At 39.0% G+C, this 141412-nt stretch overlaps 5 protein-coding genes across 12 annotated transcripts in view; 1 reads left to right on the top strand and 4 right to left on the bottom strand.

Annotated features, from left to right (window-relative positions):
* HDC (histidine decarboxylase) overlaps positions 1–4521 on the bottom strand; it is a 10572-nt gene extending 6051 nt beyond the window's left edge. The window contains exons 1-4 of the mRNA XM_049812545.1: positions 4249–4521; positions 3237–3409; positions 2063–2176; positions 539–661 (exon numbers count right to left, since the gene is read on the bottom strand). Of these exons, the coding sequence (XP_049668502.1) occupies positions 539–661; positions 2063–2176; positions 3237–3409; positions 4249–4276 (438 nt within the window). The 5' untranslated portion in view covers positions 4277–4521. The remainder of the gene's footprint in view (positions 1–538; positions 662–2062; positions 2177–3236; positions 3410–4248) is intronic.
* A 2024-nt stretch (positions 4522–6545) lies between these two features.
* On the bottom strand, positions 6546–31512 carry GABPB1 (GA binding protein transcription factor subunit beta 1). Of its 5 annotated transcripts, none has more exons than XM_049812549.1 (9): positions 31419–31512; positions 23898–24005; positions 22828–22995; positions 22163–22357; positions 20868–21015; positions 20405–20518; positions 15384–15569; positions 13920–14035; positions 6546–8954 (listed from the first exon to the last, which is right to left on the bottom strand). In XM_049812549.1, the coding sequence occupies exons 1-9, from the start codon at positions 31419–31421 to the stop codon at positions 8802–8804; spliced, it is 1191 nt and encodes a 396-aa protein (XP_049668506.1). In that variant the 5' UTR covers positions 31422–31512; the 3' UTR covers positions 6546–8801. The 5 variants fall into 5 exon arrangements, with proteins under 5 accessions (XP_049668506.1, XP_049668505.1, XP_049668508.1 ...); XM_049812548.1 differs by lacking the exon at positions 31419–31512 and adding an exon at positions 31056–31077; XM_049812551.1 differs by lacking the exon at positions 31419–31512 and adding an exon at positions 31180–31289 and having other exon boundaries at positions 6547–8954.
* A 3527-nt stretch (positions 31513–35039) lies between these two features.
* Positions 35040–56926, top strand: USP8 (ubiquitin specific peptidase 8). Of its 3 annotated transcripts, none has more exons than XM_049812534.1 (20): positions 35040–35158; positions 40037–40207; positions 40891–41035; positions 41517–41602; positions 44175–44319; positions 44952–45009; positions 45721–45865; positions 46138–46300; positions 47523–47667; positions 47847–48067; positions 49166–49753; positions 51035–51124; positions 51740–51820; positions 52217–52479; positions 53045–53257; positions 53773–53983; positions 54320–54556; positions 55088–55230; positions 55608–55740; positions 55974–56926. In XM_049812534.1, exons 2-20 carry the CDS (start codon positions 40104–40106, stop codon positions 56157–56159), a joined length of 3357 nt encoding a protein of 1118 aa, XP_049668491.1. In that variant the 5' UTR covers positions 35040–35158; positions 40037–40103; the 3' UTR covers positions 56160–56926. The 3 variants fall into 3 exon arrangements, with proteins under 3 accessions (XP_049668491.1, XP_049668490.1, XP_049668492.1); XM_049812533.1 differs by having other exon boundaries at positions 45706–45865; XM_049812535.1 differs by lacking the exon at positions 51035–51124 and having other exon boundaries at positions 45706–45865.
* Positions 56927–58665: 1739 nt separating this feature from the next.
* USP50 (ubiquitin specific peptidase 50) lies at positions 58666–62808 on the bottom strand. The gene is made up of 5 exons (XM_049812554.1): positions 62657–62808; positions 62034–62229; positions 61210–61407; positions 60575–60717; positions 58666–59435 (listed from the first exon to the last, which is right to left on the bottom strand). Exons 1-5 carry the CDS (start codon positions 62806–62808, stop codon positions 59177–59179), a joined length of 948 nt encoding a protein of 315 aa, XP_049668511.1. The 3' UTR covers positions 58666–59176.
* A 9611-nt stretch (positions 62809–72419) lies between these two features.
* Positions 72420–134255, bottom strand: TRPM7 (transient receptor potential cation channel subfamily M member 7). 2 transcript variants are annotated; one of them, XM_049812531.1, is made up of 40 exons: positions 133860–134255; positions 111245–111324; positions 108812–108850; positions 108148–108346; positions 106236–106449; positions 105533–105657; positions 104735–104906; positions 103690–103864; positions 101722–101845; positions 100739–100811; positions 100348–100448; positions 99304–99438; positions 97826–97879; positions 97113–97253; positions 96419–96553; positions 94868–95148; positions 94166–94394; positions 92778–92933; positions 92492–92635; positions 91662–91790; positions 90445–90729; positions 89178–89352; positions 88494–88626; positions 87485–87669; positions 86649–86781; positions 85458–86173; positions 83280–83356; positions 82356–82415; positions 80401–80482; positions 79949–80019; positions 79402–79439; positions 78679–78704; positions 78271–78321; positions 78117–78182; positions 77234–77517; positions 76814–76896; positions 76266–76471; positions 75153–75204; positions 74955–75061; positions 72420–73979 (listed from the first exon to the last, which is right to left on the bottom strand). In XM_049812531.1, the coding sequence occupies exons 1-40, from the start codon at positions 133860–133862 to the stop codon at positions 73849–73851; spliced, it is 5670 nt and encodes a 1889-aa protein (XP_049668488.1). In that variant the 5' UTR covers positions 133863–134255; the 3' UTR covers positions 72420–73848. The 2 variants fall into 2 exon arrangements, with proteins under 2 accessions (XP_049668488.1, XP_049668489.1); XM_049812532.1 differs by lacking the exons at positions 72420–73979; positions 74955–75061; positions 75153–75204; ... (7 more) ...; positions 79949–80019; positions 80401–80482 and adding an exon at positions 80026–80379.
* Between the last annotated feature and the right edge of the window lie 7157 nt (positions 134256–141412).

Here is a 141412-nt window from a genome sequence, read left to right as displayed (position 1 = left end):
TGTAAAAATTACAAACCTGAGCAAAGCTCCTTATAACAACACAGAGGCTCAGCACTGATTCCAGGGGATACTTGCTTAGGCCTTATGAAAGGAGGTGAAAGTTCAGGCCTTGATCTTGCAACTCTCAGAGACACAAAGCAGACATGAGAAAAAGGAAAATTAATTTCTTGTGTGGCTAAGGACTGCTGGCAGAAGGACAGTGACAACTCTATATAACAATCACTTTAGTGAATAATTCGGTGATGTGAAACAGACTGGGGAAACCAAATCTGACTCTCATTTATCCTTAGTAAGGCCACAGGAGTACCTGTTCCTCATCCATAACACCATTAGGACTAAAAGCAATAGCAATTCCTATTCTATAGTCTCCTATATTTAATACTAAAATTTGGGAAAGTAATGTCAAATTGGGATTTGTCTCTATTCAGACCCATAGAGCAAATTTTGTTGTTTTTGCTTCCAGGAAAACTATCACCCAGAGGGAAATTCACTTGAGTGAAAACAAAATGTTGATGAGGCCACCTCTAATCTTCCCTACCTGTAATACTCCTCCACCCACACTGTGGGGATGGTGGTGCAGGAATTTATCTGGAAGGCCCAGCATTTTAGCCAACCAATCCATCACATTCATTTCCAGTTCTGTACAGGCTGGACTGGAGGCCTAGAAACATCCAAAAAAAGAGAATCAGGCTGTAATTCACCCTGCAAACACAGTAGGAGCATAACCCTTAGAGTAAACCACATATCACGTTTTAATTAATAGCTATTAACATCTTTTAATTGCCTTGGGAGAAATCTCACCTAGATGCAACGAAGGCAGATGACAAGCTTTGTAGCATTGCATATATAAGCAGCTAACTAATACTTTGGCCCAAACCTAGCAGAACACAATGCTATTGTAATAAAAATTATGTTGTTTGGTGATTTCTGTAATACAGACCTCTATGTTAAGTTTGCAGTTGAGGGTCAGCTCCAGGTACCTTGCTCATTACCAGTTGCTCTCTTGGAACACCAAATAAAAACTCACACCAACCTCCTTAAAATGCTCTCTCCAGGTTACCTGCATCACCTCAGTGTTGAGCTTCTAAACTATCAATAATTTTAGAGTAATTAAAAAAAAAAATAAATCACAATGAGACATTTGAGACAAAACGCTGGAACTGCAATTCACCACACAAGTACATGCTCTTGGTCCCTAAAGGGAAAGGGTGCTGATCTGTCTTCCAACTGAGAGTTAAGGGAGGCTTTTTGAAAACTGGCAAAAGAAAGATGAAGGCTGTCCTGCAGTGTCCAATTTTCCACTTAGGAAAAAATCAGTTTGCATTGCAAACTTAACAGAAATCTATCAAAACTAGATTGAGGGCATGGAAATGTATGTTTCTGTGTACACAATGAGCTGATCTGATTACAGCTACATGGAGACTATAACCATCAATTTCTTACAGGTTTATGAGTTTCTACTGCTTTCTTACACAGAGACATACATCTAAAAATTCGGGCAACTTCACCACTGGGGAAAACATTGGCTTCAGAATGCTACTGAGGTATGTGGAGTCATAACCAAGTAGCGCTGTGTAGCTGCTGCAGGAGGATACAAAATATGCAGATATTCCGGGACAGGCCACCAAACAATTATTTTCAGAAGAGGAAAAATAGGAAGTGTGTTCCCTCAAAGGAGCAGGAGGACTGGAATGGAGCCCAACCTAGCCTGCAGCCATGGATGGTGGCTGCTCTATTGCCTGCCGTGCTTGCGTAACAGTCTTGGCACTGAGTCTAGATGACAGGGAACAACACTAACAGTGGGATATGCAAAGAATTAGAAAACAGACATTTCTAGTGGTATATTTTCTTCATTCACCTCTTACTACTAGATAATGTTTTCTCTTACATATTCTGTTTTTTTTTCCAATGACATTTTTCATTTATGCAAACGACATACAATTGGTTAAAGTAAGTGATTATACTGTCTCACAGAACAAGAAAGAATGACTATGACCTGCTCCTGCATAATACACAAAGGAGATGAATAACTAAAATAACAATAACAACAACAAAAAATTACCCATGTGAATCCCAAGCAGTTAATTGCATCAGCCAACATATCTCCAAGAAGTGAAGGCCAGGAAGTAAGAGCTGGAAAGTAGGCATGCATGTGTGGACTTTGCCAATGGACTACCTAGAAAAAATTATCTAGAAGTTAAGTCTGAAAACGTCACAAAATTCTGCACAAGATGTAGTGATTACCGTCTGTTTAAAGTGATGGAAAAGGATCACAGCAACATAGTAACATGCAATTATAGATCTGCTAGCAGAAAGCTACAGAGATAATATCAACAGGAGTGGGGCACTAGTAAATGATAACATTGTGTCGTTATTAGATAAATTCCAAATTATAGCAAAAGCATTTATCTGAATTAAGCAGGCAGACAAAGATTCTGAACAGGAAAAGAATGGTCTCTTGAACATCGCACAACAGAGTCAGAAACATTTGTCTAAATATTTATCTTTAAGGGGAATCCTTGCAACAAAGTTGCTCTTGCTAATTCTGTGAAACAGCTTGCCTTTAGCTACATACAGCAATTTAGAATTATATAGCCCCCCCTCTATATATCTGAAGGAGCTTGTATGTGGGACACTAACATATTTAATGTGATTACCTCTCCTACATCAGACCAAGTTTCTGCAAACATCTATAAAGAAAATTTTAAAATAGACTTTGAAACAGCTTCTTACATAAAACTTTTAATAAGGTAATATGAACTCCCTTAGCAGAATCTGCAGCATTTACGTACAAGAGAATGGAGACCTTTACATTATGACAGCAGGAGACAGATCTTATATGTACATGACCTTCGGCAAGAGATGTTTCACTGCTCTGTGCCTGAGTTTCCACATCTCTGGAATTGCGATGATGCAGTTCAGCAGGTAGAGGCCTTGTGAAGCTAAATTCACCAGTGTCAGAAAACCAGTATTTCCCTCTAAGCAAACATGAGTTACTCTTAGCATATAAAATAATTGAAAAATACATTCAGTCTGTTCCCTAAAATTGTAGTTAGGAAGACAGCAGTAATCTCCAGAATCCTTCTGTGGACATAATGTCTACAGGACTTGCTCTACATTTTGGGTGCTTTACTTATTTAGGTAAATGTTCTGCAGAACCTGTGCATTCCCAGGATTTGGTCTTCATGCCAGGTAGTAATGGCTTTTTCCTGCCACAATTATACTTTATTTCTTACCCCAGGCATAATAATCTTCTCTATATCTCCAAAGATGTTGTCCCAGCTGTCTGGGTCCATTGGGGCAGAATCCGGCAACTGGGCTCTCATGTAACCTGGCTGTACATCAGGAGTCACCCGTCTCTCTCTCACATTACTCAGGTACTGGCAAATGTAATCCACCATCTCTTTCCCTGGAAGAGGCAAACCAGTGCTTTGAGTTTGATTGCAGGAAAACTCACTAGTAGTGCTAGCACTTCATGCAATCCGTCAGCATTGGACAGGGCTTGGAATACTGCTCCCAGGATAGCCACAGGAACTAACCTTCCTCCTACACCCTACTTGTCCCATCTAATAATGCAGAGACACAACTTCTAGAACAGGCTTCATGGGGACAGAACAAATTCACAGGGTTATTTCAGTGTCATCCTTGAATAGTTCAGATGTACCTTTAAAATACAATAATGGTACAATTTGTCTGATTACTCAGAAGATACACAGATTTTCTTACCTATAAATTAACTGAAACGGCATTTCACAGAAATTAAATTTTCATAATGCTCCATGCTTCCCTGTCATTATAGCATATGCCCTTTTGCATCCTCTGAAAACAGCTGAACAGCTCCACACCTTTTCTCCACTTTTTAGGCAATCTCCAGCCCTAGGACCAAAGTTTGCTCCCCATATTCAGAACTGTGTCAGTATCACTGAAGATTCATGTTGTCAGCCAGGGAAGAGCCACTGTGCATAACCCCTCGGGACAAGCTTATTCAGAATCAGTTTTGCAGCTTTCCCAAAGTATTTTAAATGTAAGACCAAAAAGCTCAAGTCATCCACTGACTCTAAATCCATTAATGTAAACTCAACCCTGGGACACATTTTTGTCTCAGCCTCAGCAGATCTAAGTCTCAAGGACACATGTGCAAATAAAGAATATATAGCCCATTCTAATTTTGGGTACCACTCCCAGCCTTACAACAGTTAATCTCTGTGAGCAAATGCCACCTATTTCCAAGAGCAGAGGATCACTCACCTCTCCGTCTGTACTCCTCAGGCTCCATACTGATTCCTTCTAAAAGCACCTCTTCAAACCTGGGCCTTTCACGACCTTTCAGGAGCTGTGGGCAGTTTGGTCTGGTGCCCTGCTAGCTGCTTCACCCTTTATAGCTCCCTTTATCTCTCAGACTCATGCATTCTGGAAAAGGTTTAATGTAGGCAGGTTATTGGCAAGTGTTTAACTCCTCCCAACTGAGGGCTTTTAGTCTGTCCTATGTTCTCATCTATGCTCTTTTGATGTGTAAGATAGTATATCTCTAGGAGGAGCTGCCTCTGCACTAACCCTTTCCCATTTTCAAACAATCTTTCAGAATTCTCACAGTAATCCATGTCATGAATATAAGACACATTAACATCAGACCTGTGGGAGAGAAAAAGCTCAAAAGCTTCCAAAACTAAATAAAAGCAGCCATGTTACTCTAGCACACTGAACTACTGCACTAGCAGTAGTCATTAAAACAAGGCGCCAGCACATAACAAATTTGACACTACAGGTGGAGACTTTTTTTTTTTTTTTTTTTTTTTTTTTAAGAACTGTAGGACTGTGTTTTCTGAAGAGAGTATACCTGCATCCTCACAAGTCTTCACTTCTAATGCTTTCAGTCCCTTGCTGCTAAAAGGAAAGGCATTACAGTTATTGCCAGTTCCAGAAGTGCAATACAAAGCAGCAGTGGTCCTCTTCCTGGATCTCCTGCCCTTCCAGATCAGACCAGGTTACACACCGCAGGGTGATGTTCCTCCACTGATATCACCCTAGACTGCTGAGCTGGGAAAACACATCTTTCCCCTGCCCCTCCACCTGCGCTTGCTCTTCTCACGTAAGATATGCATAAGCACTGGGATTTAGCCTTGTATCTCCAGAATTCCTCTAAGTCCTCCAGCTGGATTGTTCTCAGTTTGGAAGAGCAGCCATGTAGATTACCCCTTGTTCCAGTTTTAGGACCTGAAAACACATCCTGACCTATCTTTGGCAGCATGGCCTTTGACACTGTACTCAATGTTGAGCACTTATCATCTTCACCGGAAGGAACTCACTTGCTCTACACCCATACCAGGCAGCCCTGGGAAAACAGAGAGGTAGGACTTATGGACTAAGCACCAGAAAGAGAAATTATTACATAATACAATATATGCTTGCCCTGTTTTTGCTGTACCTCAGGCTCCTGCTTAGAACTGGCCCTATTGGAAACACGATGCTAGGCAGACCCTTCATCCGATACATGACAGCAGTTTCTCGGTTCTCATCATAAAGAAGAGAACTGGCTGTCAGAACAGCTTTGGTTTTCTGCCTCATGTACTATAATGCAGCCTAAATGCTTTCATTATTCTAGAAAGTCATTAGGTCTTTTTCCACAGCATACTTTCTGCAGAACAATGTGAAAACCTTTCCTAGTTTCTGCTGTGATTAGATATTTGAGAAAGAACTGTTTCACAGATATGACAAAGATGCGCTGATAGACACACATCAGATTAATATACTGAAATTTTAAAAAATTGATAAAAAAAGGCATTGAAAGAAGAAACCCAAGAAGTGCAGAAAAAACCCACACTGTATGCATTCATCTGCTTTATCTCACATTTCTCTGGAAACATTAAGAAAAAATTAACAGGCTGCCCACATACTTAATATCAATTTATGAACATCTCTTGGCTTTACTGTAAATGCTACCATAAAGGGGAACAAAGAAGGTGAGAGGGGACTGGCATCAAACACAGGACCAACTCAAAAAGAGCCGAGTTCTCAAAAACTGTCATTCTAGCTACAAGTAACTAAACACATTAATATATGGACATCTGTTCAAATAAAGCTGGTAGCTAATTACATTTATGATTTCAATTTGGAACAGCAAATAAGGAGCAATACTTTTAACAATGTTTTCAGAGCTAAACTACACAATGAATATTCCATGTGACATACACCCTATGCCTCTGCTCAAAGGTGATAGTTTCATCAGGTTGGTTTCTCGTTCTGTGCAGAAGAGAACAAACAGCAGGTCCTGTTCGGAACTAGAATAAAATAGGTGATAATGAGTTACAGGTAGGGTAAATATGCTGATGATAAATAAATTTTTGTTATAGCTACCCTGCACTTAGAAGGATTTTGTTACAGACAATGAGGAATAGAATATTTGCTCACAGGAAGCAGAATGAATAGAAAAGGTTCTTTTCATTGTTTGCTACAAAGCTCTGTGCCGTCAAAACCGTGGGAAATTCTCCACTTGGACGTGAACACTACCACTATCACCACTCAGACTAACGCTGAAATTCTTATCGTCATTAAGAGTTCACAGAGATTAAACTGTAGTTAAGTTTGTGGGATGTAAGGACACAAACATTATTTTGATCACAGAATAATTCAATTGGAGCAATGCCTAACCAGCACATTTAACTTGACTAACTGGCTCCTGCATTCACTAGAGACATACTGGATAGTTTCTGGAAAAAAAATAAAATACAGCAATTTACAGTTACTCACTGTACAAGGCTTGCTTCAAGTCCTACTACCAGCTGAGCATGATTATATTCCTGAAAATAATCCTAAGAACTACCACCATAGGTTTTCCATTTTTTATTATCTTTTGATTATTTTGGGGTCAAATTTGCCAATCTGCATCAAAGTTGCTAAATTTATACCAATACTAGGATATTTAGGACTTTCCTAACTGCCAATTCTATTAACTCAACTCCAAGTTTGAAGAAGGAAGATTTTACTTCATATTGTATAATGCAATTCATTCCCCAATCCTCCCTCCTACCTTTGAAGGCCATTCTAAGCTTAAAACTGTTTTTTTTCATATTTTTCTGAGTGCCTAACACAGCAGAGCTTTGACACTCTAATGCCCATACAAAACAATTGAAACGGAATTGATTCTACACTCTATATATGTGGAAAAGATATTTAATTGTAAAATAGAAAAAGTAGGCCAGAGTACAGTTTTAAGGGTAATTCTTCTGTGTACAGTATAGGTAAACTAGACTTTTTGCTTAAGTTTATATAAACAATTCCATAAAAGCAGTGAAACATGGAACAACAAAGCAAAGCACGGAGTTTTATCTTACAAAAAAGGAATCTGCACAGTAGTTGCAAATTTAATGTAACACAGCACTGAACAATCTTAAGGCAGCTCAGTCTAAGCACAGGACTAGAAGCCAGGAACTCCCGAGATCTGTTCCCAGGTCTACCACAGATTCACGTGGTCTTGGGCCAGTCATTTAGCACTCCCTGTGTTGCACTTATACCAGTTATAAAATTGAGACAATAACACTCACTTACCTGCCTCAGGCAGTACAGTAAGGGTTTTTTTTAAAAGATTCTACAATGCTCTGAAGATGTAACGTGCTATATAAATCCTAAGCATAACAGATCACTGCACAGACACACACAAACACAGTATCACAGTGAAGAACAATGATGCTAGGTAAGAGCAGCATCACTACAACATAAAAAAATTACTTGTCCAATTGCATAATTAAAATGCAAAAGTCCGCTTAGAAAAAATGTATCACTGAAATAATTTCAAGGCTATTGGGGAAAATAGATCAATTGGAATATTCTAAAAGAACCAGTATTTGTGTTCCAGTGGAGACATTCTTTTCTATTCATTACTGAACTTCAAAATGTTTGTACAGGAAAATTGTAAGACACACAAAGTGTAGTTTCAATGCCTCCACTACCAAATTTTAAATTGCCTCTAATGTGTAAATTAAGATTTTTTTTGTTTTGTTCTTTTTTAATTACAAATTACATTCTTCCAAGAAATATACCATCCACAATAAAACTGGCTGCTAGCTTACTTCAAATGACCTATAGGCTAAACGTTTTCCTCATAATTTTTCTCATCTTTGCTGAAAAATACCTATGCAAGATGTATGTGTAGAAATTATAAAAACATGCAGCATATGTACAAACTGAAAAGTTTAAAAAATATTAGCTTCATATACATGTAAATCTACTTGGATATATCTGAAATTAAATATAAAAATTTCACCACCTAAAATAAAAAAAACCAAAAATGGTTTTCAGAGAATCTGAGACAACTACTTAAAGCTGTACAAAGATTTCCACCTGGAAATGTCTTATGCAGAGAAGTTTAAGTTGTCACTATGTAGAAATAACTGTTAATTCATTTTGTCACATAATTCATTTTCAAGTTGTCAGCTTAAATCAACAACATCACCCTTAAAACTGTTCTGTTTTTCAGAAGTTAGTTTCATACTAAAATCAAAAATTTCACAAAAACATTGGCTTCTCGTGTTTCTGGATCCCTTCAAAAAGATTTATCAACTCATTTTGAAACTGTAAAAAAAACAACTATTTACAGTATTTCCTTTTAAATACTTTTCACAATTTCTAAATTCAGAGTTTTTATGTTACAAGAAATTCATCAGAGCTCACGGCTTAAGTCCAGTTATCAACTTGTAGCATCTTCTCTATCATGTAATCCTGTGTCTGTACCTATATAGCGTACAGTTCAAGATTGTACTGCAGGTTTTTGCAAGTAACAGGCTTTGCAGTATGTTCATTTTTTATTAAACAGCTTCTTTATTAGTCTGGAGGCGGTTCATTGCCTCTAACTTCTGCCGATAGGCCTCTGCTTCTTGTTCTTTCTTTAGAAGCTGCTGACGATATTTTTGTGCTTCTCTGTTTGCCTCATCCAGCTGTTTCTGAAGAGTTTCTCTTTCCTATTAGAAACAGAACCAGCAGTATTTTGTCAAATATGTATCAAATACAAGTTAAAATGGCAAATATTTTTCCTTTACACGCAGCTCAAGTGTTAGGGTATCATGTAGAAACTGTACAGTTCTTACTCGGGCAAACCTATATGAATGCTGCTGTGTAAATAAGATATCAACTATCACACCAGACAACTCCCCACAATAAGGCTTTAAGTGTAAATATAGTAAACCCAAGTTTCTTTAGCTGCAAAGATACAAAGCAAGTCTTCATGGAGAAAGAGTGAAATAAAAAAGTAGAAGCATGGTGATCAAATACTAGCATACTATATTAACTTTTCTACAATGATTCAATTCCTTTTGTTACTTTTCAAAAATTGGAATCCAACCAAACAGGACAGTCCCTTTCGGTTGTATTTCTAATCAGACAGCATAATGAAGAACTGTTACCTAACAGCATTTTGCACTGGAAAGTGACAGCTGCCCACTAAGCAAAATATAAACATAACTGGTTTCTGAATGAAGTGATCTGAAGTGATTGATACAGATGCAATCCAGAGGTATAAGTACATCCCCATGGACACCACATTTTTATGAATTAACAGGCATTTAGCTAGATAAACTTTTTCTATTCAAAAGGAGTAACTTAAGGCTCCATCCTGCATACAAGTTTGTTGGGGATGGCTATAAAATGGTTTCCAAGCAAAATAATACAGGAAATGCCACTTCTTATGAAGCTGCCTTAGGAACTAAGGAGAATGTGTCTCCATCTCCAGTGATGTAGGTACTGTCATTTTGTTTGATGCTGCACTGAGCCCAATTGAAAAAGCAATTTGCTTGGAAAATAGTTTTGTTTTGATCTTCAACCAAATACCATTTCATTAAAGTGCATCATACTTTTATGAGTAAGGTAGTATTTGATTTCAAATCATTCTTTCCACTGTAGTTGTTAAGTAGCCACAGGAAGGAGGTTGTCAGAGAAGTGAGCTATATCACAGAAAAACAAAACTCTTATCAAAAACTGAGGCCCAGTGAAAATAAGGTGCCTTTTCACCTTATTCCCATCCCAGCAGTTCAGTATCACATTCCCATTTAATACCTCAAACAGTTGTTAAAAAAGTTTCACCCCCACACACCCCCATAACAGCATCCCTATTCTTCACCTCTTTGATGCACTCACATATTTTCATGGTCAGAGCCTGAAAATACAAAATACTCTGCCTCCCTTCTACTTGTTACTGTTCTTAGTACTTGTCACAGTCACATTTAACAGTCACATGCTGTGCTGAATGTGCTGGAATATAATGACATAGGTGATCAGATCATTGCTAACAGCAGCATCTGTATAGCAAAAACAACAGGTGAAGGAGAGATGTTATTAACAGGTTATAAAGACTAGCTGTAATACAGAACAGAACAAACTCCATTAACTGCAATTTGATTTTACATAGGGCTTTAAGAGCTGAAGGAAGCTAGCTAGGGTTTGCTTCATTTGGAGCATATGCTAAAGAAATGAGAGCTCATCTGATCTCGCTTGCTTCTTTGAAAAGGAAGTTCAGCTTCCACCTCTGCAAATTTGGATTCTGCTTTTTAAGCAACTTTATGAATGGCCAACCCAGGTAGCAACTAGACTGACAAATGCCAAATGAATGGCAGAGCCTACATCTCAAAGGATGTGAAATACACCAATGATGTTCCAGCACCAGTCCAACCAAAACATACTGCTATTTCTGTAAGTCACATATGTAGTACAAGAGGAGCAACAGCTTATGTAAAACAGCCTGGTGGATTAGAAAGTTTGTGAAAAGAGCTACAAGACAATTCTCAGAGAAGCATTCAAAACAGTTGATCCTGCTACATGTGGAAAGCAACCTCTTCCTCTTGAGGGCACTCAGCTCTGGGATATACTGAGATGGGCATTATCTCTCTCATGAATTTGTTGCATAAAACCCCTCAGAAATCTAACACTGGTAAGAAGCAAAGCTGCTCTATCTACTGGGCTGCATAAGAGTAAGAACCACCAGTAGCTCACTGGCCAGTGGTTCTGTGGTGCATCACAAAAAGCAAGGCACTATCACTACTATGGAGCATATGCAAACATTTGGGGATGGAGAGGTTCTCAGACCACATCTTATGAGTATTTCCCACAGAAGAGATAAATAGATCCATGTACTCATAAGGAGTATAGCACATTAAGGAAGGGATAGAAAAAAAGGAGAAAACCAAGTCTCAGTGGCAGAGACAAGGAGATAAAACCAGCATCTACCAGACAGACTAGCAATTCAAAGCATGTAAATTAGTCCAGCAACTAATAGGTGTAGTTTTTAGACAGTCATAGCCCTAACATAAACAGAATGAGTTAAGGAACTGAGGCCAAGTATACTATCTAACTAGGCAGTGGAAAGAATCCAATGCTTCTGGAGGAACAATGCAGATCTACAGTGGACTGAACAGTGAAAATTGGTTCCTTAACTTTTACATCTAGAATAGGGAGGACTATATCTAGTCTATTAATTTAATCAAATCCAGAAAGTGTTATTAGGGCATTGTTTAGAACACAACTGAAAGTGTTCTAATTATCTGATGTCCTTTTGTATCAGTATAAAAACCTACCCAGGTAAAAATCAAACTAGATGATCCTGAGTGCTCTTAAGAAATCTTCCATTCTATCAGGGAATTTTCTTCATTACATGTAGCTTTTCTTATCAGTCTATATATTGCCAATAGGCACACCCATAACTAAAACAACCAAACCAAGCATTCTTTTTAACGACAGAAAAAACTGGGATATGAATTCACTAATATAATTAATCTACAATTATGATTATTTTTTTTTTAGTCTAATGAAATGATTGTCCTGGTTCTAATGCGTGTCACCTTTCAGACATGCAACATGGGAAAACACTCAAATTCAAGAATGAAAATAAAAATCACTGTATGTTAACGAATTATGCATGAAAATGAAAAACAGAGTATCTGTGTGACAGGGGTTTTTTTGCTGCCATTCTATGTTTAAAATACCAAACTGTTTAGGAAAACTGCCATCACCTTCAAAATGAGCTGAAACGTTTGAACTTAACAGACCCAAAAGATAAAATCGAAACACACCACTACAGCTTTAATCATTCACAATACTTTCACAGGAAAGTTTGTCACCTCACACAGATGGGAGGATGTTCAACCTAAAGACTTTCAAACTACAGTTAACTGTTCATACACTATGAATTTAAAACAGCTGAAGAAAGCACTCTTAGCCTTGAATCAACTCTTTATAATGAAATAAAGGAATGAATCACTAGTGAGGCAAAGAAACCAAACAATAAAGGTTTTCTACATTAAAAAAATAGTTTAATGAGGGGAGGCATCCCACTCCCTCCAAATTCAAGTATCTACCACCTTCTGTGATCACAAAGTTTGAAGTGAACTGACTTTATGTGCACTTCTTTAATGTCCCTATTACCAAAGTGAGGTAGCACCATACCCCTGCGAACCACAGTAAGGCTCCTTAAGTCAACTGGCCTCCACACAGAGGCAGAGGTCTGCATGTGCATTTCCAGTTGTACAGACAGGGACAAAGTCAGTCATCAAAACCTGCACGTAAAAGTAACAGATAGAAGTAACTCATTTAAACCAACTTCTTTTGATATTTGAGAAATGTGTTTGAAATATATCATTGAAACTGGTAATCCCCTTAAAAGAATTATTTGTACTGTTATACCAACTATCTGTAATTAGGAACATGTCGATGTATTCCTTAACCAATCTAGATTTTTTTTCCTTCACCTAACAGAATTATTAAAATACTTAAGGAAACATAATTTCCTTTATGAATAATTCAGGCAGATGTTTAAAAGTGTGAACAAAATAAATGCTTTTATTTTAACAGTCATACATTTTAAAAAATGCAGCAAGAAAATTTCAACTGTCATGATAATCTGTAATGACCACAAAGCTGCAAAGGCCAAAAGTATTTGATGTAACAACTTAGGGACGGGGAAAGCAAGTGATGAAAGGTGGTAATTATTGTTACTAGACATGGATAACATATAGCACATACTGTACAATAAAAAGTATTCAATTAGGCACAATTTGATAATATGAACAGAAGTTGGAGAATACAACCTTTGATAAATGAAATATGGAGTTGACAGAATGAGAACTTACAGCCTAGTCAAGGCAGACAGCAATGTTCATAAACTTTTGACCCAAACTGGTCAGCACAGTTAGAAGGAACAGAAGAAGGAATGAGATGGTTGACCTATTGTGGCTATATAATATAAAAACAGCTACAATTTTAAATTGAATGGCTACATCTATTCGTCATATATATAAAAAGAAAAACTCTCTCAATGTTGTTAGGTCTTCTGCACTATAATTTAAAAAAAAAACCAGGATGGTGCAAAGATCTGTAATAGCAAACGGCTCTAGAATTAAAAAAAAAAGGGGGGGATGGGGCAGGCAGGAGGAACAGATAAAAATTGACAAACACAGAATCTTACTGTTTCACATTTCCATTAACAGTTATCTAGATATCATGAATGGAAAGGAAACATTGCTAAAAATACGATCTCACAATCAGGACAAGCACGTGGTCATAACAGAAAGATGAGGGTACAGTACTCTCATTTGCTGCTGGCGGAAAGAGTCAAGTTACTCGATAATATATTGGTACCTGGTTTTAAAAACTAGCTAGTGACCTTAAACGAAAAACAAAAATATTAACTTATCACATACTTAAACAAGTGTCACTTTTATGTGCATGACCAGAGGATGAAGAAAACAGCCCTCCTATATTTTTTTACAACTTTGTACAAGATTAATTCCAGTAACAGGGGAAACTGAACAAGTTATTGTTTCACACACCTCATTCTGTGGCAACACAGAAATTAAACTCTACAACAACACAAAAAACAACAACCAGATACTCAGTGCTGAACACTCTCATTAACACATATCACGTAATATACTCCTTACTTCTATTTCTGCAGACTCCACGCGATTTTCAACAATCTCAATGCACTGTCTCTTCACTGGTGGTTCTTCACTTATCACAGTTTCTTCAGCAATGTCTGTTGCTGGAACTGTTAATACTGAAAACATATTTGTACACATAAATTCTTCAAACAATATATAATTATATGATTTTATACAGTACAAGTAATTTTATTAACAGCAATAAAATGCCAAGATTTTCCTTTACGAAAACACAACTATATAAAAAAGTACATTATAAAGTCAGCATGGGGAAAATTTACTAAAAACTTTAGCTGCTTGTATGCTACTAAAGAATTTTAAAATTCTTTGTTACTGAGGTCTACAATAGTTACTTGTCACTCGGCGGTATCATTGCTGTTTTTCACAGAGTAAACAGACACAGAAGTGAACTGCAGCAGGGTTATCAGTCTGTCAGTTCTGTAACTTATGTAGCAGACCATCTTTATAATGTTTCTTAAGCAAATACTAAATACAAAACTGGCTTTTGATTTTGATTAATTAGAACACCTTCAGTAATCTGAAAATACAGTAGTTATTAACCTTGAAGGAAAAAAAATAGGGATCTAAAGAAATTCATACTCTAATTTACTCATGCAACCATCTGGCAAATAAATGTTCTAAGTGTTACTTCAATTACTACCTACACACATTCATGCTTTCTGATATGTAGCTGTACTTCTTCAGACAGACTGCAAATCAAATAATTTGTCTCCAGTGTGCAACTCTTCAAGCTCCACACTGGGAGTCCTCATGAAGAAACCAGAGAAGGAATCATTTTTGTCTAAATAGTAGTAGCAGAACATCTTTAAAGGAAATCACCCAAAACACACGCACGTCACAAAATCGCATTTATTATACTAGCAGCTTCCACAAACAAAGTGCATATGGCCCAACAGAACAATTGTGTCGCCCTGGTTTCACTGGTTCTGCCACTGCTCCTCTAAAGCCTCAAGCATGTAAGGACTTGGCTTTTGTTCTGTTAAGAACATACTCCATGGGACTTGCACAGCTTACTTCATGCATCAGATTTCTAAATCCAAGTCTCACCACCCCACAGTATTTCCACCAAGGCAACAGCAAAAGCATAGGAAGAAGGCTTTTGTTTTACTCCATCTTCCAGTTTTCATAACAAGTTTGCAAGAATCAAACTTATCGAAGGCAAAGCAAGTAGTTATCACTTTCCCCTTAAATGTCTCATTTCTCTTCCATGCAGCTTAGTAATTCTTCCATTCTTTCTCCTAATGCAGAGACTCAGCTGACATGTGGTAACTCACTGAGTTGCAGTAGCTCACGTGTCTAAGCCTTTTGCAGTATAAGAATTCAAAGACGTATCTGAACTGATAATTACAAAAAATTGTCCAAGCTATTTGCACCTAACAATTTTTTATTATTACTGTAACTAAAATAGTTCCTCAAGCTCAAACCATACACATTTCCACTCACCTTGCTGCCCATCTGGCATGGTCACAATGATCGGTTGCCCTATTCCACTGGTTGGAATTGAATGCAGATTACCAAGTTGAATGCCATCTGTAACTATAGTAATAACTTGCTGACCTCCAGAACTGACAACTTGCTGAATAGCACCATCCACAGATTCTGCAGTCACAACTTCTTCTGTGGCCACAACTATCAACAGATTAGTAAAGGAATTAAGTCAATTTATAAATTAAGCTTTATGAGTTCAAATTCATTTTGGTACAGCTGAGAAAAAATGTCTTCCATGTCTTTTAAAATTTGATACTCTCCACCCCCCAATTAATGCATTACTACATATTATATTGTTCATAGAAATCTTCCACCAGGCCAACATAAAACACTAACATTTTGAAATACACATGCAACTCTGTCCTGATTTACCTTGCTCAATATAATAGTTTTTTTAATTTAGCATGTTTCCTAATAGATATAACCCACTCAAAACTGATGCTTTGGGTTCAGCGTTAACAAGCAGCAAGAACAAGAGTTGTCTTTAAGAACACGAATACCTTTTGCATTGTACACAAGCTGGACTAAGTTCTACTCAACCAGTGTCTTGCCAGGTGTATCTCAGGACCCAGCCCTGATTTTTCTGCTTACCATAATGGTCTTCAAGACAGTAACAGACTGAAGGACCTCTAGAAAATCCTAAAGTTTTGTCTGTACTACATGGGTGCTCCAAATACAACCACAACTCTATCTATTATACAAAGTATGAAACAGGACTAAATGAAAAGTTCTGCAGAGTTGACATTTTTACACCTTTGAAGGAGAAAGGTAAAGCTTATAAAGTAACATAAACATTGTATGTACATAATTCTATAGGTAAAAGTAAAAAAAAAAATCCCAGCTGAACTAAGTATTTCAAATTCCTGATTTGATAATGAATATACAGCAGTGACCTCTCACAATTCTATATTACATCTATAAATCAAGGTAAGATAAGGGAAAGACTGCATTCAGAACTACAACACATACCACAGCTTGCACTATACACTGTAACTGGGGTCTCGCACTGCCACCCTTATTTCTTAAAACAAGATACTGAGACAAAGAACAAGATCACTAGTAGCACAATCAAAGAATTTCAAGCACACTAACTCTGTATTTTATTTTCAATTTGTCATGGTAAAAGCAAATCCTTTGATTTAAATAACAGGCATTAGAGTGCTTTCTGTCTACAGAGATGAAATTAAAACCGTATAGACTGTGTTGTGATGCTTGAGATGACAGAAGGTAGATAAAACCCTGAAGCTTTCATCTTTTAAGTTACTTACAATATAACACACACACACAAATCATTCTGTAGTTCAAATAATGATGCAGTCATTGTCTTCTGAAGATCTTTATGTTCAGAGATTACTGTCCTACAGCACTGCTTAAATATTCACAGAGTGTTTATTCAGTAAACCAAAATAGTCAGTCCTACATGAATAAGTGTTGTTGTATTGAACTTGATTTGGCTTCCAAGTACAGGCTCAGCAGTAAGAAAGACCACCGTCGTAAAAATTCCAAGTTGCAAGTGCCCGTACTAGCTGCTGGGGCAAACAGCTCTGATCATTCAGTTTCAAACTCAACATTGGGCTTTCAGTTCTAGAAGGAAACATTATTAGGACTTCTTCAGACCTTGAAAGAAAAATAGAGATTCTGTCTAAAAAGAAGTTATTCTATATAAAAGAATACAGCCCTTATTCCCTCTTTGCTCTCCTTCCATATCTATATCCATATAATCATTAGTTACCACACTACTTCTTATGCTGAAGGGAAACTGAAGTCGTTCAAAAAAGCAGCACTATTATTTTCAAGAATCTCTGCATTAATGTGCATTATTTTCTTCTGCAGTGTCTGCGGGGGGAAAACACCTGCATATGCAGTAAGCATATGCCTAATTCCAACATAAGCACACCAAATACTGCATTCCAAATACACATCTTAAATCAGATTTTTCTCTAATCCAACTCTGAGTTCCATACATACATTATGCACCACATTTGTATGTAAAGTCCTGTCCTTATACACATTTCATTTGAGTAACAATTAAAAAAAGCATGATTCTATTCAGCTCCAGTGAGAAGCACCTTCCTTTCTTTGGTTTTACAAAATTGATGGTTTTTTAACTGTAAGGCATGAGAACTAGGGAGAAGGGATCAAAGTTAACTTTGAAAGAGGAGAAAAACCTAGGCACAAACAACATAAAAGGCAGAACCTAAGTGCTTTATCCAAGCTTATACATTCTTAAATACAGGAGGCTAAATAGAAGGTAAGAACCAAAACAAGAATTCTCAGTCCTACAATTCTTGAGAGTACTTATAAATGGATCTTTTACAAGATAAGCACAAAGAGAAGGGTTTTTTTGTTGTTGTTTCCTTTTTTTTCTTCCTTGAACACACTTACTACTGATGTACAGGTGACAAAAAGCTGCTTTTTGTACTCTTTACACTTTACAAACTATTAAAGGAGTGAGAACCCAGGAAATAATTTGCAGACAGTAAGATGCTGCAAGATTGCTCACACATCTGCATAAAAATCAAAGCAGAAGAACTGAAATAAACAGAAGGGTTAGGTGTGATGCACACTGCATTATTGAAGGTAGGAAGCTACTCCATCAAGACTTCAAGCTTATTCCTTCCTGCCTCTCATCTCCTGCCTCCTCTCTGATAATATACATCTTCAGTGGTTTACTGACATGTAACATAGGTTACACTGCACCACTGCAAGGGTAGGGCCATGAAAGATGAGAAGACTCTGTTAGTTACCAAAGTTTACTGCTGAGTCCTGAATACACATTTAATAGTCCGTAATCCCATGCAATCCCTCCTCAAGATCCTCTCTCCTACAATTAGATCTGAGTATCATCGAAATATATTAATTGATTGAAAAAATGAACAGCTGCTTCTGTAACAAAAGGCACTGCATTCTGGTTTTGAGTCATCCACTTCACTTGCAATATTTATGTCATAATATAGTATAGCTGTACTTAGGTACTGCTTTGGTAAGTAGTAGTAGAGCTGTATTAAGAAGAAAACCTGTAGGACTTCAAAACACTAGAGATGAAAACTCAGATGTATGTTGGGATGCAGCTGTCATGCCAGCAAATCTTAGAGTACAGATCTCTTCCACATTTTCAGTGAAAACTGTGTCGTCCTTAAGAGTAATGTCTTCTGCAGAGCTGAATTCTGTGGGAATTTTTAAGTACAAAAGACTTTGGCCACGCAAAGTTCTGTAAAATTTATCCTACTGACCATCACCAACAAAAAAACAAAATTAATGCATTTCTTTAGAAACATCTTCAGAAAAATTCAGGTTACCATAAGCATCATAAATCCTTGATCAACAGAGGGTTGTTGCTCTCCATAGTAATCTCCAGTCACCAGCTTTAAAGTTAGGCTCATCTTGCTACTTATCGTATCAGTGCTCAAAATCCAAGCTAGCCTGGAAATAAGGCTATAGTGCTACATATCAGTATAATAAATACTATTAATACTAAATAAACAAAAAAGCAATCTGGCCTATCATAAAACTCCATTAGTTACAGACATACCGTACTGCCTGAGAAAACCGGGGAGTGATGCATGCAAAACAGCACTGGGCAAGTAAAGTATGCATGAAATACTTCACAGCTTTCTTCAAAAAGCCAGGTCTCCACCAAAACACCTTTTGGGACTTTCAGAATAACAGACATTTTTATTGAAGTACACCATATAGCCTACTTCAGAGACAAAACCTAGGGATTTCTGTGTCCCAAAGCTAGGTAACAAAGAAATAACATAGCACTTGACCTAAGTGCTAGTTTTACCCAATTTTTATGCAACGGCAAGATATTAACGTACACCATAATTGGAAAATATGGTCTGGAACAGAAGTTTAGTGGCATCCTCTTATAAAGTACCTTTAAATAATTTAGAAGCTTTTGATCGCGTTTTAACCTTATTGTAGATGGTATTACAACTTGCTTAAATTATAAGAGGAGGTCTTTTCCTTGCTTATACCTCTTTCTCAACCCTGTTAGTGGCAATGACTAGTCTTTATAATCCACTTTGATGCTGTAAGGCTCGCAACTGCCATTTCTTTCTTCACTTTGCATATTGTAATGAACAAAAGTGAAAAAGTACACAAAGCAAGCAACACATTATTCATAAAGAATGGAGAAAGATATCCAGGGCAACTTGCAGAGTACGAAACCTTAACCAAAGGGGTTTTTTCAGACAAAGCATTAACTGGCAAAGATCCATGGGGCAGGGGTGAAGGGTTTTTGTGTTAAGAAAAAGGAATGCAAAACTTGCGAACTAGGGGCAATGGAATTTCTTCTGTCTTTCTGGCTTCTTGTCATAGCCTTATGGAATAAGAGAGTGTACATATGGCTGCAGCAAGGGATGCAGGCTGCTTTTTCCTAGGAGAACAATAATGTATTGCTAGGCTTACGTTTACCTGAAGTGCCATGGCAGCATTTCATTCTGAAGTGGGACATACCAATCACTAGATATTATTACAAATGCAAGTAGAATGCCTCAATGTTGAAAATAAGACCCACAGACATTCCAATGGGAAAACTGCACATTAAGATCACCAATGTTCTTGTGCCTTTTGGGTGAAAGATTAAGAAAACTGCTGACAAAGTATATGAAACAACATCGGGGGCCATTTCCCAATATTTAGCAGAAAGAAGGATTTAAGAAAACACTCTCCCACCACATGCAACTAAACTGTATGTAGACAAAGATGCAAATTCAATCTTCTGAATTATGCTTGCTTTCAGCAAGATGAATGTTACTCACATTAGGCCCAGAGGTATCAGCTGTGGTCAGAAATCTTATTAAGAAATAATTGTATACATGAATCTGGCAACCTTCCAGGTAAAAACAAAGGAAAAATTTTGTTCATGCTGAAAAAAGGAAGGAAGATTATCATCTCATTTCTGTATCAACTGTACCTCCAGAAGTGCCAGTTATGTACTTTTAGTTTATTAAATTACTTAGCTTTCTAACCTGGTGTTTCTGAAGAATTAGACAGTGGAGCTGATGCTTCTGCTAAAGCTGCCAATGTGGCTAATACTGATGTTGATGAATTTCCAAACTGTACAGCAGACACTCCTGTTTCATCTAGTAGGATAAAAAAAAAGTTAGCTGACATTTAAAAGCAGTGAAGTCCCGTTTTTATTATTATTGCACTAAAGCTTCTAAGACACACTCTGTTCTCAGCAACATTCTGCTGAACCAAAGTGCTATTCTAAAGGCAAGTTTGTTAAGCAAATACAACTTCTGATAATTTATCTCTGTGAAGAATGTTGTTTTAAGTACCTAGATATTTACAACACATAAAAAACACTGAAGAGGAACATGGTAACTAGTCTATTCTTACCACTGGTTTTCCTCAAAGCCTTTTCACTAAATGGTGAAAAATTAGTTAAAGTATAAAATCCCAGTAGCTATCCTATAGACATCTAAATACCTGTTCCATTTGATGTATTTGCAGAAGATACCAGACCTGTTAGGTTCACCACCCCTCCAGGTCCAATGATGAACTGTGGTGTTGCTGCATGTATCGTCACAGTGTCCGGACTCTCTGGATTCGTATTGATTTGGTTCTGCATTGCAATCTGGGCGACAAAGGTAATATTATAATTCCAATTGTAGCTATAAAGGAATTATTTACCAAGAACTAGAATTACTGCACATTCCAATCAAACAGGAAAGATGTCCCTCATTATACTTATGCAATATACACACATCATGTCACATCTTGTGCTCTGTGTAAGTACATGAGAAACATGTTTTTTTGGGTGAAATCTAAAGACAAAAAGTCTGTTGACGTGAAAGACAATGACACACCACCACTTCTCCTTATCATTTATTGTACACGAAAAGGACCATATAAAGACAAGGCTCTTTTGTAGATATGCAAACTTATGTATCTAAAATAGAGGCCTGAAGAACCAAGACTGCTGTGGCAACTACATGCTATGAAAATTGGCTCTGACAGGTTAGTAATTGCCAAGAATTGTAGATGGCAGTCCTCTTTTTGTCCTTCTTTGAACTATTATTGACTTTTATTTACTATATCCTTTCTGCAATGAAGAGGAGGCTAAAGGAACAGACCAGAAGTTCACAAAAGTTCAAGATGTAGAGGAATAACAGATTTACACAGTGGCATAATGGTGTTTTTCATTTGCTTTCTATTCTTTTCTCAATAATGCTCAGCACTTAGTTTGTCTTCAAGAACACTATTGAACAGTAAGAACACTATTGAACAGTGAGCACACATTTTCATGGAAGCATCTATTATAATCCCAATCCCAATCATTTCTCCAACAATTCAACCCTAGCGTTTCTAATTCAAGAAAAATTGCCATCTTTTCTCTCCTTTCCTGATCTCCAATTGTTAGGAAATTAACATCCATATATGAAGCTAACTGAACACTAGGGTATAGTCAAAACATACTAGTAGAGCAGGGAGTTAAGTTTTACACCTTGCTTGTGAAGACTCCACCTAGTTCTGTGTACTACAACACTCAAATTTAAGAAAATAATGGAAACTTATCCTTGACTTTGTAGGTGGTGAAAATGTTCTTTGGCCAACTAATGTTTACTAACATAAATCTCATTTCCATGTCATGAACTAGACCGGAGTTTAGCATTACCAGTCAATATATGGTCTCACAGCTGCTGTATTAAAAGCTTAGGTTATTACATGTGTAAACAAGTACTTTGCTGTAAGTTCCCTTAACATCATGAATCAGAAATTACCTGTAATATTTCTGCAAGGTCTTCATTTCCATTGTCTACTGCAATATCTAATGCCGTTTTGCAAAATTTACTCTGAGCATGAACATCTGCTCCATACTTTATCAAGAGTTCTACAACTTCTTGGTGGTTATGTTCAGTAGCCCAGTGAAGCGCAGTCATTTTGAGCATATCCTTCGCATTGACATCAGCACCGTGCTACAAACAAAATCATTGCATAACTATGTCATGAAAATTATCTGAATTAAATAATGCTGGTCACAGAACAAAGCCCCAAATTGTCTTTCTCCATCAGTAATGTCCTGTTATCTTACATTTACAGATTTATTAAAAGTGCTTCAATCTAACTACCAAATAAATTATTTACCTCAAAGGATTAAAGACTCCCTAAAACATAACATGTCTTGGTTCTAAAAGCTGTTACTCACACAATGCCAAATTAGGAAGTAGTCTTATTTTGAAACAGCAATAAATAATTCACCTGAAATCATGATGATTTTAATGCTAAAATAAATTAGAGTTTAATAGGAAAAAAAAGCACCCAATGCACACAGCACAAATATTCGTATCATTTCAATGTTGGTTTCATGACTAGAAGGAAATTGCAAATATTTGATCATAACCCATTGTAATATCCCCACCTCAGACCTTGTTTCAGCAAACTTTACCTTAAGTAAGACTTCTACTATGCTGGCATGGCCTTCTGATGCTGCCATATGTAATGGAGTTCTGTCCACTTTGGTTCTAGCATCCCGACTTACACCTGCTCGCAGCAACACTTCTGTTGTTGAGTAGTGTCCATACTGTGCTGCTAGATGAAGTGGAGATGTTCCCAACTGTAATGTAACAGAAAAAGTGGAGTTTTAACAGATGTCAGTATGAAGTATTTCTTATTATTATGGAGTTACCAAACTCAGGTGTCAGGCCACCACTTCAAAATAATTTTCTCTTGCAGTCTCAAGGAAAGATGATGTCAGGGCTTTTATAGAGTATGAAGAGGAAAAAAAAAAAAAGGTTTGGTTTTCTTTTTTTTTTTTTCCAATACTCATAACACACTAAAACCAGCTCACTGGAAGCAAGTTTTTGAGGTCTGTGCTATGTTTTTTCTGTCTTTCTGAGGTGTGATGTTTCAAGGGGTCTAACTGCATTTTTAGTGTTGGTCAACACGCCATATCAACACTGGAAGGGACCTCTGGAAGTTACTTAAGTCCAGTCTCCTGCTCAAAACAGACACAACTTGAAAGTTAGGTCACTAAGTAGATTAAGGTTTTTTAAGGGCTTGTAAACACCCTAGCATTTTAGATACCTGACCTCCCTATACAACCTATTCAAAAATAGGCACCTCCAAAAGACAACTCAGAGGCCCTACATCAGGGAACTCTCAGCTGCACATATTAGATAGTTGGGACTGCTTTCTTAATTCAGGGCTTTTGCTATATTAAATGCATAAACACAGTAACTAGAAGGATGATTGCTGCTTTCTCCCATTAACTGCTTCAAAGTTCATCTTAAAAGCCACCAGAACAAGCTCATTCAGTCTGTTACTAAAATCAGTAGGAGGTTATACGAAGAAAACAGACAATTTTAATTTTGAATTGGACATTAGATGATGTGACTGCAGAAATCCAAGAAACTTGCAAGGCTTGCACTATAAATGCTTAATTGTAATAATCCTATTTTTTTTCTTCAGGTGAGAAAAGCAAGAGGATTTACCAAACAGTGCAAAAGTTTTCATTACCCAATCTGTGGTAAAAGGTGCTCCATTGGCCATCAAAATGCGAACTTCATCATCTTGACCTGCTCGTGCAGCTTCTAAAAGTTTCTTTCCCAAATCTACTAGTGACATCTAGTGAAGGACATAAAGGAATATAAAGAAAAAAATAATAATATTAATACTATTTTAAGTACACAGATGCCACTGTCATTTTATTATTATTATTCCTGAACTACTCTGAAAAGTTGAAAAGCTGGAGTTGGTATTTTAGCCATGAGAACAAACTTTACTGATTGCAATAAGCAGCTTGATTTTAGAACTACTTTTGTCAGCCAAACAGAACGGACACCGGGGTAAAGATTTCAGTATTACAGTACTGTAACCATAGCAGCTGTAAAGTTATATCAAACTAAATTTAAAGTGAACTGGATGTACATTTCTTAGAGCAGAAAGTGGTTTAGAAGCTCTCACCTGATACCGCAACCTTCTGTAGCTTTGTCCAGCTTTCAAATGGTACTACATCATGGCTGCTATGTCACACACCCAAAGGTACTACACTCACTTATCCAAAATGCCTACACATATTTAAGAGGTACCACTATGCAAACACAACACCGTTCTGACATCTTGTCTGTCCATCCCTATTACTTCATTTTGTTCACCTTAAAATATAATTTGTCTTCCTAGCTACAAAACGATGCAATAAGCAATAAGCACATATTACTGTACTACATGCATCAGATATATGAACTAAAGTGTCTGCCTGAAAAGAAATACTACCTGCTTCAACTATCTACAGTTACTAACAATACGTTAAATGCAAAATTTTGACTGAGACATGACCAAGATACTACCTGAAAAATTTTCACATCACCTTTAGATTATGCCCCTTTTACAGCACTTGAAGTTCCATATAATACAGAGCATGCAAAACTGTATGTAGACAAATGACACCTATCTATGTTTCTGTTGCATCAAAGATTTCCTAGTATAACATATTTTTAAACCCACTCTATTTCATCCATGCTATTAAATTTGTTCAGTAAAAAGAAAATTTAGAACTAAACCATAACTCACGCTACTAACCAAAATATATCATTAGCGTTTTAGTCCTATACCTATGTTTTCCACTACCAGGATGGTAAGAATGGAATTACTTTCACCAATTTAGTTTCCAGTCACAAGCAAAGTTAAGCCTGTATTACTAGTAAAAGCAGTTGCAATGCCATGCACACAGTTTCCTACACAAAGTTAGAGTATATCAGTTCAGAAAGAAATCCCATTAAACATACACTTCTATCACAACACAAACATATTTAGAAAGTTCTCTGCACCTGGCTCAACCGGCAAAATTTTTTGTGGTATGTTGCTCAATAAGCTGAAAGCTATTGACTTGGGAAGAAATTAGAAAGGAAGACAGAAATACTGCAAATGCAGAACTCCAACATGTATCAGTAGAGCCATGAACTGGAGCAGATTACCTCTTTGTCTACAGAACTGACTGCAGGCAGCAATATCCCCTTCACCAAAATAATACTCCATTTATGTCCATCCTTCTAATACACATGGACATGTTGATTTGTCTCCAGCCAGAAAAGGGAAGAGGAGCAGGAAGGTGGCAGGACAGGACAAATACTGACAATGGGAAAAGGAAGGAAAAAAGGAGCACAGAGTCAGATGCAGAGGAAAGGACAACAGCCGACTCTCTTCCATAAAGAGAAAGAGCACAAGAGAAACAGGAATATAAGAAAATCTACTATCTCTGTTAAAGGGAAACACTAGGAGTACTGATACAAAACAGTAATACGACAGAGAGGGCATTTGGCAAGTGTAGCGCTGAAATGAAGGAATATAGCACTCCCTTTATACTGCACCTGTTTGGGGTTTTTTTGGTGGCATGGGGGGAGTGTGCAATTTAAGAAGGAAAAGAGCACATGCAGACACACACACTTTTTTCTGGTGGTCTAATACCACCACATCAAGGTCCTCAGAATCAAAAGGAAAGCTGGAACTTAATGTAAAATACTGAAGTTAGTAGCTAATTCAGAAAGACAAAAATTCATTTTCCTTGTATTTATTTTTGTTTTAAAAACCAGTAGAGAAAAGGAACTAATAAAGTCTCTGTTTGGAATTACAAAATATTTGAGGCTGGAGGGGGGCGGACCTCTCAAGGTCACCTAGTTCAATATCCCAGTCAGAGCTGGTCGAACGGACTCAGGCTGCACAGGGCTTGGTTCTGTTGAGTTTTGAATGTCTCTGTGGACGAACATCCCTCCACTTCATCAACCTCATTCCAGTGTCCAACCACCCTCACGGTAAGAGCTGCCTTCTGTGTATACCTGTCTTTCTCCACTAACCAAAAAGACAGCCTTGATAACAAGCTTATACTTTATGTGTTAGACAACAAAAATAGGTGAATTAAATTACAGTCCATACATTTAAAAACTACACCTATTCAGAAGCCACTGACCACGTCTATACTGGTGAAATAAACTGCAAAGTTGTTACCAACACCCTACGCAGCAAAATCAAGCAGCAAAAAGAAAAAAAAAAAATCAATTATGGTGGCCTGCAAAATACAAGGCTCACTCCCAGTAGATATAGGGACAAACTTCAGCCTGAGATCAACACCTTTTCAGAGTCTCTCTGAACCATACTGTTGAACACACTGTCAGAGTAACAGTACATCAGTTCTCATCTCAATGCAAAACTGAACAGCTTTGTACTACACTCAATAAGAAATGTTCTAATCAAGGAAAAAGAGGGACATGGATGATCATACGTGACATAACCTTCATTACCACGTATTGCAATAACCAAAACTCTCTTGGTTGATATAAAGTGTTTTTATTTTAAACAAGCACAAAGCATCACAGAAATTTACATATGTTTCATGATGTAGAATTTTAACTTTAGTTAAAACAACATGAATTTATTTTAGAAGTAAAAGTTTCAGTTCTCATAGGGTACTTGAAAGCATGCTTGGGCCATCTAGTGGAAGAAAGTTAAAAACCTAGCAAAATTATACTGTTGAACTCAAAGATAAAAAATACGTTGCATGTCACTAATACACTAACAACAGTAACTGAAGAGGCCTTTCCAACGAAACTCATGCACATATAGTCACTTTCAACCAATGAATACTAGCATTCACAAAATTTCTCAAGAGTAGCTGATTTCTACTTGGCAGATCATTCCAAGGACCAGTAACGTAAGGTCAGGAAACTCTTGAGTAATAACATGTCCCACCCTTCCCCCCATACTCTTCCACCGCTAGTACTGAGACATAGCAAGAAGGGTCTGCAGTGTCAGAATTTCCCTTTCCGGAAAAATACTTCAGCTGCTCTCTTGAGATCATTTAGTAACACTACAATAAGCAGTGATACTATCAAAAGCAAAGTTCTATATACAGTACAATAAAATATATTTAAAATTGAAATAAGATTTCCATTTCAAAGCAGCACTCTTAGTTAAGTACTGCTGCTGCTTTATGTAGTGTCACAAATCAACTCTACTGAACTGTGTTAGAGGGTACCCTTCAGTAACTGTCATTTCTACCAAGCTTGGCTAGCACGACAGCTGGGTAATGCTTTATATGAGGATTCTTTCAGACAATAAAAACATCACTGGCTCTGAAATAAAGTTTTGAGACTGTTATAATTATTCTTATGGCAATCTGAGTATGTTTTCAGACTTCTAACAGCTCCTACACATCTGTGGGAACAGAGGGTTTTGTCTACAGTTGAGTAAAGAGGGAAGAGCTTCTGCTGGGTTTGGACTTTTTTGTATTAACCACCTCCTGAACTTCCACATTTCATTATTGCAATGCATTCTGTACAGTATCATTAGCCAGATGCCACAATTAACTGGTAATTAAAACTTAGATCAAATTATTATTGCAAATTCTATTATATACAGAAGTATATTTTACTTCTGTTCAATAGGAAACCATACTGCTTTTTTGTATCCATCTTAGATTTAAGTTTTTACACGTTCTATAAAACTCTGAACATCATGCTGTTACCAGAGGGGTATATAACAGCACTTGAGCACAGTTTAGGTGGAACTGTGTGTGAAAAGGGCTCTGCGGGGAGGGAGAGGAGCTGAAAAACACACAGCTTGGGAAGCCTGGGGTACCACACCACAGCCTACGGACAACAGAGCAGACGAGTCTGCAGTCCGAAGGAAGAAGACTAGGTTTGGCTTAAAATATTGCAGCACCTTTCAGACTGCTGTCCTGCCCCAAGGATCCTGGACCCAGCCTTATTCCCCTTCTACCACTGCAGTGGTGAACATCAGCTAGTCAAAATCAACAGGCACAAAACAGTTGTTACAGAACATCTGCTAACATGGAGAAGTCACAGCCACCAGTGTATTTCTAACTAAGGTATGCTCCTAAAAGAGACATACTTACACTAGAAGAGCAAGGTCAGCAGCAGTGCAATTTACCAGAAGGGAAACTGAATCAATATACACTGTATCTGTGATAAGGATTTCCAACCACTCCTAAAAAACCCAGGACGAAGTTCCATAAAATGCTAATTAAATAGGTTTCTCTACTGAAGTGACATGCAGCAGAATTGTGCTTGGAAGATAGCTTGAGACCCATCATCTCTCACACCCATTACATCTGGAAAAAGAATGCCCTTTTCAGAATGTCTTTTTCTTTCCACTATTTCAAAAAAAATCAACCTGCTTCTCCAGACCTGGTCTTCAGAAACGCTATCATCCTACCAATTTCAACATTGCACAGTATCGCTAGAAATTTAGAATTGTAATTCCTAATTTTATATGCCTATCCATACCAAGGTCAAGAATATTCTGAAGTACAAATAGTTAGCAAAAACTACTTAAATCTTTAATCAAGAGCTCAGTTCTGATCATTAATAGAATTGAAATAATAGGATCAACTTGCTTTTTTTTTTAATTTTTTATATCCTGATATAACAGCGCAATACTTGAACTCAGAACAACTCTTCAAAAAGTTTTTTATTTCAATTAGTTTTGTAACTTTTTAAAGGAACCAGGTCTGCATTAAACCTAGGTGTATTTCCATGTGCTAGCATCTCTTGAAAACTTTGGTATGATTTTACCATATATATCATGCAATAGTGATTACAGTGACTTACGTGGGATAAACTCACAAAGTTCCCGTATTGTTTCCTAAGGGAATCACAGCCTTCCAAACATGTTTAGACAATGATTTCACATGTCATACTTCAATTCTCAATATAAATAATCATAGGCTTAGAATATCCACACTTCTATTACGATAATGAAAATTACACTAATGTACTGATTTAATTCAGTGCTTTTATTCAGTCAGCTTTAATTCCAGTGCTTTCAGCTTTCCTCTATGACTGTGTTGTGTTCGTAACTAAATTCTCTCGTTTGTTTAAACAGCAACATGACCTTCATGTTGGACTAAGTATGCATCAGATGAAAAATATCTGATCTGAGAAAAGAGATCAGAAAAGCAAACACGTTGTTAAATAGCTTAGTGGTTAAGATAGTCAAGCCTGTCTTTATGCAGGTCTGTCCACCAATTAGGTGCATACATTAACTTAAATTAGCACCAATCATCCATGCAACTCCATTAAATAACGCAGATGGTAGGAAAGTCTTGTCCTGAAAAAGGAGAGTGCAGATTTGGCCATTATCTGCAACAAAATGCGATATTTAAAAAATATTGTTATGCAACAAGGGTGAACCATTGGCACCAACCAAGACTTGGGTTGGCACTGCCAATAAGCTACAAACCTTTCACAGATAAGTTTGGCACTAGATGCCAAAAAGGTCACATTACTGCAGCTATGATTGACATGAAGAATCCAAGGGCTTGTGACGTAGTCTTTGAACTGTACTACAGCCTTTAGAGTATGTCTCAGATTAACTGAAACTTGAAAATATCCTCAAACAAAAGTCACCAGCCTTTCCAGTTAAAGCATCTGTTTTATTACGAGGAATCTTCCTCGACAGTTTCTGTCTGGCACCTAGGCCTAAAAAAACCTAGAAAACAAACTGCTTTCAGCAAAGAAAGCGGGTCACAAACAAGACTCTATGCCTAGTGTACGCTGATCTGCCGTGTACACTCTTATTTACACAGCAGATTTATGTACCCTTACGGGTATTTCTGTGTGCACACACGCTTCAACCCAACTGCTTAGTCTTACTAAGACTTCAGAAATCGTGAATAATTTAAAAAAAACCAAAACATTAAAGTACTCCAAGGTGGGCATTCACAATTTTTAGCACATTTAACTCTTAATATGCAGCATTTGCCATTCAATAAAAGCTACCTTAGTAAGCGGGTTAAGGGACAAACATACAACTGCTTTAAGTTAAAAACCCTAAGCACAGACGACTTCCTTCAGGGGACTTCACCGACGTGCTATCAGACAGCGTCTCACCAACAGACACTACCTCGACTAGCAGGAGAGAAAAGAAAAACCACAGTCCGAACTAACGCATCGTATCCCACGTTTATGCCACGCTCCCGTCAAACGCTTTATTAAGAGCCCAGAGCAAGAGTTACAGATCCCGGGTGAGGGACACCGCAGCGGAGGGAAGCGCTCCCCTCCCACCGAAGCTGCCTCTCCTCAGGGCACCTTTGGCGCCAAGCGCCGGCAGGCAGCTCGGCCGCCCCCGGGGCGCCGGGCCGGGGCAGGAACCGGCCGGCCCGCCCCACGCGAGGCCCGAGGCCGTCCCCACGCGGCCCAGACCAGGCTGCCCGGCGGGGGAAAGACGCGGGACGAGCTGGGCCCCACTCTGCCCCTCAGCGCCTGGGCCCCTCGCCAGGCGCGTCGCGCTCGCCCGGGCCTGCGCGGCAGCCGCGGCCGCGGGAGAGGGGCCGCCGCGGGCGCTCGGGCCCCGAGGCGACCCGCGTCGTCCCGTCCCGTCCCCGCCGTCCCGTCCCGTCCCCCCCCGCCCCGCCGGCTGCGCGGCGGCCCCCGACCCCGGCGCAGCCCCTGCCCCACAGGGCCGCGCCCGGCCGCCCCGCGGGCCGCCCAGGCCGCCACCGCGGCCCAGGCCGCCGCCGGCGCTGCCCGCGCCCCCCGCACGGCGGGGTCCCCGGAAGGCCGGCCAGCGCGCCCGCTCTCCCCAACAGGAAATCCTGGCTGGGCTGGGCGCTGCGGAGGGAGCCGCGGCGCCGGGTTCCGGGGGAAGTGGAATTATTTTTACCAGCGAAGAGATCAACTTCCACATCCGGTAACAGGGCCCTATACAAAGGCGCAGACTGACCTGGAAAAGCTTGGCCGGCCCGCGGGGGGTGAGGGAGAGACGGGGCGCGGGGATGGGGCCTTACCGTGCTGCCGGCCCGGCCGCCGCCGCCGCGACAACAACCAGGGGCGCCGGAGGCCGCCGCTCATCGGCGCCCAAAAGCCCCACACAAAAGTCCCCGCTGCGCCTGGCGGAGGGACACGGCGAGCGGAGCGTAGGGGAGGGGCGCCGCGCCGCCGCGCTGCCCCGCCGCCGGCGCGCGCCCCGGCGCGAGGCGGCGCGGGCCGCCCGCGGGCAGCGCTTCGAGGGGCGCCCGGCACTTACCATGGGGCGCAGGTATTATCTTATTACACCAATATCCCCGACAAAAGGGGCTCGGCGGAGGGATACGGCCTCGGTGCCGCCTGCCGCGCATGCGCGGCGGCGCGGGGAAAGGCGGGGAAGCGGGCGCTAGAGGGGCCCGCCATGTTCCGTCCCGCTTCCCGCCCGGCGGGGGGGGGGGGGGGGCAGGGCAGGGCGCTCCCTGGCTGGCCGCCCGCCCGCAGCCCTCGCCCGGCCCCGGCGGGTGGAGGCGAGCCCTCGGCGGGGGCGGAAGCCTCCTCAGGAGCAGCTGAAGAGAGGGGGGCGGCACGCCGGCCGCCTCGGGGCTCCTCTTTGCCACGGGGCGGCGGGGGTTGCGCTTCCCGCCTCGTGGCTGCCGGGGCTCCGATTGTGCTGCCAGGCGAGGGGGCCCCGCTGAGCGAGGACTCTGCTGCCTTGCCTCGCCTCCCCTGGGTAGGGCTTTCGGCCCCCTTGGGGATCCTAGAGGTAGGGTTTGATACGGACGGCAGCTCCAAAACGATCCTGAGCCGTTGCTGCTCTGTCAGAGAGCTCTGGCCTTCAGTCCCAAACTGGCGTTGGACTGACATCCCAGCCCCTGAAGTGCTGCTCCCCGTTCTGTTTCAACAGTGCAAAAAGGTCGTGCTCACGTTCTCCCCAAAGCTCTTCCAAGTCGCAAACCTGGTACCAGCGTAAAGCAGAGAGCCCGTAATCTGCATTCTTCAGAAAAAAATACCAATCACACAAAATTCTACTCTGTTGTTTCGGAGATGGTAATACCTACTAGATAACCAGAGGAATACTTGTAACAACGTTGTTTACAGAGCCATTATTTTTTGCCCCGACTTACCTAACACAGCTGTGGACAAAATAGACAACCATATTCCAAAGAGCGAACGTCATCTCATGAGTATCACAGAACTGAATCCTTGAGTCACTCCTGAAATGGACCCATTCGGTCCAGGAGACAAAACCGCGTCTCTTGGCATGCGGCAGCAGAACAGCCCCTCCTGGCCAAGCGTTACGGCAGGGCTTACGCCACCCTGGCTGATGGGACTCTCTCCAGTTCTGGCAGTATTTTTTTATCTGAGTTAGGCTACAGCGAGGAATTCTCCATGCACTCTTTGAAAAGCCAGTTAATCCTTCTTTATATGTTGTCACCTGGCTCGGGGATCTGTCGACTTATTTTTCTAGGCGTGATCAGCCAGAAGGCGGCACTAGAGAACAAGTCCAGACAGCTCCTCGGGGCTGTCACTTGTCACCAGGGTATAGAAATCTTAAGCCCAGCCTTCATCACATCTCTTTTCCATTGCTGGTAAGTGTCTGTGTCTCTCAACACGCACTTAGCTTGCTTTATTATGGGTTATCATTTACACAGTAGCAGTAGGTACAGAAAAACGTTACGATGTCTTCACAGGCATGCGCCAACAAGCAGGAATGCCTCATGGTGTTTGTTAGCTGCAGTGCTATGGAGAAGCAAAACGTACTGTATTACTAAAAATCTTTTATAGAGGTGAAGAATACAGTCTGCATTTAGTCCATTAGCACTGTATATGAGTTTTCATTATTATCACAACTACCATCTTTAAAATAATCATGTCTAATGTTGGGGTTTTTGACAGAATTCACCTGAAGTACATTTCAGAGAGAGAGACGTTTGATGTCTGATGTAGGCAAGTCAAAACTCATTTCACATCTGTAAAGTACATGGGGTTTTTTCATTTATTTTACCCAGCTTTCTAAGATAGTAACTTACAGTTTTTGTTAACTAAATAATCTAATACATTCTATTAAAAAGCACACTGATTTCTACTGTTAAAATTCCTTTTTTTATTTATTCAATACTGCTACACAGTAACATACGTGCTGATAGGAAAATGTGTTTTAACCTAAGGCAACACCACAGCATGATATAACGTAATCAACAGATTAGCGTGTTGTAACAAGTTCCTGACTATGGTAAAGCTAATTGTACAGGCAGGTCTTCCCCACAGCTTTCTACGTATGGTTGGGGTTTGCCCATACAAGTAAGACCAAAAGATTTTGTGACACAATTTCTTCATATAAGAGAAACAATAAAAGGGACACTCTGAGTCCAGTGTGGAGAGCAGCGAGTGTGATAACACTGATTTGCACACTTAGATCCCAAGCCTTGACATAAGTGGACTTACTCCTTTCCCCTTGGCATAACTTTATGGCATGACCCATCTTGGCTGAAACAAATGGAACAGTTTTGAAAAAGACACTTACAAGGGCATTGTGTTATTAATATTATTCAGTTCAGCTTAATGTTGTTAAGAGTGTATCAACTTACTTCGGTATTAAACTCTCTGATTGCACAATATAGAAGGCATAGAGCTGTACTCATTTCTCCCAGAACCTTTTACATGTCTGATCACTTACACGCACTGCAAATTAGAGATGGAGGATATTGTTTGAGCCTTTCATGTGCGCAATACCAATGTTACTGTACCACTAAGTTCTGTGATACAATTAAGCCTTCAGGGCAATGAATCAGTAGTGTTTTGGAAGGCTACATGAAGGCAGGCATCTTCCTCATCTTGCCTTCATGACCTCCCTGTTTCCCAAAGTGGCCGAGGGAGACTGCTGCAGTTCCCAAGACATTTCCATTGGCAAAATGGAGCAGTAGGATAAAGTATCTTAGTTGAATCCCCCACCTTGACACAGTTAGGAGACAGACTGGGACTGTGGCAGGACAGAGCATCTTTCTGTTTGTGGAAGATATCAGCAGCATGACCTGCCTCACCGACTGACTGGAAACAGCCTCAGCACCACCCTCTCCCCTCCCTTCTCTCAGTGTTTTAAATCCCAGCATGACTATACTGGCATGTCAGCACGTACCTGCCATCCCTGAGGTACGATGCTTGTAGTAACACCACGAGCTGCACAGAAAACGCAGCCATCAGCAAAAACCCGAGATCTGAACTTACAATGTCCCCAGTCAATGCAGTTTTCCCTAGGAAAAAAAAAAAAAGAAAAAAAAATGCTATTTTCATAAGGGGAGGCGTCTCGCCTTCCCACACCACATCTCACAGTGCAGCAGAAGGGCCGGTTTCACACCCCATACAAACGCAGGATGTCCCACAAAACGGGGCAGACCTCAGAGCCCGCTTTTAGTGGCTTGGCCTCGATAACAAAGCGCCCAGAAACGAAACGAGAAGCCAGGCCAGGCGGGGCGCCAGGCCCAGAGGGGGCGGGCAGGGCAGGGCAGGGCAGGGCGGCCTCGGCCCTGCGGAGCGCCCAGCTGGCAGCCAGGGCGGTAGGGCGCTGTGGGTAACCCCGCGCTCCCTGTGTGCGCTCTTCAGGGCCGACCCTGAGGAGCCAGCGCCGGCGGCGTGGATCGGAGGTGACCCGCCTCGCCCTTCTCCTCCTCACACCACCCCCCGAGCCACCCCCGGCTCCGAGGGAGCTCCACGGCGGGAGCGGGGCCCGGCCCGGCCCGGCCCGGCCGCGCCCCACCGGCCCCGCAGGACAGCGGCTGGCCGCCAGCCTCCCGTCGCGTCCCCCCGCGGCCCGAGCCCGGCCCCGCGGCCCCGATAGGGCCGCGGAGAGTCCCCGCCCCCGCGGGGGAGCGGAGGCCCGAGAGGGAGGGAGAGAGAGAAGGAGGGAGGAACACCGCCGAGTTCCGCCTCAGCAGCCATGGCCGCGTAGCGTCTCCTCGGCGGCCGCGCTCGGACATGGGCCTGCCCCGGGCCGGCAGGCTGAGGCAGCGAGTCCCCGCGGCGGTGAGTACGGAGGCGGCGCCCGGGCCGCCGGGGGAGCGAGGCCTGCCCGGCAGGACTCGCCTCACGCCCTCCTCCGGCCGCGGCGGGAGGGGGCGGGCGCCCTTGGAGGGGAGCCCCGGGCCCGGCCCCGCCGTGGGGGCGGGGGGGTGCGGCCGTCAAGGGGCTGCGGAGGGCGGGGGGGCCGAGGGGGGGCCGGGAATCGGGCCTGGGCCGGCCGGGAGCCGGCAGCCCTCCGGCCTGGTGCCGGCGGTGTGACCTTGGGCAGCCCGCAGTCCCCCGCGGCCGCGGCCCGGCCGGCGTGACGCGTGAGCGGGGCCGGGGAAAGCCGCCCCGCAGCCCGAGAGCGGCCGGAGGAAGACGGCGCGGAAGCAGCGCTGCCCAGAGTGCGCTCCTCCGGCCGCAGCGGCGGTGTCACGGAGACGTACTACAGGCACCGGCCGTGCCCGCGGCGGCCGGGTCCCGGGCCCGCAGCCGGGCGCCGCAGGGTTTTTAACCAGCCGGTTGTAAACTTGGAGGCGTTTTCAGCCTCTCTCTCACCTCCCCGGCTTCTTATCGCCCCTACTGTTTGCGTACGCTGTGCAGTTTCATTTGTCTAAATAAGAAGTGAAGCTAGTTGTACTCTTATTTAGATTGAATAACTTCCAAATTTCCCGTATAAAATCTAGCTTATTTGTTCTTAAGCAACTTAACTTTGTAGTGTCTTCCCACCCCATCAGTATCAGTTAGACTGTTGCATGAGCAAACTGTCAGAAAGGATTTTCTTACTGTGCCAAAAGAGTGGTTCCCAAGTTCGGCAGCACAGGTAGTTTCAACATGGTACATGGCCAAAACCAGACCCATGACATGCTGCTGCCATGAGGACTGGTGGTACCCAGCAAAATGATGAAAGTTTGGGTACTCTGTGTGAGTATAACTACCTTGCTAGAAGAAGCCCCAGTGGTTATAATCAGCCTAAGCACATTAACTTAATAATACTTTATTACGTACCCGAATTGGTGATGCACAGTACTTAACATGTCAGTTTCTTTCAGACTGTGTTAGTGTATGCCTCCTGCAATATAACTGCTTCTGTGCATTGTTCTTGCTATGGTCATTCCACTTAAAGCTTACTCATATCCTTAGTAAAACAGGCATGATAATTAAAATGTTGAAAAACCTGTTACCAACAGGTATGTTACCCTGTCAGTGTAAAACTATCCATTCTAAGTATTTTAAATGCCCATAAACATCCAAGTATTACTTCCCTTATACTTTTGGGATATTGGCCTGGTTTTCAGCACTCTTATGTATGAAGAAGGACCCTAAGAGAATACTTCAGCTGGGGCTGGAAAAGATCCACAGTTTTGAATTTGATCTTAGTTTTGAAGAAAAACGTTGACAAACCTGAAATAGGTTGTTCCCTCTTCTTCAGTGTTGACCAATAGTAGATTTAGCTATTATGGCTTTTTCAGTCCCTTGTATTCATGGTTTTAGGATCCAGTTCTCTTTTCTTGCTGGGAAGGAACATACTTCTCTTCCTTAGAGGTGTGTGAAAGATCCACATACTTAATTGGAAGGGTTCATTGATGCCTCATTGTTGCCATTGTATTGATACAGTGATTATAAGTGCAGAGGAAAATGGAATGCTTGGCAAAAGTGAACGTAATCTAGTCAATAGAGCCTGGAGAAGCAAAAGTTTATCCTGCTAAAATGGATGTGATTCTGATAAGAAAGTACAGTTCATTGCACCTCCTCTAGTGGAAACAAATACAAACCTTGCACAGAACTTGCAGTAGAGCTGGTCTATCTCCATGCATTTCACTGCTGTATGTTAACTACTGAGTATCTTTATTTGTGCAGCTTATTTTGCTGGATTTCTCTATTGAGACCAGGCCAGTTAGGAGTCCAACATCTGCAAAAACTGGTGTTCAAAATCACCTGGTTATATTTATATATGAAGGAGCTGATTTGGATTCGGAATTCATAGTCTTCCCAAAGCCTGCTAAAAGAAAAACAAACCAAAACACACCTCGTTCATTTGAGTATAAGGGAAAAAATAAAAATCAAGGTTCAAGCACATCTTAAAATTTAGTAGAAGCTTAAGGAGTTTTAAGGGTCCTTATGAGCTAAGACTGAGCAGTCAGATGGCAACTAGCAGTCACTCTGTAGGCCACTACTGACTAAAATCCAGTTAGGGGATTTTTGATGCATAAAACTGAAAATGCTAGTCATAGTTCCATAGTTAAGGTTCTGAATGGAAGAATAAATTAGAAACCGCAACTGAAATCTTGTATCAATTTATGACATATGCTGTATGTCATTCCATTAAGTAGGCTGTTGAGAATTTGATATTTTTTTTTTAATTTAGAAAATGTTACTCCTAATCCATTCTCACTCATTTTGCTGCAGCATATTGTATGGATTACAGTGCTGTGGGAGGTCAAAGACTAATACCTCATTCATCAGATACTGTGGTTACTAGCTTACGTTTTGAAAAAAAAGGTATAGACATTTTTTCAGATCAGGAAATAAATGCAAGTTCAGCATCGAATTTGTCTGGCAATTTAAAGACCTGCAGTTATAACTTGGTAACCATATCAGGAGAACATGGAAAGCCAATTTTTGTTCTGGGCCAAACCTCAGATTTGGCTTTTATCTGCTAGTTCTACATTTGTATAGATGAGGTTCCAGAAGAGCTGCCTGTATCTAGGTGCATCAGCAATGCTTGAGAATTTACTAGCATCCTTTGCCTTCTATTAAATGGTTCATCTTCCACATAATCTTAGGTTTTTTTCCCTCGTACACACATAGACACAGTAATGTTATATTCGTATCTTTTTTTGACTACATATTTAGTTACAATATTCTGTCAGAACACAACCAAGTGCTGCCACTTAAGATTAAGAAAATACTGGTTACATAACAGAGCAAACATTGAAGATATATTTGGAAAGGACTTAAAGCTTCAAAGAAAAAGTCTATTTACAGTTCCAAGTGGAATAAGAAAAAAGCCAGGTATAAACATGCTCTGAAGGTAGGATTAGACAAGCAAAGCTAAAATCTTAATAAGAGTGAAGCCTTTCTTTGTAGTTCTGAGAGTTAGAAAGTATGTCTTTGTTTTAGGCAAAGAGGCTTTTAGATTGTAAAGGTCCTTTACTTTGGGTCAGGGGTGTGTCTGTGTTTTGTTTCTACTGAATGCAGTTCTTCTAATGAATTTTCTGCCTTGTTTTCAGCACCTAAATATCTCCCTGAAACATAAGACACCTTATATAGGGAAGATGTTTTAAGATGAGTGGAGTATGGGGTATATTTTTAATTTTATGTATTAATACTAGTATTTGAAGACTTTATTATTTACTTTCTAGAATTATCTGTAAATCAGTCTCCTAAGGAAGGATTTTTGACAAGTTTATCAACTTTGAAAAGTTGCTATGTAATTGGAAATTAGCAAGTTCAGCATCTGTGTTCAAGCAGTAAGTTATCTAGCTAGCTAGTGTTTAGTCTGACCTTGGCATGCCAGACCTTAAACCAGAGACTCATCACTAGGTATGTATCTTACCTTATTTTTGCGTTTATTTCCAACATGAACTTATCAAGTGTTTGGGTTAACTTAATATCTTTATTCAATAAGCATCCTAGATCAAGAACAGTCAACCTAGTGATATTATATGCAGTGATACTTTAAAGAATGTAACAGCTATGTGCCATGGGAAGGGATCACATTCCCATCCTGGCTTCTCATTCTTGGCTGCACACGCTGACTGCTCTCCCTGCACAAGCCGTGTAGCCTTTCTGCCTCTTCAGCAAGCTGAATTGGCTCAGTAAGAGGTTGGACAAGTACCAGACCAGCATGAGAAAGAGGGAGGGAAATCAGGACCACCTCATTTCGTGGCAGTCACCTACAGATCAATTCAGTTGGCTGAAACTTCACTCTGAGGTCACTGGCTGATGGTTTTTTTGGTCACATTTGTCATGCTGATCATCACCTTGAGGGTGGAGGGGAAACACCCTACCTTCATCTTGTCAAAGGCAGTGTGGGTTTTCACTACTAGGAAATTATTTTGGGGGATCACTTGAGCATCTTCTAATTAGTTTGCCTTCCTTTCTTTGGTATTGTTAGCATGTCTCACTGCTTGAGAGAGAGCTCAGTGCCTCCCCTGCTACCCCCAAGGGCTAAAATAGCTTACCCTGTGTTAGATTCAAAGACTTGTAGTTAGACTATCTGTATGACCTAAATGGTCTAAGCAGTATGTCAGATGAGATGATGTAATAGACCCTTCTGGCAAAACTCTGCTTAACTGTTTCATGGCTACCTGGAGAGCACTTCCAAATGCAAGCAGAAAGACAACAGTACCTAGGAGTTTAAGACCTACAGCACATCCAAGAAGTTTCAAGTCAACTTTACAGTTGCAACCTTCCTTTTCTCAGCTTGTCTCTTACCAAGACATTAGAAGTCGCCTTTCCAAGGGTGTAGTGTGCATTTGCAGAGGTTTGTGCAAAGCTAGTGATAAAATAATTATTCATTACAAATTTCAGAGTATAGAGAAGTCAGCTATTTTTTTATAATATACTTACTGGCATTACAGTTGAATAAATTTGCTGGATATGATGATTTTGAACACTCTTAAGTCAGCATTTCTTCTCTTATTTTCTTATTCTTCTGTTAGCAACATATTGCTAATATTCTTGATAAATTACCTAGAGTGATTTCAAATAATTCTGTCACTTTGGGAGGATTAATTTATACAGTTAACTGTTTAGCCACTCTGCATCTAGTACTAGCTCACATAAGGTGAGATAAATCACGTAATAAATCCATACAGCTAACTATAACTGTATTAAAAATCATTGGAATATAATTGGGCTCTCCTTACTTATTTTCCTCCTCCCCCCCCCCAGAAAGATATTGATAGAGACTTCTAAGAAGCTGTACCATCCTAGAAGGAACATAAGTAACAACATTAACATGCCTGCTGTGGCGTCTGTACCTAAGGAGCTATATCTCTGTACTTCATTGAAAGATCTCAACAAGAAGACAGAAATAAAACCTGAAAAGACGAGTACAAAGAGGTATATGTATATTTTAATTGATTTTGGATTAATATTAGAAGTATTAGTGCTACTCTTCTGAGCAGGTTCCAGAACTACTTATGTTGTGGATCAAAATTTCCTCAATTATTTGTTAGATATAAAAATCTTTGATAGTCTTATGTGTGGATCTCTCAACTACCACATAGGATATGCTCACTGTCTACAGAAGGTAACTTCACATACTGCCAAAATGTGACTTGGACAGAGCACGATGCCCATGAAAATTTGTGTACTTTGAGAAAAGGCTACATAAATCCAAGTTCTTACAAATTATAAAAAGCTTAGCAGATGTGTGAATAGAAAATATTTTGCCTCTAGCATTTTTAGACAATCAATGACTTCATTTTGTCTTACTATGAAGTAGTTTTTCCTCAAAAAAATGTTGTTTTTAGAAGGGAAAAGTACTTTTTTCCATATTTCAGTATGCTATTTAATTATGGAAGATTTTAAGTAAGGCTAGTAAACGAGCCAGCCAAGAGAAACATTATTTGGAGGAGCATGATTGTAATTCATATTTAATGAAAGCCTTATATTAAGATGGTAAAATCAAACAGTTAATATACAGGCAGAGGCTGTGAACACTTAAAATGGCATCTTGTAATGAAAAGGTGTTTGAGGACAAGTCAACAATCACATGCTTTACTCCTCCTCTTTGATTCCAGTTATGTGCAGAGTGCCCTTAAGATTTTCAAGGCAGCGGAGGAAAGCAGATTGGACCGAGATGAAGAAAAAGCTTACATCCTATATATGAAATATGTGACTGTTTATAACTTCATTAAAAAGAGACCTGATTTTAAGCAGCAACAGGTATAAACGCTTTGACTGACCTCTTCTGCATTGGTAGAACTATTAGAAGTACAGAGAATTACAGTAATGCACATTCAAAGGGTTACACTGGTATTAAGTAAACTGTCTCACTTATGATAATATTTTTCCTTCCTATTTTTGACAAGTCTATTGTTAATTGCCTTTACAGTTTATATACCTGTAAGGTATATAAATTTTCAGATCTGTATTTTTTCGGAGAAGTGGGTTCCTGTCATCTTTCCCATTCAAACTTTTTTTGGTGCAGTTGCCTTGCCCAGACTTTATTTATTAGTGCTATAGAACAATTTTACTTACAAACTCATGTTTGAGGGGAAAATATTTTGATTCAAAACAGTTCCTTTTGTTGGTGTTAATATAATTATAATATCAATTCTCTGTACATTAGCAGCTCTTGATATGCACAGAAGTAGGCATTATTAAGCTGTAATATTAATATGTGGGGTGATGCTTGTAATTTTAGGATTATTTTCATTCAATTCTTGGACCTACAAATTTAAAAAAAGCTATTGAAGAAGCTGAAAGACTGTCAGACAGCCTTAAGCTCAGGTACGTGAATACAGTTAATAGATAATATACTGTTCATTATACCTGAAGCCTGTACATGTGCAATTGCAGGTTTTCATGCTATTTAATAGTAAGGGATTGCACTTGAGTAGATCTTAGATACCTGAGACTATGAGGGGGTCAAATTGTTTATCCACAAAAGTCTGTTCTTAGAGATAATTTTTATTATCACACAATTCAATAACTTGCCGCTGTATACATTGTCTCTTAATTCTTGGTAACTATGATTTGTTGATATTGTCTTCTATTTTTATTTAATGACTAATAAAAAGAAACCACAAGATATAAACTGTATATGTACTATGGATGTTCAAGAGCCATTTCCTCCTTACTCTTTTCATCACAAAGTTCTGAAACCAAATATACTAATGAATTTTCCTAATATTTACATATTTTAAAGTCCTCCTAGTGTAGATTTAGTTTACACGAACAAAACATTTTTTGATTCTTTAGCTAGCTGCTACACCTTTTCTCTACCTCTGCCACATGCAGACACGTATGTGGAAGTGCACAGTTTTGCCGGTATGTAACTGAGCTGATGCTAACAGGCTTTTGGGTAGCTCATTTACAACTGTAAAGTTACATGTCTTTGTGCCATAAGCCATGATATTGTGTCGTTAAGAAGTTGTGAGGTAGAATCTGTCTTTTAAGTGATGTTTTGTGCAGTATGTCTTGCTTCCAGCCTTATCTGCTTCTCCCATCCTTAGCAACCATCTTTCTCACCCCTTTAACGCTTTCACTTCAGCTAGGCACATTCTCTTGTCCCCCAGTATTACTGTGAAAGCATATTCTATGCCCTTCAAAGTGCTTAATCCGTAAAGTTAGTTTAGGTGAACAAGGAAATAAGAGTATAGTTACATGTATATGAAAAGAGGCTTTCCAAAGGTGTCTCATGGTACTATGCATGAAACATTATTTAGGTTTTCTTTATTTTTAGTTAGGAGTCTTACAATTCAACAGAGCTACAAATTTACTGTAAGAGTAAACACTGATAGAATTGTAGAAAACCAGAATTATTTAAAGACTTATTTAGTTACTTGTGCCTTTTCATGAAAGGAACAGAGTTTGGAAAGTTGACACAACTTTTGGGTACTCTGGGCAAATACATTTAAAGGAAATACAAATGAAACGTGACTCCTGTGTAACTACAGAAGTGGTGTCGGGGAAATCATTTGTATAATTTCTTCTCCAGGCAGTAGGCCAGCAAATAGTTTGAATGTTAATTGTTAACTAAAAGTGGAGCTGCTGCATCAGTTGTATAGGAGCAGGAATACCTACATGAATGATCTATGTGCTTCAAAGGCATAAATGGGAAATTGATGGGTAAATATTCCATATTGACTGAATTAAACTAAAATCTGAATTATGCTTTAGTGCCATTAACTTCAAATGAGAGCAAAATGCTCTGTTCTAACTTACGATGCCTTTGCCAAATCAAGAAGCCTATTTAAAAAAAAATTACAGACTTGCAGCTCCTTCCTATTAGTGGCCAATTAGTAGAGTAGACTTGGAGGTAGAATTTGATTTAGTGATCTAGTTTATTAACACAGTACTTTTATTATGAAATACAGCTGTATTGTTGTCATTTTAATCCTGATTAGGCAACATATGATGAAAATGAGCAATTACTAATACAGTTCAGTTCATGTTTCACTGCTTGGTTCAGTCATCAAAATTGTTAGTTCAAAACATTATTTTTTGTTTTACAGATCACTAGTAACCCTTGAGCTTCTTAGTTATATTAAATATAATAGAATGCTATTTAACAGTGATGTGACTATACAAACCTGCAGTTGGTGATCCAAAAGCTATAGTTTGGAGGTCACTGGTTTACAATATCATGATTGTCCTTACAATGGCAAAAGGCTGGGAGGTTAATTTTGAAGTCTAAGGCTTTATGAAAAGGACAGCTGGATGTAAGACCTAGGTCCACCAAAGCTGTCTAGTATGCATGATTCTTGCATTGACTTCACTGTAGTCCCAGTGTTTGAAACAAACAGCAGGGACACAGGTGAGGACATAACAGTATTATGGAGTCAGCTTATATTCTGAAGGTGACTGCTACCATATAAGTAGTTCTGATCCGACTTCTCAAAAAAGAAAATTTAGATAACTGAGCTAACTTACTCCTAACTGTTATTGTTAGCTCTGTTGTAAAACCAAATAAAATACCTGGGCTGATTGTTATAATATATTGAAGTTTACCTGTAACTCACCAATACTTACTCTTTCCTCTACAAAATGAAAAACCTATTACATTTAGTGACACCATAGCTAAGCATGACCCCAGGTTTAAAGAAAAAAAATTAGTTAGCCTTAAGAGCAGTGGCTATGAAATAGGACCCAAAACAAGATTTAAGAATAAGAAAACCAACTCAAGAGTGGGATTAAAATGAGGTTCACTGGAAATATAAACATTGACAATACTTTAACTTTTTTTAAACTTTAAATACTTTTTTTTTTCCCCTCCTGAAGACTTGATAATTCTGATGTTAATTATCCAAGGCTAGCCAATAACACAATATTAAAAAAGAGGCTTTTTTTTCCCCAATAGATACGAGGAAGCTGAAGTTCGGAAAAAACTTGAAGAGAGGGACAGACAAGAGCTGCAGAAAAAGCAAGAACCAAAAGATGATGGAAAGAGTTCAGCCAAAAACTCTTCAGAAAGTGCTGTGGATTCCAAAGGAAAAAGCCAAAGGGTAACTGAAGATGTTTACAAACTCTAATTCAGTCTAAATGCATAGTTTTAATCTAGCATTTGATCTCTACTAGTAGCTATTTCCAGTTCAGAACCATTTTTTTTTTAAATTAGCTTATACTCCCCATAACCCTTCTTTGACATTTCTTTGGAAGTTGTTGAGTCCTACCAACCTTGAAGTCTTGCATAAGATAGACTAGTATTTTTTTTGTAAAGTCAAATTCTATTTTACAATAGAACTAGCTAGTGTAAGAAACCCAAGGTAATGGTAATAAGCTGATGTTACGGGTAACATATCTCTTCTTTAGGAGAGCACTGACTTTTCAAGCACTAGTGTGGAAAGAAACTTAATTTCTCCAACGTACTTCACAAATTTTATCTGGCAGATGATGCTGTCCTACATTGTATTGCCTTTTTAACTGGTTTTTGTCTAGGGAGGGCAGCAACCTTGGTATGTTTTTAGTACATTTGTCAACACATCTTTAGAAGGAACTTTCTTTTTCTTGGTTTCTTCGTGTGGCTTACAGTCTGACCAGTTTCCCTCAAGCTATATAAGAGTCAGTGTCTGTTGGCCACCTTGGTTCTGAGTTTTAGATATTAAACTAACTTTTTTTTTTCCCCCTTAAAACACAGATTAATGGTGAGAGAAAGCATTCACTGGAGAAAAAGGATCAGTCTGACAGTCTAAGTGGTAAGAAATGCAATGTTCACACAGATGTGGAAAAGGTCTCCATATGACTATGCACCTGTCAGCTAAGCAGTTGCAGTTCTTTTAAGGAGTTATTTCACAGTCAGAGTATTTTGATGAAATTCTAGTATCCTGCATTTCAGTAACAGTGACTTAGTAATTAGTTAGGCTCTGTACTGCAGCCTTCATCACTTCTTTTGAACTTAGAAAGCCGTGCTTAGTTTTTCAACAGTTTAATAGCTGAAGCTGAACTAGCCCTAAAGTGATCAATTTAGAAAGAAAAATGTCTCTTCAAATGATAAGAAAAAATATAGGCAAGGCTGAAATGTGTCAGCTTTCTCAGTTAAATAAGAAATTTTGCCTTTCCCCTCCCAACTTCCTGGCTTTTATTCCTGTAATATGTGAAAGTGTTCTCTAAAGTTCTTAATGGAAGAGGAACTTCCGATATAGCTTGATTTAAGTGAGACCACAAAAAGTTACACTAGTTTACACTGAAGTGTTCAGTGTTGCCTAATTCAGCACATCAGGTGCTAATCACTACAGTAGTGGGAGCAAAAGGTCCAGCATATTTATTCTATACTGTCTCACTTCCATGACTTTGTGGGATTTTTCTCTTCCATCTGTTCTTAGTCTTGATTGCACCAGTCAGATGTGGTCGTAGCTGTCTCCATTTATAATATAGCTTTTTACATCTAATAGTTTCTCTATTTCAAGGAACAGTCACAGCTGAGAAACTGTTTGCAATGATGTCGGACAAAAATATTGAATTGATTATAATGGATGCTCGAAGATTGAAAGATTATCAAGAATCCTGTATTCCAAGATCTATCAGTGTCCCAGAAGAAGCTATCAGTCCTGGGTATGAAATAATGTTAAATGATAGTGAAATATTTAGTTTCATAAATTGACTGGAAAAAAGTTACATGCTTTCAAAGCTTGTACACTTAGTTTTGGAGTCCCTGATATATACCAGTGGGCAAGATGTATCTGGACAGCTCTGTTCTTGCATGTACTGACTTTAAGCCAGAGCATATTTATTTTATACAAGCACATAAACATATATGGATTATATATTGTTGGATAAAGTGTCACTTGTACATTTGTCTTTAAATGCATGTTAATACATTTCAGAGTTACTGCTAATTGGATTGAAGCTAGACTCCCAGAGGATTCTAGAGATCCATGGAAGAGGAGAGGACACTTTGATTATGTTATACTGCTAGACTGGTTTAGTTCTGCTACAGACTTAAAGCTAGGAACAACTCTTCAGAGCCTGAAAGATGCGCTTTTTAAGGTTGGCAAGTTTCATGTTTTGTATTAGTTCATCTCAATAAACAAGGTCTTAAAGTGCCTATAATTACAAAGTATTTGGAAGACTTAATGACACTTTAGGTGAACATCTTGGTTTAGTTTTCAAAGACTGCTTATTTTGATAGCAGAAATGTAGTCTGAAGTTTCATGTTCCCATGCTTGTGCTCTAGTAGAGGACAGTATAATTTATTAAATAGGTAAACAGCAGAATGATTTAACTCCCCTCCTCAACAACTCTCTCATGAACTTAAGAGTTCTTGGCTGACAGAGTTATTTGGGAGAGTACTTAGTACTGTTTGTCAGAAACATCGTCCCCCTCTTTCCTGTATTAGCAACTATAATTCCTTATTCATGGGAACTGGCTGGCCACCTGCATAGGCAGGCCAAAGAAGGCTAGCTTCTTTGCAGTCCTATCAGTGAGGGACTTCCTAGAATGGAGGGGTTTTGGTGAAGGAGACCCCATTTTGAGCATTGTTAACTTTTCTGCATTATTGAATATAACTTTTAGAGAAACATGAATTTAAATTTGGGCTTCATCAGTGCAGGGAGCTTATAGACTCAATAGCAGATGCTCAACATTTTCACATCAGAACTCCAGCTATAGCTGTGTTGTCCTTACTCTTTATATAGGTGGCTTTTGTGAAAGACTGCACATCTTTGTTACCTAAACATTCAAGACTAGGGTTCAGAGGTAGTTAAGGCAGTTCTCCCTGTTTATTGCTTTACGAATAGTCTCTGAGCCTCTGTGCCTTGTTCATGTTCTAATACTGAGGACCTCAGGAGGAGGGCAGTCTGGAGCCCGAATTCTCAAGGGTTTTTCAGAAAGTTAACATCATGCTTTCTAAAGCCGATACCGCTAATCACTCAGCAAACTTACCAGATAAGAAACTGAAGCAAATATTTTAATAAAATATTTTTATGCATGGAGGATCGTTACCTGAAGTAGTAGTAAGTGGTTCTTTCTGTACTGGAAATATTCAGACCCTGTTGTAGATAGAATCAGGAACCTAACTGTGTTGGGCATTCTCCAAACACAAGGAGGATCCCTGTTCCCCAAAGGGTTTTTGCAGCCTGCTTAATTCTTATTTAAAAATCTCAAAAATAACCATTATCAATATAATGACTAGACACAGAAATTTCAACAAGAGTTGAAGAATTTCTCTTCTATTTTTAAATAGTTTCATTTCAAACTTTTTTCCTTATAGTGGGAAAGCAAAACTATACTGCAGAATGAACCTTTAATTCTAGAAGGAGGTTATGAAAACTGGCTCCTTTGTTTTCCTCAGTACACAACAAATGCTAAAGTAACTCCACCCCAGCATAGCAGGAGTGAAGCAGTGACTGTTTCTTGTAAGTATAAAGGATGCTCCCCACAAGTATTTATAATTACCGGATGCATCTTTAATCATTCAAATATGCTGGAGATAGCCTTGTTCTGGCTAAATCTAAGTTTTGGGATGGAACATGGGGGGGTTATTTTGCTTTTGTGGGTTTTAAGTGCTCTCATGCTTCTCTCCCCCCTCCTAAAGTGGATTTTACATATCCATCTCTGGAAGAGCCAGCTCCTGTTCCACCTGTTGTTGCTATAAAGCCATCTCCAACAGAATTGACTGAAAATGAAGAAACAGGAGATAATTTGGAAGAGAGACTAAAATCGCTTAACAGACCAAATGTACAGGATGCTGCTGTTCCAAAATCTGACAGTTCATTTGTAGTTAATCCAGTATCAATTACAAGAAGTATACCTGAGGTAAGCTGTGTTTCTTTTTCTCAGAGTTAGCATATGGTTAATTTATTAGAGACCCACCACATGCAGAAGCCTAAAACCACAAGGAAATACACTCAGTATTTAAGCCTTGTACACAAGTATATTGGTACAAAGACTATTAGTGATCTGTGAAGCCATGATAACTAATCTTCAGAACTTTATGAAACTGAATATACTTAACATAATTGCAGAGCTTTTAATGAATATTTTTATGTGAGCACCTAAGAAATTGAAGGTTATCGATTGATCATTAATTCAGAAAGTCTATAAGCAAACTTCTCTACTGAAAATATATATGATGAAACACAGGGAGGGTAGTTAGGCTACAGCTTACCTTGGCTATTCCAAAGGCCTGTTTTCCAGCAACTCTATCTTCCTTCAAATAATAAAACATTTAGGTGGTGCGTCACTCTTGGCCCAGTAGTGAAAGTACAAGGATTTGTTTCTTCCTTCTACAGGGATAAAAATTTCTAAAGACACCTTTGTAGAGTCCTTACACAAAAATAATTTTTTCCTTAAAAGACAAGGCTAAAGTCAAATTCTTCACTTTCACCCTTCTATATACTACCTTTAATACAATTTTCAGCCTGTTCTTCCCTGAGTCAGGCAAGCTTTTATTTCTTCAGAACTTCTGCTTCAGCATCAAAACTAACTTACTCTCCTAGATCTAAGCATAAGTCATTCTTAAATACCTCTTCCCATCAAGCAGATCTGCCTTAATCACATGCTCTGGCACATGATTGAGAGAGGCAAGCCCAAATTAGGCTGCCTGATTGCTCTAAGATGTTCACCTTTGAAAGCTTGAAAATAAAGAGTTGTAGTAATCAGTGCTTAATGCTGTCCTTATGGTTCTCTAGGGCTTGTTGATTGTTATCTCACATCTGGAAATTAAGTGAATACCTAATTTCACTAACAAGCAATTTGAACTACCAGATTTAATGAAATTGAAAGTTTGCTATCTCTCTAGCAGGAGTCAACTTTATATCATCTTTATTCTCTTATGGATCTCACTTAGAAAAAGTTTAGCTAACAGAGTGGTAATAGCTGTAGTGAATTGTTGTTCTACACTTTGTGTTACAGGTTGATCGTACTAAAAAGCCTTTGCTAAAAATCCCTGATGATAACAGACCAAAATCTCAAAGTACAGTCAGCGATGGCCAGCCTGTTGAGAATGGACGGATAGTTCCAGACCGGTCCACAAAGCCATTATGTGATGCAAAGAGCATTCTGACAGAAGAAGAAAAAAGTCGTGTACATGCAGAAACTGCTGCTCTGTTAGAGAAAAACAGACGGGAAAAAGAGCTCCGGGAGAGGCAACAAGAAGAACAGAGACTCAAGCGAGAAAAAGAAGAACAAGAACAAAAAGCAAAAGAAGAACAGAAAGGAAAGGAACACAAAGAAAAGCTACAGCAATCCAAAGAGGACAGAGAACAGGAGAGGGATGAACAAATAAAAAGAGAACAGGAGGAAAAGGAGCAAGAAAGAGCATGCAAAGAAGCAATGGAAGCAAAAAAGCAAAATAAAAATGAACTAGAAAGCATTGGTGCAAAAAGGATTGAGATTGACAAAATATCTGCAGAAGAAAGAGAAAAGGGAACTCGAACACCAGAAACACAGAGACGGGCACTGGGCGATGCATCTCAGACCTTTGTGACTGCTTCAGGCAAGGTTAGTGAAAAAGAGAAAATCATCACCAAATGTGGAGTAGTTATTCAGGATGATTTGTGAGTGCATACTCTAGTATCATACTAATCTAGAAGTTTTAAATATATCATTGGATTTTTATTTAGGCCACTTTTACATAAATGTAGAGGAGAAAGTTAAAACCAAGACACAAATGGATTTAATTTTTTTGCAAGACAGCCTTGATTCTTGCTTGTAGGTGGGCAGCATGGAGTCCCCATAGGATAATAAAACTTCCCACTGACATGGAGCTAGAAGGAATGGTTCATAGTCTGCAATCCTCTGTTTCAAAAATAGAGGCATGGTGGTATTTTCTCTCTTGTATCAGCCCAGTACTGTATATTATGCTGTTGTAACACATGCTAGGAACAGAATTGTATTATCATAACAAACTCTTTAGTGCCCCCAGCTGAATAAATGCTGATATAACAGGATTTTGTTGACTAGCATAGGAAGTAAAGCAATACCCTAAGCTAGTATTTTTGCTGAGAACAGTCTGGTTCCAACTCTTTTGGAGGGATCACAGTTCCTTCTTTCCTCATATTCTTGAAAAAAAATGCAAAATTTCTGAGAGTGTAAAAATCATCTAATCATGACACTTGAGCCATTGGTGAAGCTGAGTGAATAACGGAACAGATGTCTTTAAAACCATTTCTCAAGAACATGTGTTAGGATATTTTTCTCTCTCTTTGCAATTGCAGTTGTTATTTGACCAGACTTTGGTGCTTGTGTAATGCAAATGCACGGGGAAGCCAAAATAAATTTTCCTGGGCAACCTTAGCACAGTCATTCTTGAGCTGTTGACTGAGTGCAACTTCACATAATCCCAAAATGACTGCCTAGGATAAATTCATAATGTTGGCTTCACAGTTTGCCTTTTTCATGGAGAGGCTTTGTCACAGTGAGAAGTAAAAGGGGAAAGAGTCTTTTATTTAAAAACAAACTGTAAACCCCACAGCTTTTAGGGAGGAAAGTAGTGTAGGTGGAACTTCTGTACTTCATTTCTGAGCCTTTGAAACTATGTAACAGACTGTCTTATTTGACACAACATTCAGCCTCAAAGGCTATTCCAGTGAATTGCCTATAGTATAGACGAGGAAGAATAAAACCGATATGTAGATACCTGTTCTAACCACTTCTTTGTGGCATGTGCATTTAACAACCAAAAAAGAGAATATAACTGCTTTTTCCCTATTTTGCTTTATCAGCATTCTTTACTGACATTCCAGATGAAAATTGAAAGCCTTCTCTCAAAATCTTTTACAGCAAACTGGGGTTAAAGGACAACCAGACAGTGGAGCTCAAAAGCCAGGACCCCTTAGAGAGGATTCTGAACAAGATACTGAAAGACTTAAAGTAAATACAATGTGTTGTATGTAGCCCAAACCAATCAAGCACAGATGCTTTATGATTATTATGTTATGTTAAATTCTACCTCATTTTAATTTTTAAAGTCATTATCTTAAGAAAAGACTATGTCATGTTTACAGCTGTTTGTTTGCATTTTTTCATTTGTCATATTCATCTGAAAAAAATATTTGAAGCTTTCACTAGAAGTCTTCATATGTTTCTGATGGCATTAACAAGCATTCCACACTTGTTTGTCATCTCATACATACTCCTTTGTGTACCACTTTGAAAGGGAGAAAAGATCATCCCTATGTGTTTAACAGAAGCACATACTCCTAAGAAAGTAGCTTCTTTAGGGAAGAAATTGAGTATTCAGACTTTTGTGAGACTGAATTGTCCTTTTTTTCTGGAGCATGTCAAGAAACAGCTTTTGTTTAGACGGAGTGATAGAAAATAGTAGTACTATATTACCATTATAATAAATTGTATTTCCAGCTATGATCAAGGATTTCATATTGAACTGTTTTGCACTGAATCATATAACTATATAGGGAAGTCACAGGCAGCTTGCTGCTCTGCATAAGTAACTGTACGTACCTTACATTTCTATTTATTTATTAGTCTCAGCGGGAGCCGTTAATGAGAGCACGAAGTGAAGAAATGGGAAGGATAATCCCAGGACTGCCTGCAGGTTGGGCAAAGGTAACTTTCTATTCTGATGTTACAATCAAGTGGCCTTGTTTAGTTTCATATTGCATTTCAATTGTGTCTTATTTCTAAGTTAGATTTTGTTTGTTTTTATTTTTTCCTCTTCAACTTCCACATGGTTATTTTCTGAATTTTAATGTTATTTGTAATGAAACTAGGAAAGCTTATCTGCTGTTTCTGGTATTAAGCAGTTGCTGTTTAATGGGCATTTTGGTGAAAGTGGTGCCTTCCAGTAAATTTAATCCATTAAATATTGAGGCCAGTGATGACTGTTAACATTTCAATGTTTTAAAAACTCATGCACTGTTCTTACAGTAGTTTAAAAATAGGTAAGTAAGTTAATGATGGATTTTTACTTGGTTTTGAAACAATTTGTTTTTTTCCTCCAAGTTTCTGGATCCAATCACTGGAACCTTTCGTTACTATCACTCGCCAACAAATACTGTTCATATGTATCCACCAGAAATGGCTCCTTCATCCACTCCTCCATCAACCCCTCCAACTCATAAACCCAAGCCACAGGTGACCGTTGAACGAGAAAGAGAGCACTCCAAACTGAAGCGCTCCTACTCTTCTCCGGATATAACCCAAGCCATTCAGGAGGAAGAGAAGAAAAGAATTCCTGTAACTCCTGCAGTCAATCGTGATAATAAGTATGTTCAATAAGTTATACCACAACTCGTGCAATGTAATAGTATATAGGACTTTCTTTGTGTTTAACCAACTGAAATTCATTAGTATTTTCTAAGTAGGTTTGAAAGGATGCAAGAATGATAGACTTAAATTTAATTGCTAAAAGTTCAATGTATAGGGCAGTTGTCTTTTGAGAATTAATGTAATTACTGTGTATTAACATGAACTTCAGAGGTCACAGTGTAACTGGACAATAGTTGCTTTTTAAGTTGTGGTATTTGTGCTAACATATTAAATGCCAGTCTTCTGACAGCTTGTGAAATGAAGAGTTTTCAGGTTTTAAACTGGGTTAAATCAATAGCTAATTCTTCATCTGTGAATTTAAAAACAAACAAACAAAAAAAAACAAACCCCAACACCAAAAACCCAAAACCAACTAGCATTGAATACATTAAATAATGGTTGGTGTTTGGTGACATCTTGTGCCAGGATATTTGATTCCCTGTGAGGGAGGGTGGTTCTGTTGGCATATGTGCACAGCCTTGTCAAGTTTGAGACTCCTAAAAAATAATTTCTTCCTTACAGACCAGTCTGTTACACTAAAGCAGAAATTTCAAGACTCTCTGCATCGCAAATTCGGAATCTTAATCCTGTGTTTGGGGGATCGGGACCAGCTCTTACAGGACTTCGTAATCTAGGGAACACTTGCTATATGAATTCCATATTACAGTGTCTGTGCAATGCACCTCACCTGGCTGATTATTTTAACAGAAACTTGTATCAAGATGATATTAACAGGTAACAATCTCTTATTCTCATCCTTTAATTTATAATTGAAGGCAAAAAATCTGCCTTTACAATTGTTAATTAAAAAAAACACTTAGTGGGGTTAAGGGGGGGTGGTTTGTTTTTTTAAGTAGGAGACATGCTAACTTGTAAGAATCTTGACTTTTTCAAAATTTGTGTTTGTGATGAAATAGGTTTTACTGGACAGTCTTAATTAAATTGTGCTGACCAAATTCATAAATATAAGTGTACTAGAGTCTCCTAAAACCAAACAGAATATTTAAATAGCAGTTTACAAAACAAGCTGGAAACAGCGTACCTTCCATTAGCCCAGTCTTGAACATGGAGCCAAATTACAGTGCCAGCGTAGACAAAAATTTTAACTTGGTCTAACAGCCAGGTTTTTTTGGTCTAAAGAAATTACTTTGAAATTGGGAGAACATCTTGAATTAATAATATTTTAAAAAAACCCAAACTTATTTGAAGGGCTCACTATATAATTTTTTTTGGTCTGTTTAATTGTATAGGTCGAATTTCCTGGGGCATAAAGGTGAAGTGGCTGAAGAGTTTGGTGTAATAATGAAAGCTTTATGGACAGGACAGTATAAATATATCAGCCCAAAAGACTTTAAAATTACAATTGGGAAGATTAATGACCAATTTGCAGGATATAGTCAACAGGACTCCCAAGAATTGCTTCTCTTTCTAATGGATGGCTTGCATGAAGACCTAAATAAAGTAAGCAATACACTTGTAACAAATGATACATCTGTCAGATGATCAAGAGAAATAAATTTTTAAAAGACCCTCTTATTTCATAAGAAGATTATGTTACTGGAACCTTGTATAGAAGGAAATGCAAGTATTCAGAATTAAAGTAGAAATTTAGTTTGAAACAGTATAACGTACTGAAGGGAGTAATGGAGGAAGCCTAACTAGATAAGAAATGGATGGCTACACTGACATGTTCAAATATTTTTGCAAATATTCAATAGTATACTTGCCTATAGATGAAACCTCATATTTTTTTATATGTTAATATACAGCTATGGTATTTAAACTTCTGTTACCCAGGCTGACAACAGGAAAAGATACAAGGAAGAAAACAACGATCATCTTGATGACTTCAGAGCAGCAGAACTAGCCTGGCACAAACACAAACAGCTCAATGAATCCATTATTGTGGCACTCTTTCAAGGCCAGTTCAAATCTACAGTGCAGTGTCTTACATGTCACAAGAAGTCGCGAACCTTTGAGGCTTTCATGTATTTGTCGTTACCGCTTGCATCCACTAGTAAATGTACTCTGCAGGTATGGTGGGACTAGAGAGGAACAGTTCGTGAAGTAAAAGCATTTATCTGTGACATCATTACAATGTTGCTTCTGCTCAGCCTTTTGTTGAAGGGTTTGGTCAATATTCCAGCTTAATTTACTCTAACCTGAAACATGAACAGATCCGAGTCTTCACTATTTTTTAATTCTTCTAAAGTTTTTTTTAAAAAAAAGGTTATTCCTTAAAAGTTTTAAAATGCAAGCAGGATGGAAATACTGAAGCCACAGCAGCAGAAAAGACATGTATAGTATTTGCTTTTGTAGGTAATAGTATAAATATTCTGTGTTTTTAAACAAAATATTGTAGGTGTATTTTAAAGGACTTGCAGCTAATTAATATATGTAGTAAAATTTACTTCTACACATGGGTTTAACTCACTTTTCCTCATTTTTGTGAAACATAGCATGCAGGTATTTAATGCAGGTTAACAACCAAATAGGAAACAAACATTTTTGCTACACTTCTGTAAACACCTGCCCTTCACAATCTCTGTTTGTATTTTGTTTTAGGAATGCCTTAGATTGTTTTCCAAAGAGGAGAAGCTCACTGATAACAATAGGTTTTACTGTAGCCATTGCAAAACTCGAAGGGATTCTTTGAAAAAAATAGAAATTTGGAAATTACCACCTGTTCTTCTTGTGCACTTGAAACGGTAAGAGAAACGGTGATTGGTGAAAATTAATTAGGATGAAGTGACCAGGCTGTCATGGAGATTGATTGTTCTAGTGCAATAGCTAACCATTTTTGATTAGAGAAAGGTTCCGGATGTATTTCCAGTTGTGATGTTGCAAAAAAATTTATTTTCATCTGATGCCTCTTTTATTAGGCTGTAGTTCACAAAGCACTGTTACAAGTAATATCTTTTTATTTGTGCTAAGAAACACATGTGCAAGCATTAGCAAAACTGGGGGCCAAATGCTTTAGTTGATCTCGCGTCCTGGCTAAAAACAGGGAAAACAAACATGCTTAATATTCTTAGATAGCTTGTGAACAACCTGTAACTTTTAATGATGCTTTTTAATTCTCTAGATTTTCCTATGATGGAAGATGGAAGCAAAAGCTTCAAACTTCTGTAGATTTCCCATTGGAAACGCTTGACCTTTCACAGTACGTTATTGGTCCAAAGAATAACTTGAAGAGATACAATCTGTTTTCTGTATCAGTAAGTAACCATATTACATTTCCAAGTTCAGCTGATCTTTGTGCCAAGACTTGGCTTAGCCTGTGTGATTTATCTAGGTTTCCAGGCTGCCTACCTGGTTGCAGATAAAGTTGTTGTATTCTAAAAAGAATTATTAGTATTTAGTAGAAATCTCACATTCTAGTTTATTTTGCTAACCAGGGAAGAAATGGCAGCTTTCGAGGCCATTAATTCTTTTCTTCTTATGTTTACAGAATCATTATGGTGGGTTGGATGGAGGGCACTATACAGCCTACTGCAAAAATGCTTCAAAACAACGCTGGTTTAAGTTTGATGACCATGAAGTTTCTGAGATCTCAGCATCATCTGTGAAATCCTCTGCTGCATATATTCTCTTTTACACTTCTTATGAACAGCGAGCAGTGGATATGGCCACATAAAGTAGTGTGGGTTAAGAAAACTGGTTTTCTTTTTATAAGAGCAAAGTAGGTATGGGAATGCATATAAATATGCAAAACTATGACAAACGTAGTCACTTACAGATATGGGGATGGTTCCAGCAGCTTTTCTGCAAGCAAGCTCTTTCTGGTCAGTACTAGTGCTTAAAAATCAGAAGACTGATTAGTAATGCTTGTGGTAATACTGCCATCTGTGAAACCATTTAAAAAGCATACTTGCATTACCATTTATTTAAAAAACAACTATATTTTTAGTCTGCTCCAAAATTAAATTCTAGCTTAGTCATCTGAAATCTATTACCAAGTAGTTTAAAATGTCTTAAAATCCCAAGGCATATCTTGATTTTTATTTTTTTCTTTCACTGTTATGGCCTTTTCACATTTCTAACCTTAAGCTTGATTCTACTGTGAATACTCTAGAATGATGTAAACAGTTAGGAATGTAAGTGTACATATTGATTGCATACTTGCACATCAGAACTATGTATATAATAAAATGTTGTCCTTTTTCTGAGAATCTCTAAAACTCAGAGGACTGTGTTTATTTGCCAGCTCTAATTGCAACACTACTTAATAAAAAAGCAGAGCTGTATTTTTTTTCTGCTAGCTTTTGTCAATATTTGTGCACTTCAGAGTTAGTCTAAACAAACAAGATTTTCCTTTTTAATTTTTTAATATAAATTTTCATGTACACATGCATTAAAAACCTTAATGAAGAAATGATTTAAAAATATATCCTGTTAAATGTATGTTTGGGTTTGGCGTTTTTATTCTCAACTAGTGCTACAATGGTCAGGATTCTACGAATGAAAGTCTGAATTATAGACAGTTAAACGTTTTTCAGATTAAAAAAAAAATACTACTTTGTGTAGAACTGATCGGTTTAGAAACTATTTCAGTTGCATCTTGTGCATTTCCCTGCTCTGGATTTGGGTTAGTTTTCCCTCTCCGATTGGGTTGGCATTCAAAAATCTTAAATTACACATTCTAAGCTTTTATCTATGTGCCTGTGTCTTGCTGATGGAATGATGATTGTTTTCCAAAAGCTTAGAAGTTGTAAACAAATCTACAGTGCTAGAGGGACAAAAGTGACAGTACTAGAATAATGTCTTTTTATTTCTTACATTAATGGTCACTTCATGCCCTGCTCTCTTCTGAAACACATACCCTCAGTGGTCTGGTTGTATGCTTTCAGCTTAGTATTCTACTATCAGTTTCTGCAAGGCAGCTTAAAACAATGCAATATATTTAACCAACAGAGAAAGAGGAATTTTCAGGTAAGTGCATCTATATGCTCAGCATTTGTGTTTGTTTTGGATTTGTGTGGTGGGGTTTTGGTAGCGGGGGAGGGGGTGGCTCCTGTGAGAAGCTCCCCCCAGCTCCAGGTTGGACCTGCTGCTGGCCAAGGCCAACCCAGTCAGTGTCGGTGGTAGTGCCTCTGGGGTAACAGATTTAAGAGGGGAAACGTGTAGTGGAGAGAGGAGTGGGATGTGAGAGAAACACCTGTGCAGACACCAAGGTCCCTGAAGAAGGAGGGGGAGGAGGTGCTCCAGGCACCGGAGGAGGGGATGCCCCTGCAGCCCGTGGTAGGACAGCAGGCTGTCCCCCTGCAGCCCATGGAGGTGAGCGGGGGAGCAGATGCCCACCTGCAGCATGCGGAGGAGCCCACGCCAGAGCAGGTGGATGCCGCTGAAGATGGCTGTGACTCCATGGGAAAGCCCGTGCTGGAGCAGTCTGTGCCTGAAGGACTGCAGCCTGTGGAAGGGACCCATGCTGGAGCAAGGGAAGAGTGTGAGGATTCCTCCCCCTGAGGAGGAAGGAGCGGCAGAGACAATGTGTGACGAACTGACGGCAAGCTGTTTTAAGATTTGGTTTTACTTCTCATCCTGCTTTGATGTGATTGGTAACAAATTGATTTGGGTTTTTTTTGCCCCAGGTCAAGTCTGGTTTTTGCCTGTGACCATAATCGGTGAGTGATCCCTCCCTGTCCTTGTCTCGACCCACGAGCCCTTCGTTATATTTTCTCCTCCCCATCCCAGTGGGGGGGGAATGAGCGAGCGGCCGCATGGTGCTTTGTTGCTGGCTGGGCCTAACCCACACCAGTGTTCTTTTGAGGGATGTACGAGGTTTGTCACTGAAAACAAACAGACCTTGTACAAATGGAGCGGATGCATGTTCTTTAGCAGGCTCGGAAGCTGTAACTCTTCTCTCTAGAAATTACTTGCTGAAAGACCACAACAGATGATTGGTAGTGCAAATGCTCTAGTTTATTGATGAAACAGGACTCGGCTAATACTGCCAATGAATTCTAATTGCTGGCCTACTCACTGTTCGCTTTCCATCACTAGCAGATTTTTAATGGGTGCAGAGGAGGCCTTGACAGATGTAGAATAGGAGATACGCTGTGTCAGACTGCACTGAGGCATTTGGGATCTTGGTGATCTGTGCATCATCGAAGTTGTACCAGTTTTTGGTGACTGAGTGCTTGCAGAACGCCGTGTAGTGGCCATCATCCAGAAAACCAGAGTGGTTCTGTAACAAACAACAGGGTCTGTTAAAACAGAAGTCTCGCTCTTTCTCCTTACAGGCAAAGCTAGAAATTGGCAATCATTTTTTGTTTGCACCTGGAAAAGGTGGGAGAGAAGATTCTAGCCCCCTTTGGTCTACAGCAAGGAATGTTAATTCAAGTAAATGCTTTAAAACAGAGCAAATAGATGATGATTATGCTTCTCCATTTTGCAATGTTAAATTTGCAGCCCAGCTATTAGCCCGGATATGGGTCGCTATAAGTAGGCCCCACTTGCAGTGAGTGATGGAAAAAGAGACCATTTAATCCTTATTTATAAACAAGATCCATGCAGGATCAGCTTGTGAGTTTATGCTGAGGAGGCTCTAACCAGGCATTATGTACCAGGAGTGTGTGCTTTTTAAAATTGGGATGTGGGGGAAAGAGGGAGAGAGAAGCGATAACTTCTCCTCTCTTTCTTGGTTACATACTGTTACTGGAATATGTCCATGGCAGGTAAAAAAAAAAAAAGAGGTGCATGAAAAACATATCTAACACTAGCTTCATCTGCTCCGTGAGGCCAGGCTTTACAAATAAAAGCAGGAAAGGCAAAGCTCACCACTACAGCACACAAGCTGTACTCTGCATCCTTGCAGAAAAGTGGGGAACTGTAGGAAGAGAGATCCAGATTGCTGAGTGGATAGCAGATGTCAGTTGAGAGTTTCCTTTTGTGCTTGCCTTGCCATTCAAACCTGTAACAAATTTTGGAACCATTTTAAATAACACTAAACTTACTTCTTTCTTGCATTGTGGTGGTTGCTTAACTCGTTTTCCTAGGGGAAGGGAAAAACAACAAATAACTACCTAGTGTTTTGAAAGAGAAAGATCTGTATTAATGTTGAGTATTACAGTAAACTGACAGAAAATGCACTAAACCCACTAGAGATGTCCAGCAAGAAAAGCAAAGCTCTTGCTTCCTGATCCTTCTTTCTACTAGAAATGGACACAGGTACCAAAAGCAGACAGAAGTCAAATCTCTGCATCGCTGTCACTGTGTCCTAAACATTTTGGACTGCACTGCTGTTGTCAGCTCTTCTTCTGTGCCAGTCTCCATCCCTCTTTCTTCTGTAACTTTTAGTACAACACTATACTTTTAAATATTTACAATGTGGTCAAGGGCTGCAGCTGGGGATCACAAGTTCCTCTGAGCATGTCAAGGAAAGCAGATGCATAACGGGCAACTAAATAATAACTTTACATAATGTAGTTCTAGGAAGCCAAATCATTCCAGAGTAATTTTCCCTATAGGTGGGAAGTTGTTAGGAATAAATTCTTAATAAATTTAGCAGTTAGCCACGTGCGGCTAGTAAAGTCTCCTAAGCAGGAGTTCTTACAGTGATGCACCTCTCTGTTTAGTGTAGACCCAGTTGTTTAGTAAACAAAACCACAGTGTCTCAGCTGAAATAATGACAAGCAAAATGCCCTGTTTCGGTCCTGCCCTTAGAACCCAAGTCACAATCTCTCCCACTTGCCTCAAGAACTCATGTTCACAGGGATATCTGACCACATGAACTGCTGTACTAATCTGTAGTCAGTCACTCCTCGGTGGAGTTTTTCTTCCCTTTGGAGAAGAGATCCCAAAATCAGTGAATGAAATTTGGTGGGTTGCAATACAGAGTAAGGCAGAACACCTTGTCTGAGATTTCAGGAATGCAGCTTGCTTGTTTGACAGGTATATTTCTGTAACTGCCCGTTTAGCTTCCAGATATCAAAAATACTAAAAATACTCATTTGCAGTGATTTTTTTTTTTTTTTTTTCCTTTTATGTAAATGAAAGTGATGTCTCACAAATCCCAGGAAATGGCCATGTCCTACCCCATATAGACTATACCTCTTTAAGTGGAAAATAATGATCTGCGGTGCCTTGGTTATGGTGGCCTTTACTGTAGCGTCTTGTTTTGTTCCACACCAGGAACACTGGATTTGGTTGTTCCAAGTCAGTATGTCTTGCTGAAAGAAACATTTGAGACAGTCCTGTCAAAGAAGAAAAAAAAAATAATAAAAAAATCATTTGGTCAAACAGCTCTCCACCCCTGAAGGTCCTGACCAAGGTAAGAGACAGGTTTGCCATATTTTGGAGCTCTCTTCCTAATCAAAGCATGACGTAGCAAGGCTAACATTACAAGTACACTTGAAACACAAAGCTGCCAACATTGGCTTCCTTTCCCCCCCAAATGAGGAAATACTTGGATGAGTGAAAGAAACCCTCACGGTTACTATTGAACAATCTTAACATCCCTCATCCATGGCAACTGAGGAGTGTTGTTCCCATAACCTTACCAGCCTCTGCGGTCCAGAGACAAGTATAGAAACCCCACATCTCTTAGGACCAGTTCAAAGACTGTCCGTTAGTGCCCAGGAAACCAAAGTAACCAAAAACCTGCATCTTTTTAGTAATATGCATTAGTCTAAGCCACCTATTGCCACATAAAGCAGAAACCAGCAGGAATGTAGTAGACGTCGTACCTGCAGAGAGCATGCACTTTTGGAAGGGATGGGCAGGGAAAGAACAGTGAACCTCTCGGGTCTGTCGATGGTGGTCTTGCATTCCAGACACATGATATTGTAACTGAGTTGTCCCTCAAATAACTGTGTGATAATAGATGTTTCACTGACACTCCCTCTGCTTGCTTTTCCATCAGTTACGCACCTTCTTTTGCTCGACTATACAGAAGAAAAAAATGCACAAAATGTAAGGAACCAACTGTTTCAGAAGTGCCTTCACTGGGTTTTAATGGTCACTGCCCACTGCCTGTGTAGGCTAGTAGTTAGTCTTGTCACAGAACTAGGCTCTAAAATGCTATTATTTTACTTGATGTTTCATACATGCAGAGTAAGCTAAATTCCTTTTCTGAGAGAAATTAAACAAAAATGTAATATTGTAGACATTAGGTGGGAGGGATTTAATTGCTAGACAAGCTCTTTATCAGTAGGTCTGAAGAGGAGAAAGGTAGACATGGGGACATGGCAGACATGAAGGTTTCAGGCAGATGAAAAACTGGAAGAATGTAAAGCGTGGAAGGAGCAAGGAGAGGGAGGGGTGAGGCTAATGGAGCTATAGACAACATTATCGTTTAAATGGGGCTTGCAATTTGATGTAGCATTAGACAAGAAGCAAATGAATTCTTGTGTGTTCATGGGTACGAAACAAAGGAAGAAAATGACAGTTTTTAGCAGCCACATCATGTAGTTCAGAAGAGGAGGACAGGCAATTATTACATGGAATGCTAAACCATGAAATTCAAAGAGGAAACAGCTACAGCCCCAGAACACCACAGGTGGGCTCTCACCTTCTTGAGACCCTCGTGGAGCTCATTCAGCACACAGATCAGAAACTCCTGTGCATCCTGCTGTGTCCTCTTGCTAAAAGTTGGGTACCGCTTCCCAAGGACTGAATGAAAAACCTCCGGGGAAACACAGTCAAACTCTCCAAGCCACATATCAGATATCAACGAGCCAAAGGCAGTTGCAGACTCGCCATTCTCTCTTGGAAAAAAAAAACATAAGTTTCAGGTAAAGCATGAAGAGATGGTGGCTCTACCTTCAAATGGGAACATAATACATAAACTTAGAAAATACACACAGGTACAGTATTGCTCTGTCAGCTTGTCATTTAGTTTGAGGGTCTCCACAGATACTAGAAAGTAGTAGGAGTCATCATCGAGACAGCAATGAGAGTAACTGGTATTACTGTCAAAATGACAAAGTATAATACTCGAGGTACCCAGCAAGGAAACGACTCGGTTTCAGAGGAAGGAGAAGGAAACCAGCCTGTGGCCAATTTGACTGTAACTGCCTGGTGGGGAGCTAGTAGGTGGCTGCCTCGGACATTCTCATGGCAACACATATCCTTTGGAAGGAAAATGGCAGTGCCAAGCAGAAAAATACAAGTAGCTTGAATAAATCAACTTACTTGTGTAGGACTGCTTTATGCTTTCCTGAGAGGAAATACTCCACAAGCGGTGGCACGCTGCAAAGGCACTGCAAAATTGCGTTCATGTAGCACGTGTTGCCCAGATTCCTCAGACCAGTGAGCCCTGGGTGCTGGCTGTTCATCTCCTCCATTGGTTCCTTGCAGGAATACTTCACGCTTTCCAAACAAATGGAGCCATACTTCCACCTCCTAGGAAAAAACCCACAACGGTGGAAATCTAAAATGCTGCAGTGCTTTTTCTATTACGTTTTTTAGAAAGCAGTACTGTCCTGAGGAGACGTTTCCTGCTGTTTCAGGATCTTCTTTATAAGTTACACTCACATTTACTTTCATCAAGCTAATACAGTGGTAAAGACTCTCTATTTCCCACACTAAGCTCTTCCCAATACAGTGAGATACATCATTAAGAGGTATTATTTAAATACCTGAGGTTTTAGAGTTAGTTATTCCTAAAATTCCACTCAGTCTTTGACTCCATACACAATTACTCAAAAACTATAACCAGATGTAAATAACTACCTCAAGCATTTCTCCCTACAGAATCCATATTGTATTTCATTTCCTCAGTGGTCTGGTACTTATTTCCTAAAACTGTAGGTTGCAGTCCAGATGCTACACAAACAGGTTGCTTTTTAGACTTCTGTCATAAAATGTTACTTAAGTCACATTAAGAAAATTTTAGTAGGTTTGTTTTCTTGCTGCACAAGTCTGTCCTGGACCAAACTGTCCCCATCCCTAATTAGGCAGAGAGATCTGAACACAGACCCTGCACAACCCAGATGTGCTCGCCAATGTTCCCGTTCTTGAAATTCTAAAGGCTGCCTCTTCTCATTATGATGCAGAAGGAAGGAAAATGCTGAAACCTCAATAATCTTTGTAGAACAAGAAAAGCCATTTCTTTCCCTTCAGCTGAACACCACTTGCCCAAGTTGCCATTTCTGGAGGCGTCCCAGGCTGACAGTAATTTTCTATCATCTAATAGCTACAAAACAACTACAGAACTGCTTCCTTTTAAATTTTGATAACAGCAGAGCCAATGTTTCCAAACACTCTACCTATAGACCAGTCTCCTATGAAAAAGCTTAATTCCCTCTTTTATAGCCATCCCCGTGAAATGCCAGCTCGGAGGAGAAAACACGTTGGGACCATCGGGTATGGAAGGTGGCTGGGAAGCCACCGGCAGCCTTGCAGGAAGCCTGTGCTTGCCCTAGCGCAGGTAGGTGGCCTCTTGCTCTCTTTTCCTCGTATCTCACCTCTTCCGTCCAGTTCCATGGCACAACTGGCACGGGTCCTGCTTGTCCCGTCCCATCCCCTGACCTACCCTCACCCCGTAGCTTTGTGATGCCATCCTGTTCCATCAGTTCTCATCCAGGGGAATGGGCCCTGCCTGACCTGCCTCCGCCTCCTTCCTACGTGCCACCCAAAACAACCTTGGGAAGAGACAAGCACCATCTGTTCCACTGGGCGGAGAGTTTCGGCCTGACCCACGTTTATTTGTGTTTGTTCATACCCATATTAGCGTCTATTATTGCCATGCTCTGATGGAAGGGCAGTGATAACTGAGGGTGTTGACCATAAAAAGATGGAACTACCTCAAAACATCACACTGAATTAGTTTATTGGTGTTTAGAAAATTTTCCTGGGCAAAAAAAGGGTAGTGGTAAAGAAATGTCTTTTAATAAGCTAATGAGACAGTGTAGTTGATCCCTGAATTTCATACATCACTGAAGAGCAGCAGGTTATCCATATTTAACATACAATTTGGGAAGTAACAATTATCCACAGAAGAGGCCCAGGAAGCCATTGAAAAAATCCCTATTTATCTTACTTGTTAAGCTTCAAGCAAAGGATGTCTGCTAGCACTCTTTGGACAGCTTATCCGCTGCCATTGCTATTAATCTCCCAAATTGTGTATCTGCAAACTGAGATATAAAAGCAACACACACACACACACACACTCCCAAACTACCATTCAAAATCCAATCTACATTTTTGCAAATGGAACTATAATAGTGTACGTACTTTACCAAGAGTTTCAAATGTTTTAAAATCTAGATTATACTCCTGTAGGTTAAACTTAAAAGTTGTAACAAACATGTACAAACGCCTGAATACATACCAATATGTAAATACACTCACAGCTGATTTTCTTCCACCCTGAAATATTCGTTTAAAGCTTTGTTGATAAATCTCAACTAGCTAGGAATTCAATCCTGCCTCTTTCTGCAAATTTATTCAGTTCAAATATGCAAAATATGAGAGTGAAATACAACAGATTTTCCCCCATGGGGCTGTGATTGTTTGTAACTATATGGAGGTACTTTGTCAAAGGGCTATAGGTAAAACGCAGAGACAAGTACATGTTGCAGATTTATCAAAAGGCCTGTTGCAGAGCAACTGCAGTTGACTTGTTTTGCCTCGGATAATAGAAATACACCAGACATTTCCATTACACATGCAGAGTATTTATGCACTCTTATTCTTATCTCTGTGTAGGTATAGATTGAAGCCTGTACAGAAGTATAGGACTTCTGTAAATTCTCTGAAAGCATTTTGATTCTCACAGTGAAGAGCTTCTTCCTTACATTTAATCTAAATCTACCCTCTTTCAGTTTACAGCCATTACCCCTTGTCCTATCACTGCCTGCCCTTGTAAAAAGTCCCTCTCTGGCTTTGCTGTAGGCCCCCTCTAGGTACTGGAAGGCTGCTATAAGGTCTCCCTGGAGCCTTCTCCAGGCTGAACAGCCCCAACTCGCCCAGCCTGTTTTCATAGCAGAGGTGCTCCAGCCCTCTGATCATCTTCGTGGCCCTCCTCTGGACTCGCTCCAACAGGTCCATGTCCTTCTTATGTTGGGGGCCCCAGAGCTGAACGCAGTACTCCAGGTGCGGTCTCACAAGAACGGAGTAAAGGGGGAGAATCACCTCCCTTGACCTGCTGGTTATGCTTTTTTTTGATGCAGCCCAGGATACGGTTGGCTTTCTGGGCTGCAAGTGCACATTGCCGGGTCATGTTGACCTTCTTGTCAACCAACACTCCCAAGTCCCTCTCTGCAGGGCTGCTCTCAATCCACTCACTGCCCAGCCTGTATTTGTGCTTGGGATTGCCCTGACCCATGTGCAGGACCTTGCACTTGGCCTTGCTGAACTTCATGAGGTTCGCTCGGGCCCACCTCTCCAGCCTGTCAAGGTCCCTCTGGATGGCATCCCTTCCCTCCAGCGTGTCGACCGCACCACGCAGCTTGGTGTTGTTGGCGAAATTGCTGAGGGTGCGCTCAATCCCGCTGTCCCTGCTGCCGACAAAGATGTTAAACAGCACCAGTCCCAGTACCAACCCCTGAGGAATGCCACTCATCACCGCGCTCCACTTGGACATCAAGTCCTTGACCACAACTCTTGGAGAGCGACCATCCAGTCAATTCCTTATACACCCAGTGGTCCATCTATCAAATCCATGTCTCTCCCATTTAAAGACACGGATGTTATGCGGGGACAGCGTCAAATGCTTTGCACAAGTCCAGGTAGATGATGTCAGTTGCTCTTCCCTTATCCACCAATGCTGTAACCCTGTTGTAGAAGGCCACCAAATTTGTCAGGCAGGATCTGCCCTTCGTGAAGCCATGTTGGCTGTCACCAATCACCTCCTTATTTTCCACGTGCTTTAGCATAGCTTCCAGGATTCACTCCATGATCTTGCTGGGCACAGAGGTGAGACTGACTGATCTGTAGTTCCCTGGGTCTTCTGTTATTCCCTTTTTAAAAATGGGGAGTATGTTTCCCTCTTTCCAGTCAGTGGGAACTTCACCAGACTGCCACGACTTCTCAGATGTGATGGATAGTAGCTTAGCCACTTCATCCACCAGTTCCTTCAGGACCCACAGATGTATCTCATCAGGTCCCATGGACTTTTGCACCTTCAGGTTCAGATGGTCTCGAACCTGATCTTCTCCTACAGTGGGCAGTTCTTCATTCTCTCAGTCCGTGCCTTTGCCTTCTGCGTGACTTGGGTGGTGTGGCTGGAGCACTTGCCAGTGAAGACTGAGGCAAAAAAGTCATTGGAGTACCTGAGCCTTCTCCATGTCCTGGGTAACCAGGTCTCCCGTTTCCTTCCGGAGAGGGCCCACATTTTCCCTAATCTTCCTTTTATCACCAATGTACCTATGGAAGTTTTTCTTGTTGCCCTTGACGTCCCTGGCCAGATTTAATTCTATCAGGACTTTAGCTTTCCTGACCTGGATCCCTGGCTGCTCAATTTCTCTGTATTCCTCCCAGGCTACCTGTCCTTGCTTCCATCCCCTGTAGGCTTCATTTTTGTGTTTGAGTTTGTCCAAGAGCAACTTGTTCATCCATGCAGGCCTCCTGGCGTTTTTGCCTGACTTCCTCTTTGTTGGGATGCATCGCTCCTGAGCTTGGAGGAGATGATCATTGAATATTAACCAGCTTTCTTGGGCCCCTCTTCCCTCCAGGGCTCTATCCCATGGTACTCTACCAAGCAGATCCCTGAAGAGGCCAAAGTCTGCTCTCATGAAGTCCAAGGTACTGAGCTTGCTGTGCAACCTCCTCACTGCCCTAAGGATCTTGAACTCCACCATTTCATGGTCACTGGAGCCAAGGCTGCCCTTGAGCTTCAGATTTTCCACCAGCTCCTCCTTGTTGGTGAGAACAAGGTCCAGCACAACACCTCTTCTCATTGGCTCTTCTATCACTTGGAGAAAGAAGTTATCATCAACACACTCCAGGAACCTCCTGGATTGCTTATGCCCTGATTGTCCCTCCAACAGATATTGGGGTGGCTGAAGTTCCCCATGAGAACCAGGGCTTTTGGACATGAGGTTGCTCCTAGCTCCTATCTGTCTATAGAGGGCCTCATCCGCTCAGTCTTCCTGGTCGGGTGGCCTGTAGCAGACCCTACTACAATGTTACCTGTCCCTGCCCTCCTCCCCTTTAATCCTGACCCATAGGCTCTTGGTCAGCTCCTCATCAATCCCCAGGTGGAGCTCCATGCACTCCAGCTGGTCATTGACATAGAGGATGACACGCCCTCCTCATCTCCCCTGCCTGTCCTTCCGAAAGAGCCTGTATCCTTCCATTCTAATGCTCCAGTCGTAGGAGCCATCCCACCATGTCTCTGTGATGCCATTGGATCGTAGCCCCGCAGGCGTGTGCACACCTCTAACTCCTCCTGTTTATTCCCCATGCTACATGTGTTTGCATAGATGCATTTAAGTTGGGCCCCCGATGAAGCTGACTTACTGACTTTTGGTTTTGACAAAAACAGTCATGGTAAGTATCCACTCCTAGTTTGGAATACAGGGTACACTGCCAGCAGCTTGCATTTTTCTCACAGTTAAGGAATTTTTGATGCTTTGTGTAATTTTTCTCAGTGTCTCCTTTATCCTTCATTTTACCAGCTTTTTCAGTCTAAAAAAAACAAACCAAGAAAAGTAAAAATCAAAACTAGTATTTTGATGATGGGATATATAGCTTCAGATTTTGGTAGGGTAAGAAAGGGCTAACAAGGCTTTCTGGCTTTGGGTCACTAGCTTACCTGCCATGCAGTTATAAATATCCCTTCAAAGAAAGATAACCAATAATATAAATTGGTTTTATTCTTCTGTCTTCCCATGAACCGTTCTTGTCACTGGCGAATGACACAGGGGCTTCCAGAACTCATCTCTCCATGTTCCTAGTTGCTCACGGCATGTCTTTCCTACCTCAGTCTCTCTCACAACTGGCAGATTTGATTGACACAGATGCATCCTGATTCCCGCTCTACACTGCTGCTCCCTTCCCACCACCTGTTGGGGCTCAGGGGATGTCCCTCCCCAGACTCCACGCATGGGTGGAACAGGAGCCTGATTATATTAAGTCTTACATAGAACAAATACCATATTTTCTACCATAGACTTAACAGAAGGACATACTGACTGATACGCGTGTGGGATGGAGGAAGTCAGATGTTTCACGCAGACTTGGGGAAAGGCTGAGCTAAGGCCACGGCAGAGGCTGAGGAATGACCACAAACATCTGACTCGGAAGAAAAAAAATTCCAGCAAGTTTCTACAACAGATCTGCTCAGTTGCAGCAAGGGTGTGAGGGATGAGGAAGCTTCCAAGAGCAGCTTTTGTTCATAGTTAATTGCATTTTTGTGGAAACAAGATGAGAGAAGGCTACCACTGGTTGTAATGGTCATTACTCACATCTGAAAAGGGAAAGCCTCAAGTTTCAGTCTCAGAAAATAATCAGCTCACCATTTTTCTTGATTTCAAAGCTCTCTGCTAGAAAGAGTTTTTCAGATACTGTTCAAAAAGCAATTTGTCTCCTAATCCTCCTCTTCCTGCTCTGCAACACCCCTCAGCACTTGTTGGGGCTTAGTTACCAATTCTACTACTACTTATATCACTATCTGTATCTCACACTTAGCACAAAACCAACAATATAGCAGCATGGCACAAACACGTAAAACCACTGCCTGGATTTTTTTTTATTATTTTTTTTATTAGCTTCTGGTGTAGTGCAACAACAGATGCTAACATGTATTCACCCTTCTACATGGTTAAATAGTACTGAGATATATTTCATTACTACTGATGAAACAGTACCATACCCATACCCCTGGCATATTCTGCCTTTCCTGCCCACTTCATCTGGAATCTCCATATCAGGAACTTGCTCCTTGATTTTCTTGGCAAACTCCTGTTACTGGACCAAATACTCTCATCATCCACTCTAAAAAAGCAAAGGCACAAAAATAAATTACAACTGCCAAAGGCTTAGTAGCTACAGATTTTTCACAAGCTTTAGGTTTACAGTGATGTGCTAGTGCATGCAACCACAGTATTTTCTAGAGTAATTTGTTACGCTTAAGTTCTGGCCCCACTGTAGCTGATACAAAGAAATTGTATCTTGATTTCACTCCATTAATGACAAGCATGAACACAGCCAACTATTTATTTAGAGCAAGAGCACCAAATAAGGGATGTTGTAAAATATACTGAGAACAGTAGACAGAAAGAAGGAACCAAGTAATTTGTTTTTCTTATACCGGACAGGGAACAATGACACTGCAAACTATTTAGCAGTTTTCAGCATTAACAAGGACTGTTTAAACTTCTACTAATTCTTAAAAACGTTCTTACCAAAAGTAAGAGTTCTTGCCTACCTACAGAGGGGAACACATTAAAGAAAAGAAGGAAGATAACTTGAAGTAATATATTGAAAAGCAAGTACTATGGTCATACACAGGCTGATGGCAGCATTAAAAAGCACCTTTTGAAACCATTATTGAGAAACAAGAAGTTAAATTCAATCTATAATAGCTGTCATGCAGGTAGAACAAAATTTGTATTGAAAACTATAAATCACTGAAATAATTAAATATACTGTCAGTATTTTAAAAAGACTATAAATCCATATAGCTGAATTTTACTCCTAGTACTAAAATCAGCAATGCTAACATTCGTCATTCAAGAAGGCAAAAGCATATGCTTATTCTTGCTTTTTGTGGAATCCGAATCAAGACCTTAATTTACTATTTTGACATAGCATGATACACAAATCCACATCAGTACTATCTGCTGCAAGCTCAGGGGCTGAGAATTAACTCACCATTACTCTCACTACAAAATTGATTTCTTGCAAGAAAAAGTGTTAATTGGAAAAAGGAAGATTAAATCATCAGAAGTCTTTTCAGAAGCACTGTTATATTTAAAAAAAAAAAACAACACTTTTTTTTTTTCCCCCCAATTGATCTTTTAGGAACATTCAACATGAACTGTTACTGCCAAGTTTTCAGCTGTGGTGGTCTTTTCCCCCCTCCAAATTCCTGCAGTGTTAAGTGTTGTGGCATTAAGTGAGATGCAACCACAAAGAACTGAAGTGTAGGAAATCACTGCCACAGGCTTAAAAACCAAATCCCTCCTTTTCCGAATCACATGGCTGCTGGGCAGCAGCTAAGAAACCAGCTCCCAAGAAGACTCACCTTTGCGTATTTTACCACAATGTATTTGAGATTGGTTTCCTCTGAAATGTTTCAGCACATACATACTGCAAGAAAGCAGTCAACAATGCTGAATTTGTGGGTTTAATTAAAAGACTAAATCAGCACACTCACATATTTGAGGGTTTTGCATAAAGAAATGTTGATGCTGGAAGAAATTAAAGTGCATTTTAAAATATAAGTTACATAAGCAACCAACACTAGTCTACAAGTACATAAGATTCAGTTTAATATGTTATTCAGTGGTTTTTCTTCTAATGAAAACATCCTGAGGATGGTGGTAGGGAATCAAAACTATCTGTCAAGGAAAATAATGTAGCTTACCTATTTCCCTATATGAGAAATATTCTTTAATACCCTCTTAGTAGGAAAGTCACTGAAGTATTTCAGATTTTTAGTAAAAATAATTAGAGAAGGTTTGAATTATATTCCTGTATTTAAAAACTAGGTTCTAAAAAGATATGCTGACACTTGGTTTTTGGATAGTAAACAGAAGTTCCAATGCTGCTTCTACTTTCCCCCTCTTCAGTAACCTAAAGGAAATTTAAAAGCTAAAGGTTCACAACTCTATTCATAGAGCACTTCAAGAGTGATGAGGTTTCAGCAGAGGACTGACACTTGATTTTCTCAACCAAATTAAATTACACAGGCTAATCTTCACGTTTCTGCAGCCTGACATCAATAGGACATGGTATTATCCTAAGACGGACAGGCTACTTCTTCAAACTAACTTGGGTTTTTTTCTATGCCACCACACTTTTCCAATGCCTTCCCTGAGGATACTTACATTTATGATATTTTTTTGCTAGTGTGAAGGAGAAGATAATTTGTGAAAGTTGTAATTTCACCCCCCCTTCCCAATTTAGACATGTGCTTCTCATCATTCTAGCTCTAAGTCTCATGAGCTAGTACCCATGCCAGGAAGATGCACAAACATACGTACAGTGATAACCTCTCCAAGTCTTACGTGTGTTCCCCAACTCTATTTGTCCTTTTTTGTCTTGGAAAGGCTTCAGGCCCTAGTCACTGCAACATTGAGCAGAGGGAACACTCCCCACTATCACACACACCCATTACACAAAAAGTCACACCTGTGTGTTTTGTTAAGAAATGAGTCACAGGCAAAACTACTGAAGACAGATAACATGGTTGTAAAAATTAACTGTGCGTTAAGTATTTGTCAGGAAACAAAGTTTCCCAACTTTTACTTACAATTTTCCCCAAACGGTTTTCCTATTTCATACACTGAATTTGGTCACATTTTCGCAACACCTGAGGCTCCTCTAGAAATTCTTCTCAATTTGAAGAGCCAGCCTCACTGACAGATTAACTGTTGCTGTTACTTGGCTAAGAATATAGCATTAAAAAGCTGTAAGTACATCTTGAATAACTGCCCATTACCTCACAGCAACAGAAGAGGATTGCAGTCAGGCATCCAAGAAGCAGCTCATAATTAAAAACAAACATTGTAAAGAGGTTTAAGATATTTTTGTCTCATTTACTCGTTAACCCCAATAAGTTTGTCTACTATGAGAGTTTTCACTTCCCCCCCCCGCCCCCCCCCCCCCACACACACTTTCTGGTGTTAGCCAAAGCTGAGATACCTCAAAGGCGAACAACTGCTTTGATCCAGCATGGCAAATTCTCCTTTTCCGCATAAAGAGTTACTAAATTCACCCAAATAACCTTTCAGACTAAAACAGACAGCAGAAGTCTGTAAACAAGAATAAATTTATTTTAGATTCTTTAAAGATTTAATGATATACAAAATGTATACAGTATTATATCCTTATAACATTTTACCTTTCCCCGTCAAACATAAAACACCATTTAAACAGCTATTGTGTTCGTGCCTTAGGTCTGTATCTATAAGATACACTACTGAATAAAAAATTTATAGAGCTATATACTGCCCTTTTAATTAAAAATTACAAATTAGTACCTATGTAACAAAAAAAATCGCAGCATGAAACTTCAGTTGGACAACAGTTTTTTCTTGCTGAATGCTCAACAATATTTGGGACAGTTAAATTACATTTTATTGGCATGAAGGTGCATTGCAATCTCCCGTACTTTACATAATGCTAATCCAAGCCTAGTCTCTCTTAAATAAGTACCACAAATAACATAACATTAAAGATGTTTTCTACACGATTTTAAATACATTTAAAAGTTATGTGTACATTCGGTTTTGATATACTGGTTTTACGAGATCTTTGGAAGGCATAACTTCTGAAGCAGTCACTATGTAAGAGGAAAAGCACTTCCAACTTGTGTTCTTACAAGGCAACTTATTTGGACCAGTACATACTATTTCTTCTATTAAATATGATTATACCAGTCTATCATGGCTTTGTTACTATTTGACGGTGACTTGATAAAATTGAAATGTATAAAACAAGAAATTTCTTTATGCACAATTAGGGCTCTATTCGACAAAAAAAAAAAACAAAAAAAAACAAAAAAACAAAAACAAAACACAACAAAAAAACCCCAACAACAACAAAAAAACCCAAACAACCCAGCTTTACAGCCATGAAGCTGAATGCTGATTTGGGAGATTCTCTCTCTCTATTGGAACAGATCAAGTTCCTACCTTCAACCTCAGCCTACTGGCGTCGTGTACACACCTCCTTTGGCTCTGTCCTCTTCAAAAGGCCAGATTAAAAGACATCTAGTGAGAAAACATTAGTGGAACACTTCCAAAAACGCTCAAAGAATACTCTGGCATTACAGAGGTAGGTGTTTTCTCCTGTCTTTTACTGACTGACAATAAGACAGCTGCCAAACAGACAAACGCTTTACCTTAAAACATCAACTACCAAAATCCTTTTGGTTGAAGGCATATTGCACACCACAGGACTACAGAGAGAAAATCTTCCACTAAATCAAAACAAAATAAAAAATAAACCTTCTGCTAAAAAGCCCCTTTAAAAACATATCTTAAATACTTGTTGTTACTCCACCTTTAAAATGATCAGCCGCCAAGCTGTTGTCTGTAGATGGTTATCACAAGTTGTTAGGTCCTTAGCTTAAGGACCAGCCAAAATTCCACTTGTAAGACAGCAATCCTTGTTTTGACGTATCTTTCTTTTAATTATAGTGAAGGAAAGATAAGTGACAACTTTGTGACATTCCATGAAGTTTGGATGAAGCCACTGATTTGGTCACATCATTAGAGCATCAGACGAATAGAATTAGGTGAATCGGATTCTTTGGTGCAGCTTCCAGGCTGAATTGTCAATTCAGGGGAATCATCCTGAGGAAATATGATCTTGTCAGGTGTGTAATCATTCCTCTTCAGATCTGTACAAAGAAAATGAAGTCATATTGATTACTATTTCTTGAGCTAGTAGAATCAATGGGGCATAAAAGTCTTTCAAAGAATTGGGTATGCATATGTACTTAATAAAGAAGAATTCCTCAATATTCACTGTGCCAAAAAAGGATGTTTTTATCACACATGTAATCAGAAGCCTAAAGCTCTTCTTTAAAAAGTGATGGAAACCTCAGAATTATTTTATTTATAGATATTATAGCAAGTATCAAGTCAACTTTCCATGGAAATCAGATCCTTCCATGATCTATTTTGATGTTACCAGGATTTACAACTCAAATTTAAAATCAATAACCTCTCTTCATGTGAGAAACAAACTGGGAGAGAAGTGTGAAACAGGCAGGAACCATGCAAGTTCCTTATGTTGTTCTGCTGGAGTCTAAAAGCCTGATACAGAGAAACAATTTCAAGGTTTGAGATGAGTGTAGTGTAGTCCATGCAGCAAAAATATCTGGAATTGAAAGTTTTTAGTAGAATGAATTTCTGCAGACCTAGAAATGTTTTTAAAAACAAACAAAACAACAAAAAATACACACCAAAAATAAAAAGAACACTCCACCCAACCCTCCCCCCAAAAAAAACCCAAACCCCCAAACACAAGCACCATTTTGTTTAAAAAGCCTGAATGTTTGCAATCATCTTAACCTGCTCTTCTGACTTTTTCTAGGAACCTTTAACATTTTTTTTACTGTACCTTCTTAAGTCTCGATCAATCTAGTCTACCTTCCTCAAATACTGTGCATATGGATATAGAACACACAGACATTATTAATTACTTCATCTGGGATTTTACCTTAAAATAGCATATCATTTTAAAAGTAAAATTACAAAACTGCTGTTTATTATTTATTCCACTTTCACAGCATGACATAACTATTTCATTACCTATCATACAACATTTCATGACATGCGTGTCTCAGAGGAACAAATACAGCAACTCTTACCAGGAAGTTTAAGTTTCCTGCAGCAGGAATTACAGTGATGCTTTGCTCTGAAGTTTTTTATTGCATCCTCTCCCAAATTAGCCGGACCGAACACCATATCATATGACCTTAGAAGTAAAGTGCACATAAACATGGGTTGCATGTGTTCTCTGGTGAGAATTTTATAATACTTTTCTTTAATTCCTTCTTTAACCTTACCTTTTTTCTCCAGCTTTTATCACAGAGGGATCTGTCAAATTTTCACCAACACCTTCAGACAGCACATGAAGAAAAAGTTAAATCTGATACATTACATAAATGCATTAATATTGAAAAGCCTTGGCATCCTTAGCTATTACTTCTCAGCTTCCCCAAGAATAAAAGCAGAGGAAAAACAAAAACAAAAAACCAAACCCAACCCAAATGATATGTGATAATCTACTTTTACAAAAATTGCTCCTAAACAAGCACTTTGTACTTCTCAGAATTCTTCCACCTATTTTTACATCTGCCTGCAATTCCTAACTTCAGTTTTCACCAATGAGAAAGATTTTTCCCATGTAGTTCTCGCAGCCAGAATATCTGACACGCAATTCAGAATAAATACAGCTTACCATATTTACACTACACAAATGTGCCAAAAAATAGAATTTTTTTATGGTGGGTATCATTAGGAAAAGATGTATATATTTATATTCCCTGTTTTGCTGTAAAATTTAATGCCATATTAGAGCAATAAAGCTGGTAAAGGCTCTAGAGCACAAGTCTTATGAGGAGCAGCTGAGGGAACTGGGATTGTTGAGCCTGGAGAAAAGGAGGCAGAGGGGAGACCTTCTCGCTCTCTACAACTACCTGAAAAGAAGTCATAGTGAGGTGGGTGTTGGTCTCTTCTCCCAAGTAACAAGCGATAGGACAAGAGGAAACGGCCTCAAGTTGCACCAGGGGAGGTTTAGATTGGATATTAGGAAAAATTTCTTCACCTAAAGGGTTGTCAGGCTTTGGAACAGGCTGCTCAAGGGAAGTGGTTGAGTCACCATCCCTGGAGGCATTTAAAAGATGTGTAGGTGTGGTGCTTAGGGACATGGTTTGGTGGTGGAATTAGCAGTGCTAGGTTAACAGTTGGACTTGATGATCTTAAAGATCCTTTCCAACCTAAATGATTCTATGATTAAATAAGACAACCATAGATCCAGATTAACTAGACCAAGATGCACTAAGTAATGCTTGTTATTTATTACAGGTGTATGAATTCTTAATAAAACACTATCACAAGAGAAAAATCCACAAACATCCACCTTGGCCTCAATCCCAGTTTCAAAATAAGGACATTACCTTGCAGATCTAGTACCAACAATTCTCCTCTTGTATACTCATATGTCCAATGGCTGAAAGCTAGCATAACTTCCTCTAGCATGTTAGTTGGAATTATTTCATCACCATTATTGTTATTATATTTTCTAAACTCTCCAGTCATGCACTCTTCAACTGCAAACCACTGGCCAGCAGAGTGGCAATATAACAGGAAAACTTCCAGGAACCTATTAAAAAGCACACTTAATGAATATATTTCCAAAATAAATGGCAAATATATCATTAGTACTAAATTTTTTTATTTGATTTACTAATAATTTAAATAATTTGAAACTATTATAAGTTTATTATAAGTCATTTATATTATCACACTAGGCTAGAATCAGTGCAAAAAGTATCAAAAGAAAATACTGCCAAGGATAATTCTGCTTGACACATTCATAGTATTATTCTGAGACATATATCCACATACCAGTACCTTAATATATTTGACCCATCTGTTAACAAGCCCGTAAGGCATTTTTCCGTGTCAAAAGCATGCAACATAATGGAAGTTTAAATACACTTACCTTGGAGAGTATGGAATGGATTTAGGCTTCATTTGATTGAAAGCAAAGGTGAGCTTCTGTGCTGCCCTCTGCTGCTGGATTTCCTAAAATTCAAAGCCCATTTCATTAGCTGCGTGACAGGGAACAACATTAAGGAGCCAAAAAGGCAGCAGGAACAGCGTCTATTCCCCGAAGACAGTGTAACAAATTACGTGCTTTTTAAATGATGTCTTAATTTTAAGAGTTTGAGCTCTTTGATTAAGTAAACCATACTGGAGCAGAGTTTCTAACCCTTTATCTCGTACAGAACCCCAGACTAACCCCCTCCCCCTTTTCAATAAGTATATACTTGGTTTTGGGGTGGGGGATGGGGAGGGGTGGAAGTCCTGTTTAAAATATGATGCCTGTCTCTGTTTAATACTTGACAAGGGTAAAACTTACTCTCAAGCACAAGTGTAACACAGTGTCTTCCTTATAAATGCTTGACCAAGTATTCACAACTTCAGGAAGAAAAGACTTGATGATATAAAGATGTCCTGATTTCAGGATATCATATTCTGACCATGTGCATACTACTTTAAGAGCTCGGCGTAAACCTCCTCCCATCTCCTCTTTACTTAAAAATTCAATTTTAGCACAGAGTCCTAGTTGTGACCATGAAGACATGCTGTTGTTCAAGATGCTGGGAGAACTTTCTTCAAGGCGATATACAGTGACTGGTTCACCTACGTTACAACACAAAAAGCAATTACTGCATTTCATTTTCCAAGTTTAAAATTAAAAGCACTGAAAACCTACAATTTCTTAGATTTCAACATGCTGCAATATTAAGTTGTTACTAACACCTCGAATTAACAAGTGGGAAGTGGCCCACTAACGGTGGCAAGACCCCTCTCCAACCTCTTTCATACAGCAGCATAGTATTACAGCGGTTTTGTTCTCCTAATTAGAACTATTAATGACACTGTTCAAATAGCATTAAGAACACTGAATAAATGTTTACACCTTATATGAGTCAAGACAACTTAAAAACTGTTAGTACAATACTATCATCACTGTATCACCATTTCTGAGAACAACAAATCTAGATTTCATAACCAAGTGAGCTGCCCTAGAAAAGGTGTCATACTCATTTATATCTTTTGAGTGTTGCAAGACAGACACTGGACGTCTTTTACTTCACTAAGACTTTAGTTTCACGCTTGCTGTGAGCAAGTGTGAAATTTGACCTGATCATTCTATATTAGGAGTCTGTACATGGTTTACTTTTGCTTTCTTCCCCAAAAGACCATAGTGAACCAGCAACAAGAAGTACAATTCTTACCTCTTGGAGGCACAGGAGTGAATGGAATGCTCTGTGATAATCTCATCAAGTTATTTCTTTCTACAGCTAGAGGAAAATTACAGTATTTGTTAAAGTTTAAGGATCTAATAAGTGTCATTAAAAACATGAACATTAGTTTGTAAGAGGGACTGACCTGAGTAATAGTAATTGATATCCATTATAGGCTTGAAAGGAGAAGCAATGCCTGAAAGAGATATTTAGAGAGAGAGAGAGAGAGAGAGAGAGAGAGAGAAATACTGCTTGATACCTGTACTGTGTATTAAAATTACCACATGCAAAGAACACTTGCCAAGTAACTAGAGTTTGAAAAAGATTTGCTGTGCAGAAAATTAAATATTATGCTTAGCTCTTCAGTACCTCAGGGGAAAAAAAATTATAGTACTCAATAGCAGGCTATTTAAAACAAAACAAAACAAAACCCCCCGCTATTATGTGTCCATTAACTTCCAAATTATCAGTAGTTAAATACTTTCTCATGCAAGACCCATACAGTTGCCTGTAAGAAAAGCTCCCAGCTTGTTTATAGCAGAAACAAACTTACCATTTAATGCATCTTCTTCAGATGGCCTGTGAAATGCCACAAAATCAACAGTCATTGCTTCTTAAAAAACTTACTTCTGATTCACTGATTTTGACACATCATCCTAGGTCACCTTGTTAACCTCACAGTACTGTTTTTATCCTATTTTTCAAGGGCAGTACAGGTTTCTTAATTACAAAACAGTAATGGAAGGCCGTTAAGTAATCTCATGTTTTTAGAGCTACACTTTAAATACCACCAAGTCACGCACATTATGTAAAGTTTGCATCACAAGAGCTCATTCCCACAGAGGTGCTTTAATTAAAACTTGTTCACAACAGCTTACCTTTCTGTTATCAGATTAATAAGGTAATGGCTTTAACAGTTAACTCAGGGGATAATTGCTAACAAGAGCAATGTCTGCACGATTTCAGAGAAGGTTTACAGTTTGAAAGGTTGGGTAAAGACCTTTACCAGGAAGCTAACTCCTTAATAAGTGTCAACACAGTCATTTTCATTTAAGGGCATGTTTTGCCTTCTGACATGTGACCCCATTAATCTAAATAGAACCTATCAAAGCATTCCAGTGAACACATTCAGTTATTTATTAGAAAAAAAACCTTAAACCTTGTTTTTTCATTAAATGCAACTGAATACCAATATAGCCAAAGACAAGAACTAAAAAGAAAAACAAATCAAAATACAGAGTAATAAAATTGCTCTGTTAGTAGAAAGCTTACTTACATTTGACTGCTGTTTGAAGGTCTACCTTGTAACCAATCCTTTAAAACAAAGGAGAGGAAAAACAAAGAAGGTTTCAGTTTTGTAAGGAAAACACAGTATATTTAATTGGAGTTGGGGTGGTAATGTGTTTTAAGACCTTGCAGTACAGCCTGTTTATCAGAAATACTTCACCAGGCTTGTTCTGAACTGCAGTTGAATGGAAAGAGTCAAATACAATTGAGGAATGGTAACTACAATTAAAAGAATAGATAAGGCTATATATTCACTACTGGTTTATGGATTATATAAATAATTCTTTTCTTAAACAAAAAGTTGTGGTTTCTTCCATAAACAGGAAGCAACATATGTTTTCATAGTGAGAATATGCACAATAAGTAGTAGAGATTATGCACAACTTCTTCCTTCAGACAAAACAGGTCCCCTTCTGTTGCCTCCTTGAACAAATGAGTCCGCAAATCAGTATTATTCTTTACACAATTTGTTTCTTCTCCTTTATTTATTCAGTTTCTAGTTCTGCTCAACAACAACAAAAAAGGTGGATACAAACCGTCAGTAAGGCTGCTTTAGAGTCTACTTGCTGAGTGTCTTCAGTTGATGCTCTTCTACTCTTGCTGTATGCTAAAAGTGAAAGAGATTCATAACCGGACAAAGAACAGCATGTGTCATTGTTACTTACCTATTTCCTAATAGAGTGAGCAACTAGACAGCTTAATGTGGCTCTCATAAAAAAAGCCTGATCCACAACTATCTGATCTTTACAAGTTTCCAGCACAGTCTGGACTAGATCACTTTAGCTATGGCAAATACAGGGTAACAGAATTAAGCTGGCATGACTAGAAGAACCACAATGAGACACAGGAGCAGATTCAAGTAGCACCAACCATGAAAATACTTCAGGATGCTTTACCTTTCTGTGTTTCCTTTGTATCTTCTTAGAATACGCATTATCAACACAATGTAGAGATAAAATTAGGTCACCTGAAAAGACAACACACTTACATTGTTCTGAATGGACTGCCAGAGGGTCAGTAAACCCACCGCAAGAACTAGATTGTCTTAGACCACAGTCACTTTGAAGACCCTACAAAAAACAAAACAAAACAAAACAAACCCCAACATGTACCATTAGTCATCATCATTATTTTCAACTACTACTATTTTGGCACACAATCTGCCCAATTTTCTTTTCTAGGACTATCTAGGACATATATAGATATTTATTTAAAAAAAAACCCAAACAACCAAAAACCATAAAAACAAAAACCTTCCGGGTGTACTCAAATACCTTGCTGCACAAAAATGTAAAAGTTGAGTGCACAATTCAGCTAAAATGCTCTTCAAAGTAACCATCAGCTCTAACAATTTCAGGTGCACATTAAGACTACTGACCCATACTGAAAAAGTTCTTTTAAAGAGAACTTTACAATAGGGTACAACTACAGAAATGTATATTACACTGGATCTCTACAAGCACCAAGTTCAGCTATTCTGTCACGTGCCTTTGTTAGCTATCAATTCTCGTTTAAGAACATGGCTCTGGCAGAAACTGAAGTTCAGTTTGAGCCCACTGAAAATAGGAACAAAATCTAGAAAAGTCGTGCCACATAAAAACCTGGTTTATGAATAAAATTTCCTCATGGACGTATTCCTTAATAATAATTACATACTTTCTGAATATCTGCTGAGGTGGTCAGCTTTTGACAACAAAATATTTCTTTTGCAAAAAAGGAGAAAGGCACTTTCATCACAAATGAGAACTACATGTAGACTGGCATAGGGCTGGAACATTCCTCACAACCAGCCTGTTAATTCCAATGGTTACCTGAATAAGAAGTAAAAATTCAAGATTCTGAAGAATAAAAAACTAGAACTTGCAATGCTATGCCTTGCTTTTGATTCCAAGATTTATCACAGTTAGGAAATTGTTACCACCCTTTTTCAAACTTGTTGTGGTTTAACCCCAGCCAGCAACTAAGCACCACGCAGCCACTGACTCACTCCCCCAGTTCCTATGCTGGATGTGACATCCCATGGCATGGAATACCCTGTTGGCCAGTTTGGGTCGGCTGCCCTCGTTGTGTCCTGCGCCAACTTCTTGTGCCCCTCCAGCTTTCTCGCTGGCTGGGCATGAGAAGCTGAAAAATCCTTGACTTTAGTCTAAACACTACTTAGCAACAACTGAAACCATCAGTGTGTTATCAACATTCTTCGCATACTGAACTCAAAACACAGCACCGTACCAGCTACTAGGAAGACAGTTAACTCTATCCCAGCTGAAACCAGGACAAACCTTCCCTCTTAAGGAATACCCCCCACACACACACCTAAACACATACACACAGGGTTGTGTGTATGTATGTGTGTCCAAAATGTGTGCGTGTCTATAAACACACACACGTGTGTGTGTGTATGTGTGTATGTATATATATATATGTACACACACATACATACACAAGAAAGACTATTTCTTTACATCCCTAAACACAGATACTTCACTGGAATGTAACACAGAGAATGCACCTGCTGAAAGTGTCTTCTGAAGACCCATTTTGAGGTCTATAGGCATTTCGGTGTTCAGCATACATCTTCAGCATCTTACAATCAATGACTGTAGCACCTACCTGAAAGGTAAGAATCGAAGCAGTCCCACCAGTTAAGATGGGACAACTCTATTACCAACCATCTAAGAACAGCAGTACTATCTGGAAATGCTACTGGAGTTTGCATCCCAATAGTACCAAACACTGGAATTATTTAGACCTACATCAAGGAGACATCCAGCTGTATTTGTACAAAGATTCAACGTATAAAGGTATACCTGTTTTTAAATCATGACCAGGGTTTACTTACAGATAATGATATATGAAACCAGAGTTCCTGTCTTTGCTGTAAAGAATGCACTCGGTATCTGGTGAAAATAATGTCTCTAATAAGTGGAAACTTTCTTTACTTACTTGAAGTCTGGTTATCTCTATACCCTCCAGTATAGCTTTTTTGAAGTCTTCCTGTTGCTCCTATTAAAAAAGAAAAAAAAAAATCCAAAGCAAATTGTAAACATTATTACCAAGAAACCCATGCCAAAAATACACACACAAAAAAAGCTTTTTGGTCACACGTTATACTTATCAGAAGGTCCAGAAGGAACAACTCAGCAGAAGAACACTGATATTGCAAATGGCCATAATGCAATTCTCAAGTCAGATTCTCCCCTGAATGAGGGGTAACTGCAAATGGTAACTTGTATTTACTAACTTATCTTAACAGCTACAGTGACAAAACTAGCTTTTTTATACATACTAATAGCACTTGGAGGACAGGTTTGTTATGATTAATCACTTTCCATTTAGCTATTTTTATATTCTTTAAGAAAATGGAAATTACACATGATTTTAGTTTATGCCTTTAGTTTAGGCCTTTTCTTAGAAGCATAATGAACAACTTTTGTCATGTTTTAAAATCATATACACTATTATCCTGCTCTATAAAATATCATGTAAATCACTGAATTCTTCCTAAATGCCGATCTTGAAATTTATGAATGTCAAACATTTCATTAAACACTAATTATTGGATACGTAATTTTATCTTAACTCACCATTGTAGTTATCTCAGCTTTCATAATCTCAGATCTTGTTTAGTATTTTGTTATTATCGTATTATGAAGCAACAGTATTCATGTGTAGTTAAGGTTGCATGAGTTTTCACCAGATATTTTTTTTTTTAAATCATAAAACAGATACACATTCCTTCCAGGCTGCATTTTGCAAGTTCTTTGATTATATTTGCTCTTAGACTTTTTCAAAACATATTGTGAAGTTGCAGTTAAAAAAAAAAAGTTATCCCCATTAACATGTTTGACAGAAAGTCTTCATGCTTACCTCAATATCAGCACTTCTTTCTTTAATTTTGCTTGCTGCTTCTTTAAACCGCTGTAACTCCATGCTGTCCCTGTGACCTTTGACACAGTGAATTCAAAAAGAGTATTCAAAATCAAAGGCAACCTCCAATGTTCTGACCATGCCAATAGTTTGCATCACCACAGCAGAGAGTTACAAACCATCTAAGTTCTGTGTGCCTGTCTGCACTGAAGAAGACTTTCCAAACACACTAAAGTAAAAATCAGTGTAACAAAATATTAATATAAAACTATTGCTTTTCCTGCATTAAGACGTGGATTACCACAATTCAAAAAGTAAAACTAACCATTAAAATTTTACTCAGGCATATGGTCCTCACATGAAAGGAACAGGGCAGTCTGAATTACAGTATTTTTATGAATGTCTGACAAATGAAGGAAAAGCAGACAGTTTTCTTGAGGCAGCTTTTACAACATACCCTTCATCCTCCCAGTTGCAAGAAATACTTTTCAGAATTTTACCAAGCAGGTGGCTTTATAATGAATGCAAATCTACTTGGTTTCACAATGGAAAGCTGCACTGTATGGCAAGTTTTATAAAACATGAACAGTAAGAATGAAGAGTATGTTCTAAATGCTAGAGATGTGAGAGGGCCATACGCTAAAAATTTGGCTCCAGTAAAATAAGTATAGTTAGTATTCAAAGTTATTAGTGGTGAAGTACATTTAAAGATTAGATAAGAGTTACAATCACTGTCCGTTATTTCTGTTTAGTCTTGCTTTCTGAATTTAAAAAGTTGTTTGGTTTTTTTAAAACCATGAGGAAATTATTTACAAATAGCTACTGAGTGCACAGACGTGTAGATACTCTTCCTACACATACACAAATTGAAAAATGCTAGTGTATGTAGGTAACTTCTTAGAACTCCAAGTTTCACATCTGTAGAATAAACTCTTGTCTAAAGATTTAAATTTGTACATCCTTAACAAACCTTTGGAAGAAAACACTGAGACATCCCTGAACAACTGGGGCAAGACACTACCTCTGCAGGCAATCTGACTATTCCAGATTGTGATCTTCTGCTATACACTAAACGTACTTAAAGCATTATCTACTTTACAGAAATCAGTTAGTAAACCCACACCTGTATTTTGCAATGAATCTGCCACTGTTTTACCGGACAAATACATAGGTAAGTCTAACCAGAAACGTGCACCTTTTTACTGTTAAGCAAAACTTGAGGGGAGGCATAATGCTGTATTTAAAAAAAAGACTTTGGAAGCTTCCAAAATGACTGCCAAAAGATACATTAGCCTAGGCAACAGTGGAAGATCCCAGTTATAACAGTGTTTAGAAACATAGTACAGGAGGATCCCTCAGCTTGACACAGATACCACAGATATTTGTCCAGGATTCCATCAGCCTAAGAAGTCTTCTGTAATTACGTCAAGAAATAGACAATATTTTTGATTTATGCAATGAGAAGGTAGGATCTTTATAATGAGTCACAAAACGTTTGTCTACAATGCCCGTACCAAATTGTAGAGCTGCTAATTGCACAAAACTGCTATACTCAACAACTGGCTAATGTTTTTCAGAAAAATATTGTCTATGTGACAGAATTATAAAGAAATTATAATTTAAGTAAAAAAAATTCAAGCAACATAGGGAAATTAGAGATGTTAAAAGCAAAAAAAAGCAGAGCAAAATGGTAGAATAAAGTCACCTGCAACCGGAATACACCCAAAATACTATACAATTCTTGATAAGTCAAACCTTGTGGCTTAGATTTGGTCCACAGTTTATGAAGTAGTCCCATAAGGATGTTAGAATATAAATCTTGGTTTTGTAGTTCCATTGCATGGACATGCTGACTTTTGCAAAGTTCATCTTTAATATTCAATTTTCCATGTAAGCCGCCACAGTTGACTGTTGACGTCAAGTCGCCAGTTGAAAAAGAGAACTTCATTTGGCGGTTGTTCTTCGATAAGTTGACAGAGGACTGGTGATCACATTTGTCAACTCTGCAGCTGTAGTTATCATTAGTGTCACTCTCATCATGAATAAAACCACAATTAATGTATCCTCCATTTTCAACACAAGGTTGGGCGAAAGCAAGGCAAGCAGAGCCAGAAGCAAGAGGATAAGAGCAGCTAATAATGACTTCAGGACACTCAGAATCTACTTTGTTATACTTACCCACAAATGCACCAAATTCTACATTATTATCTCCTTCTGTAGTCTTAGAGAAAACAGTCTCTTCATGCTTTCCTGAAGAATCCAGCTGACTTTTGCAACTGGGCCGAGATGGAGTGCTAACAAAAAATTTAGCTGTTGGGGATGTTACATGTGGCATGCTGTTGGATGAATTGCCCAATTTTTTACTTTTACTAATGGATTTTGAGATCTCTGCAGCCTGTATTCGTTGCCGAAGTTCTGGAGGGGAAACAGCATTTGAAAGTAAGGCACTGCCTGAGGAACCTGCCTCTTGAAAGTTTATTTCTTCTCTTCGGGGAACTGGAGCTAACTCCTGACCAATTGTCTTATGCTGGGCTTCTTTTTCATCACGTATAGAAATGTTACAGAGTAAAGCATTATTACTTTCAAGGCCTCCTTGCGGAAAAGAACCAAAGACATTTCCAATGCTGTGCTTTTTCCACACAGAAGATCTTAGAGACCCATCCTCAATGAGGTTTTGTGCCAAATGTTTTGAAATGCTCAATTCCCGTGTGATTTCATTATGAACCTTGCTAGCTTCTGAAGCTTTCTGTGCAGTCAGTGTTTTCAGAGTATCCACAGTTAGAGCGGAGAGATCCTGTAGGTGGCCAATCTGTGAATCTAAAGACTGTAACGACCGTTTTATGTAGTTGACACGATCACCAACTTCCTTTATCTGAATGCACATTTGTTCCACCCTAAGAAAAACCAAATTATGAAGTAGCTATGAAAGGTATTTTTTTCAATATGCAAAAGAAACACCTTTGCAACCCTTTCTGCCCATTTAATAAGGAAAACACCTCTGAAATTTCAAGATGATATACACTATAGTATTGGACTGTTTTGTAATACAACATTTGTACATACTTTGGAATCACAAAAATAACATACACATCAATAGAGGGCCTATAGCACTTTTTCAAATGTATCAGTTTATTAAAACATCATGAGAAACTAAATAATATGATTGCCTCAGCTTACTGAGTGCTGCTACACATCAGGAAGCATCAATCACATTATAAGTTTCTGCACAGCAATGGAAAGACATCATCTAAAGTTTGCATAAATACTTATGTTCTTGAGCTGCATTTTACCCCCCCTTACAGCGCATTTAAAAAACCTGCAAAAGTTCTAAGCTTCTCTATTCAGAAATTTTATTTGTAAATATTCTACCGTTCAAATGTGACTCGAATCCTCTCCTCGCTTCCAGAATGAAATTTATCATCCTTTTCATTGAAATACATCTCAACACACAGCTCTTCAAAATCATGAAGTTTCTTTTGATCTTCTTCTGTCAGGAAGAGTTCTAAAGAGAGATTAAACAGTTAAGAAGATGTGTCTGTAGTGAAGTAGCACAGGTGCTGGAAACCAATAGCTACAACTTCACAAAGCGTGTCAAAAATAAAAACCAAAACAAAACCAACAAAAAACCACAGTGCCACCTAAGACTTTTCCTTTCTCCTTGCTAGAAAAAAGTTCAAGGCCAAAGATTTCCGCTAAAATAAAAATCAAAATAGTAATTTTGAGAGGAGCTGTGCACACAATAGTATAATTCCTTATGCTCCTACCTTCCAATCTTTTTCTCTGAGACAGAAGCTAGATTCCTTAGCTGAATTTTATCATCTGTGGAACTTCCCCCCCACACCCCCTCTTTTTAAATTTTGAAAGGGTTTCCAATAAGAACAGAAGTTTTCCAGAAAGAAAAAAAAATTCTTCCCCTATTAACACTAACAGGAAATCTAATCTTGGGGGTTTTTTGTTTGTTTGTTTTTGTCATAAGTTGGTTTGACTGGAGATTTCTAGGGGCTGTGCATTATACCCTTCATAAAAACACAGGGACTTTGAACAGAATTAGAGTCTTAATCAATACTAAAACCACGGAAAATTAGAACCTACTTCGTCTTTCTTGAGAATACACATTATAACCAAGAACATAGCACTTTTCTGACAGTTTGCTTTAATCATATCAAAAAAGTTACTGCATTTTTTTTTATAATAACTGTTCATACTTGGCCCATCTGAAGTCTTGTCTGTCTTTCTTCTTTTACATATACAACAGAACAGGGAAGCCATGTGGCTAAGAATAATAAGTGGTGGAGGCAGAACAGGTTTTTCATGGTAGGCCATAATGAAATGATAGCGTTGATACTTCCACACAATGTTTGAAATTGCCTTGACTTGTAAATACACGTTGCTGAAAGGGAACAGAAAAGTATTAACACATCAAGGTGGTTTTTGGGGTGGTGGGGGTTTGGTGTTTGGGTTTTTTTGTTTTGTTTTGTTTTAACACTTTGATAACAATCTTGAATTCTGAAGGTAGTTAAGTAAGAGACAAAAAGCACATGCTTGTATTTTACTGCAAATTATTTTAGTGGAAGTTGGAAACACATTCAAGAAAACACCATGATCCAAAGCAAGAGGGTTAAAAAATTCTCCCATCTGGTAATATCTCAGTACCTTTCCTCAGAAATAATTACACTGCAATCAATTTCAAGTTTGCCAAACAAAATAAAATAAGTATTTCTAACTAAACCCAGATTTTCATATCACACCACGTTAATTCTGCAGTCTGCCGTTCTTCAGTGTTAGTGAGCGGCTTATTCCCATAAATTAAACACCTGCAGAGAACTGTAAAAGACAATTTACTCTACTACAATTCAACTCAACCAACTAGAGAATGTTAAATGAATTTAGGAACAACAGTCAACATACAGATGAGGAAACAACTTTGTTTTCTGACAAAGTGACATTACAAAATGCTTTTGAATTCTTTTAAAATTCTGATTCCCCTGGCCTCCTCATAGATGTGACACATACCAGTCACATCACACACTTCCCTACTTAATCACAGGCTTGCAGTGAGGAGGGGATGAAGACCAGCCTTAGAACCTGAAAATGCTTCCAGCAAATGGCATTGCTTTGAACTGACATGAGCTCTTTTTCTCTTGTCATCTTATTGGAGTGAAATAGAAACTTATCAAAGGATTAGCAAAAATTAACAATTACCCATATACTTACTTGAAAAATGCAATAAGGAGATTAACCATAATTATGTACTGTACAAAGAGGTAGACAGCTTGAAGAAATGGGGTCAACCATGTTCCTGGGCCACAGAGATGAGCAACTTTTTCATCAGAATTATTTGCACACACTGTGTTGGGAAAAAAAGATACAGAGAAAATACATACAACTTTTAGAACTCCCAGCAGGTATAGATAGGGGAAAAAAAATCACTTACAAAGATTGCAACAACCAACTATCATGCACTGGTTCTGCAATTCAAAATGTGTCCATGCATTTAGGAATATGGTAGAAAAATACAGCTGACAAAGTTTCTGGTTAATACTGTGGTATAATCATATTATCAGATTTTAAAAGCATAATACACCACCACAGCCAAAGTTTTGGCATCATATAGCTGTGGGGGAAAATTCCAAAATCTTGCTAGGGATAGCCTTGTGAGAAATTGTGATTAAGTAGAGTTTTCATTCTAAGCCCTTCAAGCTTTATAAAGGGTAATGAAAAAGTCAAGTTAAGAAGTTGTACAGCTGCAACCCATTAAGAGGAGATAATCCAACGAATGGAATCAATGTCAACAAAACTGGGCATTTCATTTCATAAAATTAGAATTTCTTAAGATCTTGAGAAAACCTTATCAGAGTAAGTTTTCTCCTTCCTTGCTTCAAAATTGCAGTGCCTTACCATCAATTTCATAGGCATACACTTCACCAAAAATCATCCAGTATGGATGAAACACAATATCTCTAGCAAGAGTCCAAGATGGTGCCTCATCAGGATACAGTATTGCCTTCCTGGGAACACCAAAACTTAGTAGTACAAGTGCCATAATCACCACAATGTAAAACATGTTGGCCACCTATTAACACAGAAAAGTCAGTTAACCCACAAGGTCATAATTATGATTTCACAACTTTAAACACTTTTACAGTGACAGTGTAAGCTTGATGAATTCTATGTATTTTGTAAGGGTAGGGGTCTAGGACACTTGTTATTTAACAACATTTTCTGACTGAAATACAAACCCTATAAGAAAATTTTTTTTTTCCTGTCCTTTCTTACAGTGTATTTAGTATCGTTGGCCAAAGGAAACTGAGAGTATTTCCTTTGTAACTCAAATATTTATTATGTGGATGAGTAGCAGCTAATAAAGAGAAACATTCCTTCCTAAATGCACTCAATAGCTGCACAAAAGAGAGGTTAGTTTTCCAAGGGCTGAAACACAGCACCTAAGCCTCTTGCAAGAAGTCAAAGTGAGAAACAAGAAACGTGATGCCCTCATTTTTAAGGAATGACAGGGTTCAACTTTGTAGGAACCATTTTATAGGAGGAAGAAAAACAAACACCCCTTCCGCCCTCATATATACAGTTCTCAAGCCTTAATGTCTGTCTTAACATTCAGAATAGCTCACTGACAGTAAAGCAAAGTTATTTATTTTTAAACAACTTGAATATTTTTTGTGTGAGAGAAGACAAGAACGGAGCCACAATCTATTCCCCAGTTTTCCACAGCACAAAATACGAAGGTGCTTTAGGACACAAAACAAGTTAAAGTCTTGCACTAGAGAGCGCAAAGGCAAGAAAACCAAGCCTATATCTCAGACCCAAAAGGGAAGCAATGCTAGATGAATCAAGAAAAAAGCATCATCATATTCATTCAAGTCTCTGATGTCTAAGAACAAAACAGACCAGAGAAGGAAGATATGCCAGCTTTTTACACACATGTGACAGAGAAAGCTCCATAATAAAGGAAGACTTCTAATCAGTGCTTGTTTTGAAACACATTAAGTTATATTTCAGCTAACTAATTCTGCACACTGAGTTGTTGACATAATACACCAGGATAAGCAATCTTTTTTTAAATAAAACTTCTAGAGAAGTTGTAAATGGATGCAGCAAGAAAAATGGACTTCAGTTGGGGAAAAAAAACAGTAACAAAAGTAGTACTTACCATTTTCCCAATCATCATAACATAAGGGCCAGCCTGTTGATTTACAGCTAGAAAATCCAGTAATCGCACATACCAAAAAATTATATTGAGACAGTATGTTATTCTTCCAGCAACAAACACATAATTTTCTCTGTAAGTGTTTTCACCAAAATTCCCCTTTGCTCCAAATCTTAATGCAAACCCAATGAAGAAAGTGACAATGGCAACTGTGTCACTGATATTGAAGTAATCACTGAACCACACTTTAATCTTCTGATTAATCTTCCCAGCCTCTGACATAAAAATCTGCAATAAAAATAAAAGTCAGGTCTGCTCATATTTATTGCACGTGGACCAACACTGAAATACATTAATCACTAACGTTTTTATACTGCCAAAAATAAAATACCTATTCAAACGGATAACTGCTTTACACTGAGGAATCAAAGCCAGTGTTTAACTGTGTCAGCTTCACAACAAGGGCAAGGAGGATGTATGTTTCCTTCTATCTGAACAATTTATGAAGGAATTTTGAGTTTGGGCTTTTTTTGGCGTTGGTTTTTTATTTTGAGGCAGTTACTGTTACAAAAATGACCCCTACTTTCTGCCCCTTCACTTGGGCCTGAGGTACCAGGTTAATGAACTAACTTTCTCTCTCTCATTTAAAAATTTTTACAGAACTTCTCAAAAGTCTCTTGCTGACCAGCAACATCGTAGTTGTGATAGCTATCCTGTCTTAATAAAGCTTTTTTTGTTTTGTCATCTCAGTCATAGCATAGTGGTAGAGTTTGACTGACACTAATAAGTAAATACACATTTTGCCCCTCAGAAGAGTAAGGTTGCTTATCTCATTACAACTTGTAGACAGTGATTAGTTACGGATATTGAAAAAAAAAAATAATCAACTCTTGGGGCAGGAATTTTCACAACAACAAAACAAACAAACAAACAAAAAAAAAATCAGACCAAGATGTCATTACCAGTTCCTTGAAACTTAGCAGGAAAAAATCCACCTCCTTTTAATAGACCTCCATCTCCTCCCCGTTGGAAACAGAAGAAAACCAAGCTAAGTGCAAGCAGTAGGCCAGGAAACACTGGTACTGAAACTAGCAGCTTATACCAGAGTTTAAGATAAAGGTATTATAAGTTTCTTACGTTCTCTTGTTTATAAACACAGTTGAAAGCATACTGTTTTAATTGACAAAGAAAACTAAAATCCCAGATTGTTATAGGCATACCTCACGAATTTTCTCAATTGCCGATGTGAAAATGTAAGCAATAACAATCCACTCTTGAACGGACGGCAATTCTTCCATTTTTACAAGAACCACAAATGTGTAGAGCATGAGGAATCCTAAGTATGCCAACTAAAAAAAGCAGTGAAAATTATACATATAATTACTGAAGGGTTCTGTATAGATGTTTATGGAAACTTTTGATGTGGTATACAATAAAAGCTTCAAGTAGAATTACAGTACTATACTTGCCCCTTTAAGCAGACAAGTTATTGTTTATGAGGGTATACATTTTCTTCTTAGAAGAGAAAAAATAGCTGTAATAAGCTATTTATTGTTAGCAAAAAGCTTTGTTCTTATTACAGCTATTTTTCCTTTAATACAAATTTTAGAGTTTCTATTACAGTAATTCAAACAAAGGTGTGCATGAAAACTATAGCCTAATAAATGATTATAGAATTCCTGGTAGCAACTGATAAAATTAATTACTCGGGCCACAATAAAAACGTTCATGCTAAATACCCTCTAAGCTTAAAAAAACTCAAAAAACAAAACCAACAAACCAAACCAAACCAACCAAACAAAAAAATTATTTCTCAAAGCCAACATCATGAACTTGAGAAAAACCCAAACCACGTAGTACTGCATGTGCACATGCAGTTTTTCAAAATCAAGTACTTCTCATTTCTAGCTTAGCAAGGTAAGGGGGTTTTGTTTGTTTTTTAAAAAGTGCTTAAACTTCGATTCAGGTCACAGAGCTACATGGTGGGAAAAGAACCCCAAAATCCACATTAGATTTCCAAACAAAACACACAATTCAGAAGAAAACTCACCGTATTAAACCAAAACTTCACAATTGGTGCATGATAAAATGCATAAAATTTCTGTGTAATTGGAAGTCTTTTAGGTTTTGCTGGAGTCTCCATATCATGCTTTTCTAAAGTACTGTCCAAGATCCTTACTTCTTTAAACACCTCCTAAAATGAAAGGACTGTTAACTTCACATAGAGAATACATGCTTTTGGACACCCATTTTAACTCCTGCTTTGATTTAAAAATATAATTATTTATTTTAAGTTAGAAATATTGTTTTTATTATCTCCCCCTGCCCCACATTACCATAGGTATTTCATCTGCTGCATTCTGGAAGTTGTTTTCACTGTCATCCATTGCCATTTGATGTGCATCTTGAGATTGAGGAATATGTGACATTTCAGCCTTGGTCTTATATTCCAACAGCAGTATAGCAGGAGGGAGTAAAATACTCAGTATCACCTGCAAAAGATGAAGACTAAGTGCAAATAGTTCACAGCTACGTTAAAGTATCAGAATACACCAACACACAGAATATCCTCTGAAAATATATTATCCAGATTTCACTTGCTTGTTATTGAGGAAAAAATGTAGAAAATAATTAGTTGTTATTACTTATATACACACTTAACAGACTAAAATCACATATACAGAGTGTTCCTTGACTTGAAGATATAGGAAAGGGGAAGAATTCATGAATTCCAAAACTAAAAGCCACTAGAAAGAATATACTCCAAGCCTGAAGATCCTGAGATGTTCTGTTTACACTCTGTTCTTTAATCCACTCCCAGAAACTCTGAAACTGTCTACTGTCAAGGTGTATTTAAAAAGCATATAAAAGTAGAGGTTGTGGGTTTGGGGTTTGGGTTTTGGGGGTGGGGTGGTGATGGTTTTTTTTTTTGTTTTGGGGGGTTTTTTTTCAACTTATGGTAGAAAAATGAGCTAAGATATGGATGAAGAGAATAAGTAAAAGCTATTTATTTTCATTAGCCTATTACAAAGCAAGCAAGAAAATGGTTAATCACTTATGAAAGAGGATTTTAGTAGGTGACAAGTTAAATGATGCTTGTAGATATTTTGTAGGAAAGTTTTATTTCATTATATTTCTATAGCAACAATTAGGTTTTGGTATATCATCTCAAAGAAATATGCAACTCCCATTTTGGTTCAATTGATCTATATCACAGAGAGCACCACTGGAAAACCTGTCCCCGATTTGCCTACCCTTGTTTCATTTTGTGCCCTGCTTTTGTTCAGTTTCTTCCTCCAAAATAGGATATACACAAAGCTTTTCTACATCAAGTCTTATGTGCCGCCTGTAAAAAGCCAAAATGCATGAAACTATATTCTTACAGTGGGTTTTCTGTCTGTTAAGGTTTTTTACCACTATGTTTTTAGTAGTGGATTAGTATTCACATGATCTCTTTAAGCCTCTGATTAAAGGCTACTTGCCTGGTTTTTGCCTTCTATATTTCTGTACCTTATTTGAAAAGATAATAGAGTGTCAAAAGAAGAGTTTACAATAAATATTTCCAGTTTTGATTATGTTATAGGAGACTGTTTTACAGGATTGATTAACATAAGCTATAGTTGTGAAAGCTTTATACCAATAGCATTTAAACACATGCTTTCCTTCCATTTAAACATAAATTCCGTTGATCCTTTTTACACCAATAAACTGTGACACCGCTTACTTTGTACCATGAATTCTTCCTCATGTTCAGCCTTCCCATCCACATATCTGATAACAACATCTGCGTACAAGTATGTGCTACGAATGGACGAAGCCTTGATGACACTGCTAGCTTCAGACAAGTTGAGTTGCTCCAGTTTTTAAGCTCATAGGTTAGTAACTTCATTGCCATAGTTTCATCTTGTCGGAAGGACTGTTCTAACAGTTCAACTGCCAGTTGGCCAAACTCACTAGAATGAATAAAAACCAACAAAACAGAATTCAGTATCTATAGAAATGACCTTGAGTTTAGGTCCAGTTTTCTTGTACAATCAAATTCCCAGTAGCACAACTTGAAGGGACTATTACCTGTCCCTTCTGTACAGATATACTGTACAGTAATTTATAACTACAACACGTGAATTGATGACTTCTATTAAAAACATATGCAGGATACAAACAGCTGTTAAAACATGCAAGGAAATTACATGGAAGTAAGTAGATGGCACATTCAGTGTCATTTTAATTTAACTATAAATCATGACTCGTTAGCAGCTCTCAAGAGAGAGCAGTAACATCTATTAGAGTGCCACTTAATACTTTTTGCAAAAACGAATTGTCTTCAAGTGTGCTAATAGAACAGTTTGGGTTGTGTTCATATATAGCCTGCTACTTCTACTGTAAATTTCAAGAAAAGAACTTCAACAATATAAATGTAATTTACTTGGAATACTGTTTCAGTTCTTCTGAAGTATCATCAACAAGGTCACTTTGTTTTGCTTCATATGCCATTGAACGATACACTTTGCAAGCAACTAAGGCTTTCGCCATGGACTCCTCCCCATGCTGCCAGAAGAAGAGGGCCATCTTCTGCCTCTTCATTAACACCGCCCAAAGTAACAGCTCGTTGAGAGGATAAGCAAAACGTCTTGTTTCAGGGTCATCTATGTCTACTATTTCATCTTTGGTTCTTTTCTTTTTTCCCTCTTCTGTACCAGTGTCAATCTTTAAAATAAAATCAGAAAGTTACATTTTTAAATCTCTAAACTTGGTCATTATATTGCCTCAGGCCTTCAAAAGACTGATTAACAAAAAAGAAGGTGGTGATAGCTTAAAGAAAAAACCCTAAAACGTGAGAAGTGTGGTATGCTTGCTATTCAAGATTATGCATATTCTAGGTAAAGCTTATCTAATTTAAGATTCTGCTTACAACAAAGGATGCTTAAGGAGTGTTTGGATAATAGTCAAGACACCAGATAACAGACATTTCAGAGTCACAGACTTGCTAATTAAGGACACACATCCTCCTTCTGCATTGAGAAAGGAGGGATTGGCAAGAGAAACAAAGACCCTGGTGTCCTCTGATGATGCAGAACCATAAAGGGACAAAAGGAGTAGGGGTATTCTTCCCCAAATGACCACCAAAGACCACCAGACACCCCCATGCAGACGTAGAAGACTCTGGGATGATTGCTCAAGAGAGCAACACGTCTGTCATGCTTGCTCAAGATAATGAATATGCAATAGTTAGGCGAAACACATGTATTAGACGTGGTGTTTTAACTGTAGTGTATAAGTATGGACTGAAAACCTCAGTAGGTGTACTCAATTTGTGGAAATCTTCCACCTTGCACCCTGCACAGAATAAAACAATGTCTCCTCTCTAAACATACTTTGTGTATTTTGGGAGTTACTTTCCGATCAGGTAACAATTACATAACTTGAAATAAAATGCTGAGTGATCCAATATCAAATTATATTAAAAAAAAAAAAAAGAATTTCTGAAGACTTGAAAAGCAGCTGGAACTTTTGTTCAAAAACTTCAGTTGAGTCCAATTCATTTTAATAGCTGGGAGACTGAATTACTTTGATTTAAAGATCAAAAGAAAAGCAGTAACTAATATACCTACATACAAATGAGGAAAATCATGGAGACTGCTTATAGTAAGTCAAATGGCCAAATCTTGCTCCGTCTACAAAGCCATGTGAGTCCCCCCTATTGCTAGAACTGTGCCAAAGATAAGCCTTTTGCTCCCTAACATGTCAAAGCTTATCCAGAAGACTACTATACAGAAAGATAAACACTCTTTACAGAATCCTGTAAGCATGCTAGACAGTTTATAATCAAGTACAAAAGCAAGGTTGAAATTCCAGCTTCAGCAAAGTCAGTAAAACTGCTGCTACTCACACTTCAGTGGTACTTGGATTTCAACAAGGTCCTCTACTCTTAACTACTTAAAATAAACCCCACCATGCTCTCCTCACCAATCTGTACCTTTGGTTTATACGGCTGCGCTGTTTTGATGAAGTGATTGTGGCGCATTTTTTCTTTCTTGTCTGCCCTGTTACCAAAAGACTCATGGCTTTTACACATCTGAGGAGTAGTATTTGAAGGATTTCGCCCAGATCGCTGTAACAAGAATAAGAGGAAGGGGTTGGGTTTGGTTACTTTACTCTTACCTACTAGGCATTATAAAATCATTTGTTTATAGCTAGATACTTAGTTGAGCAATTAAAGAGTTACTTTGCTACTGAAACAGTGACGAACTGTTGCTGTTATGCAACAGCAACAACCAGAATTTTCACTGGATATTTAACAAGGATTTTTTGTGTTTTTTTTCTTTTTTTTAAGAAGTCACAAAGTTGGCAATTATGCTTGTTTTACAAGCTAAGATATCCGCATCCCAAGCCCTGTCCCTTCTTCTCCTATGAGTAGGAAAAAAGGGAATAACAAAAAAGGAATTTAGATGTGCTAGAACAAGGAGCAGGAGAACAAAACCTTTGGTTTGTCCTCAATCTCAAAACAGCTACCAGTTGCCCTCATAGGCCTTACTATTGCCTTTTAAAGAACCAGTCCATTGACAAGAAGAACAAAACAATACGGATCTAATTTTTCTCAAAAATATGTAGGGTTTTTTTTAATTGAGACCATACGAATCAGCATGTCCTGTTATCCAACTGCCACATACCCGATTGTTCCCGCTGAGACTATTATATACAGCTCTAAAGCGTTTTCTTGTGTAGGTACATCTGTAGGTTCCTCCCATCAGGTACTCAATAACCAGCCCCACATCAATCAGGTTGATTTTATATCCTGGAGGAAGATTTCCCTAGGAATACAAAAAGTATTCTTAATTTTTCAAATTATAATCTTAAAGTTGTTTAGAGAGTTTCTATATATTACATCACAGCTTTAAATAAAAAACTAATTAAACCTTTCATGACTAAAAAAGCAAACAACCAAACCAAACCATCTACATGGCTCAGTATTTATCTGTTTCAAATAGGACTAGGTTACAGCTTCTTTTTTGTATGACCTCCCCTAGCAGAGTAGATGTTCATTCTGTTGGAGGCAGTGTGGGGGGCACACTGCTTTTTGTCTGTTGTTTTAACAGCCAAAATTACTCCTGGTTGGAAGTATGAGCTTTCAATCCCCCAAAGAAGGAAAACAATCACAAGTAAGATGAAAGAGACAACACTCATCAGGTTTAACATCTTTCTGGCAGCAGGGCACTAAGCATACAACAGCAAGTACTGGTAACAACAGAACATCTGCAGAGGTAGCTTATTATTTACAATAAAACCTAACTAATAAACCTAAGATTAAATTGCCAGCCAAACACAAGATATCATCAAAAAACTAACATTGCTAATTTGACAGATATTTACATTTACAGCATACCTGTTTGACATCCCGAACAAGATGAAAGAGTGTTGGGTTAGTTGGGCCTTGTTTCTTTATAATAAAAAAATAAAATAAATAAAAAAAAAAAAAGAGGGAGGGGGGGAAATTCAGAATGAGAAATTAGAGTGCAATGACAACAAGAGAAGATTACAGTAGAAGCCAAATATTTTTGCATGTTGGCTTAAAAAAACAAACACCCAAACCCCATAGTTTTTAAACAAACAGTAGCCACCAAATAAATGCAAATATTTCAAATTACTGTATTAGCTATAGACTATTTCCTTTTTTGTTGCATTTGACTTCTGTTTTAATTTGGGGCATAATTAATACACCCATAGTTCGTCCAAAAAGGGCAGGGGAAGGGGACCGACCAGAACGCAAACAGCAGCATTATGGAGTTTTTATATCATTAAAATATAATATTACAGAGACAAGCTTTAACAAATAAACATTTTAGTTTACAGGAACACACACAGACTGACATTCATGTTTACAGTATTGCAGGATCCATAGTAAAAGCTCCCATACTTTTAAAATTTTTAGTCTGAACATTCCCTCTTTTTACCAAGTGGATTTTTCTTTCTTCTCTGATTTCCTCTGAGTGCATGAACTATTACACTTTTAGACACACAGTTACCCTAGTTCCCATACAGAACTCAATCAAAAGTACATCAAGTGTGTAAAAGCACCACCATAAAAGGTTAATTAAAAAAAAAAATTAAAAAAAAAATAACAAAACCTCATCACATGGGCTCCTTTACAGAGCTTTATTAGCTAAAGAATTCCTTTTTTTCTTTTTTTTTTTTTTTTTTTTTGTCAAAAGCAGATAATGAGAATGTTAACGTAAGCCTAAGTCATATTTGTGTACTACTCACGTTAGCCACTTTTTGGTGGAAGGGTTGGTTTTTTTTGTCCTGTTAGATACTTAGTGTTATACAAAACTACCTTAACATTCTTAAATCGACACCTACGGCAACAAAATTTTTCTAAGTAATATTTATAACTATGCAGGTTCACAAAATAAACTATTTTTACAACTATTATGATAATTTTAACTGCTATGGACAGAATTCATTTTATGAAGCCCTAACAATACTCTTTATAGACCTCACATTTTGTGCACAAGTTTCACACATCTGACTTTCTCTTGTTCTCTTCCGCACTGTGGTTTACACGTTTCGTATGTTCCACAACAAGGCTGCAATTTTCCCTTTAGTATCTATCCCCAACATCAGACACAGATGAATATCCTGCTGACAAACTATTTCTGGTATCATTTCTGGAGAGCCAGAAAGCAGCTGTGGCACTACAAAGCAGCCAGACAGCATGCACTTCTCAACTCAAACCTCATGGGAGGAAGCCTTCCCTATCGACACCCCATGGCTTTCAGACTGGTGCATATGACCCAGTATACAACACACTGAGCAACTAAAAAGCGGCTCTAAAAGTACCTTAAAAAGCAGTCATTCACTTACTGTATTATAAAGTTCTTCCAGCCTGGGAATTGTAAGAAATTTGTGCATGCTTACTCCATTTTCAATCAGAAGTTTCACAAATGCAACTCTATCCATCACAAGGGCGTCTAACATAGCCTGTTCCAGAGAGCCAACCTGCAACAAATAGGTAATAAGGTAGAGCCTGGAGAGAACCAGTAAAACAGGGCATCACAAAAGTAAGTTTACTTGGATTACATATCAACCTCATTCATTTACAGGGCTGGGGAAACCTTATATGTCTACAAATACAAAGATGTCACCCTTGGTTCAGAAAATTCCCTGAACTTCACACAATTACAGGATGAAAGAATATTCTGAAGACTTGATCAGCAAGTCTTATACTCTTCCATAGGTATCTCCTACTGACACAGTACATGAGACTAAGTAGATGTTTGGTTTAACATAGTTAAGCTGTTGTCACAGATTGACATTGGATAAAGCACAAGGACGTAAAACATTTAAAGCACAATTTGCTTCAAAGACAAATGCTCGGAACCATAATTGCTATCAGCTATCCTTGTAGTATGTACTTTTGACTGCACACTCACATAAGATTGTGTTTTATTTTTACTGCAATATGGGAAAAAGGCAAGATCCACAACATAGTTTTCAAACTAAATAGACTACAAGAAACAGACATTTTGTCCTCTCCCTCAAAAGACACCGCAGTACTGCCAACAGTGCATTTTACTAGATATTCCTCAATAACTTCTATGACCATGCAACTGTAAGGAAGAAAGAGATCTGACTAACATGAACTCAGCTTTCACCTTTGGCAATGTCTTTTCTCCCCTAGTTATTCAGAACACTTAGCACATTTCTAAAATTTTTGACCCATTTTCAACTACACAATAACAAGACAGCTGTAAGACTACGCAGTATGCATAAATTACTGTCCTCAAAATAAACGTGTCAGTATTCTACAGTCTGTCTCTACAAAAGTCAAAAGACTCATTCTTTACAGTAAGTTGAGTTTCTCTCTTCTAGAAAATATAATTCCGCTTAATCCAGACCATTACATACCAGCCATTGCTGCCCATAAACAAAAACATGATTTTTGGCTATGTCAACTCTATCCCACGCAAGTGTAAGAACAAGCTGGTCAAATGCAGATGCATTCGTGCCTTAAGAAGGAAAAACAATAAAAAAAATTGAAATTAATTAAAATATCAGATAATAAACAATTTTGCTTCCTACTAAGGCCAAATCAAGCAATCCACCACAAAGTTATATAGTATATTTAATCATTTATGACACATTATGGCATTATACAATGAGAACATATAGTAGATAATTCTTTGCTTAAAAACTAAAAGATCCCTACAGATGATAGTATTTTATAAATAATCCATCATATAAACACTAAACAACAATAGCTGGGGATTCCAAATGCTCTTAAAATTAAGTGTCTCACCTTTTAACAATGCTGTAAGTATTGCAACATCAATGTCCTGATGTTCATCTGACCCAATATGAAAAACTGTAATCTGTCCAAAAGGATAAAATAGGGAAAACATATTTTAAAGTTATTTTCAGGCAAAGGTCATTAGCTCCAGTCTTTCATGTCAGGAATTGAGATACATTAAAAGTCACCTTATCTTTGATGCAATTTAAGTCTATGCTAGATTTAACTTAGCTTTAGTGTGCCCTCCTGTTTTGTTTTCCTAACTGGGTGCCACATAAGACAATCCTTTGTGAGAAAAAGCATATCAGAAACCCTTTACACTCTTCAGTCAATTTGAACTCCTTTTCCCACTATGATTATAATTCTCTGTTGTCTATAAACACCACACAGTATTCTGTTTACCCCTCCAGTTCATTCTAGATTGTAAGATTAACCTACCACCAAACATCTATAGCCAAATATGACAATTTTAAACCTCGGAACAGCACAATATAACGTCCAAACGGAACACCAGTACCTGAACTCAGGCTACATATAAAGCTCTACAGTGCTTTTGCTTTAAGCATGCAGTGATAGTAGACCTTTGTTAGTACAGTCATCATTAAAAAGATTAAAAAAAAAAAAAAAAAGCAAAAGAAGTTCAAAGGTTTTCAAAAATCAAAGCAAGAAAAAAAGGACAGCAACCCAAATACAAAATACATACACACTTATAAACAAACCAGAATCCAGTCATCTGAAAACAAATAGGCTTGGAAACAACAACAAACTCTGATTACCAGAAATAATCACAAGAATGAAGTCTTCTCTTGGCCATGAAGTAAAGTACACACAAAAACTGTATTTGACTATCTTCTGTAACTGGAAGATCCACTATGTCCACAGAAGATTTTTGAATGACTCTTGAGCATATACAACATTGAGATACAATTTAATATTATATCCGCAAATGCATGCACCTTGCATAAAAAAATTTTACGGCAAGATCCACTTACAAGTTCTTTTTTTTTCATGCATTCCAGCAGAGTCTGAAACAAATGAACTGCTTCACTTTGACCAAAGTTAAATGTCTTTTTGATGGTTGAAATGATTTCAGGCTCAGCACCCTCAGGAACACTCCTGAGATTGAAACAAACAAACAGGAAAACACATTGTTACAGATGAACAGTAAGAACAATGATGCATTTAATTAGTTTCAACATGTCAATTCAAAGTCCTGCCATCTATAAGCTTATTACTGTTTCAGTGGCAAAATCCTGGGTAATCTTTAGAAAGAAGTATAGGTTGCTCAATCTATGACTTTCTACTACTGCCTCATAAAAGTAACTCAGCTTGTCTCCCTTTCCTGCCCATACCCAGTTCTGAGATACTTTCAACTAAAAGTTTTTGTCACAAAATACTAAGTACTCACTCCCCAGAGTAAGACCTGCTTCTGATCTTACTATGGACGAAGCTGTTTGGTTTACTGCTATGTTAGATCCCTGCCTCCTGGTTCTGAGGCAGTCCCCTCAACAAGGACCCAACACGTTTAAGGATTTATGCAAGTCTGACAACTAACTAGAAATCACAAAGTATTGTAGAGCCCAAGCACATCCCTTTTATTATTTGAAACTACACTTAAAACAGACAAGTGTTTTCTACACTAAACAGAAGTGTGTAAAAAGTTCAGTTTTAAGACTACTCAGAAGAAACAATATAGAAACTTCTGATCCTGTGCTGGTTTTGGCTGAGATACGAGTTAGTTTTCTTCATAGTAGCTAGTATGGGGCTATGTCTTGGATTTGTGCTGAAAAGTGTTGATAATACAAGGATGTTTTGGTTACTGCTGAGCAGTGTTTACACAGAGTTGAGGCCTTTTCTGCTTCTCACCCCACCCCACCAGCGAGCACAGGAAGAAGTTGGGAGAGGACACAGCTGGGACAGCTGACCCCCACTGACCAAAGGGATATCCCATACCATATGATCTCATGCTCAGTACCTAAAGCTGGGAGAAGGAGGAGGAAGGGGTGTGGGTGTGTGTGTGTGTGCTCGGAGTTACGGCATTTGTCTTCCCAAGTAGCTGTTACACATGATGGAGCCTGCCTTCCTGTAGATGGCTGAAGACCTGCCTGCTGATGGGAAGTAGTGAATGAACTCCTTGTTTTGTTTTGTTCTGCTTGCATCTGCGGCTTTTGCTTTACCTACTAAACTGTCTTTACCTCAGCCCACAAGTTTTCTCACTTTTACCTTTCCGATTCTCTTCCCCATCCCACCAGGGAAGAGTGAGCGAGCAGCTGCATGGTGCTTAGTTGCCAGCTGGGGTTTAAACAGCAACAGATCTCTTTTCAGAAATGTTACTACTATGCAACAGCTAACTGCATGAAAATATTTCCATTCAATGTAGTCAAGTGATATTTTCAAGCAGTTTGGTAACATACTATTCTTTATGTTATTCTCACATCTCTGGAAGGTCTGGTCAGCTCGGACTTCGGTTGAGCAAAACTCTGTTGTACACACTTAGGAACAGTCACGTTCATCACTTAAGTTACTGTGGCTTTGTTAAATTTTGAAGTTGAAGCAGACAGAGCATTTAAACTGAGAGCCGAGTCCTCTAGTTAAAATGGTGTAACAAAATTACTGTACATAACTGAAGTTACACATGAGATGTTCCCCTAATTTAGGACACAGGTGCATACAGTTTTCCTATCCTTTTTGTAGGTATTGCTACAGCAAGCATACTCTACTGAATTTGGTGCAACTGGTACAAAGTATGTGGGAAGAACCTGGAACTAAGAGAGAAGTCTTGGTCTTTAGCCAGACCTATTATTGCAGTCAACCAGGAAATGCGCATCACAGGCAAGATGACACTCTCTGCTTTTAGCCTTTCTTTCCACAGAAAAAGCTCTTGTACAAATTCATTAAGGAATGGTCTCAAAACCCATCTACATATGACTGACAGTTTAGCTAGGAGTGCTGGGACTTACCCTCCCTCCTCTGTTTGCTTGTGAACATACGCCAATATGTCTGCAGCTCTACCAGTTCCTTCACATACTACCACTGGCACAGGAGGACTTTCTTGAAGGAAGTCTAAAACTGTAAGTATGACGTTGGGACCACCTTCAAATACAAGTGCCACCACAGGCACACCTTGGCCGATTCCTATAAAGTTGCAAATAAATATTATACACTTACAACATTGTCCAGTTTTTAAGGAATACTAAGGTTGATTTTACATATGTAATAAATCAATTATGTCCCTTCTACTGAATAAAAATTAAAATGCTGCCTGCCAGACATTTTAACTGTTGCTAATGCACAGTTTCAAGCACTGTTTATATTTTGGACTGGGGGGAAAGCACTGCAAAGAAACTGATAGATACAATTGAATACAGTCTACAATATAGAAGAGATTCTTCACAGAAATATTCCTGAACTAATGTAGAAAAGTGAACCTTTTTTCTTTAGGGAACTCCCCTTCTACCTTCCCCCCGAAATAGTTTCCAAAGATGACAACATGTATACAATTGAACATAGTTACGTAGAAACCCTCTACTGACAGGAGTATTACAAAAGCATTCCTAGAAGACAAAAAACCCCACACATGTTACTCCATAATTGGGAAAACACAAAAACCAGTCATGGCTTCTTTGCACAAACACAGATTATGTTTTACAAACTCGGTTGCCCCTTTGTGAAACTGCAAGTGATCATTGTCAAAACCATGAATCAATCAGACCAGCAAGGCCTGACAACATACTAACAACTCGAGTGACGTACATTTGCTTTATGAAAGCAAACCTGACAACTTTATTCAAAAGAACCCTCCTCTCTGGTCCCACAGAAATCCTAAATCTACCAGCAGTATCTAGGGCCCAAAGCAGCAGCTGAAATTTGCAAAATTCATTTCATTCAGACCTGAAACATAAACAAAAGACTATTTTTTCTATTTTCACATTCAGATGTTTGGTGCAAGTACCTTTGTCACTAAAGCATAGTAACACTCAGTCCTCAGGCATCAGAATTACTTACTTGCATGGATCCGTTGCAAATTAATAGTTTTTTCCAGTTCTCTCCGCAATTTAACTTCTGCTCCATACTTTCCCACTGTTCCATCATCCACCAGAATGAAATGGGAATGGAGATTATTTAGGACGTTTAGTTTACTTAATGGGTTTAACAAGGTTTGATATGGAGCAACCACCTAAGTACAAGCACACAACAATGTCTTTTACTTGTAAAGATTCACATTTGTTTCTGTGAAACTTAACTTTTTGTGCAGACACAAGAAGTAGTGGCTCAACAAGAAGCACTGACAGATATAAGCATGCCTTGGGTCAGGATACACCAGCACCTGTAGCTCTTAACTTGTGCAGGAAAGCAGATAATAATATCACAAAAGGATTCTGTTCTGAAGGATAACAGAGAAAAGATCCTTTGAAAAGGTGTCTTTTGGGAAAACTTGCAACTGCTCTAGCAAACAGTAGTATTGAAGATTCCACATCAAAATTTTTCAACTTATCATCCTCTGTAATTGTGAATTCTCTGTAATACTTTAGCATTTTTGTTATTTGATTCAGTTATATCGGGGGGGGGGGGGGGGGGGGGAGGGAAGGATTAAGTACTTGAGAACAAGCTCCTCCTCTAGCACATTTGCGTTTTGCAACTTGTTTAACACTAATGATCTTGTGTAAGTCACAGATGTCAATGTATCTTCATAGTAAAGCAAGTATTCCGATGATGTGAAGTAAGTGAAAAAACACGCTTGAGCAGATCTGTCAAAAAGTAAGTCAGGTAAATCATTATTTCAATTAGGTAATTTATCCTTACATCTCTTCCAACAAGGTCATTTCTGTTTTCAATCACTCCCCATGGAGCAATCCCAATAGTGCAAATCTTTCGAGATGATCTGGAAGCATGTTCTCGTAGAGCATCACCAACATGTTTTGCAACACCTGTTTGTGCACAGAAAGATTTCAATGTATTGAATGCCGCATCTTATTAAGAAATACGACCGTTTCATTAGTTAACTGGGCCTTTAAGGATCTGGAAACTTATTTGACACAACAGCAAAGAAAAAACACCATACTACATCTACCAGAAGGAAACAAAGTGCTATGTAGCAGTAATTCAACAAAATAAATACTAGGCTAGTAAGAATTAGAGTTTCCAGTACATTACTGTACTTGTTTTAATCACGTGAAGTTCTTTTCCTCTTGCATTTTCAAAAACAAAACGGGAAAAAGAAAAAAAACCACCCAAACCCACCAAAAAAAACCCCACCCCAAAACCAAACCAATCAAAAAAAAGCCCCCAAAACAAAAAAACTCCACCTTTGTGTTGTTTCTCTTTGCAAGACAGAACAGCAGCCCGCTTCCAATGACACATGTTCAAAATGTATTATTTTAATTTAACTTGACGAAACTCACTCAAATTTACTTTGCTTTAAGATGAAGCTATGCATCCACTAAATCTTTTGGCTCTTATAAACTGCAATCCACTTAACTGCGCACATTCATTGGTATTTCTTTACCTGTGTTCACTCCTCCAGTTATAATCCAGGCTCCTGTTGTTACTGCAGCTTTAATAAGACCTTTGCCAAGCAACTGTTTGATGCGTGGGTGAAGTTCAAATTTCTGCATGCCCCCATGTACAGATATAACAAGCTTTGGCAACTCCATCTGCCATTCTTTAAGCATAAGTTGCAGAATAGCTTCAGGCTTAGTGTCATATGACAATCGCACATACTGCAGGCATAAGAAGAGAGTTAAAAGGTTCTCAAATCATCACAGAATCAATGCAAAAAAAGAAGAACCAGGATGTATTTCAGGATATATTATCCTATTTCTGGCTATGGAAAATGTAATACACTTTCTCAAAACACAGCAGATGCAATAAATGAACAAGCTTACTTTATATCCTTCAGAATTAAGGACAAGACAGTTTTGAAAGCAAGTTTTGGAAAGGGAACGACTGTAGAAAGTTTATGTTACTCCATCCTACTGGCACAGTAACCTAGAAAAATGAATCTTTATGAAAGCATTGGGTGATCTCTAAATTAGATGGAATTCAGAAATATTATAAAAGTTCTGCCACCTGCTGGGGAGAGGCTTGCATGTCCACGGTGAAAAGTTTTACAGAAAGACAGTTGCTTGCCTTTCATTCCCTATTCCTGGTGGGAAGGAAAGCTACATTCTTTAACAGAAAACTTCAAAAATAGCAGCTTTTTAACTCACTATGTTTAACAGCATAAGATTAAGTAGATGGTTGATCAGTTAAAAATACTGCTGCATCTTTAATACAAGCTGTTCAATAGAGGAGGGGACGTTTTGCAGAAATTAAGCCCTACTTGAATCAATCTCTAACTAAAACCACATCACTATTCCAATAAACTGGTTTTAGCAACCCCGCTAGCACTCTGCAGAAGTAAGCATAGAAATGACTATAGGCAGCTTGCTATTTCTGTACTCCTAGAAAAGGATTTGCAGCAATTTTAAGCTATACTAAGAGTACAAAGGAACACATACACTGCTATTACGAACATGAAAGAATTCTGCTAAGAGCCCTTCTCTCCACAAAGATGATCTGACCTCGAGCGCTGGACTCTCCTTCTGGGCTCTGCCGGCTGCGTAAAGAACACAGCTCCCTCATTCAAGCACTTCAGTTCGGCCGTAGGAGCCACACTGTATCAAAACACCTTGCAGCTTGTAACTGCATGAGCATTAAATCATTCCTACCACAACTAGGAATCCTTTACAAAATGGTTGTGGAGAATATGCCAGAATTTCCAGTTTTCTAGCCTCTCCAAGACATGTGCACTTGTGAATTAGGAGTTGGTTTCCAAATCTCCATTTATTAGTGTACTTGTTTTTAACTAACCCTCTCTCCCAAAAAACTTAGTTATTCTGATCAGTACGATTATACTTTAATAATTTCAAACAAATCTACTAAAGAAGCATATTCCACATCTATCCATAATTTTAAATCATTTTTCAGAGTCTGAAAACTATGAATACAGGGTTAAGATAGCAGACGTTACTTAACAGGTCCTATAAAAATTTAACAGTAGCGAGTAAGCAAGCAGCACAGATGAGTAAGCTGTACTTTCGTGAAGTCTGAAACAGTGACACTGAATACTTAATGTAATGTTTTGCTGAAGTGATTATGAATTCTTATCACCATTTGCAATTTTAAGGTAAGCCTGTACACGAATACATCTAATTCTGATAGATCTCAGGAACTTTTGTTATGAAAAATAAAATTTAAAAAACGGAAATTAGAAAGAATTCGGATCACAATAAAAAAATACTAGCATAGTAGAGGGCACCGGTTTGTCACAATACGGGTGATGTTGTTTTCAGCCTTCAATTTCAAAAGTTAAATGAAGCATCCACCATCTCTATCATCATGTTTAGAGTAGGAAAAAAAGAAAACGTCATACATGCCTTAGCCCTGTAAGAATGAGAGCCACCTTGAAAGTTGATGACACCATAAGCATCAGTAGAGGTCTGTTCTGTATGTTTTTCCACTGACCATTCTTCTATTTCCTGATTATAGTTTTCACCCAGCTTCACATCGGAGTATTTCATAGCAAGACTTGCAGTAAAACAAGCATGTTGTCTGACCAAGCGGCCACAACAGCACCTGCACCCAACCACATAATTTAGAATACTTGAATAAATACTATTATTAGAAGACAAGAGAGAAAAACTTCTTTTATCTATGACAGAGATACATCAGATTTAGAAAGCAGATTCTGAATATTATATAAACCTCTTTTCCAGAGCAAGCTTTGTTGCCATAAATATTTATAGCAAGAATTAATTACAATACATAATTATTATGCAAAATATGGAAGCTCACTGAGATAGCAGGTTGGAATCCAGAAGAAACTCATTCTTTGAAGCCAAATAATTTATATAACATTTATAAATCTGTGATCTATGTATTGCAGACAGTTCTTTACTCATTAGTTACATTTGGTTTATATCTAACCTTTCACCAACTTATCATTTGCAATATTGATCAAAACTTTTTAAAACCCTATTATGAAAGCCTTCATTTAATGGAAAAACCCTCATAAATATTGTAATTACAAAGAACTCTCACCTGACAAGTTGCTGGCAAATCTGACATCCTGGAAGGCATCTATAAGAAATATTTAAAGATATGAGTAAACTTCAGCTTCAGTTTTAAGGTGGGGTGGGTGGGATGGGGACAGACCGCTCACACCACTTCACGTGCTTACAGAAAGATTACTGAACAAGAGAGATCTCCAGCAAATGGAAAACATGCTGCCCAAGCTTGCCCGTTTTTGACATGGTAACTTGTCTGCCTTTATTTTATGTGACTGTAGTATACTTGGCAAGTAAAAACACATAAACATGCAAAAGCTTCAGACCTGAGACTTCAGTTGGGTTTTCAGGCTTTGAACCATCAATATCTGAAGCCCAGGAATATTTCAGACAGGATTATCTGTGGTATTGAAACTGAAACATTTTGGTAGATGCTAAGAAGTAATTTACATACCAGCATTTTCTTGGACTCAGTCTAACTATACATTGTTGCATCTGTTCTACAAATTCATGCTTCTAATATACATCCAAGTTTAACTGCCTGTCTGGGAATGTTTTTTGATCATTTCTGAGTTACATGTACAGAAAAAGATATACTTGAACAAGCCTTATACAGTAGTATCTTTACATAAAGTTTATTATATAATTTCTACCCTCTTCCATCTTGAATATTTTCTGTGTATTCCTGCTAAGAGCACTCTTAACATTTAAAGTTAGCATAGCAGATAAATTTATAACACTGTTTTCCATAATTTTCAAAAGCAGCTGTTAACCAATTATGGTTAAGAGCTAATATGCAAAAGCATACAAATACAGATATTATACAGTAGCCTTAAAATGTTTTCAGACTTTGAGCATAAACAATTTTTTTATTTTGTCCGCTATAGAAGTTACACTGCTATTAATCATCTATGTTTTTAATACTGAACTATAGTTCTCTAACAGTTACTAAATTACAATTATCTATACTAAAAGGTACAGATCAACATAACATACCAAATACTCCTGTCTACATTTGATTCATTTACACGTAACTGACGAACAACAGTAAATGATTCTTAGAAACTGAAGGACAAAATCTGATGGGAAAGTTGTGAAGTCTGTTGTATGCTACAAATGGGTTAAACTAAAAGGGCAAGTGTTGAAGATCATTTTGTTCCTTGGGAAATGCTCTGGAAATTTTAACAGCCTCCTAATTACTTTGTTTGCATTTGCAAATTTTCCATGTGCTACAATCATGGCTATAAATTCTAAAAGCTTCTCATGTCACATGGTTTTAAGGAACATGGTGAATTATTTACAATAACTTAAAAATTCTACAGCATTTACTTTGTTCTTTTTCTGCGTAAAAACAAAGATCTTAAAAAGAAAAATAATACTCTGCCCCAACAGAACAAAAGAGATTTATAATTTTTTTAATGGAAAAGTCTGAAATATAAGTTTTCTGAAGTTCAGAAGAAAAGGTTTCTCAGCTGTTCTCAAATATATGAAGCTAAAAAAAGAAAGCTGATCTGAAATCCATTATGACAATAGTAAGTATTCTGGGGAGACAAAACTGCCTTAAAATACCAATTTTGAATCTATTTTCCATTTGACTTTATTTAATGCGACACAAATGTCATGACTATGCACATCAAATTTAATCATTGTAGAAACTCTTAAATTACACCTATAACATTTAGTAAAGGTAAACTCTATGAGTTAGATACGTTAGTGGTATCACTAACTTGCTTGATTTCACATCTCTAATTTAGCATAAGGTAAAAGCAGCACCAGATATGCAATATATTCTTCTTTAGTCTCAGCCTTCCCTCTAGAAACATACTTTCCCATTTTTCAGCCTCATTTTTTCCTTACAGAACTTAAGGATGAAAAATTACTAGATACCACATGAAATCTTTTAATATCTGAACTGTTCTTATTTTATCTATCTTCCCTGGAAGGAAATATTTCTTCAGCCTTTGTTTTATAATTCCCCCCCCCCACCGGCACAATTCTTGTTCAATTCTTGTTTTTCTTTATTCTTCTATGAATTCTTCATCTTTTTTCCCTGAACTATCAGGTTTATTTTTACACTTCATCACACACTCACACTGCTGTTCTTTAAATTCCAATAGAGGATATCTCTATGAGACTTTCTGACTTCAAAACAATGCCACCAAAAAAAAAATAAAAAAAATTACAAAACCCCCACAGTGTAGACACACCACAGACACCACTAGGAGGACAGGTAAGAAGCAGCAAACAGAACAGGAAAACATGTGTTAGAGATTTCCACAGAGCCAAAGTACTTTCAGAAAAGGAAAAAAAAAATCCAGGCTAGACATGAAGAGTGACAATGCCCAGTCACCAAAGAGTGAATGGAAGACAGTATTTTATACAGATAAAGTAGTTAGTCTCTTTACAATACTGACTTCTTTTTAATTTTAAAGAGCAGCAATGACTTCTTGCATGATTTCTCGTTTACCTGTGGGGGTCTTTTGAACTTGGTATGATATACACACACTCCCTCTTCGTGAAAGTATTTTCTATCCAGGATTTCTGGGACTGAAAAATAAAAAGTGTAACAGTATTATAAAATATAAATCATGTAACTTGGCAATGAAAAATGCTTTTTAAGGAAACAAGAATTAGAATATGAGGGTTTTTTTTTTTATTTAAAGATGAAGGCAAGTAGTGTCTAACATAAAGTTAAATTGGTTTTAATGTTTTGCTGTCTCTCAAAAACTAACAAAACTATAAGCAGCACTATAAAAACATCTCACACTGCCTAAAAGTTGAGATAACCAGAATCATTACATAACTTTTTTTATACACAAATCCCTTAAAATCCAAAGTTGTATTTTTCAAAACTAACATTTAAATAGCAAAAATTTGCAATATGCAAATGAAGATGTACCAAAAAAACCCAAACCATTTCAAAATATACTGTTTACCTCCCTTGCTAAAGTTAAAAAAAAAAAATTCAGTTAAAATTTTTAAAAATTAACTGTACTACACTGAGATAACAGTAATTTCATCTTTTTACCGCTTTATTAAAGTAAAATTTTCATCTTGAAATTGCAGGTAAGGAAGTTTTCTAACACCACTGGCAATCTTTTCTAGTAGCAATAAATAGGTCATTATTTGTTCTTCATCAAGAAACTTTTTATAATTTCATTTCAGTTGCTTTAAACAACCATGTAACATTATCTTACATGATAATCTCAGGATTACATGCTAAACAATATGCATAATGCCCAGTGTCTACATCATGTTTCAGCAATACATTGGGAAAGGAACTCAGACATGATTTTTAGTAATTAAAAAGAAGAAAAAATCTGGGGATGCCAATTTGCACCTTATGCAATATTGCTTTAAATCCTTATTAAGTTTACATTAAAATTTCTTCATTGTTAACAGCATGCCCTGTTCTACATTTACTTTTTACCTTTAGAAAAATCTGAGAAATTTCACACCTGTTCTATTTCACAATGAGAGGGGGAAAAGAAAAAAAAAGACTGATGTATATTATTCACAGGTATCTAAACAGAGGTCTGTGGAAGTAATGAAGAAATTAACTTTTTTTTTTTTTTTTTTTTTTTTTTTCCCCAGATCCAGTATAACAAGATTCAGTGAAGGTGGATGGTTTTTTCACCCACTGCAATTTCAAGATCAGTTTAAGATAATACAGAGAAATTATTACAAGTGAGAATGTACCAGCTATTTTTAATATAGGCCCCTGGAAAACTGCTTAACTGCCCACCCTCTTTCAAAACATTTCCCAGACTCAGCAGATCTTTCCCACGTTATTCATCATAATCTTCTTCCAGTATTTTGGTTTAGTGAACTTTGACTATGAATCTGTCAAGACAGCAACAAACTGCTGCTCCAGTTTCTGTCTTCACACTAAGAGGGCCACCAGTCTCTTCCGAGGAGGATGGAAAGTTGCAGGGTACAGGCACTTCCCAAGAGAGAAAGAAGGGTAGGATAAAGGTAGAAGCACAATCCACAGGGAAGAATCATGGTGGGGAAAAAAGAGCTGTAAACAATGGAATGAGCACTCACACCATGTATTTTACATTTAAATTAATATTTTAAACACCCAGAATAAATAGTCAAAGGCATTATTTGCTACTGTCCTATCTCCTTTCCCTATACATAGGAAAGAATGCTGTTGCAAAGGAGAAAGAAAGAAGGCCTAACAAGAGAAAAGCAGGATACTAGACATTATAGGCAACATGGTGTTATTAAGGATTCTATTACATTTATGATACTTTTCCCTCTTTTTTGGTTTTTTTCCCTCTCCTTTGGAGCAGAAGATTGAAGTGACTGACTCTTAACAGGCTTGTGAAAGAGAATATCTCTTCTGCTGCTGTCCTCAAAATTAATCTCTAATCTCTCAGGAGCATTCTCCTCAGTTCTTGGGTAAGAAAAGAAAAGCACATCACCTTCCACACAAGAGCTGGGTATTTCCTACGACACCTGTGCCTTACATGAGCTGGGCTCAAAAAAGCTTTATCTCTTCTCTACCTTTATCAGAAGATTAGCAGTGTTATAAAAATAAATTTGATATATGTGTATATGTACATTTATATATGTATATCATACTATATGTAAAACTATACATGTAGTAGGTAGTCCAAATTATTAGCTTCCTCCTCTCATAGTATTTTTTTTAACACTATTAAGCCTTAGCCTTTGTGATATGAATCCCAGTTCTGGAAGCTGCTTTCTGCTTAGCTGAGTGAACCCACTGTCTTTATGGGTATGTATTTTTGTTCTTCATTTCTTAAAGCTGAGGTCTTGTATTGATCGTTACTTTAACACTGCAGTAGTTTTAAGCTTACATGTGAACTCTGCAGATCCTCCAGAACATAAAAAGATAAAGAAGAGTAATGTAACATTAAAATGTTTTAGCCAGCTGGCTAAAACCAACACCGTGAAGCAAGCTATCACAGGCATAACATGCTAGATATTGAAATCTGAAGTATATAAACCACAAGTAATTGTGTTAATTGCTCCATGCAATATTGTTTTATTATTAAGTGGTGATCAAAGCTGGGGACAAGGAACACTGGCTTACAATGTGCAAAACCACTTTTCATAATAAACGGTTCTGAAAATAAAACAAACAAACAATACCCAGCACCAAACAACAATTGATTAATTTTTATCTTAAAGAATGTACAGTTTTAACCACTCACCAAGGATTTCTCTCTATTCTTCAGCAGTGAAAGTATTTTCAGTAAAGCATGTGTACATCTATGCTATATACGTGGAGGAGGCTCTACAATGTTACTAAAACATACTTGGAACTTCTCATTTGGTAAAATTAGACTCTCTCCAGCAGCACTCCTGTACACTGATTAATCTTTATCATAAGATGTTTTTTACAGAACTTGCCAATTACAGAGTCTTGTTTCCAGTTGAGGGGAGGGGGAAAAAAGAAAAAAATTTAAAAAGCAAACGAAGCAGAGAACAGAGTAAGTGAGAGATAGTTCCCATAAATGGGTAAAGATCACATTAAAAATGTAGGAAGAACTGACACACGGTATTGCCTTCTGTGTCAGTAAGAACTATTATTACACAATGTTCCTGTGATGACCAGAAAAAGGAAGATGATGTGAGGACACTGTTAAGATAAATTAGTTGCAACAATTACCTCTAAGAAATACTTCCTTATCAGCTAAAGATTAAGTTAAAATAGGAGATCAAGTCAGTAGTCAAAAATCAATATGCAAGTTACCCAACTGTTTTAGAAAATTGCCTACTCTTATTAAGCTTTTCAATCATCTCTACAGCATACACAACTACAACTCTTAAACTCTGCTTCCAGTAATGGGGCAACTTCTGCTGATTGGAGTGATCTGTTTTGCTAGTGTATTTTAGAAGGTGTACCTTACATGATGGTTACAGGCAACATGGGTCAGGAACTCTCAATACAGTGAGCTCTGTAGTGCTGCTATTCAAGAAAAAGGAAAGAAAAGGGGGGAAAAAAAAGGAACTTATGAACCCTCCCCCCAAAACATATGGCCAGATTTTAGCAAAAAGCACAAGTAGTATCAACATACAACGAGCTATTGTTTTTCAACTATTTACTTTCTTTCCTTTCAAACTTGCATCTTGATGAAAAAAACCTTAGCTTTCCAGATTCTCTCCCATGCACTTCACACCTCTCAAGTGAAATAAAATTTAAGACTTACAGGAAAACTGTTAATACAATTAATATTACTCCAGAACGACCTTCACTATCATTTTCCTACAGGTGACTTATCTATGAAAATTTCACCACATTAAGACCTCTTAGTAGTCAATGTTGGCAGGATCTCATCTGCACACCAAAAAACGCTTAACTTTAAGTTTTTGAAAGATGTACTACAGTAACTACTAACTCCTAGTCCCGAAGTGGCCAACAAGGCTTTTGCTCAGTCTTTAAGCTGTAGAGGGTTATGCAAGATACCTCATTCTGGTTGTACTGATTTCTGAGCAGACAACAAAGTTCACTGTGTCTTTCAGTACTTCTGAAAGAACTTCAAGAAACAAAAAGCACATAGATTTGATTCAATTAGCTAGAAGAGATATACTCACCCTGGGATCACGATTAAAGGAAATACTTTAAACTATTTCCAATAAATAAGTCCTTTCATAACAGTTTCATGAGTGCTGAAATAATTATAATTGCTATTTGAAACAAAACTTACACAAGTATTTGCTCAGCTACAAACTGAAGAGAATGTGCACAACCACAGTATTTCCAAATTCTGGAAGTATCTAAATGCCAAAATAACCCCACAGCCTTTTACAACAGGTGAAAGTTTTACCATAGCTGTTTTAGTATTAGCTATTTTTGATTCAGCAATAGCATTAGCACTCCAAAGCACCAATAATAGAAATTATTTAAGTGTACCTGCTCAAGATGCAAGGAATGCATCATGAAATTCATGATGGGTATTTTTAGCAGAAGTCTCCTTGTAGAATGAAACTTTTAACACAAAGTTAACTACAATTTAAGGTTTTGTATATGGCAGGTTACAAACAAAAAGAGGCAATCACCAAAGCACAGTATCAGATCAGGTCTCAGAAAAAAAAAAGAAAAAAAACAAACTACCTACCACTCTCCCCCCTTTAACTCACATAAGTGTTTATAAGAGCCTCTTATTCAACATATTAAAATAATAAGACAACTAAAGTTCTAACAGGGCAGCAATTGATGCACAACAGCATGGCAAAGCCTTATCAAACTATTGTGAAGTTCTCCAAGATTATCCAACTTTGGTCTGAATTATTTTCTATATAGAAAGTAAGCCTTCCTGTTTGGCAAGATCTGAAAACTTGCATGACTTTCAATGAACACAAATACAGCAGGTATAATACACTGTATAGCTGACAATCACAAACTTGTTCATGTACAAAAAAGGATCCCGGTTTATTCCTTCTACTCATTTGTAATACTGTATACTGTTGGACGCTCTTAAGTTATAGAATATTTGTTACAAAACTAAAATCTAAGTTATCCCAAATATATCGCTCTCGAACCTGCAATACTGTATATCAACCCAGCAGTTCTGCTGACAATCTTTCTATAAAGCTGAGCCGCTGAATCAAGAATCAGATTAAAAAATAATATTCCAAACTGTGACTTTTGTGGAAGGCTGATAATAGAGGTTTCAATTACTGATTGCATAGACCTCAGTTTCAAATTTAGAAGTCATATCACTTTCTACAGCATCTCATATTTAATCTTTCAAATCTTTACTTACACCATACGGCAGTTCAATATATGCAATAGTTTTTAAAGGAAACGATCTTCCAATTTTATTTGTCCCTTATTTAAAAATAAATAGCTCTACATTCTTTCCCCACCACCTCCAATTTCCCAAAAAGCTTAGGTTTCCATTTGGGCAAAAGAAAATACGTGGAAAGTTTCAGCAAGCCTGAAAACAAGAAGATACAGCGGAAACAGCAGCAGGAGTACTCATGCTAGCACTGCTGTAGACCAGTTCTATCTGTCTAGGTCACTTAGAACCAAAAAGATAAATTTCCAAACATTTCTAAGAGACATTCTGTACTACAAATGTCCTTTAGCTTGTCTATTCGAGGAAATGTCTGCTGACAAGTTACTGCTTCTTACATAACTATACATACCGCACACACTCTTTTCATGATTTACAAGAGGATCTCTTATCTAAGAAACCCTCTCCATTAGCCAAACACGTGCTATACCATGGGACTGAACTGTGACCCTGCCCAGCCAGCTAACCCCTAACTGAGCACTGGGCTCCTGCACTTATAGCTGAAGGGCAGAAATTTCAAACAAACCTTTTCTCATTGCTTTTATACTCAATATGTCGAATAAAACCAAATAAAGCCAAACAACCAGGATGAATACGATATCCAATCCAATACATATCAAGTAGTTCAGAATTCATAAAACCTCTTGTGGGAAGAGATGCCATAAATAAAATGCATGCTAGCTCTCACTGCAAATATTTCCAGCAGGGTCTTCAAAGCCTTAAGGCACTAAGAACCCTGCTCCAGGCAAAGTACCTGGGCTGCTTGTTAGTACAAATTAACTGAATGATACTGAAAATGTGCATCCCAGAATGAGCTAAGTAACTAAGCCTCTGTGCATGGGGTGGGGAGTTATCTGAAAGACAGTCATGCCTACATTTCCCAAAGAAAATACCTAAAATTTTGTATTACCAGTACCAGTAGAGCACAACTCAGTTGCTCAAGGAAATATTTATCATTTGACAAAAGTCTTCAGAACTTCAGCTAACGCTAGGTAAGTAAGCGGATGGGAGGAAAAAAGAAAAAGGTAGTCAGTTTGATGCCATATATTCGCTAATGTTTGTTTTAAACTCTTGGCTCCAGCAAACCCCAGACATTTAATTTACTTGCTTTCCTTGCAACGAAAATTACATACCTCTATAATTACTGTTTGGGATTTTTTGTTTTGTTTTTTTAAGGGGGGGGGGGGGGGGGGGGACGGACAACAAAGCATTTAGCCAGCTAGTATTACAAACTATATTTAAAAGACTCTCTGCTAAAGAATAACAGTGCTGTCTGTCCAGAGAATACACAATACACACAAAAAGCCTACAAAATTTGTTCCTGATTCAATAACTAGAATACCAGTCAACCTTATCAAGTAACTTCTACAGGAAGTATGGATATGTGCAATACCTAAAAGACAAAAAGGCCCAAATATTATCACAGTGCCAAATAATATTTATACAGAGTGCTTTAATGTCTCACTGTGAATTATGTCACTCTAAATGAGAAGGACTGTGCATTTATCTTGTTTAATCCACTCCAAATGAAAACTTTTGCAAGAATATTTTACCTGCTGTCCACATCGGGATTATTTTGGTATTATTCTGAAACAACTACCAGCCTCATCTACAAGGCAGTTGCTTCCTTTATTTTTTTCCCCAAACCCACTGGGGCACCTCTTGCCACAGAAACTGACGGGCTCAGACACAGGCAGACCCATAGTGCATGAAAGGTGTCTCTGCTATGTTGAGGATCCTGTTCTGAGCAGAACGGTTCACCTGGCTTCACTTGACTCATAAGAAACCAAACAGCTCTAGTTTTCTGGGTTTAAAGACTTCTCTAGTGAAAATACTGCTACAGTCCTGAAAATACATTGCTCAACAGCAAAAAAAATTACTGGTTTTATTTTACATAAAAACTGTTGAGGAAGCAAGGAAGGAAAAAGAGCAGTCAGAGAAAGCCTTCTGTCAGATTCTCCTGCACGCTGTATTCAGAATCAGACCACAAACGAGCCAGCAAGCAAAGATACGAATCTTCATATCAATGGCTCCCTTAGTGCCGAAAACAAACCTTCAACAATCCTATTCTTTATTAAACAGTTCAGGAGATTTACTCCAAACAGTTTTCGCAGCAATCCAGGTCTCTAACAGAGTAGCTATTGTTTCATCAGGTTCTTCTCTGACGTAACACAGTCACCACAAAACTCACCAAATCCACGTGCAGTTTTGGATGCAAATACTTGGGATTTGTCAAAAGGGACTTTTACAGAGCTCTCAAACTTGACAAAAATGATTCCAATGTGCTATTTGGAGAACAGGCTGCTTCTGTGAGAATTTTTTCACCATACAATCACAAAGCATAAAATTGTTTGGGGATATTTTTTTTTTTCAGATTCATTTAATTCAGAAGACCATAAATTCATATACAGAATTTAACATTCTGAAGTCATTATTTTTAATCCTGATGCACCAGAATAAAACCCACAGACCTAATATTTTGGGGACATTTTTATTACATTCAAAATCAATCCACTTTACCCACATTATTGGGAAAGTTACCTTCTAACTGCAATACACAGGTCTTTCAGTGGGAAATTCACAGCAAATCCAGCATATTTTTAACTAAATTTTTAAAAATTGCTGGTTTAACACTCATGTGAAGGTGCATGCTGTTCTGCAGTTGTTCTGCAGACCTGTCATAAAATTGCTCCTCCTTTTTAGAAAGTATTAAATCTTAAAATGCATACACCATCCATGCAAGGCATTAAAAAAAAATAAAAATATACCTAGAAAATGTTTCACAACTGATTCTACAGTATGAGGTATCTCAGATCACAATGGAATAAACCATCAGTTGATTTCAGAAGACAAGTGCACACTGGTTTAATTCCAAAATGGCTTTCTCTCATCTGAGATAACAATAAACACCTTCAGAGTTAAATATCCAATTATAACAGATACGGTAATTAAATAAACTTGCCAAAACCAGAGACTCTATAAGACTGTGTCAGCACAGCAGATGGCACACTGTTCCTGAACATGCCTTCAGAAAAGCAGAGTATCTGGGGTGGGGGGAAGAAGGAGAAGCGTAGTTTGATTTTTATTTCCCAACTTCCATCAACAGAATTTGGAATTTTGGTGTGAAAAAGAAAGCACAGCAGAAGGTAAACCAGTTTTACTGCTGTAAACTGGAGCAAGTAAATTGATTTCAAAATAGTTTACATTTGCAATCCTCCTGACTACTGAAATACCAAGCTAAAAAATTTTAGCCCTTCTAAAGAATCTATAAATGACTTTCTATGAGATCCCAGACCAATTACATTTTCGATGCATTCCATCAAGTATTTCAAAACATATACCAAAGCTATGATCTAGAAGCAATGAACCACTGAGTTTTCAAAGGAGATTAAAATAATTCTTCACCCTCTAAAATTTACAACTATGGACAAAAGAAAATTATAAAAAGGGAGCACATGGTAGTAACTGCAAGGAAAATACAGCTACAGCTTTTCAGCCAGCATTTTTACCTCTAATACCCACTTTGTTCAAATGAGAGATCTCAAAAAAAATACACGGCAAAAGTACATAGGCATGTTTTCAAACCTGTCATACAGTACCTGCTTCTTTCTGATAGGGTCCCTCACTCAAAACCCATTGTTAATTATGTTGAGTCACCCATATAAACCAATCCCAAAACTCTTACATTTTTAAACACAAGGCCTACTTTTCCTTCCTTATCTACACTGATACAATTGTATGGTCTGCATACTGTTCACTTCTCTCAACATCAACGATTTAGCTGCAGTCTGCAGTCGTTCTCATCTTACCACTGATGCAGATTGCAAGCCTATACACTCTCTTAAATAAGATCAGCAGGAACGTAGAGTCAGCATACCTACTCACCAACACGCAACAAAAATGATGCCAAGCCTTTTTAAGCGGGTCAGATAATTTCTTTGAGTATCAAGGATGGCCACTCTCCCTGGTCCTTTCTGCAGGGACCGATGGGACACGCTGTGCATGGCTGCTAAAACCTCTGCACTTCCTGGCTCACCGGATTTAATCCCCATGAAAGAATTAGTTTGGTTGATACCCCACATTTCTGGCAAGTGCTGGGCTTACCTTGCACATGCCACATAGAGTGCGTGAACAGACAACGCTATAAACTCTGGGTTTATTTTTGGAAGGAACGAGGCTTGGGCATGCTTTCAGAGGTAAAACAATTCACATACATAGCCTAGATCTGTTGGCTGTCCTCCCCAAGCAACTTCCAGTCCTTTCCCCATCACATAGGGAATACAAATCACAGATGCGAGAAAGGAGTTAGTGGTGGCCACCTCTAGAAATAAAGCAGTAGGAAAGGGCTTCTGCAACCAGCCAAATAATTAATCCTACCCACGATTTGCTTCCGATTTGTTCCCAGACAAAAAAAGCTCAGCTCTGGCAGCCGCTATTCATAGACAGCATACAAGCTACAACTTCACTGCACCTAGTGCAGAGGATGTATTTCAGCTTTATTTGGGCTGCAGATTTTAGGTCCTCCCTTTCTGGTTCATGAAGTGCATGAACATCTGATTAATGCATTATGTGCTGAAGCACATTACAACTACAAAAGCAAGCTGGAAGGGTGGATGTTGTTGGTCTTGCTCTACCACTTTCTTAGACTGTTCCATTTACAGATCTGACTTATTTTTAATGTCGTACAAAGAAAGGTACTTCTCTACCATCACAGCAAAGATTTTGGTGCCTGCTGACTTAAGTAGGCTATTATTAACTCACTAGAGCAATGGAAACATGTTATCACTAAGGGATTTTTGACATAGCTAGCCTCAGACAACCCTTTGAATATCAAAAAAAAAAAAAACAAACAAAAAACAAAACCAAAACCACCACACAAAAAAAACCACCAAAGAACAAACCACAAAATCCAGGAAGCCTTAAGCCTGCATTTAAATTATTACAGATCAATAATGTTTCTCTAAATAGCACAGGTGAGAGGGAAGAGCAACAGAACATACTAGTGGGCATGTGAAATAGGTGACAGCACCAGACCACTGCTAAGGATGATGAAATTTCACATAACTTATCTTTAGACACAGTATCAGAGAAAACCAGTTTCTTTTTATAATCATAACTACCAACATTAGAAAACAGGCCCATCAGCAACCATGCAATCAAAGAACTACCTGGAACAAATTTGGAATTTAGTTCACTAACAGTGAGTACCACAAAAAAACCCCAAACAAACAAACAAAAAACCCCCACACTTTGTATAAGTTACACAAGTCATCTCAGAGCAGAAAATTAGTATTAGGCTGGTTCCAGGCTAGTATTAAAATATCGGCATTGGACCTGATATCTGAGGGAGACATAGTTATACACGTATGACATGAGTTAGTCATACAATCCCTGAACTGCCTTCACTTCCTTGGTAAGGGGAGTATGTGCATTATTCATGGACAGGATTGTGGAGGTGTGATGGGGTACACTGTCTTAACTGCTATTCTCTGTGTTCTCCCTGCCTGTACACACATGCACACCAATGTGCCAGTATTTGCTAGCTACAGTCGGGGAAGCGAACATTTTGGTCACCTCTCTACAGTGACCAGAGTTCTTGGGAGATTAGAATAGGATGGAGAAAGTAAGATGAGATGGGAGAAAAACAAGCCAAAACAAGAATTCACTATAGTACAGTTCATTTACTGTAGAATTACAAAAGACTAAGCATTTATAAAATTCAGCTCACTAACAAAGAGCTACTGGATTCAGTTACACCTTCACTGCCTGTCAAGACAGAGGGCTAGCTCTCCTAACAGAAGCTGGCTAGGTCCACAGTTGCTCAAGAGTGCACACTGATTACAGCCCTCATCTCGGGGCATGAGTAGCCTGACAGCATTCTAGAGACATCCACGTACTTCAACTCTTATCAGGAAATAAAATTCCCTGCTAAAACTATTTAAGTAGTTTCTGTTTACTGTGGAAAAGTACAAAGAAGAAACTTAGCTGGGTTTATTTAGGCAAATGTGAAAGCAGCTAATTACTGTCTGAAATAATATATATTTAGGCGCTTATTTAGGCACTTCTAAAAATTTCCACCCTCTGTTTTTGAGAGGAACAAACAGTTGTTTGAGCTACTGTGTCTTATTTTGTTGCTTTCTCATGAGGCTAGTCTTAGATAAAAATTGAGCTATCCATCACAACCTCACACTGACTGCTGAAATATTCTTTTACACTGCTTTTTCCACTAGCATTCAATCATTTTATTATTAGCATGTTTTGAAAGTCTCAACTACACTCTTACATCCCTCTTCATTAATGTTTCTTTTGAATATTATAACCAGAGCTGTAAAACCTACACAATGCAATGTATTGTGAGAGAGCTGAAAAGTCATTCATTTTATCTCCAAGTCAATACTCGGGGTCCTAAAATGTACCATTTTACTGCACCATTTAGCAAAAGCACTACAAAGCTTCCTATCATACTGTCCTTCACAGTCACACAGCATTGCTAATAAAGAGACCAGCACAGAGATCCTAATGCCTAACTACCGATTTAAACCTAGGTCTGGCTAGCTCTAATGCAGAGGGAAACAGAAGAATGTCTTTTGGTGTTTCTCTTATGCTAGTCTTACAGGGTTGCCTCAGCAAGCTTGAGTCCCTAGGCTGAGTATTCAGATCTCAAATCAAAAGCACAAAACTCTTATGAAACACTTGCATGGACTTGAAATACTCTGATTCATCAAGTTGGACACTATCAACTAAAAAGTGGAATAATCTGTGGGGACAAAAACTCCCTTTTTGGTCTAGCAGGGAAAGCTAAATATCTTTTATAAAAGGAAGATGAACTCAAGAAAAAAAATATTTTGAAACTTAAAAAAAAAGAGATCCATTCCAAATGACTGTTCACTAACTGAAAGTATAATGAAGCAATGCAGGTAGTTCCCTAGGATGTGTGATTTGCCGTCTCAATCTTATCTCTTAATTTTTGTTTATTGCACAGTGATACAGGTATCCTCTACTCAAGCAGGTCGAAGAAACTACAGTTTTTCACCTCTCCCACCAAATGTTGATGCAGAATTGCAGGTTACCTGCAGAACTGAACTACCTGCAACACATCTGTATTAAATACCACAAGCCTAAACAATCACTCAGAAATTAAATACATGGGTTTTAGAAATAAAGTAACCCCCCCCCCCCCAGGTGGGGGGAACAACTAAATAAATTATATTGAGAGACCACAACACCGCTTGCATTTCATAAATGTTTTCTGTTTATTATTATTTCTTCCAGCGTACTCACTTCCAGTAAAACTCACCAATGCCGAGTGATCTGTGGCACAAAGGCCTGCCTAAGCTGTACTGGACTTATACCTCGGGCTCCTCTCTGGCCTGCTGGGGGAAAGGGATGAAAACGGACTATCATTCTAGAGAAACAAAAGACCACAGTAAGGAAGTGGAGGTCCTGGCAACAGCAAAGCCAAGATACATAGGGGAAATACTTGCTTTACCAGATACAGTTCTTCAAATTGTACTGTGAGGGTGCAGAGAAGACAAGCTGAGTTACTACTCTGCCCTCCCACCCGCTCTCCTGCTACTTCCCTCCCGCCAGCAGTTGTGCACTAGTCCTCTGGGGAGTCGACTGAGCTCCCTAAACCAGCACATTTCTAGGAAAAACAGAGCAGGTAGCTTTGCTGTCAGAATGAACCGATTCAGACGCAGCCTGGGCAGAAAACTAAGGCACAGGAAAGGACCACATGACCATGATCAGCGTGGGAGCAAGTGAAGTAGGACATCCCCTTTGGTAGCAGTGAGATAGAGGGTTAGCAAAACAGCTGAGCTGATCTAAGCATACTGCCAAGGTACATCAAAATAATCCCCCAAAGCACACTTACTCTAGGCATCCAGGAAAAGACTACAGATCTGTCACACAAAACGACATTCTTTTTAAGCACCTGTACTCTGATGTGCAGGAAGGAAAGGAACCTAAGTCGGTATTTACTTCTCAGAGAGCTGCCAACGAAGCAAGAACGTACTGCCTAAGGTCACATTTTAGGTGAGGAGATACCCAGGGTTTCAGAATAGCATCCACTCTCACCTAGCACTGAAGATGGGTTTTTTCCTACTTCATGGTATAATTAACACCCAACTAACTCCTAATACATTAATTACAAAAGATTTCTCTTGTCCTACATGCAAGATCTTTATATTTGTCAGAAAAAAACCTGAAAAATCTAGTAATGACACCCAGGAGGATAGTCAAAAAGACTAACCTTATCTTAGCAGTGCTAATTTTTCTACATCCCCTCTGCAGAGAGAAAAGAGCTGCTCTGGATCCCCCTCAAGTCTCCACTGAGCAAGCCTAGGGACTCACTGCCTAATTAGCTTTTGCTAATAATCCTCCCCCTCTCTGCAAAGCCTACCTGTATTCTGCAGATTGTCTACATGCATGTGACCAGAAAACATTTTTCTACAACCTGAAAACAGGATTTTTCTGAAGGCAGAAAAGCTTCAGTCTTGCACGTTTTCTATACCAGGAAGAAACTGCAGCCTGAAGTTTACTGCATCTTGTTGTCCAGCAAAGTACTGTGATTATACTAGTACCAAATATCTCTGTCGTGGGCTACAAAACACCAAGCACAACCAGATGATGCATTCAAACAATGATTTGTTTGTTAGGAGCCTTCATCACTGCAGAATGTTCACCTGTAAAACTAACTGGCAGCCCAAACCAGGACAAGGATGAGTGTTTTCTGCCCTCTTTCCCTATATAAGCAACATAAAAAGACCACACAGTTTCACTAATGGATTTGAAACAATTACAGAGAATTTTACAGTGAAGAGTCCCTGAGTTCTACATACAGAGATAGGATTTCTATGGAAAACTGCATGCATACAAACCATGTTTCTTCTACAGCTGAAAACTTAAAAAGGATTTTTCTGGGTAGGATTTTTATAGAAGAAACCAAGAATAAGACAGACCAATTGCTTAATGAGGCAAAGGCATAAATCCTCATCAAGAGCATTTCTGAAGTTGGCACAAATTAAAAGGACAAAGGTTAGTTAAGGGGATATTTCTGCTTTTCAATGCCTCTGGCTGCAAAGCCAGTTAATGCCAGTTTAAGGGGTTAACGTCCATCCTCCACATCTTTGCTTAGTGCCCCTCACACAGGCCAAGGTAAATGCTCGCAGGGCTGCCCCGTGGGCTAGCCTGTAGCATAACCCCATGAACATTTTCAGCAGCACAGTTAAGGAGTCAGCAAACTATAGCTTGTGAAATCAGGAGGAGTGAGCCTCTTCCAACTAGTTCTGCATCCAGAGGCATTGCAACACCAGATGATGCCAAGTTCCTAGAAAGTTGTCTAGGATACTTGTCAGCTATGGTATCAGTGATTCATTACTCCCTCCCTAGTGCAAGATTACTACCACGAGCAGGAATTCCTTCAAAATCAATCACTCTGAAACTTTTTGGCCACAAGATCGCCCTCAGCCATGCACTCTTTTAACACCTTCAGCTGAAGTTTTATTAAATTTACAGTTTAACAGAATTCTGCAAACTACAGTTTAGACAATACTCTAGCCAGGGAACACAGGAGAAACTGGTAAGACTTTGACATTTAAAACATCATTAACTGCACCTACTCGCGTAGATTAACTGATTTTTATAATTGAAGAGAAAGTTGATTAACAGTTCTGTAATTACACAACCGGTATTTTTAGGCTCCAATCATGTGTCACTTAAGCACATGCATAATTTAACCTATTCAGGTGACTGAAGTTATGCCTGACTAAATACTTGCACGACCACAGCAGCCACAGGGACAGGCTTTGAAAGGAAGCTGAGCTTTTTCAGACTGGCTCTAGCCACAAACTAGTATAACGCATTAAGCTTACTACACAAAGCCAATATACATGCAATTTTAACTATGCTGTACATCAGCATGGCCGTCTTTGAACCTGGCCACATGGCTGCTGTGCTGAGCTCTATCAGATACATTAGTAGAATGTAGCTTCGCTCTCTCCTACCCCAAAAGAACAGGTTCAGCTTCTTGAGAGAGTTACACAGAAGTGGGAATAGCACTACAAAACAAATAAGCAGCATGTTAAGAACATGGAGGGGAAAAAAAAATCCAGCAATATTTTGTTACACGAGACAAGTTACCAGCAGTGTGGATCATTTGCCAAAAGAAACAACTTGATGGGAGGGGTCAAACTCATCTTGATGCAGCTCAATTCACAGACAGACTACAGCACAGCGTATCTGGTAAAAAAGTTATCTTACATCTGGTAGCACACATTCAGAAAAGAAGGTCAAGAAAAACATCCTCTGTAAACAAGAATTTAGATACAAAAGTATTCAAGCATAGCTACTACTTGCCTGCAGTACAATTAGACAAGGGCTGCAATGCAATTTGGTTTATACTTTGAAGAGGCTACAGAACCTGGCTTGTGATAGTGCAGCTCCATCCACACCTGCACACAAGGCTGTAAGACTTTGAAAACACTCATGTAGTGTGGGTGATACACAGGGTAACCAAACACTTACTTATATGATGGCACAAGTCAATTCTCCAGCACCTCAGAGCAAGCTTCCAAACCAGCTTTACAGCTCATGGCAAGTTTGGAGTGCCACAATCCCATTTTCCTAAGCCTCTGCACATGATCCCACCCTATCTCATACCAGCACCGGCACTTATGCAATCACATGGAGAGCCAATTCAGGGAAATGACCAACAAAATAATTAATCCGGGGGGGGGGGGGGGTGGGGGGGGTGGGTGAAGATGATTAGATGTTTATTCAATTCAGATCCCCGCAACAGTGACTGAGCACAGAGGGGAGCACAAAGGGATCAGTGGAAGGGTGACAGCCACGGCTTGGATGAGTTTAGCCTGCATTACAACCACACCTTTAAGAAGAGTTTTGGCAGATCTGGGAGCGGCTAGTAAAGATGCTATGGACTTGACATCAACCCTGCCCCGTATCTGAGATTACTACCCTGCAAGACACACATATCCACACCTCAAGCACTCCAGGTCAGTCCTGGGAATTATACTGTTAATGAAGTGAGTAATACTGGGAAGACCTGAGCTGCTAAGTAATACTAGTTCTAAAAGTCCCCCGAGTCTAGAAACTTTTAGGCAATAAGTCCTTGTGAAATACAGTATTCCTAACAGAGCAACTTGAAATTCATTTGCAGAAGGCATAAATGTTACTCTATTTATTTATTAAATTCAAATTTAAAATTTTAAAAGTCAAGTTTGTCAAGTCTACATTTCACAAAAACTGATTATCACTTTGCAGTATTAGGAGGAGAAAAACTTAGATTAGGATAAGCAGCATCAGCCAGGGCCATCTCGCAAAAGTCCACCAGCACAAGTCAGCAGACTACAAAGTGAAAACTTCTGAAAACATCGTTTCTCTTTGCCTCTTAGCAAAGGTGACAAGAATCAAATAGGTAAGATTAAGAAAGTAAGTACCTCTCTGGGAAGAGGTAAGCGGGAACAATGCACGGAACAAAGGCTGGTATTCAATTGCAATAACCATTGTATTAAGACTGACTGAGCTGTAACAGACACCTTCCCAGGCTTTGAAGATTACAGAGTCATATTATGGTGAAAGACTGAACACCTAGATTGAATTAATTTAGAGCTGTCACTGAGAAAGTACTCTCAAGCAGGAACGCATTAGTGTATGACAGCAAAAATATACTCCAGTAATCACCCAAAAGGTTGTCAGTAAAAAATAAAAGCAAAAAATAAAAATCAGCAAACCAGAACTTAATAGAAATATGCCAATTCTCAGAACCTGCAGCTTCTTTTTTTTTTTTTTAATCTCATTTGATTAGTAGTAAACAATCAAAGGCAGAATCCAATAGCATTGGGAGTCATCCACACTGGGCTTTGGGATCCATGACTTACAAAGCAAAAAGCCTGACCAGGCTGCTACAGACCGTGAAATAGCTCCAAAGCTCTCCAGCTCAGAAAGAGGCCCCCCCCAAATTATTGCTATTACAACCGTTAGCAGCAAGTCTAGACATTGATAAGATTCACACGTGCATAATTTTCAGATGTATACAAACTAATACGCACACATCTACCTATACTCTTTGAAACTGGACATTAGCCAGTTGCATGCTCTTTACAAAACACATGATGTGCCTTTAAACAAAATAAGCACTTCGTGTTGGACTGTATCCAGCTGTAAACTAGTGATCTCCATGGACAGGTTGAAGATGAAATACCAATAAAGCTTCGCAGCTTTACAATAGCTGTTTCTGGAGTTGGATCATCTTCTGAAAACATTAGTTGTCAAACTACACACAACTGAGTACCAACTTTATTGCTGAATCAGCCTGCAAAATTCCAATTTTGCAGCTGTAGAAAATCAACAGATATACTAGCACACATATCACATGCCATCCTCCTTCAGCTGAAGTCAAATGAAGTAACAATGGGTTGGGATACACCAACTCGGCAACTGTGCATTTGCCATACATGGAGAGTTCAAACATTTCAGAAAATCCAACAATAGATAATAGAAAAGCTAAAACAGCTTGAGTTAGAATGAGTTTGTAAGAGTCTTTAGGAAAAAAATTATATTGCTCTTAATAACGTAAGTATTAAATAATCCATAACTTTGATGCAACTTTTAGGATTTAAAAAAAAAAAAAAAAAACAAAAAAAAACACACTACAGAAATTCCCAGAATTAAGGTTTAATCCAAGCCTACCACCCCAGTAATATATGAACTTTGTTTTAGTTAAGGGGAAAAAAATCCGTAACTTACAAACCAAGTTCAATCCACTCCAATGTGCTGTCAGTTTGTTACCATACTTTAAACTCTCCTTGGCAATCAACCACCACATTTATCTTACAGACTATTCCTGCAACACCCTCATAGCATAGGTTGTCAAACCATTTTCTGCAGTTTGATATTCTAGTCTTTTCATAAGGCACCTTTTGGAACTATCAGAACCACAATCAACAACACAGTTACTTTTCTCCCTGTATTTCCCATATGTTTAGAATACTTTTCAAAGGAAAAATGATACAGTTAAGGGTAACAATGTTATTTATCCCAGTTTCTCTCCCGTTTCTTTTGTATTTCATTATGGTATCATAAGTCCACTGGCCTCTCCTTCTTGGAAAGAACAGAGGGGTAAAAAATTTCCTCTACTCACCTAACAGCGATTAGACAACCTGCACTGTCCATGATTCTGTGCAAGAATTATAGTGGCTGGGGATAAAAACAAGTTCAAGTTGCACTGTGGTTCCAGCAAACCTGGTAGTTAAAGAAAGCGGCTTACGCCCCTGCTTTAAAATGGCTCACATGCGCTTTACATGCTAAGCAAAATATAGGTGTAAAGAAGGCTGAAAAACCCTCACCACTCCTCAAAAAAAACCAGCATTCCCTCTGTCAGTGCAAGAGCTGCGATGGAGACTGGTCTCCAAAACACTGCTGCTCGGGTCTGTGGTCCCATCCAGTCAGATGCAATGGTTCGGCATGCCAGGTGATGCTGGTTTTATGACTGGCTGCTACCAAAAAGACAAGTCACCTCCTGCACATCCTACCTTCTCTCTTGCACTGCAGCACTGATGCCCAGCTAATCCTGTGCTGAGCCAGGTCAGGAAGCGAAGCTTGCCAATACAAAGGTTTGGGGGTTTACTTTTTCTCTTCTTCTGTTAGATTAGCTTTCTTTTACTTGAAATACAAAACCATCTGCAATTCAAGTAAAAAAAAAAAAAAAAAAAATCTAAGCTTAAAGTAATAAAAATAACAGAAACCAAGGATTAGGTAGATCATTTTCCGTATAGGTTGTATCACCCATTACCTGTGCATTCTCATTATATGAGCAGAAGAGATGGGATTAAATCAAATGAAGGACAGTAACAAGATTGCAGGGAATACAATAGAGGAGGAAGAAGGTTTCAGGCCAGGGGACATGACGAAAGCATAGAAGAAGCTTCATTCAAGTTTTACCACAGGTCAAGTCAGTATCACTGACTATTTTTTGTAGAAATAATGAAGCAATTAGACTCATTTGTCAGAGGCCACCAGTACTGGTCAGTATCAGAGGCAAGAAGTGATACTATCTTTAATAATCCTATAAGTATCTTAACCAAAGACACAGAGTGAGATTATTCAGTAATTTATCTGCTGAAAAAGCCAGCTGCTGGAATTTCAATCAGTGAAGCTAAAATGCACCAAGACTGAATTATTCACATTAGAAACAAGAAACACGACCTCAAAGACAAAACTTCAATTCTGGAAAACACACACATTGATTTTACTGTCAGTTTACCTTTAAAAAAGTGGGACAAAAAAACAGAACTAATGTTACTTGTTTCAGCAAATTAACGTGGCACGCAAATACTGCTGCCAAAGTAGACACGGTTAAAGGAAATGAGGGATTCCAAAAGAAATAAGTATCTGTTTAAAAAAAAAAAAAAAAAAAAAAAAAGAGACAAAGATACATTTTTCAGGTTAAGTATATTAGCATGAGAAGTATAATTTCATTGTCTTGATTTTTCAAAGCATAAGCCACAATTTCAAAATCCAATCTCAAGTCTTTAAAGACCGGAACTTCAAATTTGGGCTCATTTCAAACAACACGCTGACAGCATCAGAAGTTTAGTAAAAGTGCCACTGCTAGTATAGCTAGGTATTAAACTCCTAATTAGGCTAATCAGGGTCCTTCCGGGGAAGAAAATTAAACTTACTATGCAAAATCCTGTCAAGCACCCAAATTGTAGACTATAAAAGCATCTCCATCCCTTCACATGCACTTTTTTGACAAGTCCTCTTAGAGATTTATTTGCAACGTTACTGGTGTAAAATCGACAAACCAGTATGGCCAAACCCTATTGTGTCAGCATCAATTATTTGCGTTCAAAATTATATTGGGTTTTTTTAGAAAATACTCATCTGTCACAACTGTCCACAAGGAGTGAACGGTTAATAGAAGTGCACCTCATGAAGGGACACTAAAGAGAAGCAGGAAAAGTTTGGGTGTTGGTGCAAAGCTTTCAGGAAAGGGAAGCACAGCAAGTGGTAAAGATAACTATGAGAGAGGAGTTTGGATGCTGCAGTCTATCACCAGCAAAGCAGAGAAAGCAGGGCTGATGCGATAAGACAAAAAGGTAAGGCAGCAAGACTAGAGTCACGCAGAGCCTCAAGGGACAAGAAAAGAAATGAAAGTTTACACAAACACAATAGAGTTGGGTTTTGGTTTGGTTTTTGGTTGTTTTTTTTTTTTTTACAAACACAATAGAGTACCTCTCCCAGATAATCCACCTGGGGAGGTAGATGATCTGATAGAGTATCTTTAAATATAAATGCAAGGTGATGTTTCAAGATGCCTTTGTATGACAGGTGAAAGTTACCCTTCTGCTCCTGAGCTCAAGCAAGCGGAAAAAAAAAAAAAAAAAAAAAATCAAAGTAAAACATCAGGAAACTAAGGTACAAACAATCCAAAACCAGCCTAAACAGTTTCACATGCACAAAGGTTTTTTTCCCCCCACTTTAAACAGCAAAGTCAAGAATGGCCTCATACCAGAAGGTATGAAGGATGATCTAGCAGACACTTATCTCACCCACACAGACACTTTAAAAAAAAAAAAAAGGCTGAACTCCCGGAATTGCCACACTGAACAACTCACTCTTAAGAATAATGCCTGATTTAATGTTGGACACTGTCCAGCAATTATTCAAAATTGCTACATACTTATGGAGCAGCAGGGAAATTTTTAGCAAAATGAACTTGTCCTATATTCAACTCAGGCCAAACACCTGTTAAACAGTGGTTTCGAAATATTCAATAAACACTGGGGAAGTATAAAACATTGCAAACACGTTACACTGCCAGAAAAACTGCTGAGCCACGATCAGTTTACATTGACATCTATAATGGTTAAAACCAATCTGTACATTTCTAGGCTATGTCAGCACCAAGAAAACACCAGAACTAAACTAAAAAAATAAAAAAAAAAATAAAAAACCAAACCAACCCAAAAAAAACACTCAAAAAAACCCCACCCCACAAAACTAAAAAAAAAACAACCAACAACACTTTGGTTGAGAAAAGCAAGTACCACACGAGTGGGAGATGCCAAGTACTCTTTCAAGTCAGAACGGATGGTTGCACTTTCAGCTTCCTAGAAGAGTGCTGGATTTGCAGATTCTAGAAAAAGACAGCCCACATTTATTTCTACGCAGTTCACGGATGTAGTCAGAAATAGAAGATTCATGGGTATGAATCCCTGTGGTTTTGAAGAACATACTGTGAAACAAAACACCTTTATTTAAAATGAAATAAAGCATCTGACTAGAAGTTTAAGCAGACTGTGGAAATCCACAGATTTACACTCCACGCTTAGATTTTCAAAATCATTTGAAAGCACTTGATGTGACAGCTCACTCTAAATTCTGTAAGTATCAGTTAAGAACCGATTAGCAGCCAGAAGAAAGAAAGAGATGGAACTAAAGCTGCGTTTTCTCTGTAGAAGCTCATACACCTCTTTGTAAGGGTCCGGACGCTCCCTCGTATACGACAACGCGCAGAAATTGTGAAAATGAAATAGGTTGAAAGATTAGAAGGGAAGAACAGCTGCATCCCAGAGAACTACGTGGTCCACCGAATAAATGCTGGTACCAGACGCAACCACAATGAAGGATTAGGGCAGTACTCCAAGAGCACAGAATGAAAGGTCGCGTTTCCACGCAGCGGAGTCCCCTCCGCCGCAGGGCCGGCTCCCCCGAGCGCTGCTCGGAGGAGCGGAGGGGTGCGAAGGGCAGCGGCCGCCCCTCGCCGCGGGGGGGGGGGGGGGGGGGGGGGGCGGCGGCAGCAGGGCGGCGTTGGCCGGCCCCGCGGGCACCACGCGAGGAGAAACCGCTCCAGAAACGCCGGGCGGCGGCGGGAGCCTCGCCCCGGCGGCTCGGGTCAGCCCCGGCCGGGGCGCTCCGGGAGGGCAGGGCCCGCTGGGCCAGCAGGGTCGTGGGCTGGCGGGCGGGCGGGGGAGACGGGACGGACACGGACGCCGGGGCACCGCGCGCGGACGGGCCTGAGGCGCCCGAGCCCGCGCCTCCCCTTCCGGGCCGGAGGTGACAGCCCGGCGGGGTCCCTCCCTCCCCGCCACCGGGGCACCCCCGCCGGGGCGGCCAAGGGAAGAGCCGCCGCCGCGGCGGCGGCAGAGCGAGCCCGGGAGGGAGAGGGACCGCGGCGGACCCGGAGCGGCCGGCCGCGACAGGTCTGATCCGGCGGCCGGCGCCCCCGCGCCGTCCCCCCCCCCCCACTCCTCGCCGGGGCGAGCCCGCCGCCGCCGCCCTCACCATTCTCCTCAGGGCCGGGCTGGGTCTCGGCGCCGACTCTGGCTCTCCTCGCGCCGGGCAGCTCCTGCTCGTGGTTCGGCGTCGGCGGTGGCGGGGCCTGTCTCCATCTATCGGGGCTGAGCTCGGCAGCAGCGGAGGGCTGGGTGGGGAGAAGCCGGGCGAGGACAGCGCTCCGGGGGCGAAGAGAAGAGCGGAACGAGGAGGACGGCGCTAGCTCGACTCCGCACCGGGACCCAGCGCTGGCGGCGGCCTCGGCCCGGCGGCTTTTTCTCATAATTGTGCGACTCGGCCGGCGGAGAGCCGCGGCGCTGCCGCGTCAGCGCGCACCGCCCCCGGGAGGAGGGGGAGGCCGGGGCGGCGCGGCGCTGCCCGCTCGCCTGGCGCGGCGCGGTGCGGCGCGGCCCCCCTCAGGGCGCTCCCTCAGGGCGGCGGGCTCGGCCTCGCCACACGGGAAGCGGGCGAGGGGGGCACCCCGAGCAGCGTCCCGAGGTACCCCGAGAAGGCGCAAACGGCTGCCGGGGGCAGGCGAACCGTGCCCCCCCCCCCCCCCCCGTGTGTGTGTGTGTGTGCGCGCGCTGTTGCCGAGGTAAAAGCCGAAGAGACGTTAACAACGGAGCTCTCCGGGACAGAAGCCAGCCTGGCTGGAAACGCGTGGTTCGGAGAGGGAAGCTCTGCTCCCGAAAGCCCTGTCTCCCCGCAGAAACGTCAGCCGGAGCATCGGGCTTCGCGGCTCTCCCGAGGCGCGGGCAGGGGCCCGGCCTTGGCGCTGCGCTTGGCGGTCACCTCGCAGCGGACCGCCGGCGGACCACGCGTCGGCGAACCGCAGGTCGCTGGTGCCTGCGGAGGGCAACCGGGCCGTACGCGTTACTGACACGACGCGGGGGGGGGGGGGGGGGTACCGGGGACGACAGCCTTAGTTGAGGTTCGTTTGAGCTTCGTGCTTACACGTGGGAGCGCCGCCGCCGCCGCCACGAGCGCTGCGTCAAACGCATCCTGTCACTCGGTCCGAGCAAAACTGGGGGAAAGTTCATTCTGGAAGGGAAAAAGGAGGATGCATTTCTTCCCCGTCAGTCGACTCTGTTGCCGGTTTAGATGTTGAACCGCCCAGGGCGGGAACCTTGTCTTCTTTGGGCTCTATATGCTATAGCAAACTTTGAGAATCAGTACCACGAATAAAGCGCCTCATGCAATAACTCCCACTCTGTGTTTCATTATGTATCTTTTGCCCAAACTGTACGCTAGAATAAACACCATTTGTAAGGGTAGAAAAAGAAATTAATTAAGTTTGGCTCAAATTATTTGGGTTCCCTAAAGAGGAAAAATAAAGACTTCCTAGAAAAATCTCTCATCTAAAATGCATGTCTAATATTATAACATTAATTTTTATTGAAGACAGAGGCAGGTAGATAGCTCAGTGCTTCCTTTGCAACAGAAACATGGTTCACAAGCGAGTTAAATCTGGCTCAAAGGTCCTGGTACCATTCCTGAAATACCTTAGCCATACAAGAGTGGTAATTTTGTATGAACTCAGTCAGAACATTCAAATTAATTTAAAAACTTTGATTCTCATTGTCAGGCCTTATCATTTGTCTGTACTGTTGTGATACTGTGTTGAACCAGGTATTATCTGTCTCCCCTTGCTGCAAAAAGCCAACATTAACTCCACATAGCGTTGGGCTAAGCTGATAGACATGCGAGTATGGGCTCACACCTGAACCATCGGTTTCTGCATCACAGGGTAACAGAGCTCTGCACATGCAGCCAAACCCTGGTGAGCCTCAGCATGACAGCAACAGTCTCTTTAAGAGTCCGAGGCTCGGTACGCTACCAAATTTACTAGACCCACTCCAATAATTAGAAAGGGATGATCAAAAATCAAAACCAAGCATTAAAAAAAACAAACAAAAAACAGCAGAATTGGCAGCTGCTAGTTTAAACTGAACTTGTAGATCACAAGAAATGAAAAGTCCTCACATTAACAGCCATTTAGCAAGGCAAGTCCAATAGTAAACTCTGGTCCCAGAACCCATTTGCTGCAAACAATAGGTGAAAATTTGAGAAGACCCATGCAGCTGCAAGCATTCAGCTTTCAGTACAAGATCTCACAACTAACAGGCTAAATTCACTCTCTTATTGCAGGAGAAATCCCAAGCCTGCTGATCCACAGCTACTTGTTCCTGCCTGGATTCCCATGTGCTGGCGCTAGTTCTTGGCTTACAGAACAGGAACAGAAGGAGCAGTAGAAGCCCAGTAAAATTTTCTGGAGATGGTTCAATAACTTTCCAAAGGAAAGCAGAGAAAATGGGGGATTTCTGAATTCTTCAGCTCACACTATAAAGCACTTCTGACAAACTACCACATTCCTGTTTCCTCCCTTCCTCTTTTTTCCCTTTCTAATTAATCAATCTAAACCTCCTTACATCCCACATGAAGTTAATAAGCAAGTTCTTCTATGACTAGGTCCTTCATCTCGTGTCACGGCAGTATTTGGGCCATACCGATTGATTCTCATGGTTATCATGTTGGCCTCCAAGTTTAATATTTGTAAATCCAAGAGCTAAAAGGAGCAAGGGAATTAGGAAAAAGTAGCTGGAGGCCAGCCTGGGCACGAGACTTCTTTGGTATAACCTACTGGTTTAGGACAACATGCTTGAGGTGAGGAATTTTCCATGCCTTTTTTTCCTGTTGATCCTGCAAAACTGTAAAGAGACTGACATCAAATTGTTTGAGATTTAAACTGTTTGTGATAAGCTTAGATGGAGAGACAGCACATTGTTTCACTGGAACAGCTTGTGAAGAAAATGAAGGGAAAATGAGTCATCAACATCCTCTCTGCCTCACTCTGTCTGGGGGAGCGTCAGCCTTCAGAGCGTTGTGAAGGGGGGCAGGGCATAGCACCACCGTGAAATACATCCCTGTGACCCAGGAGTGATGGCACACGGCCTAAGGAAGTCACCTTATATCCTTTTATGACGTTGATCAGCCATACAGAACATGATGTGATTAGACCCTAAGCTAGCAGCCTTAGTCATCCAAAAAGAGTGACTTCTTGCACATTCAGATGTTAAATCTTGTTTTCATCACTGTAGCTCAACCTTAGAGGGCTAAGCAGTCAGACAAATATTTGCTACTTGTCACCCTCAGCGTTACCTTCCAACCACACCAACAGTCAACTCAAAATTCCTCTGATATCTCCTTCCAAATCAACAACTGTCAGCAGTGAATTAGAAGGAAATAATCAAGCATTATTTTATACATTATTGCATTTAAGGACCTTTAACCTGAAGCAAGCTTCTGTTATGTGAAATAGAATATAACTGGTTTACGCAAAACTCCTTTTGCTATGTTGTTCCTGTATCTCATATTTAGATCTCAAATTAAACTATCAGTCTGTCACTGGCACTTTATGTTATTTGTTATGTAATCGTCACTAGAACTAGTAAAATTTGTGATGTCAACCTTACTAGGTTTTACATTGCATTAAACCAGCTGTAACTTGATCTCACTGCAGTAAGTGCTAAAGGATTTTAAGAAACCTAAGGAAGCCCTATCTCAATATTGCAATATCCAGTAGCCAGTATGAGGCCATTTGATTGCTTACTCACCCTCATGTAGATGAAATACTGACTCATACACAGAAAAAAAAAAAAAAATACAACATTCTTCTTTATGTAAAACGAAGTAAGTTACCATTAAATAAAAGTAATCTGGTTGGTTTGGGCTTTTTTCGGTTTGTTCTTTTGACTCCAGAAAAAGTTTTACCAGAGATACGCTCTGTTATTCTGCAGCTGTTCTTTTCAAGTTGTTCAAAATATGTGCTGGAGTTCATGTAGTTAAATTGGATGCAAATGCCAGCTGATAAGGAGATCTAGTTAATATCCTACTCAAGGTCAGATTCTGTGTAGAAACCATTTTTGCCCCTTTCTAAAGTCATCTGTGGTAGAAAAGAGGTATTAGTGATTCATTTTTCTTATTCTTTTAACAAAGATGAATTCTCCCAATACCTCCTTTTTTTTTTTTTTTTTGGCCACACGTTTGTCCATTTCTGATACATCTAGGTAAATCAGCTGTCTAGCTACAGCTAAAGTGGCAACTCACCAGTTTACATTGACTGCTACGCCTGAACACTGAAGATACTTATTTTTTCAACATGAACATTTAAAACTTGTCAAGTAAGAAAAAAAGTACGATGACACAGGCTAATGGGATCTGTAAGTCCCCTCCACGATGTGTGAAGGGTTTTTCTAGTGCTGGAGTTGCCAAGTTTATGTGAAAATATTTTGCCCAATACCTCTTAGATAATACACCAAATAACATTACAAACACACGACTTTTCAGCAATTCAAAATATGCTGTTTCAAAATGGGATGAAGTAGAAACAGCTTATTGCTGTCAATCACAACACTTGGGAAATAGTACCTAAAAGGAGGAGGATTGCTTCCATTGAAGCCAGGGAAAATAAAACTCGAACGTATAACTTAAACTGTTTAGAAATTTTGGTTACTTTGTTGGTATGTGGTACACTGCAGAGTTACACATCATCTTCTGAAGAGGTCCCAAAGGTTAGGTAATCATTTTGCACTATACCGAGGTTCTTCAAACCCAAAAAGTAGTTAGTCTGAGAAATATGTTAGCTTTAATAGCTGAGAGGATGTATTCCCTCAAAGGAAACAAGTGCCTTCGCTGTACATTCAAGAAATAGGTCATAAAATCTAGGGTAAATTCAAGATACACCAGGAGAAAAATAACGTACAAAAAGTTAATTTTGCATATTTAACAGTCATAAAATAAATTACCCCCTGTAACTGATTTAGAGTCCAAGCTCACAAGCAATGTATGTATTTAAATTAATAGAACTGTTCATGTATTAGAATTGGCAAAATAGCAGTGACATCTTACTGTGCGAAGTATTTATAAAAAGGCAACACAGAGGTAGCGTGGCTTTAGAGGCAAGGGAGGTGATTCGGTGTCACGCCAAGGCCACCAGTGCAGTTCAGTTCCCCTCTAAGGGTGAGGCCCATCGCAATAGCAGGAGGGTGCTTTCCCAGCACTGAGGTGTTAACTTTGGGCTACAGTGTTATACAAAGTCAGCCATTTACTTTGCAACGCAGATGCAGGGAAAGCGATGTGAGGCTTCTCAGTTTCTCAGAGCTTTCCCGTTTTTTCTGGGGCTGGCAAGTTACCACCACCACCAGGGAAGGCCCGCAGAGTGGCTTCCTGATGGCAGTGCAAAGGGCCCGCTGACCTGACGCACCACACTCAGAGTGCAAAACCAGTAACCCAAGTTCGGCTTTGCGGTATGGCTTGTCACATCCAAATTCGGCAAATGAGAGTGTGGGTTTTCCAGTTTTAAAGTCTGCATTAAAGATATTCCATATTAACAGGAAGGGCTATTCAAGTTAATGAGCTGATCGAGCACACACAGTAGTTCTGAATGTGCGATTTTTCCTTCAGCATGCTCCGTAAGTGTACAAAAAAAGGTACATCACCCAACCCATCATCTAAAGTATAATGTAAACATATCCTGTATTTGGGAATACGATACATTACTCACTGCTCAGAAAACTGTGTTTGAGAGCTTAACCAACACAGGCCAAAGTCTTGCACAAAACTGCCAAGGGTGTGCCTCCACACATCTCTATTGACATGTGTAAAACCAGGAGCTGCCAGTATGGGGACATTTACATCATAATGGTGACCCTTTGCAAGATTTTTATCAGCCTTTAAAAAAAAAAAAAAACCAAACAAAAAAACCCCAACAAAACAAACCAAAACCAAAAAAACCAAACTACTTGATGTCAGTTTTGTTCCTTCTGAACTTTCTCCCCCCATAACTTTCATAAGATTTTTTTTAAAGCTTCCCTGTGAAAATTGTTTCCACTGCAATCTTTGGGCTCATAAATTCTTGAGTTTTTGCTTGTTAGCGGCTGAGATGGTCATGGCGGACAGGCAGTGAGGTGGCCTTTGCGTAGAGATGCTCCATGTGCACGAAGCAGAGGTGCAGCATCTCCTTCCATGACTGCAATGCCTGAACCAGGGGGGGAAAGCAGCAGCAGCCAGAGGTGCTGCTTCTCCATGCAGTCAAGTAGCAGTAGCAGGCAATGCCAGCTACAGTCTAAAGAAATTGCTTTGCAAGAACAGGGCAGCAGGTCAAACCAACTGCTTCCTGAAATTTGTGAAATCAGAAACAAGTTCACAGGTATCCTTACAGAGCTCCATTTCTTGATATTTTTTTTAATTTTTAAATCCAGGGATAGGTACCTCATACTCAAAAGTTAAAATTTTAGGTAAGCCTATACAGGACCAGTCTTAATTGTCCAACTTTGAATTCTTATTTGACAGTGACCCTGGACAAAAGTGTCACTTTGTCCTGCAGAAGCCTGCTGCTCCATTTCTTAGAGAAAAAGCTACCAACAGGCATGCATTTGCTCTTTTTTCCATTGTTACTATAAATTTACTTTCAAATTTTTTTTAAATCAGCTACCAGAGAAATACTCACCTACCAGAGAAACACCCATTTGCTAATTTTCTGCAGTTAGTTGCATTAAATCCACAAGGATGGATCAATTTCCCAGCATAGTCTCCGTTACCTTTTGAAAGAAAGGTCAATTAAAAGGACCCCACTTTTCTTCTAGCTTTGATAGGGACACATCACAACAAAGGCTGAAATTAAAGTAACTGAGTTACTGCTGAACTTTTAAGTGTATTGATACCTGTTGTATTTCCTTGTATTCCCAACCATGTACAATACAGAAGTTGATGTATTCTGGTAGCCTTTCTGCAAAACACAGGGAGAGCCACCACTAGCACATTTCAGCCTCTAATAAAACTGTAAAAAAACCTTCCTTTACATTTTTGTTTTTCAAATCTAAGGCAGGCTGTTCCACCAACTTCAATGCAAGCCCAGAAAGTCAGTGGGACTGTAACACAGATAAGGATGTGCAGAACATGAGCTACTGTTTTAAATTACTGTTACTGGTGGATTGAGCTGGTGGGCATGACTGCTGCATTTAAGAGGGTCCAAAAGATTAAACCTCCTCATAAACACTGGTCTCCACACCGGAACAGAGGCAGATATTATTCTCCAAGATGAAGTAATGTGCATATACACTTCAAAACATGCTGGTATTGCCCCAAATAGAAAGGAAGAGGAAAGAAAGGAGGTGAATGTGTGCATGAGCAAGGAGAGGGAACAGAAAACCAGATAGCAGAATACCTGTGAGCACACTCTTAAGAAAAAGCTGAAAGGAAGCTCTTTTGATCTAAACACTTTCTTGGTTAAAAAGTCTTTGAGCTGCAAGCAAAAAAAAAACTGTTCTCAGCTATTTGATGCCCTGTGTTCAGGGAAACAGGATCTTGCACATTCTTTAAGAGGGATTCCAGAGATACCTGAGCCTCCATCATCAGCTTCTCTCAAGAACACAAAACCTTGAACTTTGATCACTCTGGGATAAGTGTGAATTGCTATCCTCCTCTTTTCCTCAAAAATTAGAAAGATAAATCATTCACAGTAAGATATGCCATATAGGCTATCTGAAAATAAAACAGTGCTT

The sequence above is a fragment of the Accipiter gentilis genome, chromosome 10, assembly GCF_929443795.1.
Source record: "Accipiter gentilis chromosome 10, bAccGen1.1, whole genome shotgun sequence".
Classification (NCBI taxonomy): Eukaryota; Metazoa; Chordata; class Aves; order Accipitriformes; family Accipitridae; genus Astur; species Astur gentilis.
The sequence above is the reverse complement of the archived record's forward strand: the minus strand, read 5'-3'. Positions and strand labels throughout refer to the sequence as shown.

Bases quoted from the DNA above. Each gene is read 5' to 3' on its own strand.
- GABPB1 (XM_049812549.1), bottom strand. The intron at 14,036-15,383 runs GTGAGTGGAAAT...ATATGTTTTCAG, and splicing joins CATGCCAGATGGGCAGCAAG to TATTAACAGTTCCAGCAACA. The intron at 8,955-13,919 runs GTAAGGAGTATA...TGTTTCTAATAG, and splicing joins TGGAGTCTGCAGAAATAGAA to GAAAGAGAAACTCTTCAGAA.
- USP8 (XM_049812533.1), top strand. From the start codon at position 40,104: ATGCCTGCTGTGGCGTCTGTACCTAAGGAGCTATATCTCTGTACTTCA. The intron at 45,866-46,137 runs GTATGAAATAAT...AATACATTTCAG, and splicing joins GAAGAAGCTATCAGTCCTGG to AGTTACTGCTAATTGGATTG. The intron at 53,984-54,319 runs GTAAGCAATACA...TCTGTTACCCAG, and splicing joins TGCATGAAGACCTAAATAAA to GCTGACAACAGGAAAAGATA.
- USP50 (XM_049812554.1), bottom strand. From the start codon at position 62,808: ATGGAGGAGATGAACAGCCAGCACCCAGGGCTCACTGGTCTGAGGAAT. The intron at 62,230-62,656 runs GTAAGTTGATTT...TTTTTTTCCAAG, and splicing joins CATAAAGCAGTCCTACACAA to AGAGAATGGCGAGTCTGCAA. The intron at 59,436-60,574 runs GTATAGTCTATA...AATTTGTTACAG, and splicing joins ATTATTTTCCACTTAAAGAG to GTTTGAATGGCAAGGCAAGC.
- TRPM7 (XM_049812531.1), bottom strand. The intron at 87,670-88,493 runs GTAAGTATATGG...GTTCCCTTTCAG, and splicing joins CTCCTTATTGCATTTTTCAA to CAACGTGTATTTACAAGTCA. The intron at 86,782-87,484 runs GTATGAACAGTT...ATCTCTCTTTAG, and splicing joins CAAGACTTCAGATGGGCCAA to AACTCTTCCTGACAGAAGAA.